Source organism: Bos taurus, chromosome 20, assembly GCF_002263795.3.
Source record: "Bos taurus isolate L1 Dominette 01449 registration number 42190680 breed Hereford chromosome 20, ARS-UCD2.0, whole genome shotgun sequence".
NCBI classification, from domain to species: domain Eukaryota; kingdom Metazoa; phylum Chordata; class Mammalia; order Artiodactyla; family Bovidae; genus Bos; species Bos taurus.
Window position 1 is genome coordinate 41,318,916 of NC_037347.1, and position 108,923 is coordinate 41,427,838.

General features: G+C 46.1%; 1 protein-coding gene and 1 non-coding gene across 3 annotated transcripts; one reads left to right on the forward strand and one right to left on the reverse strand.

Annotated features, from left to right (window-relative positions):
• Positions 1-4,162: 4,162 nt before the first annotated feature.
• Positions 4,163-72,829, forward strand: MTMR12 (myotubularin related protein 12). Of its 2 annotated transcripts, XM_059878903.1 has the most exons (17): positions 4,163-4,324; positions 33,239-33,299; positions 35,740-35,882; positions 37,380-37,452; positions 38,284-38,414; positions 40,171-40,264; positions 43,898-44,027; positions 51,320-51,395; positions 55,922-56,028; positions 56,670-56,794; positions 59,016-59,094; positions 60,609-60,679; positions 63,057-63,229; positions 65,569-65,736; positions 66,630-66,791; positions 69,403-69,429; positions 69,956-72,829. In XM_059878903.1, exons 1-17 carry the CDS (start codon positions 4,244-4,246, stop codon positions 70,523-70,525), a joined length of 2,271 nt encoding a protein of 756 aa, XP_059734886.1. In that variant the 5' UTR covers positions 4,163-4,243; the 3' UTR covers positions 70,526-72,829. The 2 variants fall into 2 exon arrangements, with proteins under 2 accessions (XP_059734886.1, XP_002696448.7); XM_002696402.7 differs by lacking the exon at positions 69,403-69,429.
• Positions 72,830-106,600: 33,771 nt separating this feature from the next.
• TRNAW-CCA (transfer RNA tryptophan (anticodon CCA)) lies at positions 106,601-106,672 on the reverse strand. Its single transcript has one exon. It is a non-coding gene; the product is annotated as a tRNA-Trp (tRNA).
• Positions 106,673-108,923: the final 2,251 nt, after the last annotated feature.

Below are 108,923 nucleotides of genomic sequence, written 5' to 3' on the forward strand. Positions count from 1 at the left end.
TTATTTTTAGTTCAAGGATTGGGCCAGAAGTTAAAAACAAAAATAAGGAAACAAACAAACAAAAATCTTTGTTTAACAAGGGTGCCACAGCTCAGCACTGGGAGAAGTCACTTTGCTTCTCTGTCTACAGTCCTGGAAAAGATGTCAATTATGTCCTGCTTGGTAAAATTGTACCAAGGTCAGCCAGCACCTGTGCAATTCTAGCTGCCTATCAGGGATCACCTGGATTACCTCTTTTAATCTTCATAAGAGTCCTCAACCACTTTGACATAATTATTGTTATTACTCTTATCCTGGGTAGAAACAGAGGCCCAGAGAGATGAAGTAACTTGCCCGAGGACACAGATAATAAAGGGCATAGTCAGGGCCAGTGCAAAATGAAGATGTGGGGTCCTGGCCTAAGACAGGGAAGTCAATTTCCTTTCCCACATGGGTGGGGACCTGCCTTCCATGGGACTGGAGCCTCTGTGCCTGGCCATGTGCAGTAGCTGCCAGCCAGTTGCCATGGAACTGCCAGCCTAGGGCAGGGGTGGCAACTTACCACCCACCCCCCAGAGACACAGGAAGGTGTTGGGGGAACTGTACCTGACCCTGATCATCTCCTTGTCAATGTTCAGGCACCCATGGGGAGAGGGGTGGATGGCCACGGCTGAACACAAGACTTCCTGCTCACCAGGCCCCCTCTAATGAGGTCCGGTTGTTGCCCTGACAGAGGTCCCCAGCAGGTCTTAGGGTGCGGAGGAGGGCAGGATGCCAGGGCATAGTGGACACCAGGAGAAGGCAATGGCACCCCACTCCAGTACTCTTGCCTGGAAAATCCCATGGATGGAGGAGCCTGGTAGGCTGCAGTCCACGGGGTCACTAAGAGTCAGACACGACTGAGCGACTTCACTTTCACTTTTCACTTTCATGCATTGGAGGAGGAAATGGCAACCCACTCAGGTGTTCTTGCCTGGAGAATCCCAGGGACAGCGGGGCCTGGTGGGCTGCCGTCTATGGGGTCGCACAGAGTCGGACATGACTGAAGCCACTTAGCAGCAGCTTAGCAGTGGACACCAGAGAGGACTGTGCAGGAGCTGAGGTTCTAAGACCCCTGGGCTTGCTCCATTGTCCCAGCAGACACAAATTTAAAGATAAAATGATTCAGAATTTGAAGGCCACAATCACAGAGCATTAAGTCCCAAGACCTTCTAAGTGCCTACCCTGGGTGACTGTGCTAGTTGCAAGAAGCAAGCCCTGGCCACGGGCACCCATGCTAATATCCTGACTATGGTAGAATATCAAGGAAAATTCTAAGTCCTTTGATAAAGTCAGAAAGTAAAAATTTGTTCAGACTGTAAAAATCTTTGCGACCCCATAGACTATAGCTTGCCAGGCTCCTCTGTCCATGGAATTCTCCAGCAAGAATACTGGAATGGGTTGCCATTTCCTTCTCCAGGGGATCTTCCCAACCCAGGGATCAAACCCAGGTCTCCCATATTGCAGGCAGATTCTTTACCATCTGAGCCACTGGGAAAGCCCTGGAAAATTCAAAGTCCTTTGAAAAAGTCAGAAATTAAAAATTTGTTCAGACTACTAAAAATCTACCCTTTTGGTTCACCTTGAAAAGTAAAAACTGTTGTGAAGTATAAAGTGATGCTGTTAGTCCCCACAGATAACTTCATTCCCAACACCTCCCTAAGGAGTGTCTTGCTTTATGAAGCCTGACTTGACCTTCTCAAATAGAACTGACCACTCTTTTATTGTGCCAGGGCTTCCCTGATGACTCAGACAGAAAGGAATTTGCCTGCAGTGCAGGAGACCTGGGTTCAATCCTTCGGTCGGGAAGATCCCTTGGAGAAGGAAATGGCAACCCACTCTGTATTCGTGCCCGGAGAATCCCTGTGGACTGAGGAGCCTGGCAGGCTACAGTCCACGGGGTCGAAAACAGTGGGACACGACTGAGCGACTAACATTTTCACTTTATGGTGCTCCTTCCTAATTTGTGTAATTATAATGTTTAGAACTTGGGCTTTGAAATCAGACACACCTGAGTTGGAATCCCAGCTCTGTCAATAACTTTTTGTGAGACTGGGGCTAATTCCTTGCATCTGCTCTTCCGCTTGAGAACTGGGACAATGCAATGCTGGTGGCTCCAGCACTGCTGTACTGGATAGACTGAAGGATGGCAGTCTGGTGGAAATGAGGCCACAGGACTTGTCCTAACCTAGTGAAGGAGGAAACAGAGCTGGACTCCATCCTAGGCCAGGCTGCCAACATTAGGCTACACGCAGGATCACCCTCCCAGTGGACTCTGAATACCAATGGAAAACCAGACCCCCAGGATAAAAGAGCCTCAGGACTTGTACTTGGACTCTCTGTGGCCTAAAAGAATATGCTAATTATCTCTGTAACAGAACACATAAATTCCATTATGTTTATCGGGATATGACCACAGGCCTATTGATAAATGTCCACTGTTTATCTAGGCTTATGACAGAAGAATCATGGGTTAACTTTGATCGTATCTCTTTTACCTTGTCCAGACTAGTTTCAAGGAATTTGGGGAGGTGGGTTTGAGCAGGTACACTGAGGGAATATAAGGTTTTCACAAAAACTGGTCGGGGTCCTTGGCTAAGAGGAGACTCTGCTTTGGGCCTGCTGGTGTAATAAACTGCACTCCACTATCTATCTGCATTGTCCTTCTGAGTGAGTTTGTGTCCCAGAACGCGTGGCTACAACACTATGATTACAAAAGTAAGTACATTTGTTTTCGCTTAGATTTTATGTTTACTTGGAGTGGCTTTGATGCTGGTGGTGGGGCAGTCATGGATATAAAGAGGGTAAACAGCATTAACTATTGATGAGATTACTGCTTACCAGTGTCTGACACCAACAAAGGTAACTGCAAATATTTAGTATTAGTTTTTTTCAGTAGACTGAATTTTTTGAGAGTTGGGTCCTGTTTTATTCACCTGTGTCTAATACAATGCTTGGAGCCAAATGTCTAATTTAAATGAATTTTCTTTGCAATCTACACTAACAGTGAGGGGTTTATTGCTAACTTAGGACTTCCCTATAGCTCAGATGGTAAAGAATCCGCCTTTAGTGCAGGAGATCCAGGTTCAATCCCTGGGTTAGGAAGATCCCCTGGAGAAGAAAATGGCAATCCAATCCAGTATTCTTGCCTGGAGAAGCCCATGGACAGAGGAGCCTGGCAGACTCCTCATTGTGACAGTCGCGTCACAAAGAGTCAGACACGACTAAGTGACTAACACACTGGTAACTCGGGAGGGTGAATAAAAGAAATCTCTTAAGGGCTTTTATATTGTTAGAACTACAGATTAAAAAAAAAAAAAGCTAGGAAAAAAGAGGTCTACAAGGCCTTTCATGATCAAACATCCAAACCTATTCCTAAGTGCCTAGCACTTGATTTGTTTCATTTTTGTCTGCACTTAAAATAGTAAGGCTTCCCCTTGTGGCTCAGCTGATGAAGAATCCGCCTGCAATGCGGGAGACCTGGGTTCAATCCCTGTGTTGGGAAGATCCCCTGGAGAAGACAAAAAGGCTACCCACTCCAGTCTTCTGGCCTGGAGAATTCCATGGACTGTATAGTCCATGGGGTCGCAAAGAGTCGGTCACAACTGAGCTACTTTCACTTTTCAAAATAGTAAGCCTGAACATCACTCATTCGGTGAGGTTCCATACACTACTCTTTCGGAAGTTTTGTTCCAAAAGGGCGAGGAAAGAGAACTGCAGTGAACCAACGCTCACAACTTAGTGACTGCTGGATCACTGGGCGACGGCGACATTCTTGCTATCCAATCGCCGGGGAATCTGGAGAGAACGCTCTGGATTGGTCAGAGAAAACATCCCTCCAGGTTCATTCAAGGAGGGGCTTGGCGTGGGCGCGGCCGGCAGAGCATTTTGGCCAATCAGAGAACGGCAGAGGGGCGGGCTTGGCCGCAAAAGGGTGGAATGGAGCCTATCTGAAGGCGACTATCCGCCAATCAGATCCTCCTGTCGCGAACGGAGGGGGCGTGGCCTCCGGCGGCGGGTTCCCTACGGCTTAGGCCCAACTGCGGAGGAGGTGGGGCACGGGCGGGCCTGGGCGGGGCGAGCGGTGTAGGCGGCGGGGCCGGATGCGGGCGGTGCCGCGGCCGCGGCGGCCCTGGGGATGGGCGGAGCCCCGGCCGCCAGTGCTGGTGGCCGCTGCGAGCGGCCGCCTCTGCTCCCGCGCGTTGCTGCTACCCAGGGTGGCGGTATGCTGGGGAAAGGGGTAGTCGGCGGTGGCGGCGGCACCAAGGCGCCCAAGCCCTCCTTCGTGTCTTACGTGCGCCCCGAGGTGAGGGGGCGTCGCGCGGGCGGGGCGTCGTGCTGGAGTGGCCGGGGCGGGGGGCGCCGGGAGCCCCTTCCCTGCCTCCGGAGGGCCGCGAGCGTTTCCTGTCCGTGTACCGGAGGGGAGCTGAGCGGGATGAGGGCCCAGGGGAGCGATGGGACTCCCGGCGGGCCCGGGTGGGATTCCCCGACGCGGGCGGGCAGGTGCTCGAGTGCAGGGCCCACCTCACCGGGATACCAGGTGAAGGGGCCCTGGCCGGGAAGGTCCTGCGGCCCGGCTGGCTCCTGGCTACAGTTGAGGGGAGCTGGGGTTTGGGGCACCACCGGAGGGGAAGGGCTGGGGGTACTGACCACCCCCCGCCCCAACTCCGAGGACCTGCGTAGAACTTGCAATCCCGGCGGGTGGGTCTGCCCTGCTCTCGGAATTTCTCAGTGAGTGTGTAGAGCTTGCTTATCTCAGCTGCTTGCTCCTAAGAGTGCTATATGATGCCGCTGGCGGGATCCCGTGCCCTGCTTCCCGCTTCCCATCAGCTCTACTGGGAGAAAGTGGGGTCGGTCCCAGCCTCAATCAGTTATCTATCTCTTCCTTGTAAATTCCCCTCTGTCGCTTCTTCCCCCTTTCATTTCACTCCCTCACCATAAGCCTTTCCACCTCCTGCTTTCCTCCTGGAGTTTTACTGTCAAGTTCATTCATTCATTCAGAAGATATTTTTTGAGCTCCTACTCAGGGCCAAACACTGTTCTAAACTGCTTGGGGTATACATCAGTCAACAGAATAAATATCCCTGTTCTCTGGGAGCTTATCTGAGGGAGAGAGGAGTAAACAGTCGGTAAAATAGATATAAGTAATTATATGGTATATTAGAAGTTGCAAGTGGTATAAGAGTAGGGATTGACTGATGGCCCATGGGGCAAAGAACCTGCCTGCCAATGCAGGAGACACAGGAGACATGGGTATGATTCCTGGGTTAGGAAGATGCCCTGGAGGAAGGCATGGCAACCCACTCCAGTATTCTTGCCTGGAGAATCTTGATGGACAGAGGAGCCTGGAGGGCTACAGTACTTAGGGTCGCAAAGAATTGAACATGACTGAGTGACTAACGCTTTTTTTTTTTTTTTTCAATTATATGGTATATTAGAAGTTGAAAAGTATGGTGGGAAGAGAAAATACCCCCTTTTCCTCCTTGCACATGGGGCATTTGAGCAAAGACTTGAAGGATGTTTGGGATCTGAGGATAGAGTCTGGAATGTTGGAGGGCCATCAAGGAAACCAGCCTTGCAGAATCCAGTGAGGGAGGGGGATGCCCGAGTCCCGGGAGAGGAAGTTAGGCTGCAGCTTGTAGGCCCCGCTGAGCTCCTGATCCAAATGCCTGATTAGGTGCATTTTCATTTTTGATTTCTGAAGGGTTTTTTTTTTTCCCTGCTCCTCTCTTAGCACATTAATCAGCAACGGATGCGGAAGCATTGGCAAATTCCTGTGCTGTCTTCCCACCTCTGTAAAGCAGAGGCAGGTGGGCTGTGAGGAGAGGTCTTCATCAGGGAGTGCTTCTATAAAACCACCAGTGGCCTGAAGCCTTTGCATGTGTATCTTTAAATTCAAATGTGTGTCTTTTTTTCCAGTGCAGAGGACTCTTCTTATTTTTAGTCCTAATTTTAAAATAAAAACCACTTCCTCTGTAAATGCTTGATAAGGAGTCAGGGTCATCTTGAATATTCAGCAGGCTCCCCTTATAGTATCGAGGGTAAGTAATGTGGTCAATTTCTCTTTGTGTCTTTTTGATTGAGCCTGGGTTGAAATGAAACTGATCTTTTAACCTTTCCTCTTTAGTGAGATTCGAATGCGAGTGGAAAGTCTTCTGAAATGTGGCCAGAGTTCAAGAATGTTCCAATTTTTTATCCACCAAGCACACATGTTGTAATTAGGCATATTTTCCCTCTTTGCCCACAGCTCCTGATATATTTCCTTTGAGGGATATTAGGGAAGGGGAGTGGGTCAACCCCAAAATAAGCCTGAAGTGGTCACATTTTTCAGATCCTTATAGTTGGCAGTTCTCTTTCCTCACAGTAAAATAATGCTATGTAGACACTGTGCTTCTTTCTTGAAATCTGTCTCTAAAAATATTTTGTGACAGAGTATAAGGCTGTGACCTAAATTGTTGATGAGTTTTAGAAGATAAGGGAATGAAAGAGTGAGGAAGCAATTTGTCATTAAGTATAATCTAGCTTTTGCTAGCCATTACATTATGGGAAATACATGTGAGCAGTTTTGAGGTGTCGCTATGTGTCTCTGAGAGCCCTGGATCTGATAAACTTCTGTTGGTTCACTTAATAGAAGTTCTTCTGAAGACTGTCATTCTGCTGTTCCTATTCCTTTCCCTCATATCGAGTTCATCTTTAGTGCTTTTCATGTGTGCTCTCGCATCACTTCTTTGTACGCAGTTTGCTTTTGTTAGCTGGGAGGTCGCAATTTCTCACAGCTCTTTTTGCTGGTAGATCACTAAGCCACCAGGACAACCTTCAGGATGTAAGGTGCCTTATGGCCCCTGTGCCCAGTGATGAACTTGTTCTTGACTGATCAGATCTTGTAAGATTTAACAGGATCTGTGTTCTGTATGCCAAAGAGGCTATCAAGAGTTAGCACTTTCTATCAAAAGCAGAAGGCTTAACTGGGTAAAAGTATTTGCAGATGATGCTTTTACACATAAGGACTTTTTTTTTTTCTCTTGTGATCCGAAAGGGTTGGCATTGGATGGCCTAAAATGAGGGACAGGAGTTTACTTCCTCCGTTAACACTGGATCTCTGCCACAGTAACTTGGCTCTTCTGTCACTGATTCTCCTAAATCAGTGAACAAGCAAGTTAAAATCTTGAGCTGTAATTTAGGAACTTTGGTCGCGTTTTGTAATCTCTGCCCAAAGGGTGGCACATCAATAAATTTGGTAAATAGGAAGTCGATGGTTTTGGAAGCTGAGGTGAACAGGAGGGAGAGAGCTGGGCTGGTCTTGGTGGTACCCAAAGGCTGTACCTGAAAATGCCAGCACCTTCACCCCAGCATAGGCCCAGGCACAAGGTGCCTCTGTGCAGTGGAACCCTGGATGCTGAGCTCTGCTTCAGCAAGGTGGTAGCTTATAGTTTGGGTGCCAGCTCTTCTGTTCTTATACAGAAAACACCTGTTTGAATTATGGTGATTTCAGAAACCATTAGTGTTCATTGTGGAAAAATAAGACAATGTAGATAAGCAAACATTTTTTAAATGGAAAAATTGCAAGCTTATTAGTGACTTGCAGTGTATCCTGTCAGGTGTGTGTGTAGGGCATATATATATATATATATATTTTTTTTTTTTTTACCAAAATGGGATTAATATTGCTGATCACATTATTTTATAATCTGCCCATTTCACCAGAAATGTATATTGTAAATGTCTTTCCATGTCAGTTGTCAACTGTAACTTCTTTTTAAATTAGACCCCTTTTCCTCAACAGAGACGGACAGTGTGATGGGAGATGGTAGGTAGCACAAAGAGGCCAGGAAGGTAGTATGGTTTTAAAATGGTTTTCTGGTCAGTTACCTTCTCTGGTACCGAAGGACAACTGATTTCCTTAAGACTGGCAGTTCTCTGCTCAGTTACCTTGAAATTGTAAGCTCTGCTTTGGTAGTTCTTAGTTTAGAAGGCCACGGCAACCCACTCCAGTACTCTTGCCTGGAGAATCCCAGGGACGGTGGAGCCTGGTGGGCTGCCGTCTATGGGGTCGCACAGTCGGACACGACTGAAGCGACCTAGCAGCAGCGGTTAGAAATGCTTACTGTCTGTACCTGGCAGCTTGTATTAATAAATAAAGCACCACTGTGTGTGCACGCTCAGTTGCTCGGTCATGTCCAACTGTGCGACCTCGTGGACTGTAGCCCGCCAGGCTCCTCAGTCCATGAATTCTCCAGGCAAGAATATTGGAGTGGGTAGCCATCCCTTCTCCAGGGGATCTTCCGACCCAGGGATCGAACCCGGGTCTCCCACACGGCAGGCAGATTCTTCTGCTCAGCTACCAGGGAAACCCCATTAAATGGTGGTCCTAGAAGAAAGTTCTGATTTAATAAGAACGGGGTCTCTCGTGCTGAGAGAGCTGAGTAAATGCCTCGGGGTGCTGTGTGTTGCCTTCTGAAACTAAGACCAGGAAGAGTTCAGCTTTGAGAGTCTGCCCTACTTGTGCCCATGTTCGTGTGGTATGCCAAATATGGTTAAGATGTACTTTCTAGTTGAGTTTAGGTCAGTGTTTGACTTGAATGTATTGGTAATAGTTATTAGTTACTTAGTTGTGAATTTTTAGAGTTGGAAGAAAACATAGAGATGACCGAGTCTACCCGTGAACTCTTGGTCTGTTCTGCTGATGTGGAAATGAGGCCCTTAGGGTTACTTGTCCTGCCCACGGGTACAGTGCTTTTGTAGAGCAGGGTTAAGAGCTGTCTCCTGAGGCCAGTAGTGCCTGTGACTAAGCCAGACCCACAGGAGTTCAGGAAAGGTTTTATATAGATTTGAGGAGAACAGACAAGAGATGTGAAGACTGAGAAAAGTCCAAAAGATCCAGATTTAAGAGCCGATGCTTTTCATTGATTCCCCCAGGGAGAAGAATGCATCTGATTGCCTCTTCCTCACTTAGGGCTGTTTCTTTTGGTGGGGGGAAGTGAACCTGTGATCCTGTATGCTTCCCAGAGCTAGGACTGTGGGAATATGTTAAAATTTTAAAAAAATTTCTACTGGTATTGATTAGGCACTTCTGTGTCCCAGAAACTCCTTATCTCATTTCATCCTCATCTGTTTTACGCAGTGAGTACTACCGTGACCTCTCTTTTTTGTGTCCAGACGTGCAAAGTGAGACCCAGAGAATACCTTGCTCAGGGTCACAGCTGGCAAGGGTTGGTGCCAGGATTTAAACTAGGGTGGTCGGACTCCAGGGCCATTCTCTTATCCCTCTGTTTGTGAATGCTGGGGATATTGTTAGTGAAGCATACTTGTAGGCATGCCTGGTGTTTGCACACGAGAATGCCTTTTCCTGTTCTCTGGCAGCAGTTTCTTTCTTGGCTTTTGTTAGTTTGTCCACCAGGGGATCATGAGCAGATATGGGGCTCATTGGAGATATGATTTAATTTGTTCAACAGGTACTTACTCAGCACCGAGTGGTGATTGGCACTGTTCTAGATGTTGGGGGTCCAGAACAGATGAAATGATTGAGATTATTTTTGGTGGAACACGATGGTATTGGACTGTTAATACCAACTTTGATGACTTTGATGGGTCGATGACAAGAAGAGATTGGCTTATCCTAAAACAGACCTCCTTCCTCAGTTGTAGCAAGAAAGTAATACCTCTGAAAGCAAAATCTAGATCCGTTAGTTTAAGATCCTGTGGAGAAGAACTCCATTCCCAACTACTTTTTCTAAGGGCAGAATTTTCTCCTTGAGCTTCGAGATCATCAGTAGTGACTTCACAGGCTGTTAAAGGACATGAAGAGTTCTTCCTGAAACGACCACTTTCCTAGCTGTGGCTTTAGCCTGATGATCTGTCCAGAGCTTCCGCTTTTTCTCTACTGCATGTGCTTCCTGCGGCATCTCCCTGGGTCCCTTCCAGCACCACACAGCTTCTGCAGACAGAGCACCAGAAGATGTCAGGAGGCTGATATCAGGCAGTCCTGCCTGCAGCCAGCAACACAGTGGCCACTGTGACGGCCCCCATGCAGCCACCACTCTTCTGCACCCTGCTTCTGTCTCTGATGTTAAAATCAGCCGTGCTGTTAGAGTCTCAGGCTGTGGGACACCCATGCTTAGAAACTTAGATGTTCTGGATCCTTCTCTGCACATGCTCAGCAGCATGTTTGCTGTCCTTTGACTACTTCCACAGGAAACCGTCCTGTATCGCAGTATGCATCAGAGAGAACTCAGTTTTTAGAGGGTCAGAAAAATTTTTAATCGCTATGAAAGTTGTATACCTTATTTTAATGATAAAGACAATATTGCCGACTTTGGAAGTTAGGAAAATGAAGCTACCCAGGAAAATGAAGCTACCCTTAATTATGCTACCCTAATAACCAAAGTGACTATTTCCATTTTTTCTTGTAGTATGTCCAGGCTTGGTCTGTGTCTTACGCTGTTGCAAACACAATATGTCTAAAAATGTATAGCCTGCCCTCTGGTAATCGTGTTTGAAGGTGGTACCACTGATTCCTGTCAGCAGAGCAGAAACTTAAGAGCTGTTTTTCCAGCAGGGAGCCAGCCTCAGTTTTTCATGTGACGTCTTTTTTTTTTTTAAGTATTTATTTATTTGCTTGCTTTTGGCAGCACTGGGTCTTCATTGCTGCGTGTGGACTTTTCTCTAGTTGCGGCGAGTGGGGGCTACTCTCCAGTTGTGGTCCAAGGGCTTCTCACTGCAGTGGCTGCTCTTGTGGTGGAGCACAGGCTCTGGGGCACCTGGGCTCCGGTAGTTGTGGTGTGTGGGCTCAGCATTTGTGGTGCACGGCTTAGTCTCCCTGCAGCATGTGGGGTCTGCCCAGACCAGGGATCGAACCCGTGTCCCCTGCACTGGCAGGTGGATTCTTAACTACTGGACCACCAGGGAAGTCCACACTAGTGACTTCTGATGTGCTGTTTTGGAGACCCCAAGGAGAACAGAGGGTTTGTAGTTCAATGAATCACTTAGAATCAGCCTCTTGAGGTAGATTGGGAGGTAGGATTGAATTGGAATAATTCTGCCAACCTCTAGTCTGCTGCTGCTTCGGAGGGAAGAAGAGAGGAGGTAGACGTGGAGAGGGACCCCAGGAGTGAGCAAACCTTTCCAAGAGCTGAAGGGGCACAGGGGCCTCCCCGTTCCCCTAGTCCCCTCTGCGTACCTGGGCGTCACTCTCCAGGGAAAGCAACCACTTGTCATTCCTCCGTCTTGATACCTATGCATGAGGCCAGTCCTTCCAAGCCTCAGTTGTATTTTTACTGGAAAAGTGGAAATAATGACATCTGTCTTATCTGATAGGTGTATGTGAACATTTATGAATCTGAACTGTGATTGTGCACAGCGGGTGCTGCTTAGCAGAGAACGTGGCCACTAGCTGGGTAACCTTCAGGAGATGTGGGCTTTCACTGTTACTGTTATACAGGAGCCCCCTGGAGGGTTCCAGAAAGTACTCAGTCATCAGTCTTAGAATTCAGAAATCTTTCCCTAAGCTAAGGTGTTAATGACAGTGGAGTGTTTCAGTTGTTGCAGTTGTCGCCATGGCACCCTGCCCGGAAAGTTCTCTGTGTGGTAACTCTTTCTTAGAGTGTTTTTCACTATCTCGGAAAGTTTCTTTTCCTCTTTTCTTATTTCCTTTTTACTTTTGAGAATGCTTTGATTATATTTAAAATTCCAACCTAATGAGAACACTGAGTGGTCGGCTTTTTTTCATTGTTAACATTTGGCCTTTGACATTTTGCTGGATTAATTCTGTAGACTTATTTTTTTCCTCTCTCCTCATTTCTGAGTCTCTCCATCATAGGCCACATTTTATGCATTTATCACATCTGGTCAATGATTTACCGAAGATATGAGTAAGGAAAATCAAATCACCTCTGGGAGTAATAATTCTCTTTACGTGCTCCAAAGGCAGTAGCCAGATCATGTGCTGTTTTGACTTTAAATGCTTCAGTCCTTGTACACCTAGCTGGTGGGCGGCCTTTCAGAGGAGTCTAAGCCCTCACTTGTTTGCTTTGTGGGGAGAGGGTGGCTTCAGCCAGGAGAAAAGCAGGGCTTGTGCGTGAAAGCACTGGCTACAGAGGTGACATATTTTGAAGTCTGCCTTTTCCCTGGTAACAGATTGTCAGCCCTGTCTCAGGCAGTGATCCTGAACTGCTGGATTTTTTTTTTTTGTTTGTTTGTTTGTTCTTGTTTTTGCTGAGAGGGTTTTTTTTTTTTTTTTTTTAAGATTCCTGAGAATGCCTGTGATGGGAATGGTCCCAGTTTTTTGGATGAAAAATCTCACTCTTCCTTCCTCTTTCTCCATACATAAGATTGTATCCCTGTTTTGCTTGAATCCCTTGAGATCTGCTTCCTGGTGTGACTTCCCCTCTCTGAGCCTCCCTTTGATCTTCATCTAACGTTGGGTGCCCATCTTCCTGGCAGGCTTATTTTAAGCATGAGCAGAAGCACTATGTACGCCCAAACAATAACTTGAGTTGGGAGAATTATTGAGTGTTGCTACCATTTGCTAAGCACTGTGTTAGAATTAGGAATGAGAGAAAAAAGCAGTCTGTGCACTCAGGAGGCCCACATTCTGCCGGCGAGATGGCACGTCGACAGATGGCTGCAATGCACGGAGGTAGGTGCTGCCTGTTGACAAGGGAGGAGCGCATGACACTCCCAGGCACGGAGGAGGGCCTGCTGCGGCCCCACGGCAGCATCTGGCCTCATTGGGAGGCTGCGTGGGACTTGGAAGGGGCAGTGTTGATATGGGTTCCGGTGTGGGGAGAAGGAGGCTGCAGGCAAGAGGGATAAGTTGGAAGACTCACAGGTGCGTGGGGACCAGGTGGTTGGACCGTCTGTCATCATCTCTTATGTAAGGTGCATGCGGGCATGTGAATGCGGCAGGTCTTAAAGAGTAGAATCCGGGGGTACCTCTGGGACCTGCAGTTTGTTCGTTTTCTGTGGATGCTGCTGTACGGGTCAGCCTGGCTTTTGGTGAGCCTGTAGGCAGCTTCTCATTTGCCCCAGTTCCTCTTGCTCCAAGATCATGGAAGAGCTACTGCCCCAAGGCTTTCAGCTCCTTGCCAGCTCCTCTGCTGACCTGACATCTATACATAGCAGCCCTGAGGTGCTTCCCTGGTAGCTCAGGTGGTAAAGAATCTGCCTGCAATGCAGGAAACCCCGGTTCAATTCCTGGCTAGGGAAGATCCCCTGGAGAAGGGATAGGCTACCCACTTCAGTATTCCTGGGCTTCCCTGGTTCAGACAGTAAAGAATCTGCCTGCAGTGTGTAAGACCTGGGTTCGATCTCTGGGTTGGGAAGATCCCCTGGAGGAGGGCATGACAACCCACTCCAGTATTCTTGCCTGGAGAATCCCCATGGACACAGGAGCCTGATGAGCTCAGTTCATGGGGTCACAAAGAGTCAGACACAACTGAGTGACTAAGCACAGCCCAGCACAGCCCTGGAGGGGGACAAGGAGGGGACACACAGAAGGCAGTGCCATGTGTTTCCGCAGCTGCTGCTGGTCCCATCAGTTAGCTTAAATGGTAAGACTTTGGTGGTCCCGTGACCGCCCCCTGACCTCTTTCTCCTAGCGCTGGTGTACATTCCAGCACTGCCCTCCTCACTCTCGGTGTCATGAGGGGTTAGGGGCATGGCTTTGGAATTAGAGTTTTGCTACTCACTGTATGGATTTAGGCTGGGTATGTAAGTTCTCTAAGCCTCAGTTTCTTAGTCTGTATGATGGGAATAAGGGTCCTAGTACTTAGTGTCCAGCCCATACTTAGTGTCGTTAGTCTCAAGTGAGGCCCTCCGTGGAGAATTGCTAACGCAGTACAACTTGGCTTGTAGTAAATGCTTGCTGCTGCTGCATCTGCATTGCTTCAGTCGTGTCCGACTCTGTGCAACCCCATAGACGGCAGCCCACCAGGCTCTGCCGTCCCTGGGATTCTCCAGGCAAGAACACTGGAGTGGGTTGCCATTTCCTTCTCCGAGTAAATGCTTAGGAAATGTTAACTGCCGTACTTGCTGTTAAGTCTTCACCCCAGAAGTCGCAGCTGTGTGTCTTCGTTCTCGTGTCCTTGTCTTTGGCCACTAGAGCAGGTCCCGATAACAGCTTGCGTTCCTTTTGAGCATCATTCTTTGCGCTCCCTCGCAGAGGCGTGAGTCTGGAGCTGGGGGCGCCGTCCCTCCTGTGGGATCCTGCCATACCCACGGTGTGCGTCCTTCCCATCTCCCTTCCAGCACGGTTTTCTTTCTCAGTGAGCTGTTTCATGGATGCCCTCTCTGCCCTCCTATATCAGTAACTTCCCTTATCTCAGGGCTTCCAGGGATACCTGGGGTTTGGGCAACATGTTAGGTCCTGGGACTTTGCCTCCAGTTCAGCTCCGCTTCCCTCCTTCCCAGCTGCTGCCAGCACCTCTCGTTTCCTCAGTCCTGTGTGGTCCAGACCAAGCACCTCATCTGATGCCCGGGACCACCAATCACAGCTGCTTACCTTACACAGGTTTTCCCACCTGCCACCTCTCCCTTTGGAACCCCCCTCCCCCAGACAACCCTCACATCATGGCCAGGCTCCTTTTAGACACCGCCTTGACGTGTCATTTTCCTATTTAAGGGTCTTTCATGCCCCCTGCCCTTTCCACTGGTCCGAACCTTAGCACCTTTCCCAGGCTCACCCAGATTCTGCCTGCTTCTGGTTTGTTGATAGAGCAATAGCTTGGATTCAGGAACCTTGGGCTGTGGCCATTTCTTATCTGAGTGTCCTCGAGGAAGCCCCTTCACCTCTTTGGGTCTCATTTCCTGGATTAGGCAAGTGTTTTTAAACATATTTTGTTCAAGGAGCTTTTTTTTAAAAAAAAAAAACAACAAAAAAACCCAGCATGATTCTTGAACAACTTTTTCAAAACCCAGTGTCCCCAGTCCTGCTTTAGAGATTCAGATATGACCCCCGGGGGCAGGGGGAAGGGTGTATGTGAATGATGGGGGGGGGGTGGGGAGTGGGAGGGAGACCTGCAGTAGGAACCTGTAGTTTTTTTCAGTTCACTGGCATCTCTTCCTTCAGCCCCTCTTGAGAACTGCTGTTTCAGATGAAATCACAGAGGAAGCCCAAGAATAGAGACAGACCTCTCTCTCTTCTGAGAGAGGGTGTGAGAGGTGCAGTGTGAAGGCCCCCGAGGGCGCCTGTTCCTTCAGCCCCTGTGTGTTCCCAAGTCTTTCCTCGTGACTGGCAGCCTCCCTTCTTCGTGTCTGTGGTGCAGGCTGACTGTAGCTACGGGTTTTGATGGTGCCGTCGAGCGTTTATTGTCTACTCCTTTGTGCTGTGTGTCTGTGGCTCTCATTTCCCCAACAGGACTTAAGCTCCTCCAGGGCAGGGCTGTAGTGCCCACCACTCAGCGTGGCCTTGTGGAGCTCACGGTGGCTTCAGGGAAGGGTGAATAGGGCGGTGGCTCAGGGCCATCATGGGAGAGGGCCTCAGAAGGTCGCTGGTGGGCCCTTCACTCAGGTCGTGTTCACCTCTCCTGCAGAGTGAGCTTTGGGGGCTGAGGTTGAGAACTATATGAGGAACTTCGGTGTGATCACTGATTTGACTCTGGGTCTTTGTGCCCCAAGAGTCTGCTTTGGCAGGAGGTGTTTTGCCTAAAAATATTCGTTTTCACTGTCACTGTGGTGCTGACGTTGGTAGGCTATTGACCTGCGTGGATGCCTGAAGCCCAGCTGTTGCCCACAATGTGTCTCGGGCCGCCCTTAGCTTCCTCAGGCAGCTCCTGAGCTCAGGCCCTGTCTGTTGGAATTGAGCCAGCTCTTTGGCGAGGTCAGATCTGTGGGTTTTGAGGCTTATGCTGCCCACGGTCTCACCATTTCCTCTCTAGCTTGAGTTTCCTACCAGGGAGAATGTGATAAAGGGTTTGGATTATTTAAAGGCCTGGGGAGTGCCTGGTAAGAGTGATCCTTGCTAAGAAGCATGGTAAACCTTCCATTGCTGTGCAGTGGGTGATGAGCTGTCAAAACAGGTGAGGGCTTTACCGTGGATCATCTTGGCGAGCAGTTACTTTTTTCCTTCAAAAAAAATCTGAGATAAGGGGGACTAGCAGGAGATCTAAATGGGAGAGAAAGGATTTAGAATGATACATGAATGAGATAGTCAGGCTCAGCTGTTGCGGGGGTGGGGTGGGGGGGTGGTGTAAGGGCGCCGTGGGAGGTCGTTGCCTGTTTCCCCTGCCCTGGAGACTTGTCAGAGTCGAAGAGACACTTAATGGTACTATTGTGTAATAAGAGAAAAGTTTAAGATTGTCTGCTTAGGGCTGTGGGAAGAACGGGGTGACTGCTCTTGGGTAAAGGCACCTTTGGGTACCTGAACATATTGTAGAGTTGACTTTGGTGACAGTTGTACAATTCTGTGAGTGGACTGATAAATACCTCGATTTGTATACTTTAAATGGGTGAATTGTATGGTATGGGAGTTATGTCTTAATAAGCTCTTATGGAATCACAGTTTATGAATCAGAAGGACCAAACTTAGGGTCTGAAGTCTTGAGTTCTGGCTTCACCACTTATTTAGCCCTCTGAGCCTGGGCACATCATCTAACCTCCTGGAGCTTCACTGGTTTTATCTGTGAAGTGAGGATGAAAATGTGAGGGATTGTTGTTAAGACAAATGACACAGGGCATGTGAAATAGGACATAGTAAAACCTCTGCTAATTACACATTTACATGTTTAAGTTAGTCTGTTTTTGTGGATAATGGATGTTTAGCCTGAAATGCTCCTGAGAATTCCCTGCTCGCCCTATGAACTGAACACTGCTTGTGGCTGAGAACTGATTTGCATGATGTGTAAAGAGCAGAGTCCTTAAAAACCAGGTTTCGAACTGCCTCATGTCTGTGGTCTGGGACCTTGAGTCCAGACAGAGAGCGTCGGTTAGCCTCTTACTGGACGTCAGATGCTGACGTCGTGCTTTATTGTAACAGTAATTGTTGCCTGTCTCCACCTGCCAAGGCAGTGTACTGTTAGTAGAGTCGAGCTGTGGTCAGCGGCAAAGCTGGTACCTGGTCAGGCTGACTCGGCAGGGTGCAGAGTCATCTGTCCAGGAGTCGGGGGCCAGCAGCCTTGGAAATCGGCTCCAGGAAACAAATCCTAATTTGATTTCTCCAGCTTCCTAGACCTCAACAGTAGGTAGACTCACTCAGTCTCTAAACTCCATCCTTAGTGATCAGGCTTCCGATTCAGAGTGTTTTTGAATATGCCCCTGCCCTACCGATGAAACTAGAGCGTGTTTCAGGAAGCCAGCTAAGGGAGAGGTGTGAGGAAAGGTCAGTAATACTTGCCACTGATCACAAACTTAGGTGGTAGTTTTTATTTATTTATTCTTTTTGTGTGTGTGTGTGTTTAAGGTGTGCACTTTATTGAACTGGTCTCAAGTCAGTGTACAGGAAAGCCCTGACTGCCTCCGCACCTCGACCCGCTCCCAAGGGGACCAAAAGCCTTCATACATCTCAAGTTGAGGGACAAAAAAAGGGGTCTATGATGGCTGTCCATTCAAAATAAAACAAACAAAAAGAACAAGTACTAAGGCGAAGATTAAAAACAAAATTTTTTTTGGAGTACATAATTTACACAAAAGCGATCACCTCCCCTGTGTGGACTCGGGTGAGGACTGGCCCCTTCTCCTTAGAGAGAAGCGGGGTGGCTTCTGGGAAGGCAAAGGACTTCCTTATTTATTTATTCTTAAGCTTTAAAATAAAAAAAATTTTTCGTTCAAAGCATAGTCAGTGCACAGTGTTACGGAAGTTGGACCTCCCAGGTGGTCCAGTGGTGAAGAATCCTCCTGCCGGTGGAGAAGACATGGGTTCGATCCCTGAGTCGGGAAGATCCTGGAGAAGGAAATGGCAACCCCCCCCAGTATGCTTGCCTAGAAAATTCCATGGACAGGGGAATCTGGCAGGCTACAGTTCATGGACTTGAAAGAGTGGGACATGACTGAGTGACTAAGCACACACGCACGTTATGTAAGTTATAGGTGTCCAACAGTGATGCGCAGTATTAGGTAGTCAGTTTGGGTAGAATTGTCTCAAGAACTGTGTTTAGGATTAAAGAATATTACCAGGATCAAGAATTGTTTTTCTCTTTCTATTTTGTTATGCATGCTTTCAGTAGACTTTTATTGGCATTTTGCTATCTAGGAGCATATAAGTTGTTGAGGCTAAAAATACGAAAAGTACAGCTCCAGCCCCCACTTAGCATCACTCTTTGCAGAGACAGACAAGGAAAGAAACTATTGCAGTATAAGAAAGGTTTGCAGAGGACTTGAACTATATGGCAGTGGGTTGGATGGCGAATTGGCTGGGTGGGACTGGCGAGGGGGGATGAGGGGCCCTGTGGGTGTGGGGGCGGGGTAGAGGCAGTGCGAGGGTGATCAGAAGTGGGCAAGATACACCCGATGGTGGCTGGGGTAAGTGCTGCAGCCAGGGCCGATGACGGGCGCGGATGGCTTCTGGAGCTGTTAAGAAAGCAGAGCAGACAGAATTCGAGAGGCAAGGGAGAGCTGAGAATGACTGCTGGGTGGATGCAGGGCTGGAGTCCAGAGGACGGCAGGTGCAGGGGGGATGGGGGAAGGGGTGAGCTGATTTGGAAATGGGAATTTGGAGGGTCTGAGGGCCATTCCAGCACGAGTGGCTGGGAGGCTGTCTGGGGGTCCAGATCTGGATCCCCAAAGAGGAGTCTGGAGTGCAGGTTCGTTTGAGGGGAGGAGGGCCATCAGCATGTGTTGCTGGAGAGTTTCCCTAAGGAGCAGAGGTCCTATGAGGAGATGCCCGGGAGGGAGATGAGGAAGAGCAGCCAGACAGCGGGTCGGTTGTTTGGCCCGGAACTCATTTATGCTGATTCTCAGGTCTCAGCCTAATTGACACTTCCTGAGGGTAGCGGTCTTTTCTGGTCTCACCTCCGCATGTGGTTAGGTGTCCGTGCCGAGTCCCCGCCATGGCCTGCCCGCCCCCGCCCCCGCCCCCGGCGTAGCCCTGCACACGTCACTGTTGCCCCTACTGTGGTCGCACCCCCTGTGCTCTGGGGAGGGTGGGGCTGTGTGTTGAGTTCACCCCTGCATTTGCTGTGCTGGTACAGCAGGTGCCTAAGAAAGGATAGTGCAGTCGGTGAAAGAGCGTCTGAAAGGCAGGGGAGGAGACAGCGTTGCTGGGGAGGATATGGTTGGCGGGCAGGCCCAGGATTGTTGCAGCGAAGGGCACAGCGCTGGGCAGGCAGGCCCAGGCTCAGGTCTCGCTTCACTTACCCTTGGTCAGCCTCGATTTCCTCCTCTCTAAAATGGGAGCAGTAATGTCAGTCAAGAGTGGAGAGGATTAAGTGAGATGATGTGTAAAAAGAGAACCTTCTGTTGGTGTCTGTTATTAATATGTTACTGGCTTTCCAGGTGGCACAAGTGGTAAAGAACCCACCTGCCATGTAGGAGATGTAAGACACACAGATTCCATCCCTGGATTGAGAAGATTCCCCTGGAGGAGGGCATGGCAACCCACTCCAGTATTCTTGCCTGGAGAATCCCCATGGACAGAGGAGCCTGGGAGGCGACAGTCCTTGGGGTCACAAAGAGTCAGACATGACGGAAGTGACTTAGCATAATGAATGAATATTTATAGCACTGATTCCCCAGTTTTCCAGTTTTTTTTTTTTTAATGTGTGTCTGTCTAAATGTCTTGAATGCTGAAGTCAGTTCTCCATCTTTTATCCCGGGTGTTTGGTGGTTAGCCTACCTGGAAGCTGGTGGTTGGAATCAGTCAGTATCCATTGGAGGCAGGTCCACCTTGCGGCTCTGAGGAACCAGACACACAGCTTGAGTGTTGACTCCTGGTTTCGCTCCGCAGGCTCACTGCAGCCCTGTGATCTGTGCCACTCCTTCTCAGAGACGAAAGTCTGAGCCATCAGGTGGACGCCTTTCAAATGCTCGACCAGTTGCACAACGAGGCGGATGTACTTAGTGCCACTGAACAGTGCAGTTGAATATAGTTAAAATATTATGTTTTATATTATGTGACTGTTGCCACAATTAAAAAAAAGGAAAAGGAATCCATGCTGGGCCAGCTGTGGGAGGTGGGTCCCAGTGGGCATGTCTCCTTTGGGCTGCAAGCTTGGAGAGTGGGTGGCAGTTCTCACATCTTGTCTGGCACAGGTGGCAGAATGGGAGTGCCTCTGGCCCAGCGCGGGCGGAGTTCCCAGGCCGTGTCGGGGCAGCAAGTCCTGGGAACTGCTGATTGTCCAAGCGCAGCAGGAACGGAGGTAGCTCCTTTTGATCTGTGGGGTAAAATGTACGGAAACTGGAAGACCTGCTGTTTATGCCCTTATCCCCTTTTAAAACAAACAAACAAAGGTAGCCATAGCATTGGGGTAAATATTGAAATAAGTAATTAACAAAAAACCCCCAACCTTGATTCCACCCCTCTGGCATAACTGCCCTCCCTCCATTTATTTCAAGCTGCTGTGCTGACTGAATGCAGGCCTCTAGGACTCCCGGGTTTGAGGACTTGGACGCTCAAGTGACCAGCGCCAGCGGCAGTCTCCGCTACTCTCTTGTGGTAATAGCAAGCTCTGTCAGAACAGAGAGGTGCTGCACAAACCACAGGGGCCTTGCTTAACACCCCATTTGTTGAAAATTTGCATCACTTTCCAATTGAGTTCCTTTTCGGGCCGTGGCAGAGAAAAAAGTCTGTCAGCATAAGTAGTAGAACCAGTTCTGCTTGATTGTTAAAAGAACTGTACTTTCCTAACCTTCTTTTCTTATGCATTGAACATGATACACAATTGGGGTCAGTAAGGGATTTTATCCCACGTGTCCAGCTCCGGAAATAAGACTGTGGCCATTTGCTGATAAGGCAGCTGGGCAGGGAGTGTCACAGTTGAAGGGCAGAAGGAGCAGAGGGTTAAGGGGGAGCCCAGGGCCCTTTGCTGAAACCAGGTGACAGTTAAGAAGCTCCCACTGCTCCAAAGAAGAGGGAAAGGGTAGAAGCAGCCGTCCCTGGACGCTGGTTGAATTGCCTGTGAGATCCTGGGAGGACACCAAGTCCATCCATGGTGGCTGCTGCCCTGCCTCTCTCACTGGACAGGCTCCACGACTTTCAGTCTTTCTGGATGAATGTCATATGCATGACAGTCTACAATGGAATGTTCTTTCCAGTAACATGAGAGCGTTTGGTGATGCCGCCCATGTTAATGCCCAAGCCTAGATATTGTCTCTTAATCTTCCAAATGTTTCTCTGGCCCCCGCTGGAGTGGTTTAAAAACCTCTCATTACTTAAAGTCATTATTAACTAAATTACTCAGTGAAATCTTTTGAGCACTTACTGTTTGCAAGGCCTGTGCTGGGGCTTCCCAGGCAGCATTAGTGGTAACAAACCTGCCTGCCAATACAGGAGACATAAGAGCCATGGGTTTGATCCCTGGGTAAGGAAGATCTGCTGGAAGAGGGCATGGCAACCCACTCCAGTATTCTTGCCTGGAGAATGCCATGGACAGAGGACCCTGGTGGGCTACAGTCCATGGGGTCACAAGGAGTCAGACACGACTGAAGCGACTTAGCACGCACATGCACATGGACACACACTGGACTCTGGGGCAGTATGGTGAACAGAAAAACAGAGAGCCTGCCTTCAAAGAGTTTACAAACTGATGGGGAGATAGACTTAAATAATTACATAAACAAATGTGATACTGCAATTGTGACAAGTGCTAAGAGGGAAAGATACAGAGGGCTTAAAGAACCTGATGGCAGAGAAGGCTTCCCAGAGGAAATGACCCTTGTCCTGAGGTCTGATGGGTACACAGAAACTCACAGGGCAGAGAGGAGAAGCATTCCATGCAGGGGCTTGGACTCAAGGCAGGAAGGAGCTTGGCAGGTACGAGAGGCTGACGGAAGGCCGGTGTGGCCGACATGCAGACTGAGGAGGAGGGTGAGGGGGACCAGGCTGGACAGGGAGGCAGGGACCAGGCTGTGCAGGACCTGGCGGGCTTTGTCAGGTCGTTGTCCTTCTCCCACTGGTCACCCAGAGCGGGCTGTGTCCTGAGGGGCCACTGCCCCTCCAGGGCGGGCAGTGGGTGCCAGAGGGGCAGATGCAGGCTGAGCAGTTGGAAAGCTGCTGCACTGCTCCACGTGGGCAACGAAGAAAGCCTGGACTAGGCTGGTCCTGGTGGAGGTGAGAGAGGAGCATGGGCTCTGGGTGTCTGTAATAGGCAGTACCCAAGGATTTGGTCAAAGACTGGATACTGAGGGTGAAGGGGAAGGAGGTGTAAAGGGGACTCCTAGATGACATGCTTCTGAAGGGAAGCACAGGGTAGCCCAAACCATACTGTGTTATTTGCCTTGGGGCCTTTCCTGGAGTGTGGGACCACACAAGGTTCTCGCAGAACTCTCGAGGGTTGGTTGGAGTGACAGAGACCTCGACCTTGGAGGATGGAGTGGAGTAAGTCGTAGAGCTGAGCTCTCGGGTGGTGTTGAGGAAGCCCCTGAGTTCTTCCCCACACAGCGGCCATTACTCCTAGGGTAGATGTATTTTTTTTTTTTTCCTTTCAGCCTCTTTCCCTCTCCACAACAATTTGAGGCTTTTCCTGGGGCTTCCCAGGTGGCTCAGACGGTAAAGAATCTGCCTGCCATGTGGGAGACCCAACTTCGATCCCTGAGTCAGAAGATCCCATGGAGAAGGGGATGGCTACCCACTCCAATATCCTTGCCTGGAAAATCCCACGGACAGAGGCTACAGTCCATGGGGTCGCGAAGAATCAGACACGACTGAACAACAAACACTGTGGGTTCTTTCAGTGATGCTTGTCTAGCAGATGCATTCAGTGATCTTCCTGTGCTGTTTTCCTTCATTTCACAGAAGAAGTAATGTGGCCTCGTGTAAGAACGCAGGTTGAGCCAGCTGTCAGGCTTGACTTCCACCTGCACCACATGCTAGCTGAGCGTCTTCACCTGCAGAGTGGAGGGAAGAGTGGGTATAAGAGCCCTCCCTCAAGGCTTGCTGTGAGGATTAAATGAGTTAATAAGTATAAAGCCCTTTAAACAGTGCCTGGTACCTAAGGCTCTAGAAATGTTTGTTACTGTTATTCACCTCTCAGCCTCCGTAAGGGCTGGCCCTCGAGGGTAGCCGCTTTGACGTTCATAGAGTGGACACTTGTGATTTCTGCAGTTCACCAGCAACCCCTGAGTCACGATGGAGTAATTTGTGATGTCAGTAAGGAAGAGATTGTATTTTCTCATCCAGTTGTAAAGGTCAAGTTGGATAGCCTTTAATCACTTGCCCAGTAAATTTGCCCATGAAGACAGCAGCTTATTACGCATTGAGAACTCAGCTTGGTCAGGAGGAGGATGTACACGTGGGAATTTCATTGTGTCCCATAACCCTTGGCGCATCCAGACGTGGGCTGTGCCTTATTGTTAACCGCTTCCCCTCTTCTCCATTTAGCTATGCTAATTCCCCCAGGATCAGCAACAGCAGATGTTACAACTCTTGTTTCTCAAAAAAAGAGAAAACACTTTGAAATATTAAAATATTATCTCTGTATTTGTTAGTTCTTTCTGTGTTTTTCTTATGGGGTCCAAAAAAGAAAATACTATAAAAATATGTAAGCAAAAGAGCTGTTAAGATGTGAGAACTCTACATTCTGTGTTCCCTGCCTTCTCCCCAACCTGTACAGGTGGCTTCCCAGAGAAAAGGGAGAATTTCACTTTTTTTCTAAGGGGAGGGTTTCCTTTTCATTCCTGTTTACACACCCTGATTTATTGGAGTCCCCTAGATAATTTCTCTTTTCAGGACTGGTGTATATTTTGATTTCAGGGGTGAAGGGGTGGTTGGTGGTGATGGTGCTTATTTATACTGTTTTTGAAGTGATAAACAGACAGATTAGATATTAGTGATGTAGATATTAGATAGTAGTGATATTAGCCTGCAGTATGGCTCTTTAAATTCCAGTACAAAAGTGCTTATATAAATTTTTATTCTCAATTTGTCACCAACTTTCAGTAGCTTGTGTGTGTGTGTGTGTATGTGTGTGTGATCTTAGTTCCCTTATCAGGGATCAAACCCAGGCCCACGACAGTGAAAGTATCAAGTCTTAACCACTGTATCACCAGGGAATTCTCAGTTTAACCTGCTTTGAATAAACTCAGCAGTTGAGAAAACTTTCCTTTGGTCGCGGTGCCTGAGCAGTCTCTTCCTGGGATGTGGTGTTCTCTTAAGGAAGCTGTTAGTTTACTCTTTTGGTCTTGTAAGTGGGTTCAGAATACTTTCTACTGCAGAAGAAAAGACACCAAATAACCAGACCTAACTCATTGTAGAAAACAAGTCCTATTAATAGAAAAAGGCCGTTTCTTTTTCCATGACTTCAGATAGTCCTGTGTAGTCAAAGTCTAATGGAATTAGGACCAGTCTGGGTGTTGCTAATTGCAGGAGTTTTCTGATCCCCAGAAAAAAGAATTGAGAAGTCTCCTGAGTGGAGTCAGTTTCGTTTAACGTGGGAAACAGGACTGACAAGAGGAGCAGAGGTTATTCTGCTCATGCAGAATCTTAAATAATTGCAGCTCTTAAGTAGTATGTTGAAACCTTTATTTAATCATCAGAGGAAAGGGAGAGAAAAAGACAGGAATCAAGGAGGACAGACTCTGCTCAGTCCAATAGTTGTAACAAATCTCGTTTGCTGAATACGTATGCCAGGTGTTTACACCTGCTTCTGCTCATAACCTCATAGTAGGCAGTGTTGTTTCCATTCACACAGGAGGAAGCCAAGCTCAGTCAGGTTAAATGGCAAGCCCAAATTCATGTCTGCAGGTACCAGAGCTGGGTTTGGACTGTTGCCTCAAGTCTGTATTACTTGTTTTTAATACATGCACAGAGAGAAGTTTGGAGAAACAGGGGAAAGACAAAACTTAAATTCTTAGTACTATGCTGTTTTAAAAATACAACTCTGCTTTAAAAAAAAAAAAAAAACGGTAAATTTTGTTCTGAGATACACATGGATTGCCACCTAATATGTAGCCACAAATGCATCTTCTCCCTCCGATTTTCTATTTTAGCGGAGAAAACAGAGTATTAAGTGTCCATTTTAGAGCAGTGGAGCGACTTGGAGGAAATAAAAATGTTTGTATTATGTCTTTTTAGCACTTGGTGCCAGATGTAGTCGAAAGAAATTGTGTTTTGGAACCTTTAGGGATGTTATGTTGCCTCTTGGAATTTGCCCTTCTGCCTGGATGAAATTAAACTGAGAATAACAATTTTGGTTTTTGACTCAGAGCCCTTGTAAGCAGTGAAGGGTTGACATGAACATTTACAAGCATCTGGCCTAGGAGAGCTTCACGGTAGAGACCCCCGCCCCATTCTTTTCAAGGTCAGTGGTCAACCTGCAGAGCCTTCCCTTTTTCCACCTTTGCCAAGATTCTAGGTCCACCACACTTTTGAGATGTGTGCATCCTGAATATGAACTTGGTAAGACACTAGAGAAAACTGAGAGCCAGTGGAGTGAAACAGCCAGGCTGCTCCACAGTCTCTTAGCAGATTCTCAGGCGCGCAGCTGGCACTTGCTTTCATGTGCTTCTGTCCTGTACGAGGCAACGCCTTGTACAGTGGAGTTCAGTTCTCGTAAGGGAATTTTTCTAATTTGTTCTAATGAGTTTTGTAGCAGGAGACTGGTTTTCTGTTACACGCGATGGATGTGTTGTGGTGGGAAACTAGAGACCGTGTTTGTTGGAACACAGCAGCAAGGAATGTGGGCTCTGGAGTTAGTCAGGGCTTGGGCCGAACCCTTGGTTAGTGACTTATTTTCCTATTAAAGGGAAGTTCCTGAACCTCTTTAAGCCTCAGTTTCTTCATCTGTAAAATGGAAGCAGTACCGATTCTGGTGTTATGCGGCTTAATGAGACACTTAGGACGAGTACTTATCTGGCACCTCATAGAACTTAATAAATGTGACTTATTATAGTTAAACGTGTGCAGTTGAAGTGGAAGCTGAGACTGACAGCTTGTGGAGGGCCTTGATTGCCGTGTACAAACTTGGACACACCTGTCTTTACCACTCAGAAGTCTTTTTTCACTTTGGGATTTTCAGCAGTGTTTCAAATAGCTGAGGTTGCTGTATGACCTGGGTTTTGGACAAGTAAAGCTGTTTACTTGTTTAGTCTTCTCTAATGGCTCAGATGGTAAAGAGTCTGCCTGCAGTGCAGGAGACCCAAGTTCGATCCCTGGGTTGGGAAGATTCCCTGGAGAAGAGAATGACAACCCACTCCAGTATTTTTGCCAGGAAAATCCCATGGACAGAGGAGCCTGGTGGGTCCCAGTCCATGGAGTCACAAAGAGTCAGATACAACTGAACGGCTAACAGCACACTCACACAAAGTTATTTAGTGGCATTTGAGGCAAGCGCTCACATGCGCTGGGTGGTTAGACTCCTTTTTGTTGAACACTAGCTTGTCGGCAGCAGTGTGCATCTTACCTCATTATTCTGACCTCTCCTCTCCCTGTCTGCAGCTGAAGGAAGTCTGATGAATAGTGGCAGCTTTAGTAGGAAGTCAAGCACTGTTAGAAATCTTGGTGGTTTTTCTGCCACCGCCTCTCACGCTCAAATTTCCCACACACTTCATGAGATATGTGGCTCCTCCACGACCTAGCTGCTTGGTGGGTTTTCCTTTTTCTCAGATCAGCTTTTGGTCAGCAACTTGTTGCCAGCATCAGAATGTATTTAACATTATTCCAGAGACGAGGAGGAGTCCCTACTCTTTACAAAATATATTTATTTTTATTTATTTATTTGGCTGCACTGGGTCTTAGCCACTGGATCACCAGGGAAGTACCAAGGACTACTCTTAAAGTGAAAAATGTGTAATAAGCTTCTGGGGCATTTGAAAAAGACAAGGGTGAGTCTCCAGTTTCCCTTTTTCCACGAGGGGAAAAGGCCTCCAGTCCTTTCCTTTTTTCTCCAAGGAGATGCTTCTGGTAGGTTTCTCTTCTCCCCCTCTGAGATCGGGGTGCCCTGTCGTGCCTGTGTTTTAGAATGGAGAGCTGGTCTGCAGGGGTCTTCCTTTGCCGTTCTAGTGAGGGCGAGCCACCATGGACCCTGCCTCCTTTGAGAGCACAAATACTGAATGAGGCTCACTGTGCCGTCATGATGTGATCATCAGGCAGGCAGTGCAGCTCCTGATTCCATTCTCTTCGGCGGGCACTCCGAGGCCAGGACACTTGCCCAGATGGTCCCGCTTGCTCTGGAGGCCAGAACCCACCCAGGTTTCTGACATAGTCCTGTGCTGTTACCTGAAAGACACTTGTTGCAGATAGTAAACACCATGTGTTTAGTGCACTCTGCTTAAACTCCTTGCTCCTCACAGCCCACGGGATAAAGCCCAGACTCCTTAAAACGGCCTTCCTTGTCACCATGTCTGCACCGTGTCTTTCCTTTCCTCCTCCCTCTGCTGGTCCATCTGTTGAACTCCTGCACACTCCTTGTGAGCCACTTCCAGGGAGACTGCTTGAACAGTTTGCCCTTTCCCCGCCCTCTGTTGGTCCCTCTACTGAGTCAGGTCCCCACTTTTGTGTTTAAGAAGGTTTCAGAGCCTTCGTTAAAGCATCATCCTGTCGCATATGGCGCAACAGTGTGTTAGTATTGTCTCGTCTCCCCACTGGGTTGTGAGCTCCTGTTTACCTAGCACTTGGTAGAGATTCATTCAGTTACCTTTGTTTCTTAGAAATCTCCTTCTTCTCCTTTTTCATGTACAAACCTCAATTATCTTTAGAAGCCTAGCATCCTCTGCTTTTATATACATCTGTACATATATATAGGCTTCTCAGGTGGCTCAGTGGTAAAGAACCCCCCTTCCAATGCAGGAGACGCAGGTTCAATCCTTGAATCAAGAAGACCCCTGAAGAAGGAGATGGCAACCCACTCTAGCATTCTGTCCAGCAAGAGCCTGGACAATCGCATGGACAGAGGAGCCTGGTGGGTTATAGTCTATGGTATCAAAAAGAGATGGACACAACTTAGCGACTGAACAATACATATACATGTATATTTGTGTGTGTGTGTGCACAAATACATACACTGTATGACTTAGTTTGGAAAAGACAAGGCTGAGAACATGATGGGATTTTTTTTTGGCACGCCATGCAGCACGCAGGATCTTAGTTTCCCGACTGGGGACCAAACCTGCACCCCCTGTAGTGGAAGCGGGAGTCTTAACCACTTGAAGTCCCTGGGGTGTTTTGTTTTTAAGGCAGTTTCTGCTTTACCTGGTATGTGGGAAAGGGCAGAGCAGGGAGTAGTATGTGCCCCTACACCCTGAGAGGTCATTCAGGGATTGTGGGGGTTGCAGCCAAGGCACGCCATCCAGGGGGGGCTCTTTCCGCTTGAATAATGGTGAAACCCTGTGAGGTTTTACAGCCTGGAGGCCTCATACGTCCTCACCTAAAATCCACACGGTTGAACTGGCAGGTGCTAGGTCTGGTGTGTGATTTCCGCCAGTCTTAACTCATGTGAGACGGTGTCTCTGATGTCAGTTCCTAATCCTGTAGCCCTGGACATACTGCACATTGACATGTTGCATGACATGAGTCCATCATCTCTGGTTTCTCTGTTGTTGGTGCAGTTGACCGAAGTCAATACCATTGGTGACGGTCAGCAGAATCGCTGTAGCTAGCTTTGGCTCACAAGGGAGTCTGTTATAAAGATACAGGTGTGATGCTTGGAACTGTGGGCCAGAGGCGTGGTTGGGCATCACCAGAGCCTGGAAATCTATGGAGACCAGGCCTGGACTGCTATTTGTTTGGAGGACGGTCTTTTGTCTCCACCTGTCTTCTTCATGTGTCTCATTCTCTACAGAACAGCTTTCTCTGCTGTTGTGTGAAAGTGAAGTCGCTCAGTTGTGTCTGACTCTTTGCGACTCCATGGACTGTAGCCCACCAAGCTCCTCCGTCCATGGGATTCTCCAGGCAAGAATACTGGAGTGGGGTGCCATTTCCTTCTCCAGGGAATCTTCCCGACCCAGGGATCGAACCCAGGTCTCCCACATTGCAGGTAGACGCTTTAACCTCTGAGCCACCAGGGAAGCTAGCCAAATCTACAAAGTCTGTGGGCTTCCCAGGTGGCGCTAGTGGTAAAGAACCCGCCTGCCAATGCAGGAGACACAAGAGATTCAGGTTCGATCCCTGGGTTGGGAAGATCCCCTGGAGGAGGGCACGACAGTCCCTGCCATTATACTCACCTGGTGAATCTGATGGACAGAGAAGCCTGGTGGGCTACTGTCCATAGCGTCGCCAAGAGTCGGACACCACTGAAGTGACTTAGCACACATGCTACAAAGTCTGTAGTTGAAGTAGCCAGCTTGATTAGCTTCTCTTAGCCCTTCAGCCGAATTAATGGGGGAGATAAAATGATTAGCTATTTGCAAGTATGTCTTATCTGTTAGCTCATGCAGGTGGTGGGAAGGAGGTGGTTCTCTCCAGGAAGGAGGTTAGGGAAGCAGGGAACAGTCGTCCAGGACAAGGGAGTTTTGGGGGGTGGGACCGTCCTGAAAGATGTCTCCTGATTGTCTTGTTCATGGGATGTAAACAAAGGATTTCACTAACCATTTCAAGAATTGATGTACGTCGGTAATTTGGGGATAGTATAAAATCCTTAAGTCGGAAGATGATACTTCTGTGGACAGCGTAACAATAAGGTAGTCTTCTCTGTCCTGGCTTCAGTTTTTCAACTGAATTCCAAGTACTAAAGATGATTGCTAGTTTTCTAACAGCTGATTGAATTTAATGCATAGCTTTGCTTTCCTCAGACAAAGATGATAAACCTGTCAAGAGTAATTGTGCTTTAATTTAGTTCTTTGTCCATGACAGATGATGAAAACTCTCAATGAGAATTTCTAAATTACCAAATCCACTCCTAGCATTTACATATGCAAAAAACAGTCTCTCTTGTGTAACCTGGAGCAGTGTGTCAGAGTCATCTGGGGAGTGTTTACAGACAAGAGACTCAGCAGTGGCTCCCACACTCTGATTCCTCAGGCTTGTGGTGGGGCCTGAGCGTCTGCGGAGGTGGAGAACAACGCCCCCAGATGACCTGATGCTCCACAGCTTTGAGAGGCACTGTGTCAGGGAGGCTTCATTTATTGGCATCTCCCAGGATGGAAATCATCAGTTCAGTTCAGTTCAGTCGTTCAGTCGTGTCTGACTCTTTGTGACCCCATGAAGCGCAGCACACCAGGCCTCCCTGTCCATCACCAACTCTCGGAGTTCACTCAGACTCACATCCATCGAGTCAGTGATGCCATCCAGCCATCTCATCCCCTTCTCCTCCTGCCCCCAATCCCTCCCAGCATCAGAGTCTTTTCCAATGAGTCAACTCTTCGCATGAGGTGGCCAAAGTACTGGAGTTTCAGCTTTAGCATCATTCCTTCCAAAGAAGGAATCATTCCTTTCCAAAGAAATCCCAGGGCTGATCTCCTTCAGAATGGACTGGTTGATCTCCTTGCAGTCCAAGGGAGTCTCAAGAGTCTTCTCCAACATCACAGTTCAAAAGCATCAATTCTTTGGCACTCAGCTTTCTTCACAGTCCAACTCTCACATCCATACATGACCACTGGAAAAACCATAGCCTTGACTAGACGGACCTTTGTTGGCAAAGTAATGTCTCTGCTTTTTAATATGCTGTCTAGGTTGGTCATAACTTTCCTTCCAAGGAGTAAACGTCTTTTTATTTGATGGCTGCAGTTACCATCTGCAGTGATTTTGGAGCCCCCAAAAAACAAAGTCTGACACTGTTTCCACGACTTCCCCATCTATTTCCCATGAAGTGATGGGACCAGATGCCATGATCTTAATTTTCTGAATGTTGACCTTTAAGCCAACTTTTTCACTCTCCTCTTTTCACTTTCATCAAGAGGCTTTTTAGTTCCTCTTCACTTTCTGCCATAAGGGTGGTGTTATTTGCATATCTGAGGTTATTGATATTTCTCCCGGCAATCTTGATTCCAGCTTGTGCTTCTTCCAGCCCAGTGTTTCTCATGATGTATTCTGCATGTAAGTTAAATAAGCAGGGTGACAGTATACGGCCTTGACATACTCCTTTTCCTATTTGGAACCAGTCTGTTGTTCCATGTCCAGGTGTAACTGTTGCTTCCTGACCTGCATACAGATTTCTCAAGAGGCAGGTCAGGTGGTCTGGTATTCCCATCTCTTTCAGAATTTTCCACAGTTTATTGTGATCCACACAGTCAAAGGTTTTGGCGTAGTCAATAAAGCAGAAATAGATGCTTTTCTGGAACTCTCTTGCTTTTTCAATGATCCACTGGATGTTGGCAATTTGATCTCTGGTTCCTCTACCTTTTCTAAAACCAGCTTGAACATCTGGAAGTTCATGGTTCACGTATTGCTGAAGCCTGGCTTGGAGAATTTTGAGCATTACTTTACTAGTGTGTGAGATGAGTGCAATTGTGTGGTAGTTTGAGCATTCTTTGGCATTGCCTTTCTTTGGGATTGGAATGAAAACTGACCTTTTCCAGTCCTGTGGCCACTGCTGAGTTTTCCAAATTTGCTGGTATATTGAGTGCAGCACTTTCACAGCATCATCTTTCAGGATTTGAAATGATTGCTAGTTATCTTTGAATATCGGGGAAACACTGAACCCTGGATAGAAGCCTTTGAAGACATTGTTAATTGAGAAACAGTGACACAGAACCTCGCCTTGGACTTCCCTTGATGGTGCAGTGGATAAGCATCTTCCTTCAGTGCAGGGGACATGGGTTCAATCCGTCGTCCAAGAAGATTCCACATTATGCAGAGCAATAAGCACGTACTCCCTAGAGCTCATGCTCTGCAACAAGAGAAGCCAGCCCACCGAGAAGCCCGTGCAACCACAGCAAAGAGTAGCCCCTGCTCTCTACAACTAGAAAGAGCCTGTGTACAGCAATGAAGACCCAGTGTAGCCCAAAATAAGTACATTTAAAAAAAAGAAAAGAACCTGGCCTTGATTCTTTACTAGAAATGATTGCATCCTGGGGCACTGTTGTTGGTTTTAGGTCACTTAGAATGAGCACACATCTTCCCAGCCACCTTTTCTGAGCCCTGGTGTGCTGCAGGGCTTCCCGGGTGGCGCTTATGGTAAAGAACACACCTGCCAGTGCAGGAGACAGAAGAGACATGGGTTCAATCCCTGGGTCTAGAAGATGCCCTGGAGGAGGGCATGGCAGCCCACTCCAGTATTCTTGCCTGGAGAATCTCATGGACAGAGAAGCCTGGTGGGCTACAGTTCATAGAATCACAGAGTCAGACATGCCTGTAGCAACTTAGCATGCATGCACATGCTGCAGAGTAGATGGATCAGTATTGACTTGATACATTCATAGCTTCTTGTTTTTACCTTCAAGCCCTTTACACAGGTCCATTTTCTCAGAAACACAGCAGTCTACTTTAGTTTTTGATCCTTGATCCTCACTGGAGGAAGAAGGGAATCATTCTTGGGCTGTCTTCCATTCTCTCTCTGACTCTGCTCGAGCTGCCTTGCCTTGCTGAGTGACATCTGTTCCTCTATGTGGGGAGTGCCCATCCCTGGGGCTCCTCCTAATCATTGTCACTTCTGAATCGTTAGTGTAATCCATTGAACTGACGTGTTGAAATTTTCTGGCTTCTTTAGTTAAAGATATTTTAGGTACTTCCCTGGTGATTCAGTGGTTAAGACTCTGTGCTTTCCCTGCAGGTGGCTGGTGTTCGGTCCCTGGTTGGGGAACTAAGATCTTACATGCTATGCTGCCAAAAAAAAGAATAAACCAAATGTACCTATTTTCTTAAAAGTTTTTTTTAAATTACTTTTTAAAAGCTATTAACACAACATTGTAAATCAGCTATGCGTTAGTTGCTCAGTTGTGTCCGACTCTTTGCGACCCCATGGACTGTAGCCCACCAGGCTCCTCTGTCCTTGGTGATTCTCCAGGCAAGAATACTGGAGTGGGTTGCCATGCCCTCCTCCAGAGGATCTTCCCGACCCAGGGATCAAACCCGGGACTCCTGCATTGCAAGTGGAGTCTTTACCATTTGAGAAATCAGTTATACTTCAATTTAAAAAAAACACCTAGCTTGTCAAATAAACAAAAAGCTGCTGAACGTGATGTTTTAGCATGTATTCTGAAAGTATGGCTTTATGTTATTCATTTGAGCCCTTAAATATATTACGCTTTTGCTCTTCTCTTTTAGGAAATTCACACAAACGAAAAGGAAGCAACGGAGAAGGAAGTAACTCTCCACTTGTTGCCAGGTAACAGTCACGTTAGTGTCGTACCTCCCCATGTGCAATTCAAAGCCAGAAATAAATTATGTCATTTCTAGTAGCACTATATATAAAGTCCTTTGTTTTCATCCACACAGTGTGTGACAATAATGAGTTGGACCAGAATATCAAGGTCTTTAGTTCAGTAACTGCACCCCTGGGACTGAGTGTTACAACATCTGCAAAGAATTTTTGTTTCCCCCTCCCCACAGCGGATGAAAATAAAGGCGGGAAATTCTCACCTCTTTGTAAGCAAATGAGGTCTTTTTTCAGGTTGCCTTACTTGGCCCCATCAACTTTTCTGGTCCCTATCTGGAAGATCCTGGTCCCTTCTAGATCCTTACATCCCACCCTGGTGGGGCTTAACCAACTCCCCAGCCCTGTGCTGCCAGGGCTTGCTGTTTGTCATCACCAAGGAGACTGGATTGGTTGGAATTTTTTTTTTTTTTTGAGATGGAGGAGAGTGACTGTCTGTAGCGTAAGTCGAGTTTTAATCATTTCTGAATTCAGAAACAGACCTGGTGGTGTAGGCTCTCCATACATGGGGCTATCCTGTGAGTTGTGCGTTCAGTTCTTCTGCTTTCTTTCTTTCCAGCTTTTTTCATAAGTATTTTTAGGTACATTTCCCAAAACAATTAAGGCCTCATTCTGGTTCTTTCAATTTTATTCCCTTTTATTCAGACAATATGAATATGCACAAGTTTCTGACTGATCCACCTTATTTGGTAAACATCAGAATCTCTAACTTTTAAAAAAAATGTTTTTAAGTGTCAAAGGCTCTTCCCTATAAAAATGGCCTAAATCTCAATCCATATACCCTATTCTATTTCCTTTTCTTGGGTTACAGATTCGGAAGTTTACTTTTGTCTTCAGCTTAGTGTTACGTACATTCTCGCATTCCCTGGATTCCTGACGTCTCGTCTCGGTGTGCAGCCCAGGTTTCCTAGACTAGATTAAGATCTTTCCCAGCTCGTGCCTCATATGACCCGAGACTCCGTCTGTCTGTACTGGCTGACAAGTGTGGCGAGGTCTCCAGTGCCTGACCATGGACCCATATGGCTTGCCTGGGCTTGGGAGAGGTTCACTGTTAAGGCTGTTCTATTTATTTATTTTTAAAGCTGTTTTTACACCAGGGGTTGAAAGCACAGAAAGCCTTGCTCACGTGCCTTCTACCTTGGACTCAGCTAAGGCACTTTTTCTGAGACCATTTTAAACCCCATTGAGGCCCTCATCACTTCATTGTTTTCTTCAAGCCTGGTGGTTTCAGGATGCTGACCTATAGATGTTGACCTCTCTGTAGAGGCTGAGCTTGTGACAGAACCATCTTCCTGTATTTCTATTTTATTTAACCACTTGGAAGAGAAAAAAAACAAGGTGAAACGTTTTATGTGTCCCTTCATAGTCTTAGTATCTGAAATTCTTTGTTTTCATATTGAAAGTTAGAATAGATTAATTTTGAGCCAAATGGTAAATTTAAAGACATTGGAGGGAAAATCCAGAGGGAGATTTTAAGAAGATAGTTGTCTGTTGGATGAGGAGAAAATTTCCGTTTTTTCTTGTCACAAAGTATTTACGCTTAGGTGGGTTTTTTTTTTTTTTTTTTAATTTTATACTTAGTTTTTCATTTCCCTGTATCCTCCTTTTATTTTTCTGTCCTTACCATCCGGCCCTCATGAGCCTCTCCGCTTCCTGCCTATCCCTAAACCCTCATCTCTTTGACTGGAGACGGAAGTTGGCTCTCTCTGTCACCAGGAAATACAGCTCCCGTGCTGCTGGGCGTCTGCAGAGAGCAGGAAAGGTGACATAGTGAGAGGAAACACGCTCAGCGAAGAAAGAGAGGAAACAGGCTTGCTTTCCCACAAACCTCTGACCTCCCTTTTCCTCCCATCCTTGTCTGCGGAGCCAGACTGAGCGTGGTCATGCTGTAGCCCCTCGGCCTGAGGAAGCTGCCTGAGAGCTCCGGACCAGGCACACACCCCGTCCTCTTTCCGGGGTAAGGAATGGCCACTCTCGCAGGAAGGGGAGCCCGAGAACTACATTCCACAGCTTGCCGGCCAGCCCTTCTGGCTTTGCTCGCTTGGGTACCGCTTCTGCTTGGGTACAGAACATCTGTTCGGGTTCAAGTAGTAGAAGCACTAAGATCTGTGCCTGCCGGTGTAGCCTAGGTCATTTCTGCCTCTTTGGACACGTCCATTATTTGCAGTGAGAAGATAGAAGTGCCCCGTGTGAAGGTGTATCTGAGTCATTGTGATTCCACCTCTCCGTGGGCCCCACGCTGCTTCATCTCCCCCCTGGGTTTTGCAGCTCCCCTGTGCCGTGTCGTGGCCTGTGTTTGTCTTTACAGGAATAGAGCCGGGGAAGCTTGTACTGCTTGCCTTCTGTATGTTGCCTGAGGACTCTCAGGACACCTTGTTTTGGTTTCCATCAGGTGAACAGCTGCTGTGTGAAGCCAACACAGTACTGAAGTGTGTCCAGGAAGATTCCTGTCAGCGTGGAATCTACGGGAGGCTTGTCTGCACAGACTTCAAGATTGCTTTCTTGGGTGACGATGAATCTGCCCTGGATAATGATGTGCGTGTGAGCTGCACTTGGCTGAGTTTGGGGTAGCACTGCCCCTGTTACCCCGTTGTCTCTTTTCCCAGCTTCTCAGCAACTTGCCCTTAATGCATGTAAACACAAAGGCCAGAGTCCTTCTCACCCGTGATCTGCTCTCCCTCCTTGGGGACCTCCCTTTGGTGGGAGGACCACTGTGCAGCTCTACCAGCGCCTCACGTCGTGCTGGCCTGCATTGGCCTCATAGGTTCACACTGTCAACTTTTTTATTTTCTTCTGTATTTCAGTGCGGTACATGTCGCTCAGGGGAATCACAGCTCCCCAAATGCACTAGTTCCCCATGTTTTCTCTGCACTGAACTCTTCCCCAAATTTAGCACCTAAGTACAGTTATGAGACTGGTGCTGAATGCAGCACTTGAGTTTGGGTTTGTGTTTGCTCTGCACCGAGCAGCAGTGTTTTTTTGTTAGACTTGTCCCCCTCATGAAGAGCGAGCAGAGGAGAGAAAAGGATTGTCCGCGCCGCTCAGAGCACACGGCGTGGTCCTGGAAGCCGGTCAGCCCGGCCATGCAGCATCTCGCTGCCTCACAGTGTGGGCGTCTGTGCCGCCACTGTGGTAACAGCCTAGTTCCTAGTCCTGTGCAGAGATAGCATTCGCAGAAATGTGGCTCTCCTGGGGTTTTCTTCCTGCCCTCTCATAGCTCTGTCACTCACCTGTCACTCATCTGCATTTGGGTAGAAAAATCTGAACCTGCGTGCCACCTCCCAGCACCTCTCAGAGCTGCCTGGCCTGTTGGCCTGCCTGGGAGCAGCCCAGGACTGACATGTCCTGCCTGGGTTTGAAAACGAGTATTCACAACATTTCTCACACACTTTGCTACTTCATTGTCCTTTTCCTCGGGATGTGACATTTCCCTGTTTGTTTAGGGCATATACCTCTTCATTTATTTTTTCTTTAGTTTTATTGAGATAGAATTGACATATAACATTGTAGTAGTTTCAGATGTACAACATGATGAATTTGGGATATGTATGTGTTGTGAAATGATCATCACAATATGTTTAGTTAACATCCATCTCCTCACATAGTTGTACAACTTTTTTCTTGTGGTGAGAACTTTTAAGATCTACCCTGTTAGCAACTTTCTAATGTACAGTGCTGCTGCTGCTAAGTCGCTTCAGTCGTGTCTGACTCTGCACGACCCCATAGACGGTGGCCCACCAGGCTCCCCCATCCCTGGGATTCTCCAGGCAAGAACGCTGCAGTGGGTTGCCATTTCCTTCTCCAATGTACAGTGCAGTGTTACTAACCGTAGTCATCATGCTGTATGTTACATCTCCAGGACTTATTTTATAATATAACCTAAGTTTGTACGTTTTGACCACCTTCGCCCATCTCCCCCACCCGCCCCTCATTTTTCTTAGTATGCGAGTTGGGGATAGTAATTCATTGTGCCTGTAAGTGTCTAACAGTGCTGAGCAAGGAATCACAGTTGTTTCCTTTTGAATTTTTTAGGAAACGCAGTTTAAGAATAAGGTCATAGGAGAAAATGACATTACCCTCCACTGTGTTGATCAGATTTATGGAGGTAAGTATCTGTGTTCCCCAGGCCTTTGAATGTACAGCTGGTAATGATGGGTTGGTTTTGTTTTTTGTTTTTTTGGCCTTTTATAGTTTACTAAAATTTCTTCACCCATTTATCTTAATCAGTTTTCTGGATGATAAAACTGAGATGTGAAGTGGCTTATTTGAAGAGGAGCTTATTAGCTGGAGAAGCTTGGACTTGAACGTGAACCTGTTCTTTCTAATACTCCATGGTGCCATTACAGGCTAGATGTTGGTCATATGTCATCGTTAGCTATGCAGGTCTTACTTTAAAGGCTAATCTGTAAAAGTCTGTTGTACCACACACAGCTGTCTATTCTGCTGATTACACAAAGCCTCTCTTGACATCACTTCTCTATTTTGGTAGTCAAGGCTTTGTGAGCAACTATTCAGTAGCCATTTATGGAGTTTCCAGCACCAGGATGTCCAAACTCATGGTCAGGAGGGGCCCTAGCCATAAACCTGGGAGTCGGCTGTCCCAGGTCAGGTCCCTAATGATCTCCCATCTTTCATAATCTCAGCTTTCAGAGCTGGGTTTTCTGCAGAAGTTGATTCTGCTGACAGTGGCAGGTCCGTTTTGGTCTTGTACTTCCTCAGGAGGAGTGAGGAGCTCTGGCTGTTGCAGAGTCCCAGGCTCCTACTGGGTGGGACGGGGCGGGGGGCCTGCTGGGTGGGACAGGCCCCAGCTGGGTGTGATGGGGCCGTGCTAATGGTTACTGAGAAGAAGACGCCCTTCCTCTCACTTTTGAAAGGCCTCCTTGGAAGTTAGCAGTCTACCTTGTTTATTTCCCTTGTTGATTTCATTGTTTTGTAGTGTTTGATGAGAAAAAAAAGACTCTCTTTGGACAGCTGAAGAAGTACCCTGAGAAGCTGGTCATCCACTGTAAAGACCTCCGGGTATTCCACTTCTGTCTGAGGTACACAAAAGAAGAGGAAGTCAAAAGGGTAACTAGTCGCATGTGTTTTTAGGTTTTATTTCCCATCAGGTTTTCCCCACTTACTCAGTTCTTGCTTCCACTGCGCGAAGGTTGAGGGGAGCCTTTCACTCTGTAAAGTTGAAATTGGTTATAACCTCATGTGCTTTGATTAGAATTGAGAGATAACTTGGTAGAGCAGGACTGTGTTGTCATGGCACATGCTACGTTTAGTCCTTCGATTCACACCATGTTTGTTCCCAGAGGCTTCAGAGGGTAGGAGGTGGGAAACCAGGGTCAGAAGGCAGTCAGGGAGGGGAAGATGGATGGAGCAGCTAGAAGCAGTCCCCTACCGCCGCCCCACCAGCCTTTCCAAAAGCAGCAGCAGCGACTCCCAACTCCCGAATGAAGGAGTTGACGTCTGGAAGGTCGTGGTTGCATGTGGAGGGAGGTGGAGGTACATGGTCATGGGCAAAATGAGTCACCAAATGAGCCTGTGCTTTTGGTCACTTACTTAATCTGGTTGCTGCAGCAAATTGAGGTGTGTAACTGGGTGAACTGGTTACAGTGATTATTGTAAGTTCCAAGGTTTCTCTTAAGATATTGAAGGTCTCAGACTTGCCACTGGCATGGTAAATGCATCAGGGGAAACCTTTAGCGAGAGGCCAGTTTATCTGTTGGCTTTGGCTACAGTTAGTCATTAGACATTCTTTTTAGATATCCCCTTAATCTTCTTTCAGGTAGTGCGGGAGTTTGGTTAGAATAATAAACATGACCCCAGTATCTGTTCTGAGCAGGAAGAAATGGTATAGATATGGAAAATTCCCTGAGAAGCAAGAAACTTCACTTTGAATGATGATTTTTATCATCTGTCCAAATATACTTTTTGTTTGGAACTTCAAACAAAAAGCATGGTAGATTGAGTTCCTTATCTTCTAGAAAGAAAGAAAGTGAAGTCACTCAGTCGTGTCCAACTTTTTGCTACTGTATAGACTGTAGCCTGCCAGGCTCCTCTGTCCATGGGATTTTACAGGCAAGAATGCTGGAGTGGGTTGCCATTCCCTTTTCCAAGGGAATCTTCTTGACCCAGGGATTGAAGTTGGGTCTCCTGCATTGCAGACAGACTCCTTACCGTCTGAGCCACCAAAGGAAGGCTGTCTTCTAGAAGAAGATCCTTCAGGCCATAACACAGACTGGAATAGCTCAGTGTCTTGGTTATTATCTGATATCAGCTTTACATCTTTAGAAAGACTTCCCTGGTGGCTCAGATGGTAAGGAGTCTGCCTGCAGGGCAGGATACCCGGGTTCAATCCCTGGGTCGGTAGTATCCCCTGGAGAAGGAAATGGCAACACACTCCAGTATTCTTGCGTGGAGAATTCCACAGACAGAGGAACCTGGCGAGCTACAGTCCATGGGGTAGCAAAGAGTCAGACATGACTGAGCGACTTCACTTTCTTTTTCTTTACATTTTTGACATGTCAGATTTTTGGAGTGTCTGAATATGGCACTTAAGTTTTTTTTAGCACTCTGTCTTTGATAAATTAGATTATGTCTTAAAAATTGCCCTAGAAATTCAAAGCTCTTAAAAAACCTGACAGAATAGTTAGCATTCTGTTTGTGTGGCATTATTCCAAGAGATAATATCACAGATACAGACCTCAGTGAGAGTTAGCATGTTGCTCAGCGGAGCCCATGGGCATTACTGAAAACCTAGACAACTTGGGTCTTGTCTGTCAGTGTTTACTCGCCAAAAGCATGACTGTATCCATTACTTGGTTCTTTCTAGATTGTCAGTGGCATAATTCATCATACCCAGGCCCCTAAACTGCTTAAACGACTGTTTCTGTTTTCCTACGCGACTGCAGCACGAAACAGCCCAGGTAAGCTTTCATCCGCAGTTAGGCAGGACCCTTCCTACCTGCAACTCATGGGAGAAAACCCATCCATGAGTTTTTTCCCCCCATCTTCTCTAGCAGTGAGTCACCTCTTACTTGAGTGATTGATTCAAATTTCTTTTTTTAAAAAAGGTTTCTGTTTCTTTCCCGTGATCTTTGTTGCTTTAACTTATCTTTTAGGTTTGTTTGCTTTTTGTGAAGGATTATTTGATGGGTTCTTATGAAAGATTAAAATCAATAGATTGTCATTGGAAACGTGAGACTATAGAGAAAGAAAATTGAGACAAGTCTAAAATCACCCTTTCTGTCCCTGGGTTCTTTTTTCCACTTTAATAGGCTTGATTTCATTTCATAAGACCCTAAAAAAAAAGTTTTGCATTCTAGAAAGTTTTTAAACAGCCAGGACATGCTTTATAGCAAATATTTGGGGATGGGGAATGGAACACTTGTACAGAAGAGAGCACATCCGAAAACCAGTTTGGTTCGAAAACTTGAAATTCCAAATGTTTTCCATTTGGTTCCCTGAAAAAGAGAGCAATCTTTTTAGTAAGAAACTGTGGTCATCTGAACTAGCTATTAATAATGCCCAGTGTTGTACACTGTTTCCACAGATGTTTGTCTTCATCCTTCTTTGGATCTCTCCCCTCCATCTGTTCACTTGCTCTTCCCATTCCTTTTTTTTTTTTTAATTCCAAATTAGTATTTTAATTTTTTTTTCCTTCCAGTTTTACTGAGATATAATTGACACAGCATGTATAAGTTTAAGGTGCACAGCATAACAACTTGGTTTACATACGTCATGACATGATGCCCACAGTAATTTTAGAGAATGTCCATCGTCGTACATAGACATGATATTAAAGAAACAGAAAATTTTTTTCCTTGTGGTGAGAACCCTTAGGATTTACTCTCTTTAAGAGCTTCCATACATAAACGCACAGCGGTGTTAATTTATTCGTCACGTTGTACATTATGTCCCTATCTGCCCGTCACTCTGAACATGAAGTTGGGGTCGACCGATCCTGTGTGCCATGAGCCTCTCTTCAGGGACGTGACATGTCCTGCCTGCACATGTCGGGCTCTGTGGAATGCAGAGTTGCTTTGTCACCAGCTGCTCACTTGGTAAATGTTTCTCGAATGCTTGCTCTGGGTCAGGCACCCTGGAAATACGAACAAGACTGAATCTCTGCCCTCTAAGAGCATTGAGTCAGGGGATTCCCCGTGGTCCAGTGGTTAGGACACTGTGCTTCCACTGCAGGGGGCCCGGCTTTAATCCCTGGTCGGGGAACTAGGATCCTGAACGCCACATGGCGCAGCCAGAAAAAGAAATAAGAGCAACCAGTCAGAGCGTTGTGTGCTCTGGTGGAAGGGACCGGCCACTCTGGGGAGGGAGGGCTGTCAGAGGGCGAAGGCCGGGCCTGAGCTGCTGGTGGAGATTGTGGAGTATCCGAAAGGCACTCAGGAGTGTTTGAGGCAGCGAGACTGGCGTGTGCAGAGATGAAGATACCTGGGAGAGCAGGCTGCATTTGGCGAACTGTGGTGATCTTGCAGAAAAGGTGTGAATTTGCAGGTCTGTCCCTCCTGAATTCAAATCTTTGTCCAGCTGCCGAGTAGCGTAGACCCTGGGGATGGCACTTAACTCCTGAGGCCTCTGTTTTCTCATTGGAAAAACAGTAGTGTTAATGATTCCCATGAATGTTTTGAAGACTGTAGATTGTTAAATGCACAGCACATAGGGTACAGTCATTGAGTGAGGGTTAATTGAGAGTGTAACTGCTTATTCAGGGCAGATTCTGCCCGGAGAATTACATTGGCATGAAAGTGTACTTAGCACTGTTAGTAGTCTGAGCCTAAAGCTTGCGCCTTCGTGTAGTAAGTTCCTGTCTGTGAACGGTCTTTTCACAGTAGCAGTACGTGTACATGCTGATTAGCGGGGCGCTGGCTGACAACAGCACGTTGCAGTACGAGTTGTACAAAATACAGCCTCTTTGTTGATTGCTGTACTTGTGTGAACATTTATTGGGTCTACATGTGAAAATTGTACTGTTGTTAGGAGCTCTGCCTCTCCCTTGTATCCTGACTCTTGGTCTGGACCGGCACAGGACGTATCCCAGCTCCCCCGCAGGTGTCGAGCTGTGTGCCAAAACTCTTACCTTGACTGACCCTGGCAGTTTCATTACCTTATGGAGGTTTTTTTGTGCCAGAATGTCCAGGCTGTGTAGCATCTTGTCTTCTATTCAAATTCCAGCATCCTTTTCTTCTCCTTCCAGCCTCCTTTTTTGGATAAAGTAAAGGTTATAACTGAGAGGTGCAAGTGGACCAGTTAGTTTTTTTATTGTGTAGGGGTTTGTAGAAATGGGTGCTTTGCAATCGGAACATCTTTCATTTTTCTCAGGTTTAATAATTCACAAATGTGCTTTGGCTGAAAGGTCCTAAATGTTTGTGACGTGGCATTTCAAGGAAGAACTTACCTGTGTTGCTAAGAAAATGACCTAGTATGCTTGAATAGGAATATTGGTATTACTTATGTCTGTGGGGAAGTTTATTTGCATCTATTAACCTTATGGAAAATTTATGCTGTCTAGGTTTGAATTCCAGTTCTCCCATTGTCTAGCTATGTGACCTTGGATAAGTTAATTGACCTTTCTGTGCCATGTCTGAATGAAGGAAATAATATTGCCTACCCTGTAGGGTTGTGAGGATTGAGTTATTACTTGAAAGGTGCTCAGATAGTGCTTAGCATCCTAAGTGCTATATAAGTTTCATTACTGTTGTTGTTTTTTCTTAAATCATTGTTTGTATTATCACTCTTTGTACTATGATGTGGTTTTATTAAAAGGACCAGGTGGGCATTTAATTTAACACTTTGTTTTCCCCAGAAGGCTTGCTTTTTAAAGATGTGCACAGGTTGGAACGAACTGATCTGTGTGACCACCCAAGGGTGTTTTGGTGCATGTCACCCGCATCAGGCAGTGCTGTGGGGAGGACCACTGCACACCTGCTGGGCTGCGTGAGCAGCACTCCTGAGCCCTTCCTCCTTGCAGGGAGTGGCAGGGTGAGGGGCAGAAGTCCCCATCACCGAGACGTGGCCCTTGGCCTATGGGCCCCAACCCTCAACGTGGCCCTCTCCTTTGTGGCCTTCAGGAGCCAGGTGTCACACTGAGGACTCCTCTTCTTGGCAAGGAGGCTTTAGACTCAGGAATCTGACATGCTGTTCAAATGAGTTTGCCATCTTATGCACACATGGGTAGGGCTAAAAATATTTTATTATTTTAGCATTTGTGCCAAGCCGGTCTTTTAGTGCTTCATGGGATCTTTTTATGTTATATAAATTATCTCATGGTCAGATGACTGCAAATGGAGCTATAAATTACTTTTGCAAGGAATGGAACGAGAACAGCTCCTTTCCCCTGGTACAAAAAGGCAGAGCCTCGCTCATAATTTTGGGTGAATGACAGAAAGAAAGGAACAAGGCTAAGATGAAGCCGTGAGTTCATTCTGCGGGGATAAAAATGGGCTTTGTGGAGGAAGTTGGGGCCCAAGGAGCCACTTTCACAGCATTAAAACACCAGGGCTTCACGACAAGATTTTACTGTCTTTCTCCATTTGTGTTGTTAGCTACGGACCCCAAGAAACACGCCGTAATGTTTGACACACTTCAGGACTGGTGTCGGGAGCTGGAGCGGACCAAAGGCAACATGAAGTACAAGGCAGTGAGTGTCAATGAAGGCTATAAAGTCTGTGAAAGGTAAGCTCTCGGCACCATGCTTTTCTTTTTGACGGATTCATTGAGATTTAATTCAGGTGCCGTACCCGTTCATCCCCGTGACTCGTATCGTGGTTTTTAGCACATTCATAGGGTTGTGCAGCCGTGTGTGCTCAGCTGCTCAGTCAGTCATGTCCGACTCCATGTGACCCCGTGGACTGTAGCCCACCAGGCCGCTCTGTCCATGGAATCCTCCAGGCAAGAATACTGGAGTGGGTTGCCGTGCCCTCCTCCAGCGGATCTTCGCGACCTGGGGATCCAACCTGCGTTTCTTGCATCTCCTGCAGCCATCACCCTGGTCGATTGGAGAACGTTGTCATCATCCCCAGAAACCCCCATATCCCTTGGTAGTCACTCTCCACCCCCCGCCCCAGCCCTAGGCTGCCGCTCATCTACTTCCTGTTTCTATAGGTTTGCCTGTCCTCAGCAGTTCACATAAGTGGAGCTGTGCAATATGTGGCCCTTGTGCCTGGCTTCTTTCACTGACCACAGTGTTATCACGGCTCATCCATGTCATAGCAGATATCAGAATCTCATTCTTTTATTACTGCTGAATAATATTCCATGGTGTGGATATGCTGTATTTTGTTTATCTGTTCATCAGTTGAGGGACATTGAATTGTTTTCACTTTTTGGCTATTGTGAATATGCTGCTGTGAACATGAGTATAAGGTTTCACATGGACGTATTTTCAGTTCTCTTAGGTGTATTGCTAGGGCTGAAATTGCTGAGTCATATAGTAACTGCATTTGACCTTAAGAGGAACTGCCAGACTATTTTCCACAGCCACTGCACCAACTTTACACTCCTGTCCACAGCAATTGAGGGTTCCACTTTCTCCACATCGATCCTGTGCTTTTTTTAAGAAACGCTTAAGAGTAATGACAGTGTATTAAAAGGTAATAAGTGCTTTCCTGGTGGCTCAGATGATAAAGAATCTGCCTGCAGTGTAGGAGACCTGGGTTTGATCCCTGGGTAGGGAAGATCTTCTGGAGAAGGGAATGGCAAACCACCCCAGTTTTCTTGCCTGGAGAATCCCCTGGACAGAGGGCTACAGTCCATGGGGTCACAGAGTCAGACCCAACTGAGTGACTAATACTTTCATTTTCACTTCGAGTGCTATGGAGAGAAAAGTAGATCAGGCGAGGGGCTGGGGCGTGCTGGAGGTGTCGGTGGGAGGGTGCGTCAGGCAGAGGGGACAGCGTGGGCAGAGGCCCTGAGGTGGGATTGAGTCTGGTGCTGTGAGGAGCAGTGAGGGGACTGAGTGGCTGGAGCAGTAGGGGGTGCGATCAGGGAGGAGAGGGCCAGCTGGGTGCTGATGGCTGGGGCGGTTTCCAGAGTTTAGAGCGCAGAGCGGAGGAGCTTGAGCAGAGAGGTTTGATGTGGTCTGACCTACATTTTTAAAGGATGACTCTGCATCACCCTTTTTTTGGAAACTTGAATCTTATCATTTTGGAACACACTCCTCAACACCCTGCTAACAGTTTCCAAAAATCCATATTTTTCTAGAGCATTTTATATTTGTGATTCTGAGGGGCCTCGTCAGCAGATCAGTTTTTTTTTAAATTATTTATTTTAATTGGAGGCTAATTACTTTACAATATTGTAGTGGTTTTTGCCATATGTTGACATGAATTAGCCACGGGTGTACATGTGTTCCCCATCCTGAACCCCCCTCCCACCTCCCTTCCCATCCCATCCCTCAGGGTCATCCCAGTGCACCAGCCCTGAGCACCCTGTCTCATGCATCGAACCTAGACTGGCAATCTATTTCACATATGATAATATACACGTTTCAATGCTATTCTCTCCAATCATCCCACTCTCGCCTTCTCCCACAGAGTCCAAGTCTGTTCTTTACACCTGTGTCTCTTTTGCGGTCTCGCATATAGGGTCATCGTTACCATCTTTCTAAATGCCAAGTATATGTGTTAATACACTGTATTGGTGTTTTGTTTTGACTTTGTCTTAGACATTTGTATGGTTAGCCCTCTCGTCACGGCACACCTGAGGGTGACAGTGGGGCGGGACCTGCAGGACAAGTGTGGGATCATACACACCCCCCTCACGCCTTCTTGCCCCTCTTCCTGTCTTTACAGTCACAAAACGTGTAAAGGGAAAGCTAGTTAGAAGGAGGTCAGAAACTCCTGCTCCTCGGAGGTGATGTTTTATAATGTGATGTTGACAGTGAGAGGAGGCAGCCCCACTCCCAGAGTTGTTTTTTAAAATCCTGCCGCCTACTGATTCAAGTCACTGGTGTTTGCATAGGTGTCAGCACAGCAGAAACACACCAGGTAGAGAAGGTGAGCAGAGCAGTGTGTCGGGGTTGGAGTGGGGGGTTCTAATTAGTGGTCAGTGGGGAAGATGGAGCCTCAGCAAGGTTTGGTGTTCAGAGCACTCAGTGCAAACACACTCCCCCAAACTGCCCCAGCTAGGCTCCCCTCCCCAACACACACACTCAGCACCACCCCCCTTTTCTGCCCCCACTGGAACGATACAGGAGAATCTGTGCTTTGGTTCGCACCTGGAACATGTGGTAGCTCCTGCGTGGTCTCCCCCAGCCACTCTGGCCCCAGCATCCATGCTCCGTGGAGCAGGTTGAGCAGGTGGATCCAGAAGGCTTCTCACTGTCCTCTCCTCTGCGTCAGTGCTCCTCACTGTGCATGATAGAGAAGATGAAACTTCTGACAGGCCCTCCAAGGCCCTTCGTGGCTGGATTCCTGCCTAGCTGTCAGCTTTCCATGCACCACCCCTCCAGCTCCCCTGACCCCTCCTGTGGGCCTTGCCCGTGTGGTCTCTTGTCTCATTTCACTTCGGGCTGCACAAGTGAGTTACCTCCACGTTGTCAATCAGATCTCTGCTCAGGCATCTCTTTTAGGGAGTCTTCGCAGGACTAGGTGAGGTCTTCCCTTGCACATATGCCTGTCTCCCTGCAACTCCTCTGGTTTGGAATTTATTTTTATCTATAGGAGCCTGATGGGCTGCAGTCCGTGGGGTCACACAGAGTTGGACACAACTGAAGCGACGCAGCAGCAGCAGCAGCAGCAAGCACCTATCACCATTTGGTTCACGTTTGTTTCTGCAGCCCAGCAGTTCTGGGGAATCAAGGACACTGTCTTTATTCATCTTTCTATCCTCAGTACCACGTATAGTGCCTGACTCATAAGACCCACTCAGTAGATAGGGGCCAGAATGAATAAATTAACAAAAGCCCCAGTGGTTAGAGGAGGGACCCCAATCAGCTTGGATAAGAATCAGGAACGGAGTGTCTGCTTCGCCTTCTCCTGAAAAGCCTTCCTCTTCCCACCTCCCTGAGAAGGCAGAAGAAGGTCCCCAGCCCTGTAGGGAGTGTGTGACACAGAGGAGCCAAGAAGTTGACTCGGTCAAGGAAGACTGCTGGCCTGGGGGTGTTGCTCTGGGGGTTCCCTCACCCTGCTGGAGGTGGTGCCTGAGAGGATCGTACAACTTTGCTTGAGGAAGTCAGCTCGTGTTTGGAGAGGCTGTTGACTTTGTCTTCAGAACTCATCCTAATGACAAAATGAGCACTCTCCAAGGAGGAGGGTGAGTTGCTTGTAAACGCTGGCAGTCTCATGGCAGAGCCTCCGTAGAGCCCCCTCGAGTTCACTGGGACAGGAGGGGATGTCACAGACCCCCCAGCAGGGCAGAGCTGCCCATTTGTGCAGCCCCTTTTCTCAGTGACTGCATGCTAAGTCGCTTCAGTCGTGTCCAACTCCTTAAAACCCCATGGACTGTAGCCCACCAGGCTCCTCTGTCCATGGAGGTTCTCCAGGCAAGAATACTGGAGTGGGTTGCCATTTCCTCCTCCAGGGAATCTTCCTGATCCAGGGATCAAACCCACATCTTTTATGTGTCCTGTGTTGGCAGGCAGGTTCTTTACCACTAGCGCCACATGGGAATCCCCAGTGACTGCATGTAACGTTCTGACGTTTTCCCCCAAGTGAAAGACTTGATAAGAAAAAATAATAAAAAAAATTAAAAAATTAATGCTGGTTCACCAGCATTGTAAAATATTCACCCTCACCATAGTAGAGGAGGGCATGTAGATTTTTAAAGCAGTGTGGCCCCACCTCATGGGCCTCTGGGGAAGGAGCTGAGAGCCTGCTCATAAATGAAGCCCACGGGTGAGTCTCCTGAAAGGGTTGGGGAACAGCGGTCTGTTTGTAAGTTGCCATCTAGGGCCATGCTTCTCATGGTTGGCTGTGCGGCCCCATCTCCTGGGAGCTGGTGAAAGCACAGCTTCTGATTGTAGAGGTCCAGGTAGGGCTGAAGAATCTGCTTCCTTCTAAGCACCCTCATCCCCTGTGCACACCTGCTGTGCAGGAGCTTCTAGAACAGCAGCTTTTATCCTGTGGGCACACCTGCTGTGCAGGAGCTTCTAGAACAGCAGCTTTTATCCTGTGGGCACACCTGCTATGCAGGAGCTTCTAGAACAGCAGCTTTTATCCTGTGGGCACACCTGCTGTGCAGGAGCTTCTAGAACAGCAGCTTTTATCCTGTGGGCACACCTGCTGTGCAGGAGCTTCTAGAACAGCAGCTTTTATCCTCTGTGCACACCTGCTGTGCAGGAGCTTTTAGAACAACAGCTTTCATCCTCTGTGCACACCTAGAGATCTTTTACCTCTCTGCTATTTAGTAGTTCTGAGTGCATCCTGGACACTGGGAGTTTTTAGGTCTTCCCATATGACTTTAATGGGGAGCTTGAGTTTGAAAGCTGTTGATTTGTGAAGAGGTTTTTGCATCAGTAACAGCACCTGAAGAAGCCCACCCACTCAAGCGGACCTGAAGGAAATACCCTGAACGCTTCAGAATCTCAAAAAGTCAAATAATTCTAAGTTTTAATGGTTTCATGTGCTAATATCTTAGCCTCAACCTGTAGTTCTCAACCTGATTTTGCCTCACATATTATGGAAGCTTTGTTCTTTTTAATTACCATTAAGAGTTGTGTGTGTTTGTTTTTTTTTTAATGGAAAATTTCGAAAGAGTATAAAAGAGAATTTGATGAATTTCTTTTACTCATCACCCAACTTCAACAGTTATTAACTCATGGCTAGTCTCTATGCCTCTATGTACTCTACCCCCCACACCCCGCCCTGACTATTTTGAAATAAATCCTAGAGCTCATCATATTTCATTCATAAATACTTCAGTTTTACATCTCTAAGAATTAAAGACTTTTTATAAACATAACATCATTATCACAACTTTCAAATAATCTATAGACTCTCACATGGTTACCTTTTTCTTGCTTGTTTACCTGAAGAAACCAGGCCATTCGTCTGATCGTTGCCCTACAGTGTGGATTTGATGATTACATCACCATGATGATGTTTGAACTGTTGTTTCGATTGATTAGATCTAACGACTTGATCCCATTCAAATTCTGATCTCTTCAACTCGGAAAATCCATCTTTCCCATGACCTGGTACTTAAGAAACTTACTTCAAACTAGGGGTGTGCTCGGAGAAGGCAATGGCACCCCATTCCAGTACTCTTGCCTAGAAAATCCCATGGATGGAGGAGCCTGGTAGGCTGCAGTCCATGGGGTCACTAAGAGTCAGACATGACTGAGCGACTTCACTTTCACTTTTCACTTTCATGCAATGGAGAGGGAAATGGCAACCCACTCCAGTGTTCTTGCCTGGAGAATCCCAGGGACGGGGGAGCCTGGTGGGCTGCCGTTTATGGGGTCACACAGAGTCGGACACGACTGAAGTGACTTAGCAGCAGCAGGGGTGTGCACACAAACACCATCCGATTGTTTGCCATTGTAGTTTTTACACCATAGGCACCTTCTGCCTTCTCATCCTTCCTTCAAGCTTTTTGAGTGAAAGCTATTTATAGCTCCACAATGGTAGAACTCAGGAGGTCTTTTTAATAGAAACCTACATCTCCTAATTAAAGGAAGAGATAGTGTCCCAGTATGTCTCTGACCTCTGCAGCTCTAAAAACCTAACTCTCCTACATCCTACTACTTAACAGATTTGTTATTTTTAGAACCTAAATTTATTTTATTCTTTAGAAACTGAAGTCATACTGCTTGGGGCCCGGTTCCAGCTCCACTAATTCTTACTAGTTGTATAACCCGGGAAGGGCCTGAGTAGAGCTGTGTTTCTTGGGGAATGAATAATGGTACACATACCTCATAGTGTTGGTGGGAGGATTAAATGAATAATTCACGTTAAGTAATTAGAACAGTCTGACACATGGTAAGCAGTTAAACGTTGTCCGAGCACTTGATAAAATGTCTGGGCAGTAGTCATCATAATTATTGGTTTTCATGTTAGTCTGACTCAGATCAACACAGGTATATTGTCTCTGTATGATGAGAAAGATCCCTCCTAGTTTCAGAATTCCTATACTCAGGAATCCAGAAAATTGGTATTGATGAACCTGTTTGTAGGGCAGGAATAGAGACACAGATGTCTAGAGAATGGACTTATGGACATAGTAGGGGAAGGAGAGAGTGGGACAGATGGAGAAAGAAGCCTCAATGTATGTACATTACCACGTGTAAAATAGGTAGCTAGTGAGAGGTTCGGAGAAGGCAGTGGCACCCCACTCCAGTACTCTTGCCAGGAAAATCCCATGGACGGAGGAGCCTGGTGGGCTGCAGTCCATGGGGTCGCTAAGAGTCGGACATGACTGAGCGAGTTCACTTTCACTTTTCACTTTCATACATTGGAGAAGGAAATGGCAACCCACTCCAGTGTTCTTGCCTGGAGAATCCCAGGGACGGGGGAGCCCGGTGGGCTGCCGTCTATGGGGTCGCACAGAGTCGGACACGACTGAAGCGACTTAGCAGCGGCAGCAGCAGTGAGCGGTTGCTGTGTAACACAGGGAGCCCCGCCTGGCGCTCTGTGATGACCTAGAGGGGTGGGATGGGGGCAGGGAGGGAAGCTCAACAGGGAGGGAATGTTGTAAAACTATTTTCCTCCAGTTAAAAAATTTTTTTAAAGAATTCATATACTGTTAGATATCAGATGTCCAATTCCCTTCATTTTATACATGAGGAAACAGACCCAGAGAGGTGGGGTAACTTACCTAGGGTTACACAGAATCAGAGGCAGAGCTGGGATTTGAACTCAGATTCCTGACTGATTTGGACAGAGACAATTTATCTGCTCTTGTTCTTAACCGGGAGATACGGTCCATGTCAAGACAGTCTGCTCAACTTCCTGTGTTCATCGACGGCGACCGTTCATATTTAATGAATTAACTCTGGTACTAAAACCAATGACATCTCTTTCCTCTAGGTTGCCAGCATACTTTGTCGTCCCCGCCCCTCTTCTCGAAGAGGACATAGAGTTCTTCCAGGGTCGTGGCATACCAGTAAGTGCACCTGGAAACCCTGAAAGCATGGGTTACTCATGGGTCCATTCTGGCAGATTATCCTACTTAAAGCCCTTGGCTTTGGTATTAAACAGTTTGTTTTCAGCCCGAGAGCAATCTAAAAATACCTTCGGGACTCCCCAGAGGAGCCCTTCGACAGGAGGCTCCCGGGGGACAGAGTTCTGAAGTTTTCCCAGAGGCCCTGGAGCTCTTAGCAGAGACATCTTTAAAGAGCTTTAGGAGGATTCTAGGCCCAGCTGGTATTGAAAGCCAGCCTAATTTAACACCTAGATTGTTCCGAGGCTGAACCGTCCCCTCCAAGGGTTGTAGGGTTTCAAATCCTTTTCGGCCTCTCCATTAATCCTGAATGGGCATAGCTGAGTTCCCGCCCAGAGACAGCGTGGAGACTTACTTAGTTTTCACAGAACAGACTGGGATGGGAGCCATATTTCACGTGTCGCTGATCAAAGAAAGCAAGACTCTGGCAGTTATTTCAGTTTCTAATTGGTGGTTGGGAGTTGCCAAGCCTGCAGGGAATTGAGTACAGAATGAGAATCACAGATAAATGCTGGGCCGTGCACATTGCTGGTGCCCCTCAGAGGTCACTCTTGTAATGGGAGGTGAGGTATCTCAGCAGCGGTCCCAGCCCCAGCAGTGCGTGCAGGCTGGGCAGGCAAGGAGACCCTCTGCCTGCATGAAGGGCTGCCTGCTCGTCTGTGCCAGCCTGTTTGTGCCATGAGGGAGCATAGGCCTGATCTTGCCAGTTGCTTGGACTTCTCAGGAGAAATAAGAAATACGGGTTTTTATGTGAGTTTTTCCTATTTCTAAATGCATGCAGCTGTTTTCAAACTCTCTGGTTTCAGGACTCTTTACACTCTTGAAAAATCATTGAGAATCTCAAAGAGTTTTTGTTTATGTGATTGTATCTGTTGATATTTGCCATATTATAAACTAAAATTGGAAAATTGTTTAATGTTTATTTTAGTAGTAAACTCATTAGATGTTAACATAAGTATTTCTATGATAAATAACTATATTGTCCAAAACAAAAAAGCAGGATAGTACTGTTGTACGTTTTTGAAAACAGACACCTGCTTTCTTTTATCCCCTTTCCTTCATTCAGTCTGTTGTGCTGTGTTGGGTGTGGTTGAAGTGTACGAAGACAATCCAGCCTCACATAGATGTGTATTTAGGAAAGGAAGGAGTATTTAATAGCCTCGTCAGATAATATGGTACACAAAAAATTGATAAATGGTTTTGTAAAGGTTAATTGCAATAAAGAATCTGAAAACATAATCAATGAACTTTTCATTCACTGCATTAAAATCCATTGGTCTGTCTTGTACTCTGAATAGATCTTAAAACATGCATGATTTTAAAAGCATAATACATTGATCATTTATAAAATAACTCACTAGGTTATGTTCAAATATTGACGTGCTTTCTTAGATGCAAATCACGTTTTTTAATATCATCCCTGTCTCATTAGAAAAGTCTTTGAACATTGGGAATTTGTTCAGCTAAAAAGGCAGAGACTAGTCTTCCAAAATTGTAATTTTTGCTTGAAAGTACAGCTTTTATCATTAGCAACAAATTGTCAGTTGTTTTCCTTGTTCTTGTTCAGTCACTTAGTCGTGTCTGACTCTGTGATCGCGTGGACTGCAGCACACCAGGCTTCCCTGTCCTTCGCCATCTCTCAGAGCTTGCTCAAACTCAAGTTCTTTGAGTCGGTGATGCCATCCAACCATCTCATCCTCTGGCGCCCCCTTCTCCTGCTGCCCTCAGTCTTTCCCAGCATCAGGATCTTTTCCATTGAGTCAGCTCTTCACATCAGGTGGCCAAAGTATTATAGCTTCAGCTTCAGCATCAGTACTTCCAATAATATTCAGGGTTGACTTCCTTTAGGATTGACTGGTTTGATCTCCTTGCTGCCCAAATGACTCTCAAGAGTCTTCTCCAGCACACAGTTCGAAAGCATCAGTTCTTCGATGCTCAACCTTCTTTGTGGTCCAACTCTCACATCCATACATGACTACTGGAAAAACCATAGCTTTGACTATCCAGACCTTTGTCGGCAGTGATGTCTCTGCTTTTTAATATGCTGTCTAGGTTTGTCATAGCTTTTCTTCCAAGGAACAAGGAGCAGATGTTTTCCTTAAAGTTGTTGGGCTTTTTTTTTCCTAAAAATGAATGTCTGCCAGATACCAAAGTCAGAACACCCTAGTTTGTCTGTCATTCACTGTTTCAGTTCCTTGAAGATAGCACCTACCTCAGCTCTTAAGTCAGTCTCATGGGTGCTTTTCCCTGAGACAGACACTTCCATGCTTGGATTCCACTCCATCACACAGTGTATAAAAGATATTAGTATTAAATACATTGTACACCATGGGGAATATAGCCAAAATTTTATAGTAACTATAAATGGAGTATAACCTTTAAAAATCGTCTCTCTCTATTGTACGTCTGTTACTTAATATGGTACATCAGCTATACTTGAGTTAAAAAGACGAAAAACAAAGGAGACTTAGCAAATAATGGGGGGATTTATCCCCTTTTTAAGATAAACAGGATCATCAAACTAATTCTTGTCTGTTGTCAAGTCCTTCATACGAAGAACCTGTGGCCCTTTCCCAGACAGAAATTGTACAGATAATAGTAGGGGAACTCATGTGTCTTCTGCTGAATTCCTGTGAGAAGTCTTCTCTCTCACCAAGAATGTTGCTTGCATTCTATTTACTGTTTCAAATAGAGAATGTAAGTCCCCTCCATGCCTGAGCTGAGAGGAGATGGTTACAGTTGAGCCCCAGTGGGGAAATGAGCCATGGTTGGCTATTACCAAGAACAGATTCTTTCTGCCCCAGGAGAGGAGATAAAGAGGATGAGAACAGGTGACTTCCTAGAACCTGCCACCAGTCATGGCTTGAGAGGTCCCCTTTCTCAGAGTGAGCCGCTGGGCGGGAGTGCCCGGGCTGAGGGCGCAGTGTGACACTGGAGGGGGGAGTAGGAGGGCAGCCGGGGACCTCGGGTTTGTCTGTGTTGGAGTACTTCCGCCTCACCGGCATCTTACAGGGCCTGCGCTCGCTTTGGAAGCTCGTGAGGCAGTTCTGTGTCCCTCAGCAGCTCTCTCTCCATGGCCGGCAGTCGGCTCCCGTGTCTGCAGTGGCAGCCCGCCTTCCTCTCACCTTGGTGCCTCCTCAGTCTCTCCACACAGATGTCCTGTGGGCCCTAGACACCCAACACACCCTGTACTAATTTACCCTCTTCCTCTGAAACCCCAGACCAGTTCCCCTTTCTGAGGGTCGTGCGGAGTATCGGCTGGATTGCGTGCTTGTCTCCAGCCCAGGCTGCTGCTGGCATTCCCGTGTATGGTTGATATTTACATTGCAGGTGACTCACGAGAGGATGCCCTCTAAACAGCTGAAATCCTCTTAGTTGACCTTTGACCTTGGGCCCCAAAGCTTGGTCAGCAGAGCGGGGCTGGGCTTTAGCCACTGTCAAACCCTTAACCAGACCTTTACACAGGCTGCTCCAACCAGCCTTCCTTCTCCTCCATTTCAGGTTCTACTGGCAGATTACATTACTTTGCCCCCAAATCACATCTAATCTCCTTGTCCTGTACAACAGAACAAACAAATGAAACTCCCCCTGAAAAATGCTTAAAACGCTTGACTCTATCACTTAAGGGCAGTCACATGATTTCTTCCTCTGTTGCCCACCCTTTGTTGTTCATTGAAATTCCCTTCTCCTGTGGTTTACCACATTCTACTTCCTATTAGATTTGCAAATTTATTTCCCTTTTTGGAGTATAAAGCTCTTTGAAGGTAGACAAAGTATTGCAGCCTTCTTTCCAGCCTCTCACAACCAAATTCAGTGTCTTTCCTGTGCAAGTCTCTTATCAGTGTATGTTGAATAAGCAGCTGTCCATTTTTCCTAGTTTGAAGTTTCTGTAATGATGGGAGCTGCCCGCTTTTGACCATCCCGGTGGAGTAGGGCCTTCAGAGTCATTGCTCTACGGTGTGCAACTTGGGGATGTTTCTCAGTCTCTCCAGCCCTATTTCTTGTTGTTATTGGGGCTAGTACTCTAACCTGTCTGAGTGTGGTTGTGAGAATCAAATGACTTAATTCATGTAAAATCCTGAAATAGCTTTACCCCAGTGATAACCTCTATGATTATAGTAATAATAGCCTCTATTATAATAATAATAACAGTAACAGTAATGATGATAATGATTTTATCATCATCCTCCAGGTTCCCAGCACTAAAGCCAAGTCATAAGGTATCTGTTAGACCATCAGTGAGTGTGAATGTGACTACTTAGACTTGAGGTGGTGGTGGTGTTGTAAGACTAAATTAGTCTTTTTTGTTGTGAGTATAACACATTGATTCCTTAGCATAACAGAGTTGACTATATTCAGGTCTTTCGTATTAAAGGTATAATTTCCCTGTATGAATTTCATGGCTAAGCTTACCTGTCCTCTGCAAGGTGGTTTACATCATGTCTGGAAAACCTTCCTTCTCTCTGCAGATATGGTGTTGGTCTTGCCACAACGGATGTGCCCTCTTGAAAATGTCGGCCCTGCCCAAAGAACAAGATGACAGCATGTCGCAGATCCAGAAGAACTTCTCGGATAGGTTAGCACTGTTGGGCATCTTGTTATCGTTTAGTTGGCTCGGTTGTTTTCCCGGAAGCTGGGAACAGTTCTTGGGAGTAAGTCCATTTCAGTTTACCTACTGATAAAGCCTGAGTGCTGGGAATACAGCTCAGCGAGGTCGTTTTTAATTTGAAAAGAGTTGGGATGAAATGGTCCTGAAGTGCATCAACTGTATTGTATTGAGAGACACACGGCCAAAGCGTTTAGGGGGAAGTAGTCTGATAGCTTTAATATTGACGGTTGTCAAATTTGGGTCAAGGTATAGATGTCACTGTGCTATTCTGTTCTGGCATGTTTGAAAATTTTCAGAATAAAAAAGTTAAATGTTTTTATTCACCCCTAAACTAGATGAATTTAAAAACAAGAAAAGGAGTGGACTTAGGAGTTAAATTGCCTTGGTTCACATCCTGGCTCTTTCAGTTTATAGATGTGGTGGCTCTGCTGCTTGTCCCTGAGTTCCCGGCCCCGGCTGACCAGGAGTTGCCACTGGGCAGCAGTTACCTCACTGGGGAGGAGGCTCTGGGAGCTCTGCACACAGATCCTGGTGCCTAGGAAGTGCTCAGGAGAAACTTTCTGACTCAGGCCTGTTCTTCTAATGTCTCGTTCCTTCCTGATACCTAGGATTTACAGGACCGTCCACAGGCCCCCCTATGAGACTGCTAAAACTGAAGACCTCTCAAGCAACTTCCTGTCCCTGCAGGAAATCCAGATGGCATACTCTAAGTTCAAACAGCTGTTTCTGATAGGTGAGAAGAACCCTGAGCCAAACCCGCTGTAACCTGGAAAAAGACGTGCTCCATGGCTCGGGTGAAAGGCGGTGCTTGTCCCTGGGTTCCTTGGGTCGGACACGGCTATGGGGGTGGGAGTCACAGAACGGAGGGGCTGGTTACCACGGGGCTGGTGGTCCTTGCCACATTTCCTCCCATCATTTTCCCCTGGGCTCTTGTCCCATTGCCCCTTCTCAGAGCAATGAACACAGAGCCACCCTTCTCCTCTCTTCCTTCCTTTCGTTTTTAGTAGTGAGCGTTGGGCTTCTTCCTTTAGAAGTTGTGGAACTATGCAGTACCTGTATTCCCCAGCTGTTTTGTAAGGTTGATGATCTGTTTGTTTTTCTTAGTCACTTATTGAATGGACTCTTCCTCCACTGAGTGGAAGTATTTTATTTTATTTTTCTGATTCAGCATATATTACCGTGTAATATATATTACACTGGATGGTGACAAAAGAAGTGGAGAACCACAGTCCTGGATCTCCAGTGTAAAAATATACAGTGTAAAAAACTCCAGTTAATCAGAAATGTACAAAGTAGAAAATTAAATATGTCCATCCTTGCCACTCCTCCTTCCCTGCCCAGGCTGCCCAGTGTGAAGTGTTCAGACCTTGGATCAGATTTAATCAAGGTCAGTCACCTGTTGATTCTTTTCACTCCTTTTTTCTGGCGGCACCACATGGCTTGCGGGATCTAGTTCCCCAATCCAGGATTGAACCCAGGCCCTCAGCAGTGAAAGCAGTGAATCCTAACCACTGTACTGCCAGGGAATTCCCTATTCTCTTCACTCTTTTTTTTTTTTAAAGATATTTTATTCAATAATTTATGTATGGGGTCGCTAAGAGTTGGACACGACTGAGCGAGTTCACTTTCACTTTTCACTTTCCTGCTTTGGAGAAGGAAATGGCAACCCACTCCAGTGTTCTTGCCTGGAGAATCCCAGGGACTGGGGAGCCTGGTGGGCTGCCATCTATGGGGTCACACAGAGTTGGACACGACTGAAGTGACTTAGCTTAACTGCACTGGATCTTAGTTGCAGCACATAGGATCTCCGATGTTCTTTGTAGCATGTGAAATCTTTAGTTGTGGCATGCAAACTCTTAATTGAGGCATGTAGACTCTGTAGTTGCAACATATGGGATCTAGTTCCCTGACTAGGGATTGAACCCAGGCCCCCTTCATTGGGAAAGATGAGTCTTAGCCACTGGACCACCAGGGAAGTCCCTTCTCTTCACTCTTTTTTTCAAATGTATTTATTTTTGATTGAAGGATAATTGCTTTACAATATTGTGTTAGTTTCTGCCATACATCACATGATTCAGTCATTGACACACAGATGTCCCCTCTCTCTTTACTCTTGAGTGCGTGTTTACCCTCTGATGTTTGTCACGCTTATTGCGTTTCCCAGCTTTTCGTTTTTAGCCTAGTGGTCTGACTTAGGATTTACTCAGTCATTCAGCCAACATGTATTGCATTTCCATTATACACACCAGCTATGCCAGGCATTGGAGACAAAGATGACTCTGACACCAAGGGAAACCAGTGTACACCTCTAACTGGAACACACTGGCAAAAAGCAGGCATGTGGAGGAGAAGTAAGAAATTGTGCTGGTTGATCCAGGACTGTGGTTCTCCACTTCTTTTGTCACCATCCAGTACTGGCAGGGGTATCTGCCTTCTCACTGATTTGAGTTTGCAACTTTCACAGGCAGTAGACTTCTGTAAAATGCAATGCTTCTGTCTCCAGTTGGATTGGGAGGTTGTGTCCAGTGTGCAGGATAAATATGTGTGTGTTTAAGACTCCAGTGGAAGCTAGCTCTCCCCTCAAGTTTCCACGGCATCAGGACGTGGCCTATTGCATCTTCCACTTCTAAGAGCAGCAGGCTGAATGTTGGTGTGTCTGCCTAAAGCATGTTTCTCTCCTTGTCGAGCTACAGGGTGGCCGTGACTTGGTGGACAGATTGTAGGGCACTTTTTTACTTGTGCAAAAAAAAGTCTATTTTTGACTACCACACCCTTCCAAAGGTTTACGGTTCAAAAACCACTTCAGCTGAAGGCTTGAAACGCACTTGACTTAACCGGAGCCCGGTGCTAGATTCTCAGTCTAGCGTAGGGCTATGCCACTGAGCAGCACAGGTTCTACAGCGGCTTCTGCAAACAGTGCCCGACTTCTTCACTCTTGTTTCCTTTCTTTTCAGATAATAGTACTGAATTTTGGGACACAGACATCAAATGGTTTTCCCTGCTGGAGAGTAGCAGCTGGCTGGACATAATCAGGTATTTCAAGGTGTTGTTTTGCTCGTAAATTTCACAGTTCGGTAAAGCAAAGTAGTAAAGCAAACGGACAAATTAACTGTTTTATATTTCACAGTTAAATATTCTTAGGTCACATGTTCTGTTCAGGGCTCAGCTGGATTTTGCATTTGTTATTTATTATTTCTGTGCATGTCTGATCAGGATTTACGAATATGCTACCTGCCCACAAGATCTGCTCCTGAGACTACGGACCAGGGATGGGAAGGCTGCAGAAAAGGGGGTGTGGGACCCCAGCATTCTGACTGAGCTGCAGTGCTCACCTCCAGGGAGGAGGCTGAGGGTTGGGAAGGTGGGGGGATGCTAAGTTCTCCGGTTTTGTTTTTATTTTGGGCGGGGGGTGGTTTGGTGAAAATCAGGGATTGAACTTGCATCCTTGCAGTGAGTGCGGAGTCCTAACCACTAGACAGCCAGGGAATTCCCAGATGCTGAGTTTTTATTGCATACTTTTTTAGAAGAATTCACTATCTTTTATATCTCTTACATATTAAATTGTTTTTTACTATAATGAGTGTCAATTAGTCTTTCTCATTTGGGGGATTAAGTAGAGATTCTGAGAGAACAAAACTTTTTTCCCTGTCCTGCTTCCTATTTTGAATAGCTTCTCTCCATTGCCCTTAAACAGAGGCGAGGGCAGAGGGAGGCGCAGAACAGGTATGATGCTTGGGTGAGAGCCAGTGAGCGAATGGCTCCAGCCCCAGGGCACCTCTGAGGAAAAGGCAGGCCCCTCTCTCCCCTCTCTTCGTTCTCCCTTAGACCTGCCTGGTTTGTACAGAGGAGCCACAGGCCTCCAAACCCTTCTTAGCAAATAGGTATTGCCGAGCCTGCTGCATGTCCCATAATTTGAATATATAATTGCAAGTACTGTGATAGATGTTATAAAATAAGAGGCCCTTTCTTTCTGTGGGGCTTGTAGAGAAGGTGTGCATCCCTAACCGGGTGAAGAGCCTGGGGGAGGCACCCCCGTGGCAGGGTTATCAATCCAGAAGGTGGGGCTGCTGATGGTGGCAACAGTTTCAAAGGGAATAGTGTGTCTAGAGAGACAAAGGGATTTCGGGACACATGGTCCTTTCCAGACAGGCGGATACATTTAGCCAATGATCTTGAATTAAACAAAATGGGCCTGTAGCACAGCCTCCAGATATAGACATTTTAGGGTCTTACTAGGACTTACTGCCACACTCAGGTATAAATTTTCTGCAGTAAGAATTCCCAGTTTAGGAATCGTCTAAGAGCATTTTTACGTCCGACTTTGGAATTCCCTTCTGAAAACTGTAAGTTTCTAGTAAGCAGATGAATGTCTTGCAGTACCTGAATAGTGTAAACAATAATTTGTTTCTTTTCTGGAGAATGTTAGTATGAGACAGTAAGTGAGATGGAACACTGAAGATCAAGTTAGACTGCCTCTAAATTTCTTGTTGTTCATAATACCAAGCTCAAGATCTATTGTCTGTTTTACTTGTCTCTCTCCTATTTAGGCGCTGCCTGAAAAAAGCAGTAGAGATTATAGAATGTCTAGAAGCCCAAAACATGAACGTTCTTCTTTTAGGTAATACATTTAAAGCACAAAGGGTGGTTTCCTTTTTCCTTTACTGGAGGTTCTGTTTCTGTATATAGAGATTTATGTAAGTGGAATTGTCTTATAAAGTGAAGTCGCTCAATCATGTCCGACTCTTTGCAACCCCATGGACTGTAGCCTATCAGGCTCCTCCATCCATGGAATTTTCCAGGCAGTAGTACTGGAGTGGGTTGCCATTTCCTTCTCCAGGGGATCTTCCCGACCCAGGGATCGAACCCAGGTCTCCCATATTGCAGGCAGATGCTTTACCATCTGAGCCACCAGGGAAGATTGTCTTATAAAAGGAGTGAGCTAGTGTAAAAATCCTTCCCATACTTTTTACCCTGACCTTGGAATCCTTGCCTTGGATTTCATTGTTACAGTTTAAAATTACATTCCTTCACTTGGAACTTGGCAGATGTATTTGCAGCCCAAGAAGGAATTGTTTGGTGTCTTTACCAAAGCTCACATTTCCTGATATTTTGGGGTTTTGTTTTATACTAACTCAGTTAAAGTTTGGATGACCTTTTTTGTATGACGAGACCCATGGATGGTATAATTGTTATTTCTGCATCCTTGTGTCTGACAACTTTGTGCAGTTGTTGCAGAAACTGTGTGGTCCATGATTTCCTTTTCCAGAGTAGACTGAAGTCGCTGTACATGTGGGCTGGACATACACACCCAGTGTGTATAAGCCTCGTGCAGCAAAGATTGTTTCTGGGATTGGTTAGATCTGAGCTAAAATATTATCTGCCATTGTGAATATTTAAAGTTTCTTGTGGCCCCATGCTTTAAGCAGAGTGTCTCGTGCTTCCACACCCTCAAGCTTTTATCATTTTTCTGACACTCTCTGCGAGAGTGTCCGACTCCTGGGACTTAGCTTCTGTGAGCAGACCGGAAATGTGTCAGCCTGTGGCTTCTGTACCCTCTGACTTAAATTTTAACACGCGGACTGAGCACCTCCCACGTACAGAGCTTCTGCCTTCTGGAAGTTTACACCCTATTGAGTTTGAGAGAGAGCTGGCATAAGGGTGTTATTGAAAAAGATCTGGTTAACAGTGGCCAGAGTACTGAGTAACTGGTGAAAAGGAGGGATAAAGACTGGGGGGCTGAGGAGTACAAGTGCCCAGGCCAGACTGCACCAACCCCAGAGGTGCGCAGAGTGAAGTGAGAACGGTCAGCAGGTGAGGCTGAGCTGTGCCTCACTCCCCGATGGACGGCGGAGCTATGTCTTCTCTGAAATCTCACTCTCTAGCCACTCTTCTGGGACTAGAGGTGTACTGATAACATACTTAATACACGAGAAGAAAGATTCTCTTGAAAACTGAAACTTGTTTCAAAAGAAAGATGAATATAAAAATCTGTTTCTTCTGAACCCTGGGGTTCCCATGGTTTAGACTTATTTTCCTGGAGGAGGGATAGGAGCACAGTAAGCCTGGCCCTGGAATGCTTCCTGGCCCCGGGGTCACAGGAGAGGTTAACAGTGCAAACACCTCCCTACTTAGGATTCATTCTGAAGTTTCTCTAACCCTGTGACTACCAGAACCATTGTCCTCATGGACGTTTTAAAATAGCAACTTGAGTGCCGCTTCTTTTTGTAAAGTAGAAACTACGAGGATGTAGACCTTGACTTTAAGGACTGTGAAATTCTTAAGACAAATGCCCAGATGTAGACGTATGTTGTTATTTGCTACGAGTGGTAGATGGTGAACAAGGATGTGAGCGGAGTTTTCATCATGTGAGTTTTGTACCGTTGCCCAAGGGGTGGACACGTGGCTTATACTTACCAGGGAGAGTTTCACCTCTAGGCTAGGCAGGCCCCTCCGTGCTCTCAGATGGAAATGGCAAGAGCCATGGAGCTGACAATCAGAGCATTTTGGTGCAGTCCAGGGATGTTACCCTTTCTCCGAAGCAGAGGTAGCGGAGGAAAGGCGGCTGAGAAGCAGCTGAGCCGTGAAACAGTGAGCTCAGGGATGGGGATCCTGACGCCCCAGCTGGAAGGGTTTTAAACTTGGTCTGTGGAGGCCAGCAAGCTGCCATACCCGTGCCCTCATTGTGTGGCGCGTCTGACCCCCCCATGCTGACACTGGGTTTGCCGCGTTGCATCTATTCACCAGTAAGGAGTCCATTGTTAGTGCCAGTGTCCCTTGGAGCCGGTGCCAGCCAGGCTGGAAGCCTTTGTCTCTCAAGCTGAACATGTTACCTTTTGCCACCAATGGCCCAGCCTTTTTGGGAATTAGAACTTGACTGTCGGGGTAGACGTTGGTGTGGGGGCCCTGCTTTTGCCTGTGCCCCCCGCGGCTCTTCTAACACTTGGTCCCCTCTTTCCTCGCTGTGCTGTTGCCTGGCAACCCCCCCCCCACCACAGAGGACAACGCCTCCGACCTCTGCTGCCTCGTTTCTTCTCTGGCGCAAGTGATGATGGACCCCCACTGTCGAACCGTTTTCGGTTTCCAGAGCCTTGTCCAAAAGGAGTGGGTCATGGGTGGCCACTGCTTCCTGGACCGCTGCAACCACCTCCGTCAGAGCGACAAGGAGGAGGTGAGTGTCCTCGGCACAGACCTGTGCAGCCTCGGACACACGGAGCCCTGTCTCTCCTTAATACCTGCACAGCGCACACCTTAGGAGCTTTTCAGGAAGGCGAGGACCAGTCACTGGTCAGTGAGTGTGAATGATTTAAACACTGGAAACCCTTCCCAGGGAAAAGGGATATTTATTAGGAAGTGTGTTCAGAACCTTCTCTTCTAAATTGTGTGTCCCAAGGGTGTATTATAGTTCACGGTGGAAGTGATGTTGACTTGTAAAACTTAAATAAAAATGAACTCGGTGGGACTCTCACAATTTCTGATAAGTTAGTCTTTGCAAAAAAATAAATAGGGTACAAGTTTCCCTGTATATACATAATAACGCATAATAACAAGAAAATACATAATAATACATACAAAATACATAATAACACATAATAATAAGAAAATACATAATAAAACAAAGTAAATTTCCCTTGCAATAAACCCTTTCAAAATAAAGCCCAGGGTTATGTGAATGCTATCCATTACCTGGGCCTTCGCCATGATAACTGCAGGCCTGAAGAGACAGTGAGACAGTCCAGTTAGTGAAAATGAGTCCCCCCACCCCCCAAACTGGGACGTACTTGTCTCGGTTACAGCTGTGCCAACTGCTTTGGCTGCATTATTAACGACCATGGAAGAAAAAATGAAAACATGTGAACTGTAATTAAATCACCTGCAGAGCTAACATATGCTAGCAGGGCGGCTGGTGGTTTTTCTTCCCCCAGATAATAGGCATGTCTGTCTGCGGTGCTGGGCAGCTTGACACAGCGGCTCTGGAAACAGAGCTGAGGCTTCTGCCCATAAAGGCTTGATGTGTCCTGCGAGACCAGGCCGCCCTTGCTGGGCCTGTAGATTTCTCTGAGGACTGGTCTATACTCATCTGTGTCCCATCAGGCTGATGATGAATATGTATCACCATCTTTCAGTCTTAGAAGGGACTTGCCTTCCTGAGAAACTAATTCGAAAGGTTGATGGCACTCAGCAGAGTTGGTACTGTGTTGGGAAGAGGGTATTTTTGCACGTCTTGTGTAGTCTGTGTATCTTGAGAGCAGGGGGACTCACGGGCAACGTGTGTCTAAAGGGGAAGGAGCCCCAGAGCAGATCCGCCCGCTCACCCAGGCTGGGAGGAATCACTTGTACTTTCTGAGCCCATTTCCTTGACTGTGCTGTGAGATTCAGATATTTTCCACTCTTATCTAATGCCACTGAACGTAAAATGAGGTGTGAGATAAGGTTGCCACGTAGACCTTTCTTCACATCTCAACATCGACACCTTGGACTTTTGACGGAAAACTGGATGGTCCAGTTTGTGATGTAATTGACGCAGCACTGGACTGAGTCAAGAGCTGGACTGCCAGCTATTGCCTCTCAGGAGCTGCGTGTGAGACCTCAGCCTGGCTCAGGAATGGAGAGACCGTGACGCAGTCTGCCTTGTCCCCCTGACGGGGTCACTGGTGACTCGAGGAGGAGCACTGGGGAACGACAAGGTGCCCTCAGAAACTCTACTAAGAAAGAGCTTGCCTCTGAGGCTAATAAAAGAGGCCATCGATGAAAAAAAAATGCATTTGTGAAAAATGTTAGAAACTCATTTTTGCCGCTTCTGCTTCCTCTCCCATCTGCTTTATCTTCTGGGCCCTCATTGTCAGGGCGGTGTGCATAGTCGCTCAGTCTTTGTGACCCCATGGACTATAGCCCGCCAGGCTCCTCTGTCCATGGGGATTCTCCAGGCCAGAATACTGGAGTAGGTAGCCTTTCCCTTCTCCGGGAGGTCTTCCCAACCCAGAGATCAAACCCAGGTCTCCCACATTGCAGGTGGATTCTTTATCATCTGAACCACCAGGGAAGCCCCATTGTCAGGGCGGAGAAGGGAGTATTCACAAAATTTGAAGAAACCGAGTAGTTTTTTTTTTTTTTTTTTTGTGAGGAGAGTGGCATTCTTTGGTGGGGAGTAGTGTTTCACTTGTTGAGGTTCAGAGTTAACGTTCCCTGTCCTCAGGCTCAGTTGCAACTGCTCTTCTGCCAGTGTCGATGGGCAGGGAGATTTTCCTTCATCTCGGGAGTGTCTTTCACATAGGGAGCTACTGCTGAGTCCCGAGGTTAATCCACGGGTGTGTGGTTTTTCAGTCAAGCATGTTTATCCCTGGGGTTGGGATGCAGTTGGGAATGGCAGTTGCCTGGAATGTGCTTCCCAGAGCATGCAGTGCCCAGGAGAGGCTACTCCACAGCTGTCCAAGTGGCTGCACTATACCCGGGACCGCTGGCTTTGGACCCTTGGCACCCCTCCATCACGCGTGTCTTATCTTCACGTAGGTTCCCGTGTTCCTGCTCTTCTTGGACTGCGTGTGGCAGCTGGTGCACCAGCATCCCCCAGCGTTCGAGTTTACAGAGACGTACCTGACCGTTTTGTCAGACAGCCTGTACATACCTATTTTTAGCACCTTCTTCTTCAATTCGCCTCATCAAAAAGATATGAACGTGGTAAGAGTCGCTCTTAGGAACCTGTGTATTGAAGAAGCCGTGTCTAACAAGTAAGATGTAAGAGGAGCAATGATGAAAATGATATTTTCTTTATAACAGTGATTACACAGAGGGCCCTGTTCTGAGTACTCTCCAGGTATTGATATGTAATCCTCAAGTCCGAATTATTATTATCTCTGAGAGTGAGTCACTGAGGCCGTCACTGTGGGTCACAGGGTAAATATCGGGGCTGGGAGCCGGTGTGAGAGCTGGGGATTAAGCACATTAAAAGGGGTCTTTGTGAACAGCTCAGATGCATTCTCTTCCACTTGACGGATGCCGGGAGTGACTCAGAAGAGAGTGGAGGCAGAGGAGGGGAGCTCTGCTTTCGCTCTCTGCCTTAAACATCTTTATAGTCTCCCTCGAGGCCCTGCTTCCGGGGCTTTAACTCTGCACTGTCAGGGCCGCGACTAGCCCTCTGGGGGCCTGGGGTTTGCCGGAGCTGCCCTCCCGGTGGGTCTTACCGCATCCTACAGGGAGCGGGAAACAGAGCCCGGGCCTCCAGTCACACAGCCTTGCTGCCCCCCAGCCTCATGGCCTCAGGTGGTTCACTTCGTTTTCCCAGCCTCCATTTCCCCAAAGGTAAATTGAAAAAATAGGAGCGACCTTGAGGGTGTAGTGAGCGTGTGCAGCACAGTGGCCGGCACAAGTTCTGCTGGAAGTAACGTGTCCTGCCTCCTCCCCACCTAAAGCCATCGGGGAGCGACCACCGACGACCACAGCCTTCACGTGCGGTGCCGCGGAGGCCGGGTCTCAGGGCAGGCTGGGTGCGCCGTCCTGGAGCCTGTTTCTCCGCACTGTCTGCTTTCCTCAGCCCTCCCTGCAAACACTGTGACCTGTGCTTGTTTTGGCAGGGCAAGGAGAGCCAGGACTCACAAAGCAGGCCTTTGAATCTGCTCACCGTGTGGGATTGGTCCGTGCAGTTTGAACCCAAAGCCCAGACGTTGCTCACAAACCCTCTTTACGTGGAGAAGCCAAAACTGGAGAAAGTCCAGCGGAAAGGAACGCATTTCAAAGTAAGATTTGTGCGTGTCTAACCCCCTTGTCTATGCAGAGATCTCCTTATGTGGAAGGATTACATTTAACCTGTGGATTCTGGGCACAGTCACAGAGTCGAGACTGTGATGGGCAGGTTGTCAGGGCCCCTGAGAATCCTTGCCTTCGGCAGATGCACATTTGTCCCGAGTGTCCCTGGGGATGCTGTGGGGAATCGAGGATCTCAGCCCTGCCCAAGTGTGATTGATAGAGCAGAGGGAATGCTGATCACAATGAGGGTTTTCTGTCATCTGTACCAGTTAACGTCTTCACTAGCAAGGCCTCTCTTCATGCTAAAAATGGTGTTTGTGACTGATATCTTCTGTCAGGGGTCACAGAGCTCTGGCACAACCATCACCCCCCACCATTCTGTTGGAGCTGGAAGACAGCCATGGGCACCATGTGAGCAGACGGGCCTGGCTGTATTCCAGTATTTACAGAGGCTGGCATGGGCCAGGTTGGGCCCGTGGGCTGTTATTTGCAGACCTGGGCTTAAATGACAAACATCAAATTATTTGGGTTTCCCTTTAGATATTTGTTCCTGATTTTACCAGTTATTAAAACTCCGACATTCCCTAGATGATGTATGATGTACATGGCATTTCTTGTTCTGTCTCCTGACTTGGGAGCCCCCCACAAAGAGGAGAGCAGGGTGGTCAGTGATGGTCCCTCACAAGTCAGAGCACGTCACTGCCTTTTCCACCACCATCTTTCTGGTTCAGAAGTCCTGCGGGGCTCCTAGGGGCCTGGCCAGTTCTGGTGTGGGAGATGGCTCCATTCTAAAGGGGCTTGGGGACCCATGAGTCAATGCCAGCACTCACAGAAGGTGGCTCTGCTGGCTGCCGCTTCACCCCTTCAAGGGTCCTCAGGCCCAGGCTGGGTGTTAGCACTCCTGGTTAAGCCTCTGTCCTGTCTGCTGGGCCAGAACCGCCCTGCGCTCCTGCACAGCCAGGCCAGAGGTCAGTTTTGTCAGTGTGCTGTGCCCCCTGGTGGCTGCACACACGCCTCCCGCCAGGTCAAGATGGCCCAGCTGCCCCCACCAGAGGGGCGAGGGCGCTCAGAGCCCTGAGGGAGGACATGGAAGCTCTACCTGTAAGTCCATTTCTCTGCCCAGGCCCTGTTTTTCTGAGCGTCCCTTTTCGTAGATGGGAGTGAAGAATCTAAGGGCCCAGGTTGCAGGAGCTGGCCCATGGAAGAGGCTTGAGCTACAGGTCAGGGCATCTGAGGTTGTATTAGCTCATGCAGGGCCAGCGGTGGGCCAGCGAGAACCTTTGAGGCCGTTGGGTGAGGAGTCCTGGTGTCAGGCTTGGGGCCTCTTGTTGGGGGACAGGCAGCCTTGGAGACGTTCTGTAGAGACCAAAGAGCCGTGGCCAACCATGGCTGCCCTGGGAATGCCCAGTGCGCTGCCCCGTGATTCCCCCTCGAGACCGTGAGGTCCGCTCAGGTGTGGGGTCCCAGCCTCAGCCCCAGGCCTTGACCAGGCTACAGGGACACAGTGCTGCCCCCACCTGGCCTGTCCCGAGCGCTCCACTCGCTTTGGGCTTGAGAGAAGGGCTTCCAAGATGGGGAGGGCTCTGTTACGAGTCCGGGCTCCCTCCGGAGCCGGACTGTGTGAGACCACACCTGGCACTTGGTACCGGGGCCTTTGCGCTTGACTTAACCACCGTGCCTTAGTTTTCTCGTGTGTGACGTGGGGCAGTAATGCCGACTGAGGACCAGGTGAGTGGTTGCATGTTCAGCACTGAGCATGGAGCCCGGCATGCAGTGAAGATCCCGCCTGCTTCCCTCATCCCTGACTCACCTGGGTCACTGGGCAGAAGAGGCCGGCCCCCAACTCTCCTGCCCTCAGACGGAAAGTCAGCAATCCTGGTCGTCTCTGACTTGGGGTGTTGTGAATGGTTTTGGTTTCTACGGTATATTTTTATTGTTTGTTCTACACTCCGTAATAAATACGAACCACTGGTAGGAACATGTTACAGAGTTAGGAGCCTAGTCTCAAAATAAAACTGTCTCTTCTTATTTCACATGACAACTCAGGAGCAAAAGAGATGGGGAGAAGCAGCTCCTCCTCAGGTTTTTACCTTTATCTTCGGGCACCAAGGATCTGTTGCAACCGTCCTGGCCATCCCCACAACCCTCTCCCAGTGCATCCCAAAATACAGCGCCGAGCTTTGGCTTCAGGTCGAATTCCTGAGGAGGACAAGCGTGTAGACGCTCCAGCATCTTCCACCCTGTGCAGCTCGTTGACAAGAACACCCGGCCCATTTAGACAGTCCTCAAGTTCCTTTTGCTCCCATCTGTCTCTTTGTCCAAAAGAACCTTTCTGACTTAGGCTTGACCTCCCACTGGATGCCTGACCTCCCACAAGTTAAGCCTGTAAGTTATTTCACTGGAGCGACAGGCTCTTCAGATCGTTGGCACTGTTTCTTCACAGGTGTTGAGAATATTGTGGAAGCGAGCCCGCTAAGTTTTTCAAAGAAGAAACATTCTGCTCCCTTCACAGACGAATAGGCCTTGTCTCCAAACTCCCCTGACTCATCATCTGCCTCTCTTTTTATTCCCTCATTTACCGGCTGTGCTGGGTCTTTGTAGCTCCACTCTGGCTTTTCTCTAGTCGCGGTGAGTCGGGACTGATCTTGGTTGCAGTGCACAGGCTTCTCTTTGCAATGGCTTCTCTAGTCGCGGAGCTCTAGAACCTGGGCTCAGTAGAGCCTGGTGCATGGTTTTACTTGCCTCTTGGCACGTAGAATCCTTCTGGACCAGGGATCGAACCCATGTACCCTGCATTGGCTGGCGAGCTCCTAACCCCTGGACTACCAGAGAGGTCCTCATCCGCCTGTCTTAACTTCAGCTTGTTCTTCACGAGTGCTTAATACCCTGCGCCTGGTCTCACCCGTTTGTTTAGCAACCCAGCGTGCATCTGATATGCTCATCGTGGAATAAACAGCGTCCCCCACCCACCCGCTGCCGCTTTCTCTCTGTGTGTGATGGCATTGTAATGAATTTGCGTTCACAGGGCAGTTCTCATGACTCTTTTTAAAGTAGGATTCTGCTTTTTTTTTTTTGTTTTTTTGGATGGAAACAACTGTCACTGTGCTCTTGGGCTAACCAGAGACTTTTTTTTTATTTGTGTTCTCTCTCAAAGCATCAAAGACAACTTTCTCTGCCTCTCACCCAATCGAAATCATCTCCCAAAAGAGGATTTTTCAGGGAAGAAACGGATCACTTAATTAAAAACCTGCTGGGCAAGAGAATCAGCAAACTGATCAACTCCTCGGAGGAGCTGCAGGACGGCTTCCGAGAGTTCTATGACGGCTGGCACAGCAGGCCCCCCAGCTACCAGGGGCTGCTGCTGCCTCACCTCGAGGGCCCGGAGATCAAAGTCTGGGCCCAGCGCTACCTGCGCTGGATTCCGGAGGCCCAGATCCTGGGTGGTGGCGGAGTGGCCACCATGAGCAAACTCTTGGAGATGATAGAGGAAGTCCAGCGCCTACAGGAGAAAATCGAGGCGAGACACCACAGCCAGGAGGCCCTCCAGGCAGAGGCTGCCTCGCCACCGAGGACCTCGGGCCGCCTGTCCTCCTTGTTCCCTTTCGCGCTCCTGCAGCGACATTCCTCCAAGCCCGTCCTGCCCACCAGCGGGTGGAAAGCCCTGGGAGATGAAGACGACTTGGCCAAGCGAGAAGACGAGTTTGTGGATCTAGGGGACGTGTGACTGGCCTGCTCGGTGGCAGTGAGAAAGGACCCTCGCAGGCTGGGACAGGAGCTTGGGCACGTCTGCTTTCCATGTTGGCATGTCACGCTGAAGCCGACTGCCAGGGAAAGCCTGGGTCTTCTGGAAAAGAGCTGGTTCTCATTTTCCCCCCCAGTTCTGAAAGACTATGCAGTTGAAACCCGTATCTCGAGTATTATTGAAAGGAGTTAGTACGTGACCTGTAATACAGCTGTGGCCAGTGTCCTCTGTGTTAGCATCACTCAGACCCCACGGTAGCTACTTTACTACTCAGAAAGGGCTTTGGTAAGCTGTGCTTGGACGCCGTATGGTCCTCACATCTTTCCTGTGCCAATATGCTTTATCCAGTCGTCAGGAGTAGCGTCTCTTTAGCCCATCCCAGTTCAGAGCAAGTTCAGCTTTACATGATGTGTGTGTGTGTGTGTGTGTGTGTGTGTGTGTGTGTGTTGGATTAACAGATTCAGATAGCGGTGTTAAGATGTGTGGCCTTCATTTCCAAACCGTAGCAGTTTTCCTGTGTCCTCTTGCCATGCGTGTCACCATCCTAATGTTTCCGACCATCCTCAGACTGTGTCACTTTATGTCGGGGCAGGGGGCTGGCTCGCGGCCGACAGCTCCAGGCTCCCCGCCGCTCGCCACCGGCTGTGCACCGCTTTCCACTGTCCCTTTGCAATCCCTGCCTTGGTGTACCTCGTCCTGGGATCTTTTTGCTGCTAAGCCTGTGGGTCAAACTGGGGGAATCTCTTAGGTTTGCCCTGAGGAGCCTCCATTCTCCCGGAGGCACGCAGTGTTTGAAAGAGGCTGCTTCACCTTTTTCCAACAGCACGCCGAGGCTTCGGAGCATCTGTGACCGCAGTCCTCAGGCGTTTCCCCAGTTTCGCTACCTTGCAGACCGGGGAAGAAGGTCACTGTCGAACGCGGCTATCATAGGGAAGCGGTTAAGCATAAGTCTCAGAAGTGATGGTGACCACATAGTACCTCAGCGATTTAAAAAGCCATAGAAGAAACTTGACTATGCCTGGTAACCTTCCTGGATCTGCTGTTTAAATGATCTATAGTTTTTAAGTACCGGAAAAGCACACTTAGTAAGGACCTGTTTTTTCATTTTCTGTGGAAACCTGTTCAGTTCCACAGAAGGAAGTGGGAAAAATGATCGATCTCACGTCAGAATGTTCCCTATCAGAAGTTTGCCTTTTATATCTGTTTGCTCTCCAGTATGGATTCGAATTTGAACATTACCTGTTTAGAAAAGCTTTCAGTTGCTGAAGGGCAATAAGAAAATTTGAAACTGTTGACAAAGAGGAGTTTCTCGGTTTGCACTGAATCGTCTTTTGTACACCACAGGAAATTGCTTTCCAGTCCTCCCCACGCCGAGTTGATGCTCAAGCCTTGTTGGTCTGTTAAGACGATGGAGATTGAGGGGAGGGCAGGGTTTATGCATCTGGGGCCAAACACATGCCCAGTCTTGGTTGCCTTAAGAGTCTCACTAGTAAGGTCAGTGTAGGCTTGCAGTGGGGACTTTAAAATGACCCTAATTCATTGGCTATGTTCTGTGGGCCTTCTTAAATTAGCACTCACCTCCTTTCTCTGCCCCACTGCCTCCCAGATACACTATGGAGTTAACTAGTTTTGTGATCATATTATAATGGGAATATTTCTACAGTAGCCTCTTCAGTCTTAAGATCTTAGTAATTTTCATTCCAAAAATGCCCAGTGTGATGCTTTACATCCATAAAGTATGGTTTAAAGGCACAAGGTCATGGCCCCTCTCATAGCAGTTGAATGTGCATTGAAATATTTTTCTATGATTTTTTTAAAATAAAATTACAATAGAAAAATAAGCTGTTTTAACATGTAAGGTCATGACAGTTTATGTATTTATATCTGAAATGAGATTTCTATAAACTTGTATTTGTGTACATAATTCTCAGTGGATTTATATATTGTGACATTTTTATTCAAGATTGAGATATGGATTATGGTTAACAGTAAAAGCTAAAATGAGATCATTTACTTTGTCTAAAATGCTGCACTGTGCACGTTTGGAAATGTATATTAATTTCCTGTATATAATATCTTGAGTTTGTTTATACCTCCAAGTTTTTACACTGAAGATAAATTAGCTTTAATTACATTAGAAACTTTTTTTTTTAAAGGGAATAAGCTGTTGGGCTAAATCTGTATAAATGTGCTTTTTATTTTCTGGATGTACAATGAAAGTTTATACTTGTATTTCACTGCATCGTATCTGATTGCAGAAATTAAAGCACAATTTACAATACTGTATTTGGTGTGGTTGGTATAACATGGAATAATTATTTTCATTTAGTCATTGTATGTGTTGCAGGGGGAGGTGGTTGATTGGTTAGTGGGTGGATGGAAAACCAATAACCAAATAGAGATTTAAAATTTCAGGAGGTGATAAAATACTATAACAAAAAATAAAACAGGGTAGGACCCTATAGAGTAAGGAGGTGGTGCTAGTGGTAAAGAATCTGCCTGCCAGTGCAGGAAACATGAGACTCAGGTTGGAAGATCCATCCCCTGGAGGAGGGCATGGCAACCCACTCCAGTGTTCTTGCCTGGGAAATCCCCATAGATGGAGAAGCCTGGTGGGCTACGGTCCATAGGGTCACACAGAGTTGAACACAATTGAGGTGACTTAGCATGCATGCATGCCTACAGGATAAGTAAAGGGAGAGAGTTTTTTAATCCCTGAAATGAAATATCACTGCCTCTCTGCTTTTGTGGGGATATATAAAATGAGAATAACTGTTGATGGAAGGGCTTTGATGAAAGAGAAAAGGCTTCATTTCCTGCCTCAGAGAGTAAGCAGGCTGGCTTGGGTGGTACGGTGTGTACAAGGAGGACTTTTTCCTCATTCATTTGTTTAGCATTCGTCTTCGAGATTGAGACCTATCGCTGTTGGTTGAGAAGCTCTGTTCTCTGCCTGCTCCTGCCCGTGGCCCTCTCCCCCGGCTCTGCTCACCGCTCTGTTGCTGTGGGCCAGGCCTGGCACAGGGCCGGTTCTGAGCCATCCCTGGAACTCCGTATGCTCCCACTGCTGCCACATTGCCCTCATGTGCATCAGGTACCTGATATTTGTATTAAACTCCCGTTAGAAGTTCTGGCCCCTACAAGTTAGCAGTGCATGCAAGCTAAGTCACTTTGGTTGTGTCCGACTGTGACCCTATGGACTGTAGCCTGCCAGGCTCCACTGTTCGTGGGATTCTCCAGGCAAGAATACTGGAGTGGGTTGCCCTTTACTTGTCCAGGGGATCTTCCCAACCCAGAGATCCAACCCACATCTCTTACGTCTCCTGTATTGGCAGCAGGTTCTTTACCGCTAGTGCCACCTGGGAAGCCCTGAGGTTAGCCGACTCCAGTCCTGTTTTCCACATTTGTTAACTGGCTCTTGGACTTGGGAGAACACCCTCTCTCCAGGTTTTGCTTGTTCCTGGATTTCTAGGTGCGGGCCAAGGGGGGACTGAGGGAAAGCAGGGTGGGGAGAGGAAGAGTGAGCATTTCATTTCCCATCCAGTGTGAAACAGGACAGTGGGGAGAGGTGGCTCCTGCTGAGAACAGACTGCCTGCCTTCTGTGTCACCTCCTGTCCTGGAAGGTGAGTGGACGGGCAGAGGGAACCTGGACTCTCGCTTGTTTTCTGAGCCCCTCCCCTCCCGTGGTTGTGCTCACTGTTTCTTCAACAGGAGGAGAGTCTCCTCAGCTGTGCTTGTGCCCTGCTGGGCCCTAGGGCATTTGTGAAGCCCACCCCAGGGCAGGACCACTGCAAGGCCAGGGGACAGGGCCTTCAGTGACAGGTCCTTCCACATCGACCCTTCTAGCAACCATCCCCAAACACACTTGCTCTTAGAAATATTAGATGGAGGTGGAAAAGAGAAGGCCCTGTTTGTGCCTTGGGTTCCAGTGTAACCAGGTATTGTGCAAGGGCTTATATGGGAATGTACTAACAATCAGGCCGGCCATGGGTAATAACACATAACTGGTTAAGGGTCATTTATATATTGAACAGGAAAGTTATTTGTTAGAATGATGGTTCTGTATCTCTAAAAACAGACAAGTTGGTCTATTTTGTGGTTCAGGCCCAGGTTCTTTTAAATTCTTTGGTGTTTAATCCTCCCATGACACCGTCCACCTTTAGCAGTTTAAGGATATGAAGGTATGTAATCATGGAAATATACACAGTCCTAACCAGTGGACAGCCAGAGAAGTATGTGGCTTTTTAAAAAAATCCAGTTTTGCTGGTCAGTCCAGTTTTTGTTAACTTTTTTTTTTTAAAACATTAGGTTTGAATATTCCTTTTGTGAAAAGCTATGTGACGTTTGTTTGTTTTAGTCTTGAATGGAGAACTTTTCAAATAATCAGAGGACTGGGGCAGGCAAGTGCACTGCTAATTCCCATCGCCGAAAGGGCATAGCTCCCCACACTGAAAGGGCACCGGGCGTGCCATTCCTGGGCTGGGAAGGAATGCAAAAGGGCGACATTTCATCCCCGTCAGACTGACCTGAGGACCTTGGCCTGGAATGCATTGCTGCAGGAAGAGCTGAACACAGCCCAACCCAAACTATACCTAGAGTGGAGAACAACAGATTGGGGTGAGAGTGGAGGTGTGGGGGCAGGGATGGGCTGGGAAAGGGGCAGGAGGACTTGTTCCAGGATGATGGCAGCATTCTACATCTTTATTTTATTTTTGTTCTTAGCTGCACTGGGTCTTCATTGCTGCGAGTGGGCTTTCTGTAGTTGCGGTGAGTGGAGGCTACTTACTCATTGTGATGGCTTCTCTTGTTGCAGAGCAAGGGCTCTAGGGTGTGCGGGCTCAGTAGTGGCGCACAGGCTCAGTAGTGGCGCACAGGCTTAGTTGCTCCGGGGCATGTGGAATCTTCCCAGAGCAGGGATCGAATCTGTGTTGCCTACATTAGCAGGCAGATTCTTAACCACTGGACCACCAGGGAAGTCCAGCATTCTACATTTTTTTAAATTAATTTTTTAAATTGAAGGATAATTGCTTTACAGAATTGTGTTGTTTTCTGTCAAGCCTCGACACGAGTCAGTCATAGGTATACATATGTCCCCTCCCTCTTGAACCTCCCTCCCATCTCCCTCCCCGTCACACCCCTCTACTGCTGCTGCTGCTGCTGCTAAGTTGCTTCAGTCGTGTCCTACTCTGTGTGACCCCCTAGACGGCAGCCCACCAGGCTCCCCCGTCCCTGGGATTCTCTAGGCAAGAACACTGGAGTGGGTTGCCATTTCCTTCTCCAGTGCAGGAAAGTGAAAAGTGAAAGTGAAGTCGCTCAGTCGTGTCTGACTCCTAGCGACCCCATGGACTGCAGCCTACCAGGCTCCTCCATCTATGGGAGTTGCCAGGCGAGAGTACTGGAGTGGGGTGCCATTGCCTTCTCCGATCCCACCCCTCTAGGTTGATACAAAGCCCCTGTTTTATTTTCCTGAGCCATACAGCAAATTCCCATTGACTATCTATTTTACACATGGTAATGTAAATTTCCATGTTGCTCTCTCCATACATCTCACCCTCTCCTCCCCTCTCCCCATGTCCATAAGTCTATTCTCTATGTTTGTTTCTCCACTGTTACCCTGTAAATAAATTCTTCAATACCATCTTTCCAGATTCCATATATATGCATTAGTATACAATATTTATCTTTCTCTTTCTGACTTACTTCACTCTGTATAATAGGCTCTAGGTTCATCCACCTCATTAGAACTGACTCAAATGCCTTTCTTTTTATGGCTGAGCAATATTCCATTGTGTATATGTACCACAGCTTCTTTATCCATTCATCTGTCAATGGACATCTAGGTTGCTTCCATGTTCTATCTGTTATAAATAGTGCTACAGTGAACGTTGGGGTGTATGTGTCTTTTTCAATTTTGGTTTCTTCAGAGTATACAGCATTCTACATCTTGATAAGCATTTGGCTTATACAGGTGTGTGACAAATCTCGGTGAAATTACATTGAAGCTGTGTGTTTCACGGTATTTAAATTTTGCATTAAGAGAATATTAAGCAAATCTTGAACTCTATTTAATGATACTGCTAACAAATTATTTATGGGGAAATGCTCTGTTTGCGTTTTACTTTCAGTGGCACCAACACCATGAGGGATTAATGGCTGGGTAGAGGGATGGACATGGCTGGATATGTGATAAAGTGAATAACGGATAGTAGATAAAATGACAGTGATGTGATCTCAAGCTGGGTGTGTGGGAGTATGAGTGTCCACAAAATTCTTTAAAACTGACTGTGTTTGGAAGTTTTTGTAATAAAATGTTAGATTTGGGGGACTTCCCCAGCAGTCCAGTGATTAAGACTCTTTGCTTCCAATTCAGGGCCCATGGGTTCAATCTCTGGTCAGGGAACTAAGATTTCACATGCCATGCAGCGTGGCCAAAAAGTTAAAAAAAAAAAAAAAAAGTTGAATTGTTTTGGAGGAGGCCACGCCTCCAGCAGGCAGGAGCCTATTTCTCCAACCAGAGATTGAATCTGTGCCCCCTGCAGTGGAAGTGTGGTGTCTTAACCATTGGACCACCAGGGAATTCCATGGAAAATTTTAAAAATAAACGCTTCAAGAATTAATTCTAAACAGAGGGGGGAAAGGTGCCTACGACTATAGCAGTCTTTTATGAGAAAAGAGAAACCCTATCCTTATAAAACTACCTGGCCACCAGGAAGATATAAAGAAACTGAGAGAAGGAACCGGAATGTTCATGTTCTCCTCCCCCCACTGCCCAGAGCCCCCTATTTCTGTTTCCATCATTTCTGCACCATCATTTTCTGTTGCCTGGATCATCATTCTAAACTCCTTTCTCTCTGCTTTTGTCCTTTGTCTCATGTTGCTAGTGAATCTTCCTAAAGTAGTCATGTGATGTTTTTTTTTTTTTCTTCTTTTTGACTTGAAAACATGTGATGGATGCATCCATTAGAACTCTGGGTTACAGTATCTTAAGCCAAAAAGAGAGACTATGAGTTTGGAGGTGGGGGTCAGAGATGCTGTTGGATCTCTGTTCCTGAAGCCCATGTAGTCTTCTTTTTTTTAATTTGGCTGCTCTGGGTCTTAGTTGCAGCAGGTGAGTTCATTGTAGCATATGGGATCTTTAGTTGCAAAATGTGAGATCTAGTTCCCTGATCAGGGACTGAACCTGGGTTCTGCATTGAAAGTGTGGAATCTTAGCCATGGGACGACCAGGGAATTCTCCCTGAAGCCCATGTAGTCTGTTCTGAGCATTCTTTGCTGTTCTTGGATCTGCATACCAGCTTTCTTGTCTTCCCAGTTGATGAAGTGGAATGAAACTCCCACAGCAAGTGTTTTCAAGAGACCAGTCAGATTGAATTGGAATCTTGGTCCCATTCCAGATCCGGGGCGGAGAGTCTGGGCCAGCCAGCTGTGGGGCGGGGTCTTCACTGGGCCACTCCCCACAGCTCTGAGTGTGCTGTGTGCTTGCCTGCCCAGAACAGATGCCAGCTATTCACTGCTTATTAATTGTGAGGCAGTCAACTTTCCCTGTCAAATTCTCAAGTTTCATCATATTATGAATGTCACATTTCTGTGTTTTTCTACATTGACTGACAGCGGCCCCCATCAAGGGCTGAGGACTGTGGTAGTTAAGGGGTGGCCTCTCTAGAACCAAACTACCTGAATTTCTGAACCCCTGATTCACAACTTACGAATTGTGGGACTTGGCTGAGGGAGTTACTGTCCCTCTCTCCCAGTAAAATGGCAGCATTCACAGAACCCATCTTATTGGAGCTTTGGAGGATTAATGATGAGTTCCTCTTAAGTGTCTACTACGTAGTAGATGTTCAACAAATGTTAGCTATTATTATGTGGTCATTTAAATACTTTAGGTAAATAGAGGTGTGTGTGTGTGTGTGTGTGTGTGTGTGTGTGTGTGTGTGTGTAAGCTTAACCAGGAGCAGTTAACATTTGAAATACCCCAAACAGGAATCCAAGTTCCAAAGGTGGCTATGTAAGCACTTCAGATGTTCAAAATCTACCTCCAAAGGTTTGCTGAGCATCTTCTGGCAGTGAGATGTGTCAGTACTTGGGATATACTCTTGCCCCTGCCCACCGCTGATTTCCAGAAGCTACTGACTTAGCAGAAGAGTGTCACAATTATGTAATGGCCAAATTGACTTGGATCAAGTCATGACTTCAATCATTATATATATCAGTAGTTAAGATTTACTGGATGTTCAGTCATAGTCGTATCTGGGGGAACTCCTCCCTGTTCCCTACAGTTGTATGGGAGGCTTAGGGTATATGAAGTCGGCCTGCAGTTTTTGGTTCATTGTGGCTGCCACCTAAGGTCTCTATGTCTTTGTTTGTTTTTTTAATTAATTAGTTAATTTTTGGCTGTGCTGGGTCTTTGTTACTACACGTGGGCTTTCTCTACTTGTGCCGAGTGGAGACTACTCTTTGCTGTGGAGCACGGGCTCTAGTGCATATGCGCTTCAGTAATTGCAGCACATGCGCCCTAGAGTACATAGATTTCAGTAGTTGTGGTGCACAGGCTTAGTTGCCTTGTGACAGACGGGATCTTCCTAGATCAAGGATTGAACCTGTGTCCCCTGCGTTGGCCGGCAGATTCTTAACCATTGGACCACCAGGGAAGTTACTCGTTGGCTTAGTTTGGATTTACCCAGTAGCCAAGACTCAGACAAATGTTTGAATGCAACTTGTTTATCTGGCAAGTGATCCCAAGGAACAGCGTGAATGAGTGAGCAATTAGGAAAGGTTCATGTAAGTTACTGCAGTGAGCAATGGGGCCCAGCCCTGCCAGGAACCCTCTGAGAGACCATATGAACTTAGGAGAGTGCTGATTATACCCATCTCTCTTTTTAAAAAACAATTTGTTTTTGGCTGCTTTGCATCTTTGTTGCTGCTAGCAGGCTTTCTCTAGTTGCGGCGAGCGGGGGCTACTCTTAGTTGTGATGTGTGAGCATCTCACTGCAGTGGCTTCTTGTTGCAGAGCACAGGATCTAGGCTCATGGGCTTCAGTAGCTGCAGCACACAGGCTCAGTAGTTGCGGCTCTTGGGCCCTAGAGCGCACTAGCTCCAAATAGTTGTGATGTGCGGGCTCAGAATTGTGGCGTGTGGACCTGGTCGCTCTGTGCCATATGGAATCTTTCCAGACCAGAGATTGAACCGGTGTCCATCCCCTGCATTGGCAGAAGAATTCTTATCCACTGTACCACCAGGGAAGTCCCCATATCTCCTTATCTTGCCTCACTCAGCATGGTCTTGTGAAAATTCCTCTAAATTAGGAGGTAGAGTTCCAATGCATTTTATATAATAGCGCCTCAAAGAGCATCATAAAGGGCTTTTGTAACAACTAACCCTTTCAGCTCTCTCCTACCTCAAGATAAATTCCTTGATTTCTCCCCAGATTCCAAATGTGGGAGAATCTGTGGCTGTGGCTCCCCTCTTGTTTAAGGGGTACTATTTCTATATATCCTCAATGCTCGTGGGCCTTCTAAATGCCCTTCTTATTTCTACTAGAGGCTGAATTTCATCCTGCCCCAGGGCTTCTGGTTACAGGGCCCGATTTCCCAGAATTCTTGAATATTTGACCCACCCTGTCCCTTGCCTCCCAGGAAGTGGCGAAATTAAACTAGATGAGTATGTGATTTAGTCCTTACTGTGAATTAGAACCTTTTGTTTAATTAAATAAAATCAAATACCTGTAGTGTTTTCAATTCCCAGAGCACCCATACATTCATCCAGTTCCAAGGCTCCCCACCAGCCTTTTCAAGTGCAATGACATTCTCAAACATGCACCACCACCCCAAATCCTCTGAGCTATGAGACACGAAGAAACAACAGCCAGAATTCAAGAAATAAATGTTTTGTGATTAAAAAAAAAAAATGAGCAAAATGCCAAGACATTAAACAGCATCTGTTTATAGTAGGTGGTAAGAAAAACATAATGTAACACATGCCATTTCTTGCCCATGCCTAACCAGTTAGATGTATGCTTCTACTGTGTGAGCAGCTTCAAAATTTGTTGGTTTTCTTTGCAATAACATAGCACATGCCAGGGAATAAGGGCTCAGTGTGTTGTCGGCACAAGGAGAACTTATCCTGGACTGACTCAGGCAGAAAGGAGCCAAGTTGTCAAGACAAAGGGCAACTGAGCTCCATGAATTCCAGCCTGACACCCACGGCTGCTCAGTTCAGAGATACAGTTCCATGGCTATGTCCCAGTGAGCTGCCTTGTTGGGTACCCCTGTTCTTAGACCAGGTGGTTTAGAGTATTCATGACTCCCAGAGAGAACAGGCTGGGTAGAAGGAAGCTGCCCTTTCAGTCAGTTCAGTCGCTCAGTTGTGTCCGACTCTTTGCAACCCCATGGACTGCAGCCTGCCAGGCCTCCCTGTCCATCACCAACTTCCAGAGTTGACTCAAACTCATGTCCATTGAGTCAATGATGCCATCCAACCATCTCATCCTCTGTCGTCCCCTTCTCCTCCTGACTTCAATCTTTCCCAGCATCAGGGTCTTTTCAAATGAGTCAGTTCTTCACATCAGGTGGCCAAAGTATTGGAGTTTCAGCTTCAGCATCAGTCCTTCCAATGAATATTCAGGACTGATCTCCTTTAGGATGGACTGGTTGGATCTCCTTGCAGTCCAGGGGACTCTTAAGAGTCTTCTCCAACACCACAGTTCAAAAGCATCAATTCTTCAGCATTCACATCCGTATTTGGATAGTCCAACTCTCACATCCATACATGACTACTGGAAAAACCATAGCTTTGACTAGATGGAACTTTGTTGGCAAAATAATGTCTCTGCTTTTTAATATGCTGTCTAGGTTGGTCATAACTTTTTTTTCAAGGAGCAAGCATCTTTAGCTGAGAGTTTCTTCTTTTGGAGGTGGTATTAAAAGACACTTACTCCTTGGAAGGAAAGTTATGACCAACCTAGATAGCATATTCAAAAGCAGAGATGTTACTTTGCCAACAAAGGTTCGTCTAGTCAAGGCTATGGTTTTTCCTGTGGTCATGTATGGATGTGAGAGTTGGACTATGAAGAAGGCTGAGTGAGAAGAATTGATGCTTTTGAACTGTGGTGTTGGAGAAGACTCTTGAGAGTCCCTTGGACTGCAAGGAGATCCAACCAGTCCATTCTGAAGGAGATCATCCCTGGGTGTTCTTTGGAAGGAATGATGCTAAAGCTGAAACTCCAGTACTTTGGCCACCTCAGGTTGGCCTGAGTTGACTCATTGGAAAAGACTCTGATGCTGGGAGGGATTGGGGGCAGGAGGAGAAGGGGACGACAGAGGATGAGATGGCTGGATGGCATCACTGACTCGATGGACTTGAGTCTGAGTGAACTCCAGGAGTTGGTGATGGACAGGGAGGCCTGACATGCTGCGATTCATGGGATCGCAAAGAGTCGGACACAACTGAGCGACTGAACTGAACTGAACTGAACAGGTAACAGCTTTATTGAGATATAATTCACATACCATACAATTCACCCATTTAAGGTGTACTAAGCAATAGTTATTAATATATTCACAGTTGTGTAGCCATCACCACAATTATAGAACATTTCCATCACCTCCAAAAGAAACTCACCCTTAGCTATTACTTCCCAACCCCTCATGATCTGCCAGCTTTAGGCAGCCACTAGTTTGTCTGTATATTTGCTTATTTTGGACATTTCATATAAACAGAATCATGTATGTGGTCTTCTGTGATCAGTTTCTTCCACTTAGCAGAATGTTTACAAGGTTCATCAATATATATAGGATGTATCAGAACTTCATTCCTTTGCGTGGCCTAATAACAGCTTGTTGTACGGATATCCACATTTGGTTCATCCGTTCACTAGTTTGGGCATTTCACCTGTTGGATGGGTCCATATCCATCCAAACCACCAAGTTTACCCATTCCTTAGTTTGGGTTGTTTCCATATCTTCCACATTATTATGACTAATGATGTTAGAAACATTTGTGCAAGTTTTTTTGCAGACATATGTTTTTATTTCTCTTGGATAGGTATCTAGCAACGCGATGTCTGGGTAACATAGTCACTGTCTGTTTAACTTCCTGAGGAACTGCCAGACTGTAGTCCAGAGTGGCTGCACTATTTTATACTCTTCTCAGCAACATATGAGGATTGCCATTTCTCCGCACCTTGCTAGTATTGGTTATTATCAGACTTTCCTATTTCAGAAAACTCAGCGGTGGCCACAGGACTGGAAAAGGTCAGTTTTCATTCCAATGCCAAAGAATGCTCAAACTATTGCACAGTTGTACTCATCTCACACGCTAGTAAAGTAATGCTCAAAATTCTCCAAGCCAGGCTTCAGTAATACATGAACTGTGAACTTTCAGATGTTCAAGGTGGTTTTAGAAAAGGCAGAGGAACCAGAGATCAAATTGCCAACATCCGCTGGATCATCGGAAAAGCAAGAGAGTTCCAGAAAAACATCTATTTCTGCTTTATTGTCTATGCCACAGCCTTTGACTGTGTGGATCACAATAAACTGTGGAAAATTCTTCAAGAGATGGGAATACCAGACCACCTGACCTGCCTCTTGAGAAACCTATATGCAGGTCAGGAAGCAACAGTTAGAACTGGACATGGAACAACAGACTGGTTCCGAATAGTAAAAGGAGTACATGAAGGCTGTCTATTGTCACCCTGCTTATTTAACTTCTATGCAGAGTACATCATGAGAATCGCTGGGCTGGCAGAAGCACAAGCTAGAATCAAGATTGCCAGGAGAAATATCAATAACCTCAGATGACACCACCTTTATGGCAGAAAGTGAAGAGGAACTAAAAAGCCTCTTGATGAGAGTGAAAAAGTTGGCCTAAAGCTCAACATTCAGAAAACGAAGATCATGGCATCTGGTCCCATCACTTCATGGGAAATAGATGGGGAAACAGTGGAAACAGTGTCAGCCTGTATTTTTTTGGGCTCCAAAATCACTGCAAATGGTGATTGCAGCCATGAAATTAAAAGATGCTTACTCCTTGGAAGGAAAGTTATGACCAACCTAGATAGCATATTCAAAAGCAGAGACATTACTTTGCCAACAAAGGTTCGTCTAGTCCAGGCTATTGTTTTTCCTGTGGTCATGTATGGATGTGAGAGTTGGACTGTGAAGAAAGCTGAGCGCCGAAGAACTGATGCTTTTAAACTGTGGTGTTGGAGAAGAGTCTTGAGAGTCCCTTGGACTGCAAGGAGATCCAACCAGTTCATCCTAAAGGAGATCAGCCCTGGTTGTTCATTGGAAGGACTGATGCTGAAGCTGAACCTCCAGTACTTTGGCCACCTCATGTGAAGAGTTGACTCATTGGAAAAGACCCTGATACTGGGAGGAATTGGGGGCAGGAGGAGAAGGGGATGACAGAGGATGAGATGGCTGGATGGCATCACCAACTCAATGGACATGAGTTTGAGTAAACTCCGGGAGTTGTGATGGACAGGGAGGCTTGGCGTGCTGTGATTCATGGGGTTGCAAAGAATCGGACGTGACTGAGCGACTGAACTGAACTGAACTGAAGTGGGTGTTAAGTGGTATTTTTAGTTACATTTCCCTGATGACTGACTAACAGTGTTGAGCATCTTTTCATGGACTTGTTGACCATCGGTCTATCTTCATTGGAGTTGGAAAAATGTCTATTCGGATTCTTTGTTCATTTTTTAATTGTGTGGTCTTTTTGAGTTAAGAGTCTTTGTAAGTTCTAGATACCAGCCCCTTATAAGGTATATGACTTGATGCTGGCAGAAAAACAGACACACAGATCAATGGAAGAGAATAGAACGCCCAGAAATAGGGTAAGGATCCAACTTCACTGCATTCCATGTGGATATCCATGCAGTGTGTGGATGTGTCTCCTGCATTGGCAGGTGGATTCTTATCCACTGAGCCAACAAGGACGCCCAACAGATCTCTTTTTGAGGCTTCTCTTTCCATTCTGGCTTCTGGCAATTGAGGTTCCTTTTAATCAGAGACATTCAATAGGATACAGAAGTGATGTCCCTGGACATTGTAACCTTACTGTATAATTCTAACCCAATAAATACATGTTGAAGAAGTTAATTCAGGAGGAGATGAATTTAGTCTAAATTTGGCCTCAGACTTGTTACAGTACTATGAAAGATTGGCTTTGATATTTATAAATAGAGCCATCATTGGAGATTAATAGAGAAGATAGGAAATTTTTTATTGGAGTATAATTGCTTTGGCCTTGGAATACGGAATGAAGCAGGGCAAAGACTAATAGAGTTTTGCCAAGAAAATGCACTGGTCATAACAAACACCCTCTTCCAACAACACGAGAGAAGACTCTATACACGGACATCACCAGATGGTCAACACCAAAATCAGATTGATTATATTCTTTGCAGCCAAAAATGGAGAAGCTCTATACAGTCAGCAAAAATAAGACCAGGTGCTGACTGTGCCTCAGACCATGAACTCCTTATTGCCAAATTCGGATTTAAATTGAAGAAAGTAGGGAAAACCACTAGACCATTCAGGTATGACCTCAATCAAATCCCTTATGAGTAGATCTGATAGATAGAGTGCCTGATGAACTATGGAATGAGGTTCGTGACATTGTACAGGAGACAGGGATCAAGACCATCCCCATGGAAAAGAAATGCAAAAAAGCAAAATGGCTGTCTGAGGAGGCCTTACAAATAGCTGTGAAAAGAAGAGAAGTGAAAAGCAAAGGAGAAAAGGAAAGATATAAACATCTGAATGCAGAGTTCCAAAGAATAGCAAGAAGAGATAAGAAAGCCTTCTTCAGCAATCAATGCAAAGAAATAGAGGAAAACAACAGAATGGGAAAGACTAGAGATCTCTTCAAGAAAATCAGAGATACCAAAGGAACATTTCATGCAAAGATGGGCTCAATAAAGAACAGAAATGGTATGGACCTAACAGAAGCAGAAGATATTAAGAAGAGATGGCAAGAATACACAGAAGAACTGTACAAAAAAGTCTTCATGACCCAGATAATCACAGTGGTAAGATCACTGACCTAGAGCCAGACATCCTGGAATGTGAAGTCAAGTGGGCCTTAGAAAGCATCACTATGAACAAAGCTAGTGGAGGTGATAGAATTCCAGTTGAGCTATTCCAAATCCTGAAAGATGATGCTGTGAAAGTGCTGCACTCAATATGCCAGCAAATTTGGAAAACTCAGCAGTGGCCACAGGACTGGAAAAGGTCAGTTTTCATTCCAATCCCAAAGAAAGGCAATGCCAAAGAATGCCCAAACTACCGCACAATTGCACTCATCTCACACGCTAGTAAAGTAATGTTCAAAATTCTCCAAGCCAGGCTTCAGCAATATGTGAACCGTGAACTTCCTGATGTTCAAGCTGGTTTTAGAAAAGGCAGAGGAACCAGAGGTCAAATTGCCAACATCCGCTGGATCATAGAAAAAGCAAGAGAGTTCCAGAAAAGCATCTATTTCTGCTTTATTGACTATGCCAAAGCCTTTGACTGTGTGGATCACAATAAACTGTGGAAAATTCTGAAAGAGATGGGAATACCAGACCACCTGATCTGCCTCTTGAGAAATTTGTATGCAGGTCAGGAAGCAACAGTTAGAACTGGACATGGAACCACAGACTGGTTCCAAATAGGAAAAGGAGTACGTCAAGGCTGTATATTGTCACCCTGTTTATTTAACTTATATGCAGAGTGCATCATGAGAAATGCTGGACTGGAAGAAACACAAGCTGGAATCAAGATTGCCGGGAGAAATATCAATAATCTCAGATATGCAGATGACACCACCCTTATGGCAGAAAGGGAAGAGGAACTCAAAAGCCTCTTGATGAAAGTGAAAGTGGAGAGTGAAAAAGTTGGCTTAAAGCTCAACATTCAGAAAACGAAGATCATGGCATCTGGTCCCATCACTTCATGGGAAATAGATGGGGAAACAGTGAAAGCAGTGTCAGACTTTATTTTTCTGGGCTCCAAAATCACTACAGATGGTGACTGCAGCCATGAAATTAAAAGACGCTTACTCCTTGGAAGGAAAGTTATGACCAACCTGGATAGCATATTCAAATGCAGAGACATTACTTTGCCAACAAAGGTTCGTCTAGTCAAGGCTATGGTTTTTTCTGTATGGATGTGAGAGTTGGACTGTGAAGAAGGCTGAGTGCTGAAGAATTGATGCTTTTGAACTGTGGTGTTGGAGAAGACTCTTGAGAGTCCCTTGGACTGCAAGGAGATCCAGCCAGTCCATTCTGAAGGAGATCAGCCCTGGGATTTCTTTGGAAGGAATGATGCTAAAGCTGAACCTCCAGTACTTTGGCCACCTCATGCGAAGAGTTGACTCATTGGGAAAGACTCTGATGCTGGGAGTTATTGGGGGCAAGAGGAGAAGGGGACGACAGAGGATGAGATGGCTGGATGGCATCACTGACTTGATGGTCGTGAGTCTGAGTGAACTCTGGGAGTTGGTGATGGACAGGGAGGCCTGGCATGCTGCGATTAATGGGGTTGCAGAGAGTCGGACACAACTGAGCGACTGATCTGATCTGATCTGATCTGAGTGGTAAAGAATCCGCCTGCCAATGTAGGAAACGCAAGAGATGCAGGTGTGATCCATGGGTCAGGAAGGTCCCCTGGAGGAGAAAATGGCAAACCGCTCCAGTATTCTTACCGGGAAAATTCCATGGATATAGGAGCCTGGCAGGCTACAGTCCAGGGGGTTGCAAAGAGTCAGACACAGCTGAGCACACACACACATAATTGCTTTACAATGTTATGTTAGTTTCTGCTGTACCACAAAGTGAATCAGCTATATGTACACATATATCTCCTCCTTCTTGAGCCTTCCTCTCAGCCCCCCACCCAAGCCCTCTACATTGTCACAGAGCACCAGCTGGTCTCCCTGTGCTATGCAGCAGCTTCCCACTAGCTCTCCACTGTACACGCGGCAGTGTATATGTCCGTGTTACTCTCCCAGTTCATCCTGCCACCCCTTCCGCCCCTGTGCCTACATGTCCATTCTGTATGTCTGCATCTCTATTCCTGCCCTACAAATAGATTCATCTGTATCATTTTTTCTAGATTCCACATATATGCATTAATATATAATATTTGTTTTTCTCTTTCTGACTTACATCACTCTGTATGATAGACTCTAGATCCATCCACGCTCTACAAATAACCCAATTTTGTTCCTTTTTCTGGGTGAGTAATATTCCACTGTATATGTGTACCACATCAAGAAGATAGGATTTATTAATAGAGAAGATAGGAAGGAAATCTTCTCTAGCTCTACGGACCTAAGTCAGCATTGTTCAGGGAGGTTGTGGCTCCCGGTCCACACTCCCCATCATTCCCAGCTTTCCACTGCCTTTCTTCCACTGTTTTTCTCTCTGTTGCTCTGGAAGACTTGACTGCCTCTACGCACATGGAATCCCAGGATTCCATGACCTGAACACTGACTACCGTTGCCTTTTATCTTCTCAGGAACCTTTGCTCTCTATTATTTTCTGTCTCCCTGGTCATTTAGTTCAGGGAGACAGTCCTGGGCTTCCTTGGTGGCTCGGACAGTAAAGAATCTGCCTGCAATGCAAGAGACCTGGGTTTGATCTCTGGGTCAGGAAGATCCCCTGGAGTATCCCACTCCAGTATTCTTGCCTGGAAAATCCCCTGGACAGAGGAGCTTGGCAGGCTACAGTCCATGAGGTCACAAAGAATTGGATACAACAGAGCGACTTACACTGGTCATTTAGTCCCTACTGATCCTGTCCATCAGTATTACAATGAGCCCCACTCTAGCTTATCTCGAAACAAACAAAACTCAAGTCTTGATCTTATCTTCCTCCTCCACCTATGCTCCCCACCCCCATGCCTGCCCTCCAGCACTGTCCCGTCTCACATTCACTTCTCAGTCCACCCAAACTTCCTTTAAAAAAAAAAAAAATCATGTATTTGTCTGTGCCAGGTCTTAGCTGCAGCGCTCGAGATAGTCGATCTTCATTGTGACATGCCAACTCTCAGCTTTGGCATGTGGGATCTAGTTCCCTGACCAGGGATGGAACCAGGCCCTCTGCACTGGGAGCATGTAGTCTTAGCCACTGGACTTCTCTTAGTCACAGGGAAGTTCCCAACCCCAAACTTCTAAGACTGTTATCGCAAAAACCCAATGAGTTCTGTGTCACCAAGCCCAAAGGACACTTTTCAGTTCTCATCTTGTGGAGCAGTTAGGACTGAGCATGACAAGGCAAGAAGGGGGACGTGGGCATTGGGGAGCTGGCCGTCAACACCCGCCGGACCTTGACTGACTCCCTCAGTGGCCAGCACTGTCGGCCATTTCCTCCTTGAGTAAGTCTCTTCTCTTGGGTGCCGTGATAATACACTCTCCTAGTCTTCTTCCTACCCCTCTGGCTGCTGCTTCCTAGTCTCCTTGACAGAGATTCTTTCTTCTATCCTCCTCAGGTCCCTTCTCACTCTTAACCCTCTTCCTGGATGATGTCGTTCATTCCTGTGGCTTTAGTCACCATGTGGATATGAATGACTCCCCAGTCCTTATCTCCTGCCTCTACTCCAGATCTTTGTCTCCTGCTTGCTACCCTGTAGCAAGACTTGAATGTCTGCAAAACACTTAGAACTCAACATATCCAAAATTAAACTCATTCCTTCCAAACTTGCTTCTCCTCCAGAGTTGTGTCTTCATGAATGGCCGTGCCATTCACTTCACTGCTCTGGATGTCTTCTTTCCCTGTTCCCTGACCCTAATTAAACCCAAGCCCTATGGGTCTACCTACTACATGACTTCTGAATGGCCTTCCTCTTCTCTCCATCCTCACTGTCACCACACGTATCTTAACAAGCTTGGGCAGCACCTGGACTGCTCTCTCACTGTCTCTCATTTTGTCTTTATGGATGTTAATCTCCAAGTTGATCTCCACTTTGAAGACAGAATCTTTCCAAAATGTCAACCAAATCCAGTCACTTCTCATGAACATAAATTGTCATACAGTCGTAAAAATGTTGTTTATGAAGAGTATATTAATTGACACAAGAAAATGTTCACAACATCATCCTTAAGTGAAAAAAGCTTGAATTTAAAACTTCTGTCACGTTTCTAATTTCCTTTACAAAAATGCATGGAAAAGGTAACAGGAAAAATATTCCAAAATGTTAGGAAAACTCAAACTCGTAGAATTATTGGTCATTTTTTATATTCTTCCTTATAGGCTTCCCTGGTGGCTCAGACAGTAAGTAATCTGCCTGCAATGCAGGAGACCTGAGTTTGACCCCTGGGTCAGAAAGATCCCCTGGAGAAGGAAATGGTAACCCACTCCAGTATTCTTGCATGAGAGAATTCCATGTACAGAGGAGCCTGGCGGCCACAGTCCAGGGGGTCACCAAGAGTTGGACGTGACTGAGTGACTAACACTTTCACTTTATATTTTTAATAATTTGACAATTGCTTCTATAATGAACTTGTGAATAAGTCAGAAGTTTTTCCCCACTTTGGTTGCTAGAGACAGAAACTCAAATCAAATATACTTTAAGCATAGGGGGAAGTTATGAGAATCCTGTTGTATCTCCAAAACTAAATGACTGGAAACCAGGCCAGCCTCAGCAATTACTGAACCAGAAATGCAAACATTGCCTATGTTCTTTCTTCACCTCAGTGGCTTTCCTCTGTATGTCTGCTTAGTTTCATCCTTACTTTTCAGACCAATTTTCTCTGGTCCAAGTAAGAGAAAATGTAGTCCTTGCATGCCCTGACTTCACAGTTCATGGTCCTGGGATTCTTAAGACAGACTAGACCACCTGTCTCTAGATCCAAATCAGCTAAGGATTAGGACTGTCCCAGCTCAGATAAGTGCACCGGTCCCCTGCAGAGAGAGGCAGGATCATGGTGCACTAACATGGTGGCTTCCCTGGTTATCATGTGAATGGTGTGTATACGTGTGTGTGGTAGGCAAGGGATTGAAAAGAAGAATAGGAGGTGGTTGGGACTTCGCTGGCAGTGCAGTGATTAAGACTCTGTGCATCAAATACAAGGGGTGCAGGTTCAATCCGTGGTCAAAGAACTAAGATCCCACATGCCATGCAGCATGAATGAAATAAAAAGAAAAAGAACAGTAGTGAAATGGAGCAGGACCATATGGTCCTTGCCCCCCTCCAACATGTCCTCTGCCTGCCTATTGCTGGTGGAAAACTTTAGTTAAAAAATAACTTTAATCAGAGAAGTGAGAAATGCTGAAACAAAGAAAAACACTAAGGAGACTAAGGCAGTCATTAAACGTAGTCAAGGACCTTTAGTTCTTTCTCAAGGGCTGTAGATGATATTCTGAGCCATTTCCTGTGAGCTGTCTTATAGATACGAAAACACCAGGTTGGAGAAGTTAACTATGTGAGGACCGGACTGTACCCAGGACTTGAACCACCACAATTCCGAGAACTGACTGCAAAGAAATGGGAACAAGTGCACGCCAGAACTAAAGATTAACTGTACCTAAAACAACCCAGATGATGTTAGTCAGACCACTGATGACCAATTTGAAGACAACAGAGATGACTGTGCTGTTTCTGCATGTTGCCCATCCCCCACTCTGCCTGTAAATGCTTTCACCCCCTACTTGTCAGGGTGGGGAGTTGGCCTTTGGACAGATGTCTACCACCCTTCCCCCCAGTTGCTGGCATCAGAAATAAGGCAAATTTTCCTTACCACCAACCCAGCCTGTTTACTGGCTTTTGAGCGGCGAGCACCCAGAACCCCCACACATGCCTTTTGGTAACAGTAGGTGGTTGTTTCCAGAAGGAAAGGAGCTCTGTATTTACAAAACAAAATCTTCACACCAAAATGAAATTTTATTAAAGTTAGAAAAAGTATACAGTATGATATTTTTTTAATCTCATAAACTATTTTCAGTAGCTTCCTAGTAACTCAGCACTGACTTATCCCCCTTTCCTTTTCGCAACAGCTAAACACATTCCTGTCTAGCCTTCTCATGAATTCTTCCTGCTGGTCATTTACCCATAAAATGTATAGATTATCTGCTTCAGCCCTGTTATTTCTGAGAGGACAAACTCAAGCCCAGAGGGATGACGTGAATCGCTGAGCTCCCCCAGGGGGTTAACAGAATGTCATCTTCACCTTTCTCGTCCACTGCTTTTCCTCTCTTCTACCCAGACCACCTGCCTTCATAAACCCTCTCCACATCTCAGCTTGTGTCTCCAAGACTACTCAGAACAAAGGCTTAATTAAGAGTACAGCAAGCCTGACAATCCCGTGGCATTATACTCTATTCAGCTGCCTTTCCTAGACCTAGACACTCACTGGGAAAACTTGAGTCTTTTCCTGCACAATTCCTCTAACTCCGTGTAGTTCAGTAGAGCACTCACAGGACAAAGGGCTTCCCAGGATATGCCGGAGAGGATACAGGCACATTCTGAGGCAGGGGAGCTTCTTGCCTCTAAATGCTACAGGTTGTAGATCTAGGAGTCTAATACCTGAACACATCCAAACAAGGAGATGGCTATGGAAGACTCCCCCCACTACCCTACCCCCACCCACCCCCCCAGGCTTCATTATGCATTCATTTGTAAAAAGCACACTGTTGTATTTGTGGAAGGATGCTGGGTGTGCTTCAAATATGGACTATCAGGCCTGGGTTGACTGGCCATATCACATGACCTAGATTATCCTATAAAGACAGGATGGGGGGCTTCTCTGATGGTCCAGTGGTTGAGAATCTGCCTGACAATGCAGGGGATGTGGGTTTGATCCCTGGTCAAGGAACTAAGATCTCACATGCCAGGGACCAACTAAGCTTGTGGGCCGCAACTGGAGAGTCCCTGCACTGTACCTAAAGATCCTGCATGATGCGGTGAAGGTCCTGCCTGCTGCAATTAAGACCCAACACAGCCAAATGAATGAATGAATGAATGAATTTAAAAAGACAAGATGGTAAGGACAACAAGGATCGGGAAGAAGAAAATTCCTCAGTGTGGCAGGCTGACTCTAGAATGGGTCCCAATGGTCATGTCCTTGTGAATCTTCTCTCCCTGAGTGTGGGCTGGACCTAGTGACTCCCTCTGACAGATAGGGTATGGCAAAAGGGATTAGTTACAAAGGACTGTGACTTTCCTCTCTCTCTCTCTCTCTCATGTTTGGAGCACTTGGTTTCTAGGGAAGCAAGCTATCATTTTGTGAGCTATCTGGGGAGAGGTCCACATGGCAAGAAATTGATGTCTCTGGTTAATTTATTGAGGACCTAAGGTTTTTCCAGTGGTCATGTATGGATGTGAGAGTTGGACTGTTAAGAAAGCTGAGCACCAAAGAATTGATATTTTTGAACTGTGGTGTTGGAGAAGACTCTTGAGAGTCCCTTGGACTACAAGGAGATCCAACCAGTCCATTCTGAAGGAGATCAGCCCTGGGATTTCTTTGGAAGAAATAATGCTAAAGCTGAAACTCCAGTACTTTGGCCACCTCATGCGAAGAGTTGACTCATTGGAAAAGACTCTGATGCTGGGAGGGATTGGGAGCAGGAGGAGAAGGGGACGACAGAGGATGAGATGGCTGGATGGCATCACTGACTCAATGGACATGAGTTTGAGTGAACTCCGGGAGTTGGTGATGGATAGGGAGGCCTGGTGTGCTGCGATTCACGGGGTCACAAAGAGTCGGACACAACTGAGCAACTGAAGTGAACTGAACAGATAACAACCAGGGGTAAGCCTGGAAACAGACCCTCCCTCCCCCAGCTGAATATTAAGGTCTAGCCCTACTGGAAACCAGCAGTCTTGCAAGAGAGCTTGAGGCAGAGCACCCAGCTAAGCCATGACCAGATTCCTGATCTTTAGGAGCTATGAGATAATAAAACTGTTTTGTCATTTAAAGCTACCATTTGGAGATAATTTGTTATGCAGCAATAGTTGGCTAATACACTCAGTCAGAAGCTCCTTATATGGAGAACAAGTCACAAATTTTGTAAAATAAAGGCTACTTAGGGATTTCCCTGGTGGTTCAGTGATTAAGACTCCACACTTCCAATGCAGGGTTGTGGGTTCAGTCCCTAGTCAGGGAACTAGGATCCCACATACCACACAGTAGGGCCAATAATAATAGATAAGTGAATAAAATATAATATAAACATTTTTTTAAAGGCTACTTACTGCTGAGCTGGAGACAGTCTGGATGCATAAGCTGAAGAGAAATTTAAAGGGGAATGACCTTGCAAGAGCTGACAGATCTTTTTTAGTAGAACAGTTACTACAAATCTGATAAGAAATTTTGCCATATTCTTATCAGCAGATCACCAAGGAGTTCCTAGTTTAAAATGTTCTATGTTTTGCTTTTGCATGATGCTTTGGATAACAAGGCTCTTTTTTAAGGAAACGAGTGTGCATTATAAACTCTGATTCTTTTGGTCACTAAAATTGTTAAGTAAAATAGTTTTGAGTCTAATGACGAAATATTTAGGAAGATTGATTTTCCCCATTTTCAGCTAACAGGGTTGGTTTTGGCCCATGGCAGCACAGCGCAGTGATCAACGGCACAGATTTGGAATCCTGAAACTGTGTCAATTCCAACTCTGACACTAGATGGTGACTAGAGTTATTCGTTACTACAATTACTAGCTCTGTGACTTTGGGAAGTTACTTAACTTCTCTTAACCTCACTTTCCCCATCTGGAGAATGGAGATAATATGGTATCCACCTCATAGGCGTTTTATGAGGAGGGCACAAGTTAATAAAGTGGGACTTACCTGGCAATCCAGTGGTTGACTCTGCATTTCCACTGAAGGGGGCACAGGTTCAATCCCTGGTTGGGGAACTAAGATCCCACATCCCTCGTTGCATGGCAAATAATAATAATTATTATTATAAATAAATATAAAGCAATTAAAATAGCATGTAACATATACTTAGGATTCTATAAGTATTGTGTGCTAGGAGTAGGCTGGAGAGGGTGTTGAGTGAACCAGTTTGCAGTAATCTGCCTGAAGAACACTGCATGATGATATGGAATTTAGGGCAGCAGATGCCTCTCCTCCAAATCCTGGGCAGAGTAGGACCCAACAGCTCATACAGGAGGTAAGTCATGCCTTGTCTGATTCAAACCACTGGAGAAAATGTGGTGGCTAGTACTTTACTTTAAGACTTTTCCAATGAGTGGCTCAGTGGTAGAGGATCTGCCTGCAAATGCAGGAGACGCAAGAGATGTGAGTTTGATCTCTGGGTTGGGAAGATCCCCTGAAATAGGAATTGGCAACCCACTCCAGTTTTCTGGCCTGAAAACTCCCATGGACAGAGGAGGCTGGTGGGCCTAATCCATGGGGTCATAAAGAGTTGGAAACAGCTGAGCACAGAATAAAAAGAGAGAAGATTACTTTATACAGTTAATAGATATTTTTTCCCCATGTGCAATTCTACTGGCCACTTGCAGACCCTGAAGAATTCATGGCACACACACACACACACACACACATACCCTCCCCAACCTCTCTTGACTAAAGGTCCCCTGGCTAGGAAGAAGAGTCGGCAGAGAGCAAGGGATGGGGTGAAGCACCCCACTCCTACCCATTGAGCTCCCTGAGTGTGAGCAGAGGTAGGTGGGGACTCTACTCCCCCACAACCCACAACATTGATTTGGGGAATCTGAGCATCCCATGGACAAAAGGAGCCTGGCGGGCTACAGTCCATGGGGTCACAAAGAGTCAGACACGACTGAGCATGCACACATGAGAGTAGAAGAGGCCTATGTCTCAGGCCCATCTGTAACTTAGGGAAGAGGTGTGTTTCAGAGAACTGAAGCCCACCCAGAGGTGTAAGAGTAGATGGTTGGGTGGGCCATGTGGGAAGAGATGCCTGAGAAAGAACAAAAGGATAATTTGGGAGCATTACAGCTCTTGCTTGGGCTTCCCTTGTGGCTCAGCTGGTAAAAAAAATCTGCCTGCAATGTGGGAGACCTGGGTTCTATCCTTGGGTTGGGAAGATCCCCTGGAGAAGAGAAAAGCTACCCTCTCCAGTATTCTAGCCTAGAGAATTCCACTGGACTGTATAGTCCATGGGTTTACAAAGAGTCGGACATGACTGAGTGACTTTCACTTCACTTCACAGCTCTTGCTTAATGAAAGAGCATGGTAATGGGTCTCAGAATATGGTGGCTCTGGCTGGAGACTAAATATTGAGTGTTCTGAGACGTCAGTTTGCCGTGGGTTAGGCATGGCCCATGAATGTGGATATGAACATGATTACAATAAAGTGAAACTTTCTGATTATAAATAATGGAAGATAGAAGGGACCCCACTCGAGACTGTCCAAGAGAAGTTGGCCCCCAGGGCTAAGGGATCCGTGGGGCCATAGTGAAGCTTGGGGGATACCAGAGCAACTTTGCAAGCGATGTTTTCTTTGTTGGTGAATTATTAAAAGAATTCAAATGAGGGTTTGCTGCATTGGTGGTAGCTGTAGGGGCTGAATATTCCCTGAAAAGAAGATAGGGAGCATAGTTGAAGGTAATACCTTCGAAGTATTTTAGTGGCTTCTTAACTGTCTCATAAAACCACTATTTCTTCGTTGTCAAAAAGAGAAAAAGGAAATGGAAGATGGTGGGATCTTGTTTACTGCACATCGCCTGTTTCTCCCACCTCTGCTTCCCCTGATGAAACGCTGAGCACAGTGGTGAGAGCACAACATCACCTGTTTCTCCCACCTCTGCTTCCCCTGACGAAACGCTGAGCACAGTGGTGAGAGCACAACACATCGCCTGTTTCTCCCACCTCTGCTTCCCCTGACAAAACGCTGAGCACAGTGGTGAGAGCACAACGTCACCTGTTTCTCCCACCTCTGCTTCCCCTGACAAAACGCTGAGCACAGTGGTGAGAGCACAACATCACCTGTTTCTCCCACCTCTGCTTCCCCTGACGAAACGCTGAGCACAGTGGTGAGAGCACAACAGCCAGTCCGTGTCTACTACTTCATCTCCTCTGATTCATATCAGTCCCGTTACAGCAAACTGATGTCCTCAATCTCATCTCTCTAAATGTGGATTCCTAGCCAAGCTCCTATTCCCGAGACAGGAATTTTAGTTCAAATTGCAATGGCCTTTTTAGGTTTATTTTTCTACTATAAACAAGCAAACGGTTTTTGGAGTTAGACAATTTGAAAGATGCCTCTCAATAAACAAGCAAACAAATGGACCACCTTTACAAAGAGACTTTTCTCATGAGGGACAGAAGACGTCTGTGGCAACTGGAGTGGGACTGTCACAGCTCTGAGGAATTATGGTTGAGGAAGAAAACCCTTCTTAGAATGGTAGGTGTATCTTTGACATAGCTGGACGAAAGGCTATAGTTTTACTGACATGATAGGTGGAATTCAATTCAGTTATGTCAGGCCCCAGAACAAAGGTTGACTTATAATTAGCTTTGCCTTTGAAACCTCCCACTGGTCTGACCTTTGTAAAAGGCAAACCTAACCTATTGGTTTTCTACCTCCCCTCCTCAACCCTTATTGAGACAAGTAGATAAAAGTAAAACTGGTAAAAGTGAGAAGAGGAGAGTAAAGAAGCTGGCTTAAAACTCAACTTTCAAAAAACTAAGATCATGGCATCTGATCCCATCACTTCATGGAAAATAGATGGTGAAATGATGGAAACAGTGACAGACTTTATTTTCTTGGGCTCCAAAATCACTGCAGATGGTGACTGCAGCCATGAAATTAAAAGACATTTGCTCCTTGGAAGAAAAGCTATGACCAACCTAGACAGCATATTAAAAGCAGAGACATTGCTTTGCCAACAAAGATCCATCTAGTCAGAACTATGGTTTTTCCAGTAGTCACATATGGATGTGAGAGTTGGACTATAAAGAAAGCTGAGCGCCGAAGAATTGATGCTTTTGAGCAGTGGTGTTGGAAAAGACTCTTGAGAGTCCCTAGGACTGCAAGGAGATCAAACCAGTCCATCCTAAAGGAAATCAGTCCTGAATATTCATTGGAAGGACTGATGCTGAAGCTGAAACTCCAATACTTTGGCCACATGATGTGAAGATCTGACTCATTGGAAAAGACCCTGATGCTGGGAAAGATTGAAGGCAGAAGGAGAAGGGGACGACAGAGGATGATGTGGTTGGATGGCATCACTGACTCGATGGACATGAGTTTGAGCACACTTTGGGAGTTGGTGATGGACAGGGAAGCCTGGCGTGCTGCAGTCCATGGGGTTGAAAAGAGTCGGACATGACTGAGCAACTGAACTGAACTGAACTGAAAACGGAACTCCCCTGGTGGTCCAATGGCTAAGATTCCATGCTCCCAATACAGGGGCCCAGGTTTGGTCGGGGAACTAGATGCCACTTGCAGCAACAAAGACTTGGTGCAGCCAAATAAGTACATATTAAAAAAACAAAAAAATGTTAAATAAGTAAAGCTGGTAAACCAGATCCAAAGGCTGCTATAGCTATGATTTTCTTGTTGTTAACATTTAGCTGCTAAGTCATATCTAACTCTTTGTGATCCTATGGACTGTAGACCACCAGGCTCCTCTGGCCATGGAATTCTCCAGGCAAGAATACTGGAGTGGGTTGCCATTTCCTTCTCCAGGGGATCTTCCCAACCCAGAGATCGAACCTGTATCTCCTGCATTGGCAGGCAGATTCTTTACCACTAAGCTATCTGGGAAGCCTGGTGATTAGATTTAGACTTGGTCAGATGACCTTTGGAAGAGGCATTAAGATTCTAAGGTCGTGAGGCATCAGTTAGTACCATGAGGCAAATATATCTGTCTGAGAGGAGGTTAGCAGGGTAAAGGAGTTAATGATGCTTCCAAGGGTATATGCCGTTCAGCCCGGATGGTCATCTACAGGGGCAGAATATGGCTACTTTTAGCTGAAACCTTCTACATTCATGTTATAAGGTTTCTTTTATTTTAAAAGGATATATTTATAATCAAGTCTTAACTTTGCCCAAATAACTAAAAATAGTAGGGGAACCAAGAAAGGTAAACATATGTCAAGGTCATCTTTCTTAAGAAACTCTTGGGGAGACCAAAATTGCTTTCCCGTGGCTCATTTCAAATTCTGTGTCTTATTTAACCTCAGCTTCTGCAGAGCTTAATTTTCCTGTCACTGGAGTCTTCTGTTTCTTTAGGGAGTAGCCCTTCTAGAGTTCCTTGGGAGCAGTCACTCAAGAAACGGTCCTTAAAGGCAGAGGAGAAAAGGATGTCAGAGACTATGTGAATGTTATGTCAACGAGAGAAATAAACCAGGACATGAGCTGCTTTATTCATGAGCCCACACTCAATCTGAGATATGGAATCAATCTTACAGAAACACTTGGCAGGCAGATGTTTGCACAGAGGGGTTTCTCACAGCACTGTTGGGATAGTGAACATTTAGAAATAAAGTAGGTGTCCTCATCATTACTGAACAGATTAAATTGTTTGCTCATACTGTGAAATACAGTACAGCAAAAAGAATGTGATAGAAAAACAAATATTGTATATCAGTGCGTATATGTGGAATCTAAATGGCATATGTGATTTTATTTGCAAAACTGAAATAGAGACACACACAGAGAACAAATGTTATGGGAAGCAGGTGGGTGGGATGAATTGGGAGATTGGGATTGACATATATATCCTATTGATACTATATATAAAACAGATATCTAATGAAAACCTACTGTATAGCTCAGAGAAACCTACTCAGTGCTCTGTGGTGATCTAAATGGGAAGGAAATCCAAAAAAGAGTGGATGTATGTATTGTTGATTCACTTTTCTGTACAGTAGAAACCGATTGAACATTCTAAAGCAACTATACACCAATAAAAAGTAATTTAAAAAATAAAAAGAATGAGATAGAGTTAAACGCACTGATACGGGGAGATTCCGAAGACACACTGTTACGTGAAAAAAGCTACATGCGGCACAACACGTACAGCACAACCGTTTCACATGAATCTGTATAACGTGTGAATGTGTTGCACATAAACGCATAGAATGGGGATGGAAGGATGGGGCCACACCACAGTCCTGGCTGATTTGGAGGAGAGATGTGAAAATGGGGATGAGGATGAAAGGTGCTCTCTGGAATTGATTCTGGTTTGAATCTTTTATCATAAGAATGTGTTTGTGACTTGCGTAATTTTCGAAAGATTGTTTGGTGCAGGCAATCCTCTAAAAACAAGAAGTACTAAACTCATTGAACTTCTTTGGCATCTGACTTCATCCCACCCACACCGCTTTCGAGAACTAAAAAACAAGAGACAATTTCTGAGGCAGCTACGCAAAATGAGCTGAAGTCACTTAACTGGCTTGTCTTTTTCGGTCCTGCCCTCACAGTTGGAGGGGTCTCACCCCGTCTCTTGAGAGCTTATCCACTTTCTTCTCTTCCAGACTGCCTCATGAACCTGCTTGTGTTTCTCAGTCAGACTGCTCCTGGCCCTGGTGTCCATCGATGGCTTGACTTCCTGTTAAAAACCTCCAGCCTGTCAAATTAGTGGAGGGTCAACTTTCACTAAATTACTTGTTTGAGATGAGGGAGGCTGACAGAAGGTTCAGAGTTCTACTGGCAGTTAACAATTCCTCTTGATTCTTGGCTTGGTTGATTTACCTCAGAAAGAAGGAAGTCCTGTGAATCTGAATCTGTACCAGACTCCACTCTAGAGCAGTTCCAGCCGGGAGAATCCCTCCTATTCTCATCCACGAGAGTGGACGGCTCGTCTCTGCTCCACATGGCATCAGCTGGGACGGCTCAGCTGAAGGCCAGGATTCACTTTCAGGACCCCTCACTCACATGGCTTGCAAACTGTGCTGCTAACTGGGAGCTCAGCCAGACATGTGGACCAGGGCCTCTGTTCTTTCTAGGGGACCTCGGAACAGTTTAGACGGTTTGGATTTCCTCACAGTATGGCAGTTGATTTCAAGAACAATCACCCTTAGAGAACAAAGCAGAAGTAGGTATTGATAGTGGTAAAAAAAGCAAAAACAAAACCCCACCTGCCCATGCAGGAGGTGTAAGCGATACAGTTTCAATCCCTGGCTTGGGAAGATCCCTTGGTGAGGGGCATGGTCACCCATTCCAGTATTCTTGTCTCGGAAATCCCATGGACAAAGGAGCCTAGAGGGCTACAGTCCATAGGGTCGCAAAGAGTCAGACACGACTGAAATGACTTAGCACGCACACACTAAGTTGTTGAGGCAGTCTCAAGTTCTGCTCAGGTTTAAGAAGAGGAGCTATAGAGTCCCTCTCTTGATTGGGGGGTAAATGTAGGCCAGCTATTGGCCACGGCTTAGTTTTGAGAGGTAGCAAAGAGCTGATGACTGGATCGGAAATATCAATAGAATATAATAGCAGTTACGGAGAAGGCAATGGCACCCCCACTCCAGTACTCTTGCCTGGAAAATCCCATGGATGGAGGAGCCTGGTGGACCGCAGTCCATGGGGTCACTAAGAGTCGGACAAGACTCAGCGACTTCACTTTCACTTTTCACTTTCCTGCATTGGAGAAGGCAATGGCAACCCACTCCAGTGTTCTTGCCTGGAGAATCCCAGGGACAGGGGAGCCTCGAGGGCTGCTGTCTATGGGGTCGCACAGAGTCGGACATGATTGAAGCGACTTAGCAGCAGCAGCAGCATAATAGCAGTTAAGCAATGCAGAGACAGAGAAACTGATCTTCCCAGGTCTTCTCAAACAGATCTTCTGTAGTTGGTTGATAATAAAATTTCCGAAGCCTATTTCTTCTACAAATAAAAAGAATAATAATTAAAAACCAAAACCCAAACCTACTTAATCAAGCAACTGTTAAAAAAAAAAAGACCCCAATTTCAATGTCAAATTTAGGATTATTACTTTTTAAATTTTGACTTATCTGAACATCCCTTTCTTAAAAGGAAATAGAGTTACTTACATCCCACTATCTTATTTATTAAGTGAGTCAAAGTAAAGTTTTACTGGGATTTTGAGTTAAAGAAGATGTAGTCATTATTAAGATTATTATGAATATTGCTAAATTACCTATTAAGATAACTTTCTTGCATTCTTAATTCATTTTGGTGGGAAGAAATAATCTAGTCGAAGTCATCATTTCCATTTTGAGTAGGTTAACTTTTGGTAAAATTAGTGTTTTGTATCTGAATCTTGTTTCATATGGTCAGTATGCTTTATTCAGAAGAGCTTTCCCTGTTCAATTCATGTGGAATACTTTCTGAATTTCGTTTGTGAATTGATGGGAGGGGCTTTGTTGGGGAGAGGATAACAGAGTAGCAACAAATATGAAAGAAATGTTGTGGTAAACCTCCGGAGGATATTGTAAAAACTGCCACATAGTACTGAAGAGGTATCATGAGCTTTTAGAAAAGGGGTTACATAAATGCAAAATAATACCACAATTTTGACTTTTAAAACATGCATAGGAGGACTTCTCTGGTGGTCCAGTAGTTAAGAGTCTGTCTTGCAATAAGGGTTCAGGATGGGGAACACAGGTATACCTGTGGCGGATTCATTTCGATATTTGGCAAAACTAATACAATTTGTAAAGTTTAAAAATAAAATAAAATTAAAAAAAAAACAAAACACTTGCTCCTTGAAAGAAAATAAACCTAGACAGCGTATTAAAAATCTGAAAAAAAAAAAAAAGAAGAAGACATGGTTTCAGTCCTTAGTTCAGGAAGATCCCATGTGCCTTGGAGCAGCTAAGCCCGTGAGCCACCACTGCTGAGCCTGGGCTCTAGAGCCTGGAAGCCACAACTACTGAGCCTGCGCACTTAGAGCCCATGCTCGGCAGCAAGAGAGGCCACCTCAGTAGAGGCCCTTGCACCATAACGAACAGTAGCCACCACTTGCCACAACTAAAGAAAGCCAACATGAAGCAACAAAGACCCAGCACAGTCAAAAATAACTAAGTAAAATTTAAAAAGTAGATTCATGGTTGTCTAGGGCCAAGGGAGGGAGTTTGGGGGCACAGGGGCATGACTGCTACGCATAGGTGCTTTTTTTGGTGAAGGTGATGAAAAAGTTCTAAAATGGATTGTGGTGATGGTTGTACAACTCTGTGAATACACTGCTGCTGCTGCTGCTGCTGCTAAGTCACTTCAGTCGTGTGCGACTCTGTGCGACCCCATGGACTACAGCCTACCAGGCTTCTCTGTCCATGGGATTCTCCAGGCAAGAACACTGGAGTGGATTGCCATTTCCTTCTCCAATGCATGAAAGTGGAAAGTGAAAGTGAAGTCGTTCAGTCGTGTCTGACTCTTAGCTACCTCATGGACTGAAGCCTACCAGGCTCCTCCGTCCATGGGATTTTCCAGGCAACAGTACTGGAGTGGGGTGCCAATGCCTTCTCCCGTGAATACACTAAAAAACATGAATTCATACAATTTAAATAGGTAAATTGTATATATATGAATTATATCTCAATAGAGCTGACATATTGAAAAAGTAAATCTAAAATTGAATATAAATGAAAGACATGTATGCGTAGATTTTTTAAAAAGTGTTACGCCGCATAGAAAAACCTAATACATCATCTACTTGTTCACCACTGTGTCCTGTTTTATCTCCCACATCATGTACTACTACTTTTTGTGAATTTTGTCTGTATCTTTCCAGGGCTTTAACAATACACATATAAACAAAATATGAATATGTATTCTTTTGTTCTTCCCTTTCTTACAGGGAAGGCAGCATATTATGTAAACCTTTGTGCTATTTGTATTTTTCTCTATACAATGTATATCAGAGATCTTTTCTTCTTAGCACACAGAGCTTCCTCACTCATTTTCACAGGATATGGTCCTCCATTGGGTGTTAATCACTCTCCCATTGAGGAACCATATGATTATTATTTTCCAGGCTTTCACTTCTACGTTACAATGAACAACCACCTACCTGTGTCATTTCATACATGGTGTCGCCATGCTTTTGCCTACATGTTATATTTCCAATTAATTGGTGAAATGGTTTTATCGGTGTACTTTTAATGTTCCTTCATTATTAATAAAGTTAGCTCTTTGTCATATTTAAGAGCCAACTCTATTTGTTTTTATGGGAATGATCTGTTAACCTGTTGTGCTCCTGTTTGCCATGTGTCTTGACTGTGATTTTACTTTTTTTCCGTTCAGGAATTTTTGATTTTTATGGAATTGAATTTATTAATGTTTTCTTTCATGATTCTGGGTTTTATGTGATAGTAAGAAAAGATTCTCCTTTTCAATGTTAGAAAAGAGTTCACCTACAGAGTGTTCATCTAAAACTTTTATGGTTTATTTACTAAATGCTTAGAAGTATTTATCAAAATAAAAAGTTGAAAGAAAAAGGAAAACAACTAGCAATATTAAAATGGACATTTACTGAGAATAAACCTAGCAACATTTCAGACTAACATGCGAAGATATGTGGAGACAGTAGCTTATTTAAGCAAAGATCAATTAACTACTTTAGCAATAACAAACATTAAATGCCACCGAATCTTTAACCAGCTAAGAAATGCTCTGTATGTGAGGATGGATAGTTTGTAGTAGCTATCAGGTAAATATCTTGCAGGGTTTTCAGTTTTGGAATTCACACAAGTCTACAAAGGAAAAGAGGTAGTCTATTTTCTCACTTGCTGCATCTGGGCTCACCTTTGATCAATAGAATGTGACAGAAATGATATTGTACAACATATGAGCTTTGTAGCTTCTCTGCCTCCTGGAACTCAGATTCCATGTGAACACCAGGCCAGCCTACTGGAGACCTACAGCCAGCATCAATTTCCACGGATGCAAGTGAGTCTGTGTTAAAGTAACTAACCCATGTCAAGCTGCAGTTTGACTCCGGCCATTCAAGTAACCCCATGGGAGACCAGCAGAACAGCCTAGCTGAGGCCAGCCCAAATTTCTGACCCTCAGAATAATAAGCAAATAGTTGCTGTTTTAAGCTACTATTTGGGGGACATGGTTTGTTAAACAGCAATAAATAACTCATACAAATGCTATTCTGAGGAGTAATGAAGAAAGAAAATACATAACATAAAATACTGAAAGATAGGTTAGCCTTTCTTTATTAATTTCTTCAGTCACATACTCCATCTCTATGAAGAAAGGATTCAAGTTGGCTATGCTGGGCAGACCCAAAGGTGATCTCCAGTGATCACCGTTTACTGGTGTTCATGCGTTCATGTAATCCTGTCCTCCTGAGTTTGGGCTGAAACTAATGACTGTTTCTAACCAATGGAATATGGCAAGTGTGTCAGAATGTCGTTCCCAGGACAACGTTACATTCTATAAAACTCCATGACGTTGACAGATTCACGCTAGGCATTCTCCTTGTCGGCATGATGAAGTAAGCAGCCACGCTGAAGAAGGCTATTCAGCAGGAAACCACGTGCAGCCTCTGGGAGCCAAGGGTGGCCTTCAGCCAACAGTTCAGTTCAGTTCATCCGTTCAGTCGTGTCCGACTCTTTGCGACCCCATGAATCACAGGACGCCAGGCCTCCCTGTCCATCACCAACTCCCGGAGTTCACTCAGACTCATGTCCATCGAGTCAGTGATGCCATCCAGCCATCTCATCCTCTGTCGTCCCCTTCTCCTCCTGCCCCCAATCCCTCCCAGCATCAGAGTCTTTTCCAATGAGTCAACTCTTCGCATGAGGTGGCCAAAGTACTGGAGTTTCAGCTTTAGCATCATTCCTTCCAAAGAAATCCCAGGGCTGATCTCCTTCAGAATGGACTGTTTGGATCTCCTTGCAGTCCAAGGGACTCTCAAGAGTCTTCTCCAATACCACAGTTCAAAAGCATCAGTTTTTCGGCACTCAGTTTTCTTCACAGTCCAACTCTCACATTCATACATGACCACAGGAAAAACCATAGTCTTGACTAGACAAACAACAGCCAACGACAAACGGAAGCCCTTAGTTCTATAGTCATCGGGAAATGAGTTCTGCCAGTAACCCAAGCAAACTTGGAAGGCAGTTCTTTCCCATTTGAGTCTTCAGATGAGAATGCAGCTCAGCTGACATCGTGATGGCCTCCCTCTAAGTCCCACAGTAGAGAATCCAGCTAAGCTGTGCCTGATGCCGGCCCCACAGAAACTGTGAGATGATATTGAAAGGTCTTCTATTTGTTCTACAGCACAGAAAGCTAACAGAGCTACTCAGGAAGCGTCAGCATTCAACCTTTTGACCGGAAAGCAACCTTTGTTCCCAGAAGGAAAATTTGTGGTTTGTGGAAAGAGGGAGACATTCTTTAGAAGGTCAATTATTCACAGCATTGTAAATCAACTATACTCCAATTATTTTTTTTTCCTAAGCGTCAATTCTTTCTTATCACACTGTGATTTATTTAAAATCTTGGATAAGAAAGGCATTTATTTTCCTGTCGACACAGGGAACTAAGGATAATTTATTCAGCAAACGTGGGGCAGAAAACACATTAAATTTGTATATGTGTATAAGGAACTGTTTTCCTAGGTATCAGTAAGTAAGCTATTCAGATTCCATTGAGCTGAGAAAAAGGGAGAATGTTTAGTGCAACAGAAAGGTTGAGGATTATACTTAAACCTGAAGTAAATTCCAAGAAGATTATAGGCTTCCCTAGTGGCTCAGACAGTAAATAATCTGCCTGCAATGCTGGAGACCTAGGTTTGATCCCTGGGTCAGGAAGATCCCCTGGAGAAGGGAATGGCTACCTGATCCAGTATTCTTGTCTGGAGAATTCCAGAGGATAGAGGAGCCTGGGGTAAAATACCCAAAAGATTACTTTGGCCTAAAACTTCCAATCACAGTAGAGATCTTAATGACTCAGAAGATTCCTTATCTCCATGTCAACAGTTTTCATATCTGCCTTATGAAGTGAAGTGAAGTCGCTCAGTTGTGTCCGACTCTCTGCAACCCCATGGACTATGGACTGTAGCCTACCAGGCTCCTCTGTCCATGGGATTTTCCAGGCAATAGTCCTGGAGTGGATTGCCATTTCCTTCTCCAGGGGATCTTCCCAACCCAGGGATCGAACCTGGGTCTACCACATTGTAGACAGATGCTTTGCCGTCTGAGCCACCAGGGAAGTCCAAAATAACACTGTGACCCCGACGTGATTTGAACACACAACCTTCTGATCTGGAGTCAGACGCTCTACCACTGCGCCACGAGGCCTTAGAAGTTCAGAAGACTTCTGCTGATCACATTGCATAGGTACTAAACTACCTGGTAAAGCCTTGAAATCTTGCCTCTCTAGACTTCCAGGAAAAATGAGTTCAGTTCAGTTCAGTTCAGTCGCTCAGTCGTGTCTGACTCTTTGCGACCCCATGAATCACAGGACGCCAGGCCTCCCTGTCCATCACCAACTCCTGGAGTTCACTCAGACTCATGTCCATCGAGTCAGTGATGCCATCCAGCCATCTCATCCTCTGTCGTCCCCTTCTCCTCCTGCCCCCAATCCCTCCCAGCATCAGAGTCTTTTCCAATGAGTCAACTCTTCGCATGAGGTGGCCAAAGTACTGGAGTTTCAGCTTTAGCATCATTCCTTCCAAAGAAATCCCAGGGCTGATCTCCTTCAGAATGGACTGTTTGGATCTTGTAGTCCAAGGGACTCTCAAGAGTCTTCTCCAACACCACAGTTCAAAAGCATCAATTCTTCGGCGCTCAGCTTTCTTCACAGTCCAACTCTCACATCCATACATGACCACAGGAAAAACCATAGCCTTGACCAGACAGACCTTTGTTGGCAAAGTAATGTCTCTGCTTTTTAATATTCTGTCTAGGTTGGTCATAACTTTCCTTCCAAGGAGTAAGCGTCTTTTAATTTCATGGCTGCAATCACCATCTGCAGTGATTTTGGAGCCCCCCAAAATAAAGTCTGACACTGTTTCCCCATCTATTTCCCATGAAGTGATGGGACCAGATGCCATGATCTTCGTTTTCTGAATGTTGAGCTTTAAGCCAACTTTTTCACTCTCCTCTTTCACTTTCATCAAGAGGCTCTTCAGTTCCTCTTCACTTTCTGCCATAAGGGTGGTGTCATCTGCATATCTGAGGTTATTGATATTTCTCCTGGCAATCTTGATTCCAGCTTATGCTTCCTCCAGCGCAGTGTTTCTCATTATGTACTCTGCATATAAGTTAAATAAGCAGGGTGATAATATACAGCCTTGACGTACTCCTTTTCCTATTTGGAACCAGTCTGTTGTTCCATGTCCAGTTCTAACTGTTGCTTCCTGACCTGCATACAAATTTCTCAAGAGGCAGATCAGGTGGTCTGGTATTCCCATCTCTTTCAGAATTTTCCACAGTTTATTGTGATCCACACAGTCAAAGGCTTTGGCATAGTCAATAAAGCAGAAATAGATGTTTTTCTGGAACTCTCTTGCTTTTTCTATGATCCAACGGATGTTGGCAATTTGACCTCTGGTTCCTCTGCCTTTTCTAAAACCAGCTTGAACATCAGGAAGTTCACGGTTCACGTATTGCTGAAGCCTGGCTTGGAGAATTTTGAGCATTACTTTACTAGTGTGTGAGATGAGTGCAATTGTGCAGTAGTTTGAGCATTCTTTGGCATTGCCTTTCTTTGAGATTGGAATGAAAACTGACCTTTACCAGTCCCGTGGCCACTGCTGTTTTCCAAATTTGCTGGCATATTGGTGCAGCACTTTTACAGCATCATCTTTGGATTTGAAATAGCTCAACTGGAATTCCATCACCTCCATTAGCTTTGTTCGTAGTGATGCTTTCTAAGGCCCACTTGACTTCACATTCCAGGATGTCTGGCTCTAGGTGAGTGATCACACCATCGTGATTATCTGGGTCGTGAAGATCTTTTTTGTACAGTTCTGTGTATTCTTGCCACCTTTTCTTAATATCTTCTGCTTCCGTTAAGTCCATACCATTTCTGTCCTTTATCGAGCCTGTCTTTGCATGAAATTTTTCCTTGGTATCTCTAATTTTCTTGAAGAGATCTCTAGTCTTTCCCATTCTGTTGTTTTCCTCTATTTCTTTGCATTGGTCGCTGAGGAAGGCTTTCTTATCTCTCCTGGCTATTCTTTGGAACTCTGCATTCAGATGCTTATATCTTTCCTATTCTTCTTTGCTTTTCACTTCTCTTCTTTTCAGAGCTATTTGCAAGGCCTCGTCAGACAGCCATTTTGCTTTTTTGCATTTCTTTTCCATGGGGATGATCTTGATACCCGTCTCCTGTACAATGTCAGGAAACTCCGTCCATAGTTCATCAGGCACTCTATCTATCAGATCTACTCCCATAAATCTATTTCTCACTTCCACTGTATAATCATAAGGGATTTGATTGAGGTCATACCTGAATGGTCTAGTGGTTTTCCCTACTTTCTTCAATTTAAGTCTGAATTTGGCAATAAGGAGTTCATGGTCTGAGCCACAGTCAGCTCCCGGTCTT

Coding starts and splice junctions, on each gene's coding strand:
- MTMR12 (XM_059878903.1), top strand. CDS start 4,244: ATGCTGGGGAAAGGGGTAGTCGGCGGTGGCGGCGGCACCAAGGCGCCC. Junction 35,883..37,379: donor AATCTGCCCTGGATAATGAT/GTGCGTGTGAGC, acceptor TGAATTTTTTAG/GAAACGCAGTTTAAGAATAA. Junction 51,396..55,921: donor TCCAGGGTCGTGGCATACCA/GTAAGTGCACCT, acceptor TTCTCTCTGCAG/ATATGGTGTTGGTCTTGCCA.